At 38.6% G+C, this 132534-nt stretch overlaps 1 protein-coding gene across 1 annotated transcript; it reads right to left on the bottom strand.

The window, feature by feature from the left end:
* Window positions 1-13828: 13828 nt before the first annotated feature.
* LOC102027871 (contactin-associated protein-like 3) lies at window positions 13829-127177 on the bottom strand. The gene is made up of 10 exons (XM_005384980.2): window positions 126571-127177; window positions 118188-118298; window positions 76842-77035; window positions 35866-36013; window positions 30802-31005; window positions 29938-30119; window positions 28613-28756; window positions 24291-24552; window positions 18956-19099; window positions 13829-14052 (listed from the first exon to the last, which is right to left on the bottom strand). The coding sequence occupies exons 1-10, from the start codon at window positions 126662-126664 to the stop codon at window positions 13829-13831; spliced, it is 1707 nt and encodes a 568-aa protein (XP_005385037.1). The 5' UTR covers window positions 126665-127177.
* Window positions 127178-132534: the final 5357 nt, after the last annotated feature.

Raw genomic sequence — 132534 nt, 5'->3', positions numbered from 1 at the left:
AATATTGTCAGGACTAGGAGGAACCTAAGAGATCAATGTCTGTCATCTCCATTTTAGAGGTGCGAATCCAAAGTTCAAGCTTGCTTGAGAGTGCCAGAGCCGAGACCGATCCAAGTCCAGGCCTCTTCGTGGGTATTTCACAAATACTCAGTATCAATGGGTACAGTGCTGTGAGGGTCCCTGCCAAGATGGAAAGGGGCTTGGCAAGATCTGCCAGCACTTTTGGTTTCAGAGTAGGAAGTCCAGGGCCTGGAGTTCTGCCTAACACAAGGCCAATCGTGGCCAGATGCAAGCATGAGAAAGGGCTTTTCCTGAGTATTTCTGTTCCACAAAAACCTCTTAGATGCCAGACACCATGCTAGGCCACAGAAATGAGGAATCTTTCCAGAAATCCAAAGTCGACTTGGCTTAGAGAGAGAGCCAGACAAGAACAGGTTCTGTGCGGGTAGTTTTACAAGTGGGAGCAACAGAAGACGTGGGAGCCGGGCACAGGGGCACCATCCCATACCTGGGGGCCAGCCTGGCCACCTGGCAGAGTGGAAGGGACAAGTGAGGCTTACTCAGCAGTTACTGAGACCAGAGGGAAAGTATGCTGGGACAGTGGAGGCCAGGCCTCTGGAGCAGAGCATGCCAGCTTGAGGAGAGACAGCCAACTCCCAAGAACAGTGCTGCCCCGGCAGAGGGTCCAATCCCTGTACATTGGCTCCTTTACAGTGTGCCAGAGATCCACTGTCAGAAAGCGAGTCTGTCATCCTCGCCACCCACCCTCATGCCATGCTTGCTGCAGGCAGTTTGTAGCATTTGCTTCTCAGATGAGACCTCATCTTTTCCCAGGCAGATTTCTTCATCCCAGGTTCTTCCTTATCAGAGGTGCCCAGGCCTTAGTCTTTGTCTTCTGTGTTAGAAGAAGGTTCAGTCCCTATGGACTTCCTCCTGACACATGAGATCTCATCCAGGGTCATGGATTTAAATGACACCTAAATTAGGGTTTCCCGGAGAAACAGAACCTATAGGAGAGGTCTATTACAGGGAGTTGCCTCAGGTGATTACAAGTCCCATGATCCGTCTGCAGGCTGGAAACCCAGGGAAGCTGCGGGTGAGGCCAGCTGGGTAGATTCCAGTCAAAGTCTGAAGCCCTAAGAAGCAGGAGTGCTGAGAGCAGAAGGTGGATGTCCCAGGTCACGCAGTCAGGTGCAGGAAGGGCAAACCTCACCTTCCTCTGCCTTTTTGTTGTGTTCAGACCCCTGATGAATTGAATGAGTTTCACCCACATGGGGGAGGCCATGTGCTTTACTCAGTCCAGCTATTCAAATGCTAATCTCTTCCCAAAACACTCTCAGAGACACAGTGAAATAATGTTTAATCAGATCTCTGCTCATCGCATGGCCCAGTCAAGTTGATGTATTAATCATCACACCACCCATATGCCAATCAATCTTTCTAAACAGATCTCTAGAGGCCTCCCTCTTAAACTCCAGACTCTTATCTGACTTCCTATTCAGTATCATCATTTGGATACCCAATAGACATCTCAAAGCAAATTCCTGACCTCGGTAGCAGCTCAAATCTGCCCTTCTCGGCTGGGGATAGAGCTCAGCGGCACAGCGCCTGCCTGGCAAGCGCAAGGTCATGAGTTTGATTCCCGGAAACAAAAAGAAAAATCTGCCCTTCTGCCCTTCTTTGTTCTTACCTTAGGGGAAAAAACTATATATATATAGTTATAGTTTTATATATATATATATATATATATATATATATATAAAATCACAAGCACCTCATACAGTTACCTTTGTGGTATGTGTGGTTTGTGTGTATGTGTGTTGAGGACTAAGAGTCTACCTTAGCAAATTCCAAGTATATAAGATAGTTTGGTTACCTGTCAACGTGCCGTACATGAGATCTCTAACATTTATCTTACACAACTGAAACTTAATACTCTTGACCAACATCTCCCTCCATTCTATTCTCTGATGTTATGAGTTTGACTAGTTTAGAATTCACATATGAGATTACATAGTATTTTTCTTTCCATGTCTGGCTTATTTTATGTAGCATAATGTTCTGCAGCTCTATTTATATTATCACAAATGGCAGAATTTCCTCTTTCTTTTTTTAAAAGATGAGTCATGTCCCTTCATTTCTGCATACCATCTTTTCTTTATCCATTCATCAGTTGGTGGACATTTAGGTTGTTTCCATAGCTTATCTATTGTAAATAAGGCAACTAACATAGGAGTGTAAGTATCTCCTCAGCGTGGGGATATGGCTCAGTGGTAGAGCACTTACCTACTAAGTGTGAAACCCTAGGTTCAAGCCCCAGTACCCCCGCAAAAAACACAGCAGAAAACAAGAAACAGGCTGATTTCACTTTCTTTGGATAAGGACTCAGAAATGGGGTTGTAGCATCATATAGTATTTTGATTTTTAACTTTTTGAGGAGCCACTATACTGTTTTCCATGATGGCTGGACCAGCTTACATTCCCACCATACTTTCAGAGTTCTGATTTCTCCACATCCTCACCAACACTTATCTTTTGTATCTTCAATAATAGCCATCCTAACAGACATGCGAGGTGGTGTCTCCTGGCTTTAATTTACATTTCCCTGATGATTAGTGGAGAAATTTTTTTTTATATACAGTATCTATTGGGCATTTGTGTGTCTTTTCTGGAAAAGTATCTATTTGGGTTCAATTAATCAAGTTAATTGGCTTTTTTTGCTATTCAGTTGTACAAGTTTCTTATTTACTTTAAATATTAACCTCTTGTGAGATATATAACTTATAAATATTCTCTTTCATTTTGTAGATTACCTTTTCACTTTGTTGTGCAGAAGCTCTTTTTTTTTTTTTTCTTTTTTGAGACAGTGTCTCACTGTGTAATCCAGGTTGGCCTTGAACTCTGTAGCCCATGCTGGTTTCGAACTCCTAGTGATCCTCCTGCCTCAGCCTCCCAAGTGCTGGGATTACTATTTACTTTTTTGTCTTGTTTGTGCTTTTAGTGCCATATCCAAAAAATAGGTGCCTAGGCCAATGTCAAGAAATTTTTTCACTGTTTTCTTCTAGAGTTTTATATTTTCAGATCGTATGTTTAAGTTTTGAATCCATTTTGAGAATATCTTTGTGCCTAATATAAGGGTCCAATTTTATTCCTTTGGATGTGGATATCTTGAGTTCCCCATTTATTGAAGAGACTCTCGTTTCCTCATTGTGTATTCTTGGTGCCCTGATTAAATATTAGTTGACCAAATAAGCTTGGGTTTGTTTCTAGGATCACTATTTTATTTCCTTGGCCTATGTGTTTGCTTTTATGCCAGCAGCATTCTGTCTTGATTACTATTGGTTTATGATGTAATTTGAGGTAGTTGATCCTCCCAGCTTTGTTCTTTCTCATCTCGCTTTTGAGGGTCTTTCGTGGCTCCAAATGAATTTTAAGATGGTTTTTAAAATTTCAATGAGAAGCATCCCTCTCACCACACTCCCAGCCATCTTCATCTTACCTGGATACTGTACAGCCTCCTCTTGGGTGGTCCGCTTTCAACACAACAAGCCAGAGCGGTCCCACTAAAACTTGCAAGATCTCTAGGCACGGTGGTGCACACCTGTAATCCCAGCACTGAGGAGGCTGAGGCAGGAGGATCATGAGTTCAACGCCAGTCTGAGATATATAGCAAAGCTCTATCTCAAAACAAAATAAACAAAACAAAACAAAACCCTACAACTGTAACATGTGCCTCAGCAGGTAGAGGCCAAATTTTTCACTGAGATCCACAAAGGCCTGGAAGAGATGCTCCACCGCCCTCAACCTTATCATCCTCTATCTGAGACAGGCTCTCAATATGCAGTCCTGGCAGGCCTCAAGTTCTTGTCAGTATTCCTACCTCAGACTCTCAAGTGCAGGGATTAAAGGTGTGCAATACCACCCCTGGATCCACTTCCTTTAGGTATGATGCCTCACGTGGTAAATTGAATAATAGCCTCCACAAAGGGTACATGTCTGTACCCTCATCCATGGAGCCTGTGTCTGTGCTGACCTGCACGCCGAAGGGGACTTTGCAGATGTGATCAAATTAGGGATGACCACTGAGCCACAGCCCCAACCCTTTCTATTTTTTTATTTTGAGTCAGGGTTTGCCAATTACTGCGTTGCCCAGGCGGGGCTTGATCTTGTGATCCTCCTGGCTCAGCTTCCCAGAGTGTTGGGCTTATAGGCAGTGCCACCACGATGGGCTAAGTTAAGCTTCTGGAGATGGGGACAGTATTCTGGTTCAGCCAGGTAGGCCCAGTGTAACGACAAGGGTCCTGTGAGGAACAGGGGGAGGCAGGAAAGTCAAAGTCAGAGACCAGGAAAGGGAAGCAAAAGTTGGAGTAATGTGGGGCCACGAAGCAAGGAGTGTGCGCGGCCTATAAAGACATAGGCGAGGATGGCGTTCTCCACAGAGACTGCAGAAGGACTGCACCTCTGCCGATGTCTTGATTTTAGCCCAGACAGACCCATTTTGGACTGCTAACCTCAAGAACTGTGAATACTGAGTTCTTAGTGTCTGTGGTAATCAGTTACAGCAGCAACATGAAACCAATACCCCCTGCTTCCTTTATAATGTCACTCAGGAAAGGCCTCACTGACCACCCCATTTAAAATTTTATACTTTCCCCAAAACTTCCTATTCCTCATAGCTTACTTATTCTTTCGCTTAGCACACACCACTGTCTCACATATTTCACTTGTTTTTGTCTATTGCCTTCTCCAGTTAGAATAGGAAGAAAGGAATTTTATTGTTCATGCTTACAGATGAAATGCCCAGGGCTTGGAAGAGTCCCTGGCACATAGTAAGTGTTCACTAAATATTCATGGCATTATCGAGAGTAGGGGAGGTGGCCTGCCTTCACCGTGCGGCTTAGTGACTGAACATTATGTGCGTGCAGACGCTTTGCATACGGACTCACGTCCAGTGCTCACAGCCACACCGTGAGGCTGGTGACATTGTCATCCCTGTTTCACAGATGAGGACAGGGAGGTACCTGGGACTGAACCCAGGCTGCCCCCTCTGTGTCCTTCTTTTCCACCTTGGAATTCCCAAGGAGAGATTCTGTTACAGGGAAAAGCGTTCCAGCCTCTGTGTAGCAGGCTTGACTACCCACAGGACTAAATCACTAATGGTAAAATTATGCTCCTTATTGAGGAAGAGTCTCTGGAGTACAGTTTTTATTTCTTAACTTTATTGAGGTAAAATTGTGACACCGTGAAGTTAGCCATCCTAAAGGGTACAGTCAGTGGCATCCGGTGCATTTATATTTCTGTGCAACCATTGCCTCTATCTAGTTTCCAAACCTGTCGTTGCCTCCAAAAGAAAACTCACACCCGGACGCAGTTTCTCCCCATGACCTGCACCACCGCTTGCCCGGCCCCTGAAAACTGCCACTCTGCTGCCTGTGCAGACTGATCTTCCCTGCAGATTTCCTATCAGTGCAATCATACAACTTGTGACCCTGAACACTTGTTTGGAGGTTCTAGCAGGGGAACACAGTTCCTGGTGTACTCTTGCCTGAAGAATGGTTCTCCTCCTCCAGGGAAGGTCACACAGCCTTGGGAGGGACACATACGGAGCCGTGAGGCAGGAAAGGGTCACCCACTTGGCCACCCAGATCAGCTGAATCAACTCTGGTACTCAGCAGGGTGACAGATGTCACAACCAGATTACCCACACAGCCAATATGTGACTTTTGTGATTGATTGATTGATGATTGAATTTAAATAATCCTTCTGAAGTTCATCCATGTTGTAGCATGTATCAGAACTTCATTCTTTTTAAAGGCTTAGTAATATTCCTTTGCATGCATGTAGAAAGTGAAGTTTTTCGGAAGACAATGCGGTGAATGAAATATTGGGGCCAGATAGTGCATTTTAAACCTGGAAACTTAGCTGTGTGTTGATGGTGAAGGAGTTCACCTCTCTGATTTTCTGAGTCTCTTCAGAGGCGATCATAGGACAGCCTTGCAGGCTGTTGTATAAACTGGACCTACTGTGTATACAAGGTGCCTGGAGCATAGTAGGTAATTTATTAGTAGTGGCAGTGATGATTCTTCAATCATCACGGACAAATTTATCATGGAAATGTTCTGACCTCACGATCTTGGCTTCCTTGGAAGATGTGCATGTCCTTTGCACCCCAAGTCCTGTGAAGCCGAAGTTAGATGAGGGTTCTGGGGCTGAGCTCATGCTCATTGTGATATTCGCAGGGCTCTTTATAGTTCCAGTAGACTTTGCTGTCAGTTTTTCCCTTCCTTATTTATTGAATAGTCCAAATCAGAGGTTGAAAGTGACATGGCAGTAAAGGAGAAAGAAACTACCTTAAAAAAATTCTAAATAAGCAGATGCAAGGAGTTCATCATTAGTCATCAAGGAAGTGCAAACTAAACCACAGTATGATACCACCAAGCACCCCCAGAATGGCTAGCACCAAAAAGACTGACCACCCCAAATGTCAAGAGGATGTGGAGCAGCAAGGACTCCCATGCAAGGCTGGTGGAAGTGTAAAATGGTGCAATCAGTTTAGAAAAACACTGGGCAGTTTCTTTAGAAAGTTCAGCACACCTCTCTACCCTTTGACTTGGCAGTCCTAGGCATCAGTCAAGAGAAGTGAAAACATTTGTTCGCAAGCGACTTGTACCAAACTCCTGGTAGAATGTTCACAGCAGCTTTATTCATATTAGTCAAAAACTAGAAAGAGTCCACAGTCTCAGCAACAATCGAAGGAGTAAAACACAGTATATTTAAACAATGAAATACTGCAGACCATAAACAAATGATCTGGGCCTGGAAGTGTAGCTCAGCGGTAGAGCATTTGCTTAGCATGTGTGATAGCCTTGGTTTGTCTCTCAAAAATGCACACACACACACACACACACACACACACACACAAACTGATCTATTAATACACATAATAATCTGAATAAATCTCAGAACTGTTATGGTAGTAAAATAGGTCAAACATATACAAGTGCAATGGACAGTCACTGTTTCTATTCAAATGGAATTCTAAAATAGACAAGACAGGAAGGCTGAGGCAGGAGGATCATGACAAGTTCAAGGCCATCCTGGGCTACAGAGTGAGTTCAAGGCCAGCCTGAACTGTACAGTGAGAGCCTGTCTTAAAACAAAATGAAACAAAGCACACACAAGACAAAACTCTCCTATGGTGATAGAGATCACATCCCTAGGTGCTTTTGCGAGGAGGAATGACTAGGAAGGGACCTGAGAAAACTTTCTGGGGTGATCAAAGTATTCTATATTTATATTCTATGTTTTATCTATATAGAATATAATGTATATTTTATCTAGATTCTATATTTTGATCAGCAGTCATCAAAATTGACTGAATACTTACAATCTGACCATTTCACATCATTTATCCGGTCAGCAAATCTCACAGGTAAAAAAAAAAAAAAAAAAAATCTCACAGGTAAAATCCCTCCATACTGGGGACTGAACCCCGAGCCTTCCAGTTGTTAGGCAAGTGCTCTACTGCTGAGCTACATCCCCAGCCGTCTTTTATTTTATTTCTGAGACAAAGTCTCACTAAGTTGCCCATGGTTGCCCTTGAACTTGTGCTCCTCTTCCCTTTGCCTCCTGAGTATCTGGGATTGCAGATGTGTACCTGGCAGCAGATATTCTTGTCTCGGTTTTACAGATGGAAAAACTGGGGCTAGAAAAAGCAGATTGGAACCCCAGAAGTATGACTTCAAAGCCCACACCTCAGGGGTTTCCTCCTCTCCCTTAATTTGTTCTCTTCCCTAAGATTTTACACTTGGGGAAACTGAGTCCCAGAAGAGGCTGTAGACATGCTGAATGACACAGAGCTCTTTGGAATCAGAACTGAACTGGAACCCAGACCTCTGGAGCTTTCTTACCACATTCAGACAAGGAGGTAAAACCCACTCCCACAGGAGCCAACGCTAGTTTTTATATATTTTATTTATTTATTCATTCAATCATTCATTTATTTTTGTGGTACTGAGAATTGAACCTAGGTCTTTACACTGAGCTACATCCCCAGCCCTGTCTTACTTTTTATTTTGAGACAGGGTCTTGTTGAGTTGCTAAATTTCCCCAGGCTGGGCTCAAACTTGTGATCTTCCTGCTTCAGCCTCCTGGAGTGCACAGATTACAGGAGTGCATCACCACACTTGGCTTTTATTTTTATTTTGGGTTTTGCTGAGGATACTCCAAGGCCTAATACATGGCAAGCACCAACTCTCTCACTAAACTATATCCCCAGCCTTTATTTTTATTTTATTTATTTATTTTGCTTTTATTGAGACAAGGTTTTACTGTGTAGCCTAGGCTGGCCTTGAACTTGTAGTGATCCTCTTGCCTCAGGCTTCTGAGTGCTAGGATTATAGGTGTTTATCACCATGCCCGGCCTTATTTTTATATCTAGTTAATTTTTGAGTGTGTGTGGTATTAAGAATGGAACACACGGCTTCAAGCATCGTAGGTAAGCACTCTATCCCTGAACTACTATATCCCGGCCCAAAAAGCATCATTTTAAAATTTTCATTAAAGAAGTTTTTTTTGGTACCAGGGTTCAAGTTCAGGACCTTGCGCTTGCCAGGCAGGCCCTGTGCCGCTGAGCTACATCCCCAGCCCAAGCATCGTTTTTTAAAGAGGTGGGATATAACGACCATTAAGGCAGGGCCTGGCTATCCCGTGATTCAAAATGAGTGATTATGTTTTCTACCTGTCCTTGTATTGTTAGGGTAGTTCCAGGTTGGTTGTCTGAGAATTATAGAGTTAATTCACCCTCCCTGCTATCCCATGCAGCCCTGTTACAGTCTAGAACCAAAAGGGCCCCTCAGAATCTCACATTTGGAGGTGCGTCCTGGTCTGAAGGGGAAGGTCACTAGGGGCATGACTTGGAGGGGTGTGCTCTTGTCCTGGCTCCTCCCTTCTATCTGCATCCTACTGGACATGTGGCGAGCAGTTTTCCTCTGCTCTGCTGCTCTGCCTTGGAACCAGCTGACCATGGACTGAGTCCACTGAAACTGTGAAAATAAAATAAATGTCTCTTCCTGTAAGTTATTAGTATTGGATATTTTGTCCTAGTGACTGCAAAGTGACTAAGATACCCTTAAAACTCCTACCAGACTCATGTGTTACCTCCCTCTATGTTGTCTGGAGTCAAAGGATGTTTAACTCTTAGCACATCAGCAAGTGTCCTTCTGCTTAATGTAAGAGGATCTCACACGAGTTTCTCAAGCTCAGCTTGACAGTCAGGCTCCGATGCGGATTTGCATCAAGAACAACCGAAATAGCCAAGCTAACTTGGGTTTTGTCACATCCAGTCTGTCAACCATAAGAGGGACTGTGGTTGGGTTCAGCCCATTGGCTTGTTTCAGAAGCATTATTATTATTATTATTTTTTTTTTTGGTTTTTCTCCGGTACCGGGAACCGAACTCACGACCTTGCGCTTGCCAGGCAGGCGCTTTTGCCGCTGAGCTAAATCCCCAGCCCCTCAGAAGCATTGTTGCCTCTGCAAATCTGAGAGGACGCCATCCTGTGTTTTGAGAGGACTGAGCTGACACCGTGGTAGTTTCCTCCCTAGAGAGTTTATATCTCTGGAGAAAAATATATGCTCCAGCTTCCTCAGACTCTGTCCGCCAAGGAAAAACTGCATCTCAGAATTGTTTTCTGGCCTCTTTAAAAATCACGGAATGGATTTCATGGTCTGCCTTTTCTCTGGAACTGGCAAAGGGTGCTGTGAATGAGTCACCCTGCTTCTTGGGGATGTTTTGCTCCAAGAGCTTGGGGTACCATGAAATGACCAACAGCCTCTGGAAGGCTTCCTTCCCCTGCGGGGCCGAGCCTGTGCATTGCTGGAACGCAACGGCGGGTACATTTTGAAGTTCGAGGCACAGGCCCAGTTCTGCCACTGAGGAAACCTGGCTGGCAGCTGCATGCAGAGGGAGCTGTGGGGCAGGGCGAGGCCATCCCCACTGACCGCGGGCCCAGGATATATGCCTTCCTCCGTCTAGGCTGATTTCCTCCTCTGGAAAATGAGGGTAGGAGGCCTGCTGTCCCTTTTATTATTCTATTGTCCAGGGACCCCATGCCTTTGCACCTGTGTAGTCCTATCTAATCTCTAGGTAGAAAGGCCAAATCTGAACCATGGTACTTTGCTTCCCGTGCCACAGAAGGGTCAGGGCCTGTGGCCCTCAACAAGGAACCACGCCGCTGAGTTCTGTTCAGTTCTGTTAAGGAACACATGAAAGCCCTTGCTCTGTCTAGACTGTTCTGGGCACGATGGTGCCGAGGTGTGGGATGTGCTATGGCTCGCCTTTAATCTGTGGGGCTGGAGGGCCACACAGGCTGACGATTACGATAGACTGGCAAGCCTGGTGACTTTCTGTCTGAGGGGCTTTGGGAGTGCAGGACGGCCCCAACCCCACCTGGTGGAGAGCTAGAAGTCTTCCGGGGGAGGTGACAATGTGGAGGGCGGGCATTGTGGCTGTGATGAAAGGAGACGAGGACTGGAAAGTCCTTCCCCGGTGTGGGCCTCGGGCTCCCTGAAGACTGTTGGGCGGACGGCTCACTCACTGGGGGGCTGTGTCTTCCCACCTCTGGACTTCTGGGGTGAGCAAAGTGTGATGCTGGTTGCTGCCTGTCTAGTGACCAGGAGACTGTCCTGTGTGAGGCCTGGGCTTTCCTCATCTCCAAAGTCCTTAGGGGCACAGAGTGTCCCCCCACGCCCCTCCTGGTTTGACCAGGTCCCAGTTCCTTTGGGAACACCCTGAGCTGAGAAAGCTGACAGCAAATCATCCGTCCTTCCCTGACCCACCGAGAATTGCCGCAGCTGGCAAACAGCCTTGATGCTCGCGAAGAACCTTGGCGCGTAGCCACGGACAATGTCAGAAAGGAAATTCTTGTTCTGAAGTGTCTATCTGGCAAATTGCTGGAGTCTCTGGTCCCAGAGGGGCAGGACAGCAACCCTGGCCCCTCAGTCCCCTGAGTCTTGCTGTCTCCCCATCCTCCCTCCTGAAAAGCAGGAGGCTGCTTGCTCTCTGCACCGCCTCCCTCCCTGCAGGACCACCTGCTGCCCGGCCCCTCCAGCCTTTCCCTGTAGTCAACTCCCGCTGCTCTGTGGCTCAGTCTTCTGGATACTTCTCACCCTGCCTGACATCATGTGGCCTCCCACCAGCATCTGACCCAGAGGAAGCCCTTCTGGGAGGACCTCCCTTATACACCTCCTTCAAAGATCTGTTAGGCCGGGTGTGGTGGTGCACGCCTGTAATCCCAGCACTCTGGGAGGCTGAGGCAGGAGGATCATTGTGAGTTCGAGAACAGCCTGGGCTACAAAGTGAGCTCACAGCTGGCCTCAGCTGCACAAGTGAGACCCCGTCTCAAAAAGACGAAGAAACAAAAACGAAAACAAACCAAAGATCTGTTAGGCCCAAGGGCTCCTGGCGCTCTGCTGGTTTTCTTCTCCTACACGCACATCTCATTCTGAGCCTCAGTGTCCTTCTCGGTGAAAGTGAGGATGATAATAGTACCTTTCCCAAGGGGTGGGTGAAGGGATTAAATGAGCTAATACATGAAGCACTTAGCACTTGGTGCAGTGTGTTCAATGAAGGTTGGTTAAATTATTACTTTTTCTAACATCTGCATGGATATCTAATGCTATGACCTTTATAATTTGGCCAACATTGAACTCTTGACTTGACTTTAGCCCCTCAGGGGCTCCTACCTAGACTTCTCCATCTCAGTAATTAGCAGCTCCTTCCACTCACCCGGAAACCGGGCAGTCAGTCTCAGGTCCACCCCCTCTGAGCAGCCACGCGCTTGCTCTGTCCCCGAGGACTGTGGGTGCTTCCTCCCAGTGTACTCAAATCAGCCACTCTTGCCACCTCCCCTGCCAGACCCAAGTCACTTTCACCCCATCCTGGAAGACTTCCAGCCTCCTTTCTGGCCTCCTTGACCCTGGGCACCTCCATCAGTCTCTCCAGGGGGCTGTCGGCAGGGTCTCTCAAAAACTGACCCCAGATCATGTCACAGCCCCACGTCCTCCCTTACCATCCTCAGGAGCTCCAAGCTCAGCCCCGCCTCACAGCCCAGGTGGCTCCAGCCCCTGCTAAGGGCCCCAGCGTCATCTCCCACTGCTCTGCGCCCTATGGCACCTCCACCAGATCCATCCAAGCCAGTGATCCCTTTGCCTAAATGCCACAGGGGCTCTTTCCCAGTCTTCAGGGCTCAGCTAAAGTTCCCCTCTCAGGGGAGTCCCCTTGGTTCCTGTCCTCAGAGCTGCTCACCCCCGTCCCTGTTCCCTATTTAATCCCATCCTAGCACTCGGGACAATCTGTCTTTCTGCATCAGTAGATACGTTCTCTGCTTTCTTGACCACCTCTCACACCAGCCTGTGAACTCTATGAAGGCAGAGGAGCTTGTACATTTTATTTACCAGTAGGCATCCGCCAGGCACTCACTACATGCTTACCCACAAGACCTCAGCAAGATCTCCAGCCCCGGGCTCTGGGAGCTCAGGGAAGTTCCTCCGCCTCTCTGGGCCTGGAGTTTCTGGCACCTGGCAAGTAGACTGGCCTGGCTGGTGAAGGGCTCTCCTCCTAGCTCTGGCCAAAGGGGGAGGCTGCCCAGACTGGCCTTGCCCCACTCTGCACTCCTCAAGGGCAAGAGTCCTCTTGTTGACAGAGTGCTTCTCATGTGTTTGCTGAGTTGAATGGAGTCAAACAGCCCTGCCCAAGGCTCTGGAAGCACAGATGCCAACAACTCCAGGCCTGGGAAGGCAGCAGGGGAGCTAGCTTGAGGTCCAGGGAGCTGATTTAACTATTGGATGATTAAATGTGTTTAATTGTTGGGAGGCAGCAGTGGTGGAAAGTTGAGCACAGACCGCAAATGGCAGGAGGTCTGGTTCAAATTCGGGCTGTGAGGAGGAGCCTCCCTAAATCCAACCATCTGGATGGAGGAGGTCGCAGCCAGAGCCTGCGGTCCCAGGTGGCTGTAGCCTGGGCCAGTTCAGGGGCTGGGTTCCCTCCTGGCTCCTCTGGGGAGTCCCACCCTGAGCCCCTCCCTGAGTTGGCAGGGACACAGGGAGAAGGTGAGGCCAGACGCAGGGCGTGACCCTGGGCGGGTGGCTGGCTGGGTTCCTGCTCTGGAAGCCAGAGCTAATGCACTAGCCTCAGGCGAGGGCTGAGTTTGCCTGGCACTGCTCCCGCCAGCCTGGAGAATCCAGGCCTGGGGTTCCTGTCCCAACAAGCCTAGTCTGCGCAGTGCCGGGCCACCTCTACTCCTGGAGCTCTTGAATTGTGGTGGGGGGAAGCAATGGATGGGTTACAGTTGGTATCATTGTCTGCAAGGATGCAGATGCAGGTGGAGGCTTTCACCAGGGAGGACTCCAAGAACAGGTGCTAACCAGAAAGAGAAGCCAGGATCCCCTCCTGGCAGAGAGGAAGCAAGGGCAAAGGCAGAGGGTGAGACTGCACCAGGGTGGGAGTGACGAGTTCTCAGCCGTGGAGGAGTGCGGTGACGGGACTGGGGCGGCTGGCTAGGCCCCCACGTGGCCTCTTAAGGGTGGGCTTTGGCTTGAGCCCAGGAAGCTGCTAAAGGACCAGACTTGTGGTTTTAGTTTTGTTTTGGTTTCTTTTGCGGTTCTGAGGATTGAACTCAGGGCCTGGAACACGCTAGGCAAGCACTCTGCTACTAAGCTGCATCCCCAGCCCTTTTTATTTTTTATTCTTATTTTTTGTTTGTTCTGGCACAGGGTCTTGCTAAGTAGCTCAGGTTGGCCTCAAACATTCAATCCTCCTGCCTCACTTGTCACCCACTACCCCCGCTTCCCACTAGCTGAGGTGACAGGCAGGTGCCACCATGGTAGGCCTGAACTGAGTTCGGAAAGGGGCATGTGAAGGCCGTGGTCGGGTGAATTGGGCTGGGGTCTGGCTGAGTGCGGGGAAGGACACAGGAGGGTGTGGTGCGCGGGTGCAGGTAGTCTTGGGCATGAGGTGGCAGAGGAAGATCGGGGCTAGTGTTCTGACCAATTCCTGGAAGCCGAGGACACAGGAGGAGGCAGGGTGCAGGCAGAGGGCTGCAGACGATAGGTCAGGGGGGGCCCAGAGCCCCTGAGAGAGGCAGGCCTGCGGAGGGAGCTCTGGGGTGAGGCCGGGAAGACAGCCGCCTCTGAGAGTTCCCTCCTTAGGCCAGCAGTGCTGACTTCATAATGTGATCTTTATGTTGCTTTTTCTCCTTCACACTCTTCCTGCCCCCTAATTCTGGCTCCTTGGATTACCTCCGCAAAGAATTCTTGTCTTGGGCTCTGCCGAGCTAAGATGACGTCCAGTCAAGGCCATCAGACAGCAGGCACCTCCTGGGCTAGCTCTGGCTGTGTCCTCAGGCCCCGGGGAAAGTAGCCCGCTGCTCATGACTTGCCCGCCCCATCTGCCCCGGGTGTGGAGGTAGACAGGGTGAGCCGAGGCCAGAGGGAAGAGGAAAAGCTGAGTCCCAGAGCGTCATGGGAGAGAGCTGGAGACTTCCCCCAGGGGTCTCTCTTCCTCATCAGGCTGGGCTGGGGCAGGAGCAAAAGGAGCTGAACTACAACCCCGTGTCCTAGCAGGTGCACCCGGAAGGCCAACCAGGGGTGGGGAAAGGCCAGGTGTGCAACAAGCCACCATCGAGGACTTTGGCCCTAGGCAGGTTGGGCTGGGAAGCTCTGTGCTCAGGCCTTGTGCTCAGACATACAGACCAGCTGGGGAGCAAAGACTGCCTGTGATCAGAGGAGCTGGATGGCACTTGAAAAATAACTTCATTGTTTTCTATTGCCCAAGTAACCGGAGCTCCCTGTAGAAAACTTATTAAAGCAAGCACAAAGGAAAAAATTATTAAGCTCCTCTCTGACCCCCCATCCCCAGGACAACTGCTAGTAATATGGTAATGTTTAACCCTTCTATTTTTCCCTTGCCACTTCTTAAATGTGGTTGTATAATTAACCCTACCACATATAAATCTTTTACTATTACATGAACTCATTCTATGTCAATATATATATATATTGTCAATATATATAGAGAGACAATATATATATGTATGTATAGTCTGGGTTAGCCTTAGTATTTTTATACCTTTGTTCGGTATATGATTCATGATCATGTACATTACTTTAGCTCTGAGACCACATGTAGTCCATACAAAAGAACACACTAAAAATTGCCTCTAGCATTTTGCATTTCTGTTGAAACCAGCTGCCCTGAACCTTTGTGGGTATTTTTCAGCATATTCTCCGGGTGTGTTTGAGAAAACATTTTCCACTTGGCCATTGGCCAGTGTTTTGTTTTGTTTTGGTTTAGTTTTTTTCCCGGTACTGGGACTCAAACTCATGACCTTGCGCTTGCCAGGCAGGCGTTGTGCCACTGAGCTAAATCCCCAGCCCCTGGCCCGTGTTTTGAACTCAATAAGTATGTAGGTAAATGAAGTTGGAGATTGGACTGTGTATCTGTTTTTCATTGTTGCTGTAACAAATTACTACAAACTCAGAGGCATCAAACAATCTTATTCATCCTTTCAGTTTAGAAGTGCGGGTGGATAAGACCAATTGCTCTGTTTAGAATCTCACAAGGCAAAATCAAGGTGACAGCCACTCTGGGCTCTTAAATGGAAGGTCTGGGGGGAAAATAAACTTCCAGGAGTATCCAGGGATTTGGAGAATTCAGTTCTTCATGCAAGTGTGAATGCGGCCCTCCTCAACCCCTTTAGGCTGTCTGCCTGCCTAGGCACATTACTGGGTCCATGTTCTAGACCATCAACAGCAGACATTCTCCTGCTGCTGATCTCCCCAGTTACCCCCTGCCACCCCTCTCTTGTGTCTTTTCTGCCCCCAACAAGAGTCAAATCTTATGTATGCTCATATATTTACAGTGGACTCGACCCAATAATTCAGGGTCTTCACCCCATGCTAATGTCTATGACCATATACTGTGAAGTTCTTTATTCAAAGGTTCCAGGAATTAGGACATCTTTTGGAGTCATTTGCCTACCATAAAATATTACGTATTCCTATGTGAGATATTGTTTGCTTTCATATGTTTGTGTTCAGAGATATTATCGAGTATTTTCTCAAAGAACTGGGAATATATATGAATACACATTCTTCAAAAGTACCATGTTCCACATTTCCCCTTGTTTATTTCAGTTTCTTTTTGGACCTCTTCCACTTGGGGGAGTGGGTGTGGAAACAAAGCTGTGTGGATCCAACTCCATCATGTGTTTCCATCATACAGATTTTAGCCCTCATTCTAATGAAGACCATCCCTGCTCAGCCTACTGTTCTGCATTTGGTTTAGAAAAATTTCAGTACAGGTAGTTGTTAGTATCACCTATGCTGAGAGCAGATATAAGAGGTCTTTTGTAACTCAAAAATCTTTAATTCAGCATCACCCTCAGCACATAAAATTTCTCAGATCACTAACAATTTTAGAAATGTTATTATTTCTAAAGTTAACTTTGTTCTGTAGAAAAAATTGGCATGGAAAACTATATTCTCTCTCTCTCTCCCTATGACTCTACATTATCATTCATTCAAAATAAATCAAATCAGCTTCTTGAGATCTTAAAAATCTTAAGCTCTTTGGTTTTACTTTGTGTTTGCTCTGAGGAGAACAGCATCTTACTGGAGATCTAAGTGTAAATTATTAAAAAGCAAATTGAGGCACAATAAAATTTGAAGAGTTTACTTGAGCTAACCATGATTCATGAATGGGGCTGTCAGACGAGACCTGGTGCGTGGGCTCCACTAAGAGAATGGGAGGGGCTGAGGTTTACAGGACAAACACGGAGGAAAGCCAAGAAAGAAATAAAACAAAAATAAGACAAGGAAAAATATAGAGTTGCTTACCTTTAGTTATACAGTTGCCACATTACGTGTGTTTGCCTGGAAATTCCCTAGTTCTATAAGTTAGGTGGTGGCTTTCGACTGATTTGCTTTGAGTTTGATTTTTCTTTAATACAGGAATTCATAAAAAATAGTTCAAGTTAAACTTCTGTTTGCAAATTAAGCAAGGTAAGGTTCACTTATGAGGCTTAACTGGCTTTGCTCAGGGATTTGCGAGGGCATTTTAATTTGCTTTAACAGTGTAAATACACACTGCACAACAGAGAATAGCTCAGGGAAACCTTTGAATGTGCGAGGCCATATACTTGGAAATGTACATATTCTATGTGAAATACCACAAGTGATGAGGCAGAAGGAAATGTATAGAATTGCATTTAAAAAGTTTTTTAACTAGATTTATATTTCTGTTTACATATGATTTTTTATTATATTAAAGAAGAGGGCTGAGTTGGAGGTATAGCTCAATTTTAGAGCACTTGACTACAACTTGTGAGGCCCTGGGTTCCAGCCTAGGCAGCCAATACAGGTACTTGGACACACAACAGAAGGAGGGGTATACTATGATTTCCAGCAAAAATTACCCATAATTGAATTAAATAGTGACACATGAACGTTTAGGTTTTCACTAAGTGTGTACTGAAAAGTGGCTGTCTGTATGGAAATTCATCATGGGACTTCCTGTATAATCAAAAACTTGTTCTCTTCCTCACGTGGTGATACAAAGGATAAGAAGGCACTTTAGTGTCCATGTTCTGTTGTGATGATTTCCTCACATGGTGTTGGACTTTGTTTCCCAGGTACATAAGCCCCACTTTGGACTCCCAAAGTGTCTCACAGTAGCTTCTAGGATCCATGGCAAGGTACTGTTATTTTTTTGGTTCTTCTTATAAGCAAATTGCCAAATTTTCTTTCCAGTCAAAAACCAATCCATTTCTAATTCTTTAGCCAAGCAGTTGTCTTAGTCAATTCAGGCTGGGATAACAGGATACCACAGACTGAAATGTCTCAATCCTAATAATTCTGGAGAAATTGTTATTCCTGAAGTTTAAACAACAAATGTTTATCACAATTCTGGAAGCAAGAAGGTACAGTATAAAGTTCAATCTCAGGGAGATTTGCATTCTGGTGGAAGTCTGCTTCCTGGCTTATAACTGATCATCTGCTTGCTGTATCCTCACATGGCAGAAAGAAGAGTAGAGTTTTCTGTGATCTCATTTATGAAGGACACTAATCCTACTGAGACTCTCACGATTATTAAGTCATGGAGGCAATAATCATACTTTCCAAAGACTCCTGATACTACCGCCTTAGGGGCTAAATTTTCAACATATACAATTTAAGAAGACACAAAAATTCAGTCTTTTGTTTTTCTGTTTTGTTTTTGTGTTTTTTATCAGTCTTTTCTGCCAATGTAAATCCTACTTTTATTGGCATTGGAATTCGAACTCAGGACCTTGTAGTGTCTTTTTGCCAGTGTCACATCAGTTTTTGCTATAGATTCATTTAATATGCTTATCTCCTATTAATTCTTTTTATTATTTCCAATGTTTGCAAAGTTCCTTACAGCTACTCTGATACTTCCTATTACTTCCTTCTTATTTTAAAATAATCCATTTATCTATAAATTGAGCTGTGTACTAATGATTCAGTTCTATAGATTAAAATGTATAAATATGTTTTTATGTAAATCAATGACTTAAACCAATATGATCTGCTTTATTTTTACAAGTTAAACTGCTAAATATTTAAAATATCTGTTATAGAGATTTAATTATGACATTTAAAGCTTTAAAAATTCCACTTATTTCTGGTTTATTATGTGAATCCAGAGAATTTTCTTTCAATGTTGAGTGGAATTACAAAGTTACTTAAATAGCACATAAACTTTCTGCAGCTATTTATATTTGTATTAGAACAGTTAAACTTTTTATATTCATTAAAAGCTCAAAGATAATTACTTCATAAAAAAGAGATAAATCATTTCTATTAATTTAAATTTCACCAGAGACCCAACGAAGATGGCGAGGGTCCCATGCCAGTGTGGTGGAGTTGCCCTTGCTCACCTCCGAAGTGATAGGTACCGCCTGATCCCATCGGCCTGGTCACCAGGGGCTGCCCAGCTGCCTCGCCATCCACCGCCACAGTCACGTGGCTCGAGTTAGCGGAGAAGGACACAGAATGCCACTGCCCGTCATTGAGTCCAGTGCCTGTAGGAACGAACATTCATCAAGGACAATTGTAATTATGAACTTCATAAAAAGTTGAAAATAATTTTTCAGATCACTGAATAAGTCAGAAAAGTATTTATGGGTCTGTACGCCACTGAGAAAAAATTACTTTTGTTTAGTGGAAAGATTTCATTTGTTATGATAATAATGCATGACTGAAAATATTGCTCCTTCTAAAGAATTTAAAGAATGAGAATGTGTTTAACACCCAAAATTTAATTATCAAATATACATGTCAAACATCTTTACCAGTGAGGTTACAAAGTACAGTTCAGTTCAGTCTTCAAGTGCATAATTTACTTTACTACATCTAACAGAAAGAGCTATTTTCAAAGAATCAAGAGAGTTAGTAAAGGTGAGCAAAGAACACTTGTGAAAGGCTTTGAAATGGGGAAGGATCACCGAGTGTCCATGTGAGCACGCATTCAGGTAAATGCACATTTATGTTTGAGCTATTTCAAAACTCTGTAAATTGTAGAAAACTAACACTGATGTAAAATTATTTTTGTCCATAGAAATGCAAATTACCGTGCCTGTGAGATATACATATTTGTTTATTGGTTTGTTTCATATCTGTTAATAAACTCATTTTGGCACTGTTTATCTGCCTATATGTGTAGTACTATACATTCTCCTTTGAACATCTTTATAACATCTCCTTTATAACATCTTACTAGTTTCTTCATTTTCAATGAGGTAAGTAAAATCTTCAACATATGTTCATGTGTTCTCTAAATGAACACATTACAATTATAAGTAAATTGCATATTTTAAGCATCATTATTTAATATTTGATTTAAAATACTGGAAACAACTAGAGTATACATTATATATAAGTACACTGTATTTATATATTTACATTCATATGCATATTATTCTATTATTCTTAATATTAGCTGTGCAATGAATCTTTGAAAATGACATGGAAGTGTAAAGAATTCTCTTTAATGATAAATTAAAATATTAAAATCTTTGAAATCACTAGCTGTATCTATATTTTCTTTCATCTGGTAATATGTCAAAGATACATGTCCAAAAATGGGTTAAAAGTTAGCCTACTAAAATTAGCCTATTAAATTAACATTGTGCTGGAGTTTAAAATTAGGCCAAGATCTGCAGGAATCAACTTTATCACAATAAACTCTAAATTAGTGGGAATTTTTATACAAATTCAACATTTTAGGTAATAGTCTTAGGAGACCTGCTAATTAGTAAAAGGAATCTGTGCTCAATTAATGTTAATATTTCAGCTTTCCCTTTTAGCCCTCCAGTCATGCATGTAGCACAAACAGAAATGGTAAGAGTAATGTAACAGGGAAACACTGTACTTTGAGATCATCCAGGATCACAAAACGTCTCTGAGATAAAAGTAACATCATCTAAACACAATGTCTGGGATTATTTGATTACATGGGCCTCGGTACCTTTCACCCTGTTTGAGTTGTTTTACCACTCTGTAAATTATAGAAAAATCAAAGTATGCAAATTGTCATTGTCCATAGACAATGAGTGAATTTTAATTGGTGGGAATATAACAAGAGGGAGGATTCTCCTCCCTTCTGCCTAACCCAACCTCATCTCAGGGACTAATCTTGTTTTATGTCATATATAAATTCACTGTATGATACTGTTCTTTTGTTTGTTTGTTTCTCATTTACTACTGTCTTTAAAATAAAAAAAAAATAGATTCACTCTAGTTTGTTGCTTACTTCTCTGAGATTCTCTGAATTCTCCTTTGAATTTTCTGTAACAAAGTACTTGTTCCTCACTAACTAATGAGTTAAATAAAATCTTTGACATGTTCTTTTTATAACTGTGCGGTTTTAGTAATGCTCTCATTAAAAAAGTTTGACATATGAAAGTACATCTTCATATAAGTGATTTTTAAATATCATTTAGCATCCAAATAATGTTTTTTCTTTTCTTTTTTATCTTTGAGGTTATAATTGGTCACTGGTTATAGTTTACACCCAGAGGAATCAGATATGGTACATCTATAAACATTTTAATGACAATTTATTAAATTAATTAATTGTCCAGAACCTAGACACTATTGTAATCATGTTTTCATATAAAGGTAATTTGGTTAAGAATGACAGTATTTTAAATTCAGAGGAAAAATATCACTCTCACAAAGCCATGAGCTAAAGCAGAATGTCTATGCTGCTTTAGAAGTTTTATTTTATTTAATTCTAGTTATTGTGCAAACCAGAACTGGGGAAAATGCTTGTTCAGTACTTTATTGCATCTAGAATATATGCAAAACATTAGCAATACAGTTTAGTTACTGTAGGAAAAAAGTGGACAGTCTTTGAAACTGACAAAAGAGATTACAGAGTATCTTTCCAATGGAAGGACAAATCTGATTTCATAAGCCTGTAAACCTTATCTTTGACTAGGTTATTTTACAACTGTGTATAGATAGAAATTAATTTGTAGAAGGCAGTAATGCAAATAACATTTCTCTATAGATATACACTCTCTGTACTGGGAAATAACAATTGATTTCCCTCTGCCTGTGGATATTGACAAATTTTGCTAGGTTTGCACTTATTTGTTATCTCATTTCCGCATTCCTCTTCTGATTATAAACATGCAGTTCTTGGAGTTCGTTTCTTAAATGGTTGGACTTACTTTTTGAACTGGCTTTATATAAATGTGAAAAGAAAATATGCAAACAAAAAACTTCCTTAGTGACAGACTTTCACTCATCCTCACTTTTCTTGGAAAATTTCCTTTAGATAACTTGCAGTTGTAAATTCTTTCTCTGCCTCTTTTAAAAGATGTGTACAAATCCTTTAAAAGCATTTAATTTTACAATAAGTTTTAAAATCTCTACAAAAAATTTGTTTAGTCTCTTTCTGGTTCTACAGCCCAGGGATACTTCCCTTGAAGATTGTGCGTGTCACTATGAGTGTTTAACTTAGGTGCTGGCTTCAACTTGTAATTACCTGTTTGTTCAAGAGACAGGGGAGTTTTAGTTTTGTTTAGCTCACTTCAGTTCAGTTTAGTTTAGTTTAGTTTTTTTATAAAGGCAATGAGTTATTACAAATGGCCTCCCAACTACCAAGTAAATTTAGGATAGATTGCTGACAATCCTCTTACTTGAAGACAAGTTTTCTTTCATCTTAAGGGCATGCATGTAATAGATTCTATCTGGCTGGCTACATAAAAGATGAGGTTTCTCTCTGTCTTTATAGTCTCATTAGCAATCACCTGACATGCTCGGCACTGTAAGGCTGAAATGGGACATGACTCTCCCAGCCCCCAATCTGTTTGCCAGCAGAGGCACTTTTCTCAGTGGAGACTCAGCTCAGCACTGAGGCTGTCATCAGCAAACATAGGATGTCGTAAAAGAGATAAGAAGGACAAGGAATACTGCAAATCCCAAGACATCTAGAGACACCCAAGAATTTACACTGGATGCCTCAAGGACTCTGCCCACTGAGGTGCAAGACAGCCAGAGAACTTTGACCACTAATGTTTAATAACATCTTCCTGCCTAATGTTCCTTGCCTTCTTTCAATCCCTATAAAAAGGGCCCACTTCTCTTTGTTCCCTACAGATGGCCTCATCACCCTCTGTCTGCCTGCACCCAGGCATTAAACCATGTGCCTTGTTGCTTCCACAAAAGCCTATCAAGTGGTCTCTGCCTCATTTCACGTTCCTTACAAGCACAGTCTGGTTTAAGACTTTTTCCATAACAGAATTATTTTATTCTTTTCTACCTTGTGAAGAAAATTCACTAAGTTGACAGTTGATTTTCTCTTTACTCCCCCAACACTGGTTTCTTTATTAATTAATGAGTTAAATAAAATCTTTGACAAATATTCATTCTGTATATTGTATGGCTCATGATATTTTACTTATGTGGGGAAAATATTATCTGTGAAGAAACAAAAAATAGTTTTCACTTTTAGAAGAGAAAGAATAGACTATATATCCTGTCTAAATACCTGTGTTTCATTCTCTCTTTACTTGGGATCAGAGGTGGGTGGGGACAGATTCTAACATCTGAGCTTGCTGGATTATTACAGAAGTACTGAAATAAGGTCCCACTCTCTAAATTCTTTCTTCATAGGTCTCAACATCCTACTTTCAAAAGCAATATTCAGCGGCAGTCTAGTCAAGTATGCCTCTAGCCAAACACATTATCTTTTTAAGTATGATAACTACCTGGTATCAATGAAGACATATATCTTTTCTTCTGCCCTTTCTTCTTTCTTAAACTTTCCCTCCCATTGGTTCAGATGCTGATTTTGGTATGATGCTGATTTAGGACTCAGTCTTGTCTTACATTTGCCAATCCAATTAAGAAAATTCAATCAGCTTTGTAGGTACCACATTTTTCCATAACACTCAGAACATCAGAATCAATCTCTTGCTAGTTTTGTCTTATGAGGATTTGAACACCTAGCCTAGCAGGCCAAGCATGTTCTCAACAACCACAGGCCCTTGATGGAAGATGAAGGCAAGAGAGAGGTGCATTATGCTTGTTGGGGGTGCATTATGCTAATAAAATCAGATTTTCCTCCCTGTTTTTCTCCTGCAAAGACCTGAGGTTTACCATTTCACCAACAGAACCAGCTGAGGCTTAGGGTGTTCAGGGATTTTCCTTCAGAAGAGCAGTAAGTACAGGAGCTGAGATTCTTCCCCGGTGGCAAGCTATCTTAAAAAATGAATCAGCCATCAACAAAAGAAGAATTCTGGGTATTTGCTGGCATCAATTGCCTACCATGTATAGAATATTTCTTCAAGAATAAGAAAGAAGAGGGGGGTGGAACATGGGAAGAATGGAACAAGGGAAGAAAGGTAAATGTCTCAGTGTTTGCTTCATGAGGTTCCCTCTATATTTCTTTGGAATGGAGGTGAAGTATACATTTTTCAGGAAATGGAGCTTAGGTATATTACCTATTTTTGTGTATACTGAGAATGTGTCTGCAGAAATGTGCATTTCTCACTTCTTCAACATGATCATTGTAGGTTAAAGATCACTGTAGTGATGCATAACGAGCCCCTCACATAAATAGTTTGGAGTCACCCAAAAGGAAATGGTAATTCAGTTCCAGATCCCAAGTAAGGGCATCAAGTATCTCATTACCACACTTACTGACTTACAGTGCTAGAGTCTCCTCCTGGTTGTTGGAGGGTGTGGGAACACATATGTTACCTGCTGTGATGTTCCTTGAGGACCGTCCTGGCTGGAAGAGACTCAGTTCAAGTTTTCCATCCTTAAGAAAGAGGACAAAACTTCCAGAGCCACGCCAAAATTCCCTGGAAAGCAGCTGACCTGCCTTGTTCCATGTCTGAAACTGAAAACTGACAGATACTTTGTCCTCCCCAGAGTTGCCTGGCAGAGCCAGATGACTCCCAGGGCTCAAGAAAGTCACGGGGACAACCTGTGGTTGTGGACATGAGAAGGACACATTTCCCTATAAATTAAAAAAAGAGAACATGTTAGGAAATTTTGGAGTGGTGACTCTGTACAATTAAAGATTGATTTTGCAAAGATTTACATTTTTCAATCCAGTATTATGTAGTCTGTCTGATACAGTTCAAATCAAAGAAATTTATCTTCCAACATAGACATGATCATAATTGGGTAGAGTTACCCAGGTCTTTTATTTGTGAAGTTCTCCACTTTTCTATATTTCAGTATTAGCATAGGAATCTTAATATAATGTAATATAATAAGAGCTCACTCTATGTCAGTTATTTCCCAGGCTGTCTGCTAGAGCTAGGGAAACAATAATGAACCACACATTTACATTTTCTCAGACTCTTCTCCTAAATATTTAGTCTTTCCTAAATAGCACTTCTTCAAAGCTCTTTTGTGCCAGTTTCATTATGTTGCTTATGCTCTCATTAATTAATAGGTTGATTATACATTTGATGCATGCTTATTTGGTATTTCTATAGGTCGTATTATTTAACCTTTGGAAAATTATATTTTTACAGTGTTCCAAAAATGTCTTATCATATCTAATAGCTATATACAAAGTTTTTAATGGTATTTTAGCATGAAAACATTATTAAATTTTTATACAACCAATCATGTCTATATTTTCTTGTATAGCTTCTGACTTTCAAATCTTTTTAATGGAATGTTTCATATAACATAATCCCACAGACTTTCTTCCAAGAATTGTTATCATTTGCTTCTCATCCTCTTCAAATCTAGTTTTTAGTGTGTATATAATAATTATCCAGGTTTATTTATTACCATATAGACAATTGTTTGTTCCAGCAGAGTTTATGAGCTAATTCATCTCTTTTCTACCAAACTGAACCACATGCCTTGTTACTAATAATTTTGTGTATAGACAAATCTTTCTGGGATCTCTGCTTTGTTCGACTGAGTTGTCTACTTCCATCCACCACCATGCTAATTTTAAGTACAGCATCTGTCAGTACGTTTTAACATCTGGCAAAGCAAGTCCCATCTTAGTATTTTTTCAATGTATTTTTCTTATTTTGGGTGGTTGAAGGAATAATTCTTGGGTATTGATTTATACATATGAATTTCAGTGGGAAAAAAGCAATTCTGATTCTAACTGAAATTTTCTCTCAACTATTTCTGTTAATATACCGTATATGATTTTAGGGAGAAAAGCACTACCAAGTAAAATAGGTAATCTAGGGTAGTAGTTCTCAAGTTTTGCTGAATGATCAGTTCACTAAAAGGTTATAAAAACCCCAATCAGGGTTGGAAATATAGCTGAGTGGTAGAGTGCTCGTTTGCCTCGGTACGCATAAGGCTCAGAATAAAAACAAATAAACAACCAAAAAAATCCACAAGTATATCTATTAAATCCCATCTCTGGGAGCAGATTCAGGTAACAGTATATTTTAAATCTCCCTGGTATTTCCAATAGAAAGCCACATTTAAGAATCACTGATGTGGGGATTAAAGTAACTGCAAAACAGAACTATATTTAAAAAAAATACTGTCCTAATATGCTAACATGACTCAGTTTTCATTTTCAAAAGTCCAGGTACTATGTATTACTGTATTAGTATATATAAAAACCAAAGCATTCATTCTAGACTTTTTAAAATATTTTGAGAGTGAAATGGCTTTTATCATAAAAAATTGCTATAATTAAATTCAAAAAGCTTAAAAGAGAATATTTCATGGTCTAAATTTAATCAGTGGTTTATATTGTTCTTTTGCTATTTTGTAAATGAGTGTCTGTTAATGTTCTCTTTTTATTTTTAAAATAAAAAATTAAAAAAATAAATTTAATCAGTGGGTTATTGCATGATATTTTTATTTTTTTTTCAGCTTCAGATTTCCTGACTGTATGGATTCAGCTTGACATAAATGCAGCCATATTGATTCATAACCTCAACGGTTACCCCAAAATAACCTGAGTTGGTCTTTCCTATACTTTCAAAGGAAACCATGGTATAGTTTCAAAGAAAACTATAGATAGCAACAGTCATTGCAGTGGTAAGTGAAGCTTATTACCCAACCTGGGTACCAGGAATATGCCTGATTCTTTTCTATTCATTTAAAATAAGCCAGGTGTGTTCTGGTTTGGATGAAATCACTTGTCCTGATCAACATATACATTTCTATTTCTGATCCAGATTCCAGAGATCCACTTGGTCTTGCTGCCACCCTCAGATCATGTTCCTGTCAGTAACCCTCCCCAGTAAATTGCACACTGGCCAATGCTAGATCTATCCCCTGCCCCCTCTTTCTTTGGTTTCACCACATGATGCAGCAAGGTCTCACACACCGCACTCAGGGCAGTCTGGATCCCTTGACTTGTCTTTCTGATGGCATCTGCCTGTCCCGACAAAGATGCAAAGCTTCTTGCCATAGATGAGTGACTGTTAGCCAGATGAGCCAATTCCAGCCACAGATTATGTCAAGTTATAAATATTTTCCTTTTACATATTGAAGCAACTGTTTTTATATTTTTATAAAGTCTACATAAAACTGAACCATCTCTCAGAGTCCACTTCCTACATCTAATATGCCTGTATATATACCATTTGGAAAGAGTTCTCTTTTCATTTGTTTTTGTTTAAAAGTAAGACATTGCAACATCTCTATACAACATAATTAATAAACTGTTTTCTGTTGTTTTTGTGTCGTTTCGTTTATGTCTGTGTGTTTGTTAATATGTTTTGGTTCCTTTATCTTTAAGACTAAAATTAAAAAATTAAAAAATAAACTGTTTTCTTTGGGATGATATTCATTCAGGACTCCAGAGACATCAGGATAACTGTGGTTCTCCTAATTGGCTATAATCAGTTAATAATTCCACCAATAAATCCATTAATAATCCAGAATTATATAAAATGCTGTATGGAAGTGGTGTCCACTCTTCTCAAATAGTTTTGGCTCCTTGTATGATAAGGCCTAGGTCACTCCTCTTTACCTCACTAACAGAACTTTGGGCAACAACCCCAAAGAGGTTAGGAAGGGGATGAAAGATTCTTCTTTACATCAGGGGTTGGCAAATAAAACTTCAGAAGATGTTACATTACAATTCGTGACACAGGTGCCCTTTGGCCAAACTAATCTTTGTATTTGGATGGTTTCTGCATAAAGCACCTCCAGTGAAGCTGATTTCTGAAATGCAGTGTCTTTTTCTCCTTCCTGTTCAAGAAATATTTAAATATTTCCAATTCTCCATGAGCAGGAACTTTAGATAAAAGCCTGTTGCATTTACCTCTTGCCTTCTCACTTATTTTTAATCTTGTGAAAGTTACCTGCTCTCTTCGGAGCCTTCTTATCTGTCTTTCCTTTGGTGTTTCTCTGTTCAGGCATCTTGATGATAGTTTCTATTCGTATTATCTTAGCATGGTAGCGTTCAGGGTAAGCGTCAGATGCATCTCCCCTGCCCCCGCTCCCGCCAACCTTGGAAGATTCATGGACCTCATGGTTATTTTCCCCTTTTCACCTTCTCATGTGACCAAGTGACGTATTATATTCTGGCATGCTGGCCCACAGCCAAAGATATGTTCAGGTTTTGGTCCTACAATCCCAAAGCCGACTCCTTACAGCACATCACAACAGAGAAAACATTTTTCAAACCAATACAAATAAATATTCCTAATGCATTTCCAAGATCTGCTGACAATAAACAGGAACTTGCCCTCTAACTTGGGTATTTTTAATTTTAAACACGAAAAGTTTATTGACTGATCTGGAAGCATTTCCAATTAATCAATGAGTAATTAATTAGGAATTTTACAAAGTATTTGTTCTCCTGAGAATAATAATACACAAGAATGAGCTATATTTTCAGATTTCCATGCAAAAAATAAGAAGTTATTTTATTTCATATTGAAATAACCATATGCCAACAAGGCATATATTTTTATGTATAAAATTATTATATTAAATGACAAATATTTAAAAAGTAAAAGTTGATCTTTAAAATATTATATTAATTGGATAATTTAAAAAATATTTTTATATGCAAAAAAAGAAAAAAAATTCTTTTTACTTCCTTCCTTTTTAAGCTTTCTTACCATAGTGAAGATTTCTGTTTTGTGTTTTTTGGCCAACTCAATAATATTTACTCCATTATAGTAAAGATTTTCTAAACATCCATGGAAGTTTTTATGTGAGAATCCCAGTGCTCCTTTGGGAGTTAGAATCCCTCCATAGCTGATCTTAGAAGGAAAAAAATAACATAAATAACATGGTTTAGTGATTTTCTGGTCGTATTGTGAGAACATTTATGAAGAACAGGTATAGAACTAAATATTCATCACAAATCCTTTTTGCATTACCTTACATTTCAACATTTAGTTTTGACCGAAACCTCTATTCCTATGACATTTTTGGTAGCTTTGTTTCTGGTTTCATCTTTTGCATACAAACTTAAAAGAGCTTGCAAACTTTTTCTGTAAAAAGCCACATGGTCAACATTTTTGGCTTGTAGCTCTTGTGGTCCCTCCTACATGACTCAACACTGCCATTGTAGGACCAAAGCAGCCATAGAAAATAGTTTTGAAAAATGGGCAAAGGTTCTAATAAAATCTTTTTTAAACTATTAAAACAAGTTACTTCTAGACAACAATAAAAAAGGCCAGTTTTGGCCTGAGGACTGTGAGGTGCCGACCTTTACAGTATGATCTATCTGATGCTATTATTGTTATACTCAAGGCAATAAAATTGTGGATAACTAATATAGGACCAGGGTCTTTTGTAGATATTATGGTATTAAAACCATCTACACTAGACAGATAGCACAGCTTTCCTAGTTTTCTCTTATCATTCATACATTTAAAATGTCCTATGAATAAATGGCAGACTAGATGTTATTCAATAACGTGATTTAGATACACACTGATAATTCATTGGAAAACAATGTTAAATCCTTTAAAAAGTTAAAAAATTATTTATATGTGTGCACTTGACTCTCTTGTTGTTTAGTAAACACACTGGTATACATGTGATTAACTCCACAGAGTGGTCCTGGATAATCCTACATTGATTAGCATTACACTAAAACAAGGAAAAAAAGTTCCCTAAGTATCTGTTTATTGACAAACAACAAATGTGAAATACCAGATGAATATAAAAAGGAATGTATTTAATAACGCTGTTTTCTGTTTTGGCATCTCATTTGTAGAAAAGTTACTAAACCTAACAGTACCCCTGCTTACTTCCACTTCATGTGGAAAGGATGCCCTATAATAATAAACTGTCTTGTTATAAGGGATACAGTGTTTAGAGATACCTGGACATACCTATTTTCATGTATTAGTCAGCATTATGTATTACCATGAAATGGTGTTTAGTGTTTTCCAGGTAATGCTTTCATTTAAAATATACACCCTATATTAACCTCAAAATTAAGATCCACGTAACTGGATTCCTTTACATGAAAATGATAAGTGTGTTTGTCCAAAGTGAGGGTGATATGTGTGCTGAGGATGTCGAGGAGGAGAGAATGCCAGTGCTGGTCATCTAGCAGGCTGCCCAGAGTGAGGGTCACAGGAGCATCAGTAGGTGGCACATGAGCATTGCCTTAAAAGAGAAAAACCCATTGGGTTAGTTTTACTAAAATTCATTGTTTTCCTTTATTAAATCAGCATTACAATTTGCATCCATCTTTCTACCCCATATCATTGTCACTTGACTTTTTCCACTTGCACACATCTTTCATCTTTTGTTATATTTCTTTTCATTCATTTCTATAGCTTTGAAGTAGTTTTTCAATGATTTATTTTTGTTATTATTCATGATATTTGCATTTACTTTGCACATATTTTCTTTGCTAGAACACTATCAGTAGCATCATTATCAATAGCACATTATCAATAGCATCTCATAATTTTGAATGATGTAGTTTTATATGTATGATTACATATAACCATAATATAGCATATATAATGTATTTATAATAACCTTCTTGCATAGTTGTCAAAATACACACTGTTTGCATAAGCCATATATGAGATACACACATGCTGCATATGTTTGTTACCAAGACTCTCACCCTTTCATTCACGTTTTCCTGGACAATTCTGCTTTGTACCTACCACCCAGAGTTGCTATTTGTATTCTGTCTTTTACCTTCCAAAGGCATTCCAGTTTGGATAAATGACATGGTCCCTTTACCTAACTGAAAAGATTAAGTACCAACACATGTATTTTCTTCTGAACAGATGTTTTAAACTACTGCCATGAAAGTAAAAATGCTTTTTACCTGGATTAAGAAAAAAGACAAGCTTTCCTTTAATTAATTCCAACGTAAAGTCATTTCCATGTGGTCCTGCTCTGCGGAGTATGATTCCATTGCTCTGCCTGGCTTTAAATTTCAAAGATATAGTATCTCTTATTGGTGCCATGGATTCTTTATCAAATCTGTGCAACAGAGCACTTTGTCCATCAAAATAAACCACCTCAGATCCTAGGAAAAAGGACATTAAAACCAATACTAATTATACATTAGCACTTTGAAAATATATGGCTTAATATATAACAACACACACAGAGTCTGTTCACTGAAAGGAAAAAACAGACAATAATATATTTTCTGTTAGTATCATCAGTTGATATAATAAATACTTAATCTACTCCCAGGGGCTCCCATCTTTAGAGTGGTCTATATCTTCTCCTGCTTGTTTTTAAAAATCAGAAAAGACTATATTTCTAATAATAATTTCTGCATTTTAAGATATTTCTTAAGTTAAATATTACTCCATTGTGTATAACTATCATATGTTATCTATCCGTTCATCTGTTGATGGATACATAGGCTGCCTCCAAGATTTACCTATGAAGTTGTGCTCTATAAACACGGGTATGCATGAGTCACTGTAATATAATATCATTAACTCTTTTGGGAATCTTGTATGATACCACTACACCAGCGGTGCTCTTATTAACTCTTTTGGGAAGATACCTAGAAGAGAAATAGTTGGGTGGAGTGGAATTTCTTTTAGTTTTCTGAGGAAACTCCATAATGAACTGCTGAGTCCGATAGTGGTTGTGTGCATTTACATTCTCACCAGCAATGAAGAGGGTTCCTTTTTCAGCCTCACAGCCTCACCAGCATTTGTTATTTGATATTTTTTTTTATCATAACCATTCTTTCTTGGGTAAGATGGAACCTCAGTGTTATTTTAATTTGCATTTTGTTAATGGCCAGAAATGCTGAACAAGTTTTCATGTAATTATTGACCATTTGTACATTTATCAAGAAGTGTCTATTAATCTCTGTCACTCATTTTATGACTGGAATTTTTATTTTGGGGTGTCTAACCTTTTTGAGTCTTTTATATACTCTAGGTATTAATCCTCTATCTGAAGAGCAGCTGGCAAATTTTTTCCCATTCTATTGATTGTCTTTTCACTTTATTAGTTGTTTCTTTTGCTGTGAAATGCTTTTAAATTTGACATAATCCAATTTTTGTATTCTGACTTTTCTTGATTCTTTCAAATGTAAACACTTTAGTAAAGATTTTGCCGGTTTATAAAAGATACACATGTACAAAAAAAGTTACATATGTACAAACACACTACATATGCACCATAGATATTAAATACTCCTTTAGATACGAGTAAAAATCCTATATATTCAATAAGCTGACATGTAATTTTTTTTGCAAATGATGAACGACATGGCGACATGTCAGCAGTTAGGCCACAGTGTCTAGCTGGTGGTGAAGCACTGACCTAGACGCTATTGTGCAAATTCTAACCATATAACTTTTGAATCAGTAGATGCTGCATATAGCAGATCACCCTCCACTGTGCAGGTGGCCTTCACCCTATCAGTTGAAGGAGGCCTTAAAAGGGCAAGAAAGCTGCAGCTTTTTAAGGGAAATTCTGCCTCCAGATGCCTTTGAACTTGAGCTGTAACTCAACTCTTCCTTGTGTCTCCAGGGAATCTGCTGAATTGCCCTGAAGATTTCAGATTTGCCAGGCCCTACAATCAGGTGAGTCTTCTTTAAAATACTCTCTGCTCACCAATACACACCAGATATCCTGCTGGCTTTGTTTCTAGAGAGCCCTAAATAATAAGGCACACATTTTTCTTATTTGGACTTTGTTGCGATAGCATGACTTTAACAGCACTGTTTTCGATCTTTCTGCTGCCACTTGTCAGAGCTACAATGTCACCATTTTCTCTCAGATCTCTGACAGGGTCTTATGATATCACTATAAAGGTCAAACATTCAGTCCATCAAAAAGAAGGTATGTTTCATCGATAATACAAGAGAACATCTGTCAAAATCAGTTGAAGCTTGAACAACAGATACACAAAGAAATTAAAGGGGAAAATGGTACACTGCTTTAGAATAACAGTTTGATATTTTCTAAATTATACATACATTTACTATATAATTCAGAAGTGATACAGCCAGATCTACAGTTTTAAAAGGTAACTGAAGGTGCAATGTGTAGAATAATTGCTTATGAGTAGACACAGAATGAACTAAAATAAGAACTGCATTCTGGGAAGCAAAAGCAGTAGGATCTCAAAATCAATCCCAGCCCGGGCAGCTTAGTGACTAAGCAAGATCCTGTTTCCAAGCAAAAAGTTAAAAGGGTGGGGAATATAGCTCCATGTGAAGGCCCTGGGCTCAATTTCCTATTCTGCACCCCTCCCCAAGCAATAGCAGTAATCTTGGTGACACCAGGTTGGGACGGAGAGAAGCTAGAGAGAAGTGAAATCATATAAGGACTAATTTTGAAGTGGGGTATCAGAATTTGGTGATTCAGTGGAAGAGCTTGGAGAGCAGGAAAGACAGGTAAGTCAAGGACCAGAGATTTCTGGCTTAAGAAACTGTGTGTTCCCTTCCCTTTCTTGTTCTTGATAGAGGCAACAGAAGGCATAGGCAAATAATAGAATGACAATTTTGTATTCCGTATGAGGACCCTGGGTAGCATTTATGATATTTTAGGTATTCCTGCCAACATGTTGAAAAATAAAATTTGCATTTGTCCAGCAATCACTCTGACTTTAGCGTTGAGTGAAGACTAGAGAGGTCAAGACAGAAGACAATTGGCTCAATTAGGTGGATGACATTTGGTACAGGCTGAGAGGCACCTTAGACTATTGCACCTGGAGAGAGGGATGAACAGATTAACATGTACTGAGAAAGGAGGACCAGACTTGAGTTCATAGGTTGCCATAGGTGTTGTTCTATGAGACAGAAGACAATAGAAGATTCATCATGTTTTTAGAGGGGAAGAGAGGTTGATAATTCCATAGTAGACAACTGACTTGTAGATGCTCATAGGACCAGAAGAAAGGGCCGCACCAGGGGGAGGCAGGGTTAAAGCTCCTCAGACCCAGGTTTGAGAATACAGATTTGGAAGTCACTGGCCTCTGTGTGAGGGTTGCTGAAAACTCGTGAAAGTGGACAGAACTCCCAATAAGAGCTTGAGAGGGGGCACCTGGCCATCTCTGCTCTTGCCTTTGCTGTGCAGGTGACCGCTGACATGGTGCCCATATCTACCTGACCCCCAGTCTAAAAATGGAAAGAGAGAAAGCCCATGTGATAAGCAAGGAAACCATGAAAACCCACAAAGTTTGTAGAGCTAATAAATACATTACCATAAATGAAATGTAAGAAAATAGGTGAAATGAAACTGGAAAAAGATGATACCTCAGAGCACCATCATATCCCACAATGATCGAAGTTCCTAAATAAAAATAAGGGGCTGGAATACAACTACTACAAACCACCTCTTCATAATGTGAACCATAAAATGTTATATTACTGTTTATAATATAAATACAATTAATACAGTTGAATATTAATTAATTCTTCTAAGAAAACAATGTTGAGCTCTACTCTTTCTAAAGAATGACTTAAGTTACTAATAGTGATATATTAGTAGTAGTGATACATTATCTGTCTGTATTTTCTTGCTAAAAGTCACTCACTCTCAACAATATGTGTTTACAAAAGTGAATGGTGCCAGGAGATTCCACGGCAGCTGCGTGGCCCACTGGCCCTTCAGAGCTTTGATGTTTCTGCTATTGACCTGAAGCCAAAGCTTTGGAGTAATACCTCCTCACGAAGGAACAGTATGCTAATGGAAAATCCTCATCAAAGAGAATGTTTCACTTTGAAGTTAGTAAAGTTGAAGTTGTTTCAGAGTAATGGAGGATGAGCTCACATCACAGTATCAGAGAAATTCTAACTCTCAGACATCAGAGCTACTGCAGCCATGAGCAAAACAAGAGTGATGAAAGGAAATGACCAACAGGAGGAAGAAAAAATGTTGCTAGTAAAACATCACCATTCTACTTAATACCCTATGCGAATGTCAACATCAGCAGAGTAGAATTAGGAAATGGGTTCCATAGGGGTTAAGTAATAAACTATAATGGATACTATCAGAGACATTAAATGTTTCATTGAAGATAGGTTATTCCTACGGCTGAGAAAATTAATATTCTTTAAGGCTAAAGCTACGGTTAAAAAAAGAAATGGGTTAACCACATGCAAATGATGTAGTATGAAAGTGCAACCTAACCCAACCCTAGGAGGCTTAGGACATTTCCATCTAGTGTGCCATTTGGGTTGTTCTCCAGTTTTATGCAAGAAGATTTTTAATTTTGTTCTATTTTGATGATACTTTCAAACATGATGATGATGTACAGAAATAGCAGAAGAATACTGTGAATCATCAAATTACACTTGTTTAGTAGAGCTCCACCAGGCAATTTCAATGCCTATGTTTATGTTGTATTCATAGCAGTTCCAGTCTATGTGCTTTAGTACAGTTAATAGATGAGAAAAGTGGCTGGTTTAATACATACACACAGGTTCCCACCAAGTGAAGACTGAGCAAAGCTTCAGCATGCTGTACAAAAGGCATGACCGTGGTGTTAATAGAAAAAAGTAGAGTTAGAACTGCAACATCACAGAGCAAGGGCCAGGCACGAGAAATTGGCCCCAGTACCACTACTGCATCCCAACAGCATCATCTCAGCTTCAGAAAAATAACATTGTTTGGTAACTAGTTAGAATTTTACTAGCATTATTAAATGTCAATGTCACAAGTACCTTGTTGAACTCTGGAAATCCAAAAATAAATCTCAGTTCAGTCCACCTCTAAACTCAACCATAAAAGGCTACAACTAGGGTTGACATTGTCATGGGGAGACAGACACACAGGGTTTTCATAAAAATCAGTTCTATTTGTGCAGCTGTTTAAAAAGTCAGAAAAAGTCAAATTCACTTGCAGTTTGGCTTTTACAGCTTCTCATGAGGATACTGATTTCATGAGAGGAATAAATGGTGCTTACTGTATGCACATCCATACACTTCAATCCGCATCCCAATCCTGCCCTTATGGTTCCAGGCTGAGGGGAGGAAGCGCAGGAACCTGGCTTCGAAGGGCAGCTGGAGTCTGTAGTGCACCACACTGTCAGCATTCGTGTTCCCTGGAAATCCCTGTGAGAAAATAGCAAAGAGATCCATGTAACAGTGGAATATTACCGCCTCGTCACCCCCATGATAACAGTGTGTGTTTACACTGTTGATTTGTTCTGCTAATGATCCATGTTTAGGTTACTGCCTCTCCTCGATCCCTGGATCAGTCACTATGTCTATGTTTTCTTTATATACAGGGAAATTGAAATGTCACCAGTGTGTCTGTAAACATGGTCCCTCTGAAATTTGTTATTCTAAATGCTCATAAACTGCTCCTCTCATTTTCAAGCAGTAAAGATGCTCCCATGAAACCCAATCACCCAATGTGATAGAGCACTGGGGCAACTAATGTCCAAGGGGCTGCAGAAAATCCTAGAGTCTGAACTTGAGAGCTAGAAAGGACCTAGACATCAACCCAGCCACATCCCTTAAATTCCAGAAGACAAGCTGCAGTCTGGGTGAGGGGAGTGGTCTGAAGTAGGGCAACTGGCTGTTACATAAGATGAACAGGATTCCAGTCCAGGGTACTTATTCCATCGCAGCATCCTCTTTGTGCTATCTAGCTCAACCCACTTCACAGAAACACAGTCTCAGTGCACGACTCCTTTACTGCTATACCTAATCTTCAAAGGTTCCTGTGGCCAGTGTGCTGGTGGGCCTGGGAGAAAAGCAATCCATTACCTGCCCACAGCAAAGGGTGTGCTTCTGCTCAGTTTCGCTATCTGAGCCCCTGGAAAAACCAGATGAGAGCAAAGAAGACTGCTTTAAACAACTGCTGACTTGTTTTCAGGTGTGGGTAAGGAGCTGAGCTCTGATCACGCATGCTGTATGTATGTATGGAAATATCACAAGGTACTGCATTCATATGTATGCTTAAGAGTTGATTCAAAAATCAAAACACATTAAAACATATGTACAAATAAGGAAAGAAACGATGTTCACATGTATATAAATTTACGGTAGCTCTCTTAACAATGGTCAATGAATAAGGTAAAATCTGTGCTCATGACCATTCACAGAGATGTGCAAACTGAAAAGTTAATTCTAAGCACTCGGGGTCTATCCTTACATGGCTTTTCTGCTGTGTAACTTCCCAACCCTCCCTTTCCTCAGGTTTTCAGGTTTAGTGAGTGGCTTTTATGTGAAAAAGTTAGTACAATAGTGGGGTAGGTGAGAGGTTAATGAACCACTGGATTTCTGATAAACGTTAATATAAACCTGAGACTTTAAAGTTTCCCACACAAGTATAGCTGTATGACGACTTCAGAGACATAGGCTCTTTTATTTAATAGGAGGGAAATTAAGGTTTAAAAACTACACCTTCTTATACTCTCTGGCACTAGACTGGTTTTGTCTAACATGCCTTGGGTACGCAGTGAGCATAAAGATGACGCAAGGGTCAGTGAGTTCAACCAGGAATCCAGAATGCTATCAGCCTAATTATTTTGCTTAGTTGAATAATTTGCCAGACTGAACCACAAATTGAATAAAAATGGATCTCCCTGTCCCACACCACCCTTGGGTTCTTGTCGTATAAACAAATGAAAAATTTTAAATAGACAGTGTCATAGTGAATGTGATCAATTTCAATTCTAGTAGATATGTCACACTTGGTAATAATTACTTTAGCAGTATTTGATGGCAAGTCTGGGATACCCAATCATTTTACTCTGTTCAACTAAAATATAATCTTTACCTACACGGACATCATTTTTTAAATTAACAAATTTTCTATCAGTTTCCAGGTAAAATATCTGCAGCCCATATATATCTCCAAGGAGACTTTAAGAATACCCACTTGCAGCCCCTCTGTGGGGTATCCTAGGCTGAACTGAGTCGCTTCCACCTGTTCACACTCTCCGGGCCTGACCTTGGCTGTAACTATGCTGTAAACTGCGAGTTTCCACCTGTGTAAGACATGCTCAGTGAAGCCCGATTCTAATCCAGTGAAATAAGGCTCCATCTGCCTGGAGGGATGCACTCCATGAGAGGGGACTGCTGGGGTTGAGGGGAGGCTGGTGATACTTGGTTGCTGTTGGTGCCCACGGTAGACATAGTTCATCCATGAGACTCTGAATTCTACTACTTATGTCCTAACATTATTTTAATATCTGAGACATCCTGCTAAACCGCTAAACTAAGAGCATCACTCATGAACTCTGACTCTAACATTAAAATTCGGTCAAAGAATTTAAATCAAATTTGTCTGCAGCTGATAACATTTTCTAAATTTCAGTACAACCAACAAAATAAAATATTTCCAATGAAGTCCACAAAGGCAGTCATTTTTCGTTTTTATATACCAGATATTATTTTTCTCTCATTTATTTTAAAATATAATGCTAGAAAATATACTTGTGATGGGTGTGATTATAGTGTCATATAGTAAAAATTAGTCTTATTTTTGCTTAGTAGAATTAAAATTGATTAGTATTGAAGGAGTTTTATATAAACATAAGCTAATAGTTTATGAATAGAGCGGATCAGAACAGATGAGGGACATATTGTTTAAAACTCAGTTATGAACACAAAATTAAACATTTCTACACATGATTGAAATATATTCAAGAGGCTGGGAGTGTCGCTCCACAATACAGTGCTTGCCTAGTATGTGCAAAGCCTAGGATCGGGTCACCAGAATCATGTAAAAAAAATACATTCTCACACATACACACACACACATGCAGGCACACACGTATACTCAAAGGTTTGAGTAGATATATAACAACATGAATTCATTCAAATTTTGAGGAACCACATTATTTATATCTTATTAGAAATATAGTTATAGGATATCCAGCAATAAACTAGTGTTCTTTAAAGACATAGAATTAGAAAGACCTATACTATTATTTCACTGACATAACATTTAAAACATTATTGAAATGTGTTTATATTTCAAAATAAAGAAATATATCTTTAAAAATACAATGCAATCTTTTATTCATTGAATGCAAAGTTTGCCATGAGAGTTAACAGACATGAATTTATAAGCAAACACAGACAGAATGTTAGACATAAAGACCTGTTTCTTGCTTTTATGTTAAATCAGAAAACAATAGGGCTACGCATTCTCTGTGGAAATCCACAGCCTTCAAAGATTCTGCAGAGGCAGAAATCTTCATTTGCAGACAAATGGAAAACACAGGACTGATGAGAGTAGAGGTTTAGGGAATGGCTTTTAAAATCCACTGTCCTGGGGATGAGTGAAAGAAGAAAAAAGAAAGAAGGAAGGCAATATATATATATATATATATATATATATATATATCTGGGATAACTGTATTGCTGATGTCTGATGGTGTATTGAAATGAACAGTTAATGCTTACAATTTTTTATGTTCTGATCGATTTTGCATGCTTGTGTCCGGTGGTCTGAGCAACCTATTTGAAGGTAACAATATGCAATGGAATTACAATGGTGAACTCCTACCATCTTGTTTAGTGATACTCTGTATTATCTGTAATGTTTTATTGAAGGATTATTTTCCTATTCCTTTTAATGGTTTGAGCATTCTTTCATTCTTACATCTGGTAATCTGAACAATGTAGTTGAGGATAGCAATATGTAATGTAACAACCACTGTTGATTCATATTATTTTGTCTTGAGACCCTGTGTCACTTTGAATGTTCTTGCTTTTATTTGTTTATGTTTGTGATACTGGTATGCTGCTACTGTTCTATTTTTTGTTTGTTTCTCATTTACTACTCTCTTTAAAATAAATAAAATCCACAGTCCTTCAAATTCGCATCTGTCTCTCCTTAAGCCTGTGACCTTGGCTGATGTCACAGTCATTTTTTGTAAAGTTCAAAAATAGTAACTACCTGAGGACCTCGGTAAGGGTTAAACTATTTAATGTACACAATGAATTTGTGAGATTATGAACTATTTTCCTCATGGCATTCCTCGTGTGTGTGTGTGTGTGTGTGTGTGTGTCCTTTTCTTGTTGAAAGATGAAGTCACTCAGTTAGTTCTGACGTGAATTTTGTCACTGAGGACATCACAACTGAGTTACATCCAGTGACAAAAAGTACATTTCAGGTAAAAGGACCAGTTTCTATAGCATGTTCTCTGGGTATACACACCAGTGACTGAAATCTGTGGCTTTGGGCCCATAAACACACTACAAATATGTTTCCTAAATTATTTATGAATTAATAAAATTGTTGAAAATTTTCCAAATCCTCACTTTGACTTGTTCTTCACATTCACATTACTGAAATGTAACAACTACAAGTTATGGTGCTACAATGCTCACGTGATCTGCTGGCCTCCTACATAAAGCTTAACAAATCAGTCCTCTTGGTTACGGCATATTAAACACCAGACACTCCATTTTGAGTGGAAAAACTCAGTATGAAAATGGAAGACTCATCAACAATTATGTTAAGAAGCCTCTTACAGATTTGTCATCTTGAATCATTTCTGTCTTAATGAGCTTTTCATTAAACCTTTCTTTAAGTTATAAATATACAAATTAATCATGATTTTTAAAATAAGATGCTACTGTACTGTGCAATTTCACACATTATTTCAGTTAGTACACAAAGATGTTTGAAAATATGGATCAAAATATCACTTCTTCAACTCTCCCGGTTTTATTAATAGTTTTCCAAACTGTTGAATGTACTCAATGAGATTATTTCAATATTCTATTGTTGTTTTAAGTTATCTTGGTTGTGCAGCAGAACAGTGTCTCAATAAGGAAGAGCCCTATAATGTTGACTATAATTCTGCTTATTTGATGGCCTCTCTGTTCTGGTATTGGCCATGACTGCAGTCTCTGCAATCTCAGCCTCTTTATGAGAACCATGAGATTTATACCAACACCTTTACTCAATTTTTCCCTTGTCGAAGGCTGTTTCTGAAAGCACCTTGAAGAGTCTAAGGAAATGTACAAATGAAATATATAATTAAGGTGCTCCCTATACGATATGCTAGCAAGACTGCTTGATTAAGATACTTTGTAGTTTTGAGTGTTATTAGAAAAACATTGATTTAATGCTAAGTACAGGATATTAACAATGTAATTACCCTAGCATATGCCTTGACAGCATTTTATGTACCAATTAAAATGATGTTTCTACAGGTAATTAAAATGAGTATATTATCTTTGTCACTTCACTAAGAATAATATAATTAGAAATATGTAAAATGTTAAAATGAAAGACATAAAACAACATTGTAAATTCAAATGTGTGAGATACACAAGTCATATATATATATGTATATATATATATATATATATATTAAAGAATACATACAAATAAAAACTAGAATGGAGAAATGTCAACCTCAGATGGAGACACAAAGGAATGATGAATGGCTAATGCACACTAAAGCAAGAACGGGGCCTTGCACAGACAGACCGGAACAATCATTCCTTACGGAATCCTCACTGATGGTGGGTCTAACCAAACCCGTGGTACCTGATATTCAAGCAAAACTAGCACAGAAAGAGTGGCTGAAGCCCATGGCCAAACCCTCTTGGTGTAGTGCCTGTAATTTCTGCTGCTTCCTCCTCACCTGCTCTGTTCTGTGGGATGAGCCTGGGGGAAGGAGAGGCTGTTGTACAGACCTCCCACAGGACCCACGTGGGACTGCATTGCTGTCACTCCAGCAGGATGACAGATTTCAGTGACTGTCTGCTATGGTTTAAATGTCCCCTCCAGGACTCATGTTGAAATGTGGCCGCCACAGTAAAGGTGCTAAGAGGTGGGACTTTCAAGAAGTAAAGTGGCAGTGAGGGTGCTACCTTGAAAAACAGGTTGATGGAAGTGAGCTAGTTGTCACAGGGGCAAGAAGGGTGAGTCTCTTCTACTTTTCCGTCTCGAGTGCTTCCTCACCCTGCTGTCTTGTTATGGCACTTCTACAGTTTATAAATTACCCAGTCCATGGTATTGTGTTACAACAACAGAAAATGAAACTAGGACACCAGTGAAGGCTGTTTCTAAGTTTTAGTAAGTAGCAAATCACGGGAGCACCATAGTTGAGACCTGGGTCCAAAGTAAGTCCCAATATTTTCTAGTTTTGAGGCTGTGAGCAAGTTACACATCCATGTGGAACATCTGCCTTTTCCTCTGAACAGTGGGGAAATGACACCCAAGATTCACAAGATCCCCATCATGTCTCTGAAATTCTTAGCATAGGGCCTGCAGATGGTAAATGGTCAATACTTACCAATCGTTGTGCTGTATTAGAACTGTCACTATGTGTTTTAGTCAGGGTTTGCAAGGGAAACAACTTTATACAGGACACACAATTTATAGGATTATTTTATAATAGTCACTAAAAGTCAAATACAGAAAAATACAAGAAATCTGTAACACACTAAAGATCCAAAACTCCAGCTGAGGGCCTGGATCCCATGGCAATCTCTTGCACGAGTCCAGCTGAAGATCTAGAGCCCATGACAGTGCCCCCCACAAGTCCAACTGGAGGCATAGAGCCCGTGACAATGTCTCATGCAAGTCTGTTTCACGGATCTGCTCTGGGACGGCCCAAAGGTCCGTGGTGGAAGATAGAAAGTCTGTGCCAGCAGGCTGAAGGATCTGTGTTAGCAAGCTGAGGGATCTGCACTGAGGCCAAGGAGCAATGCTCAAAGTAAGAACTAGAGCTCCCCCCAAAAGTACCACAGCCATCCTCAGCAATAGCAAGGACCTGAGCTCCTCTGACAATGAGAACAGCCAAGTTCATGCCAGGAAAGCCAGCATGACAAGCTTTTCCAGGACAGCTACGGCACCACAGCTTCCTCTTCAGTTCTCCTTTTTATGTTGTCGGCAACAACCCTCAAGTGGCTCTCCACACCCACCACCACGCTGATTCAGTTCAGCTGGGTGTAACAAGTTGCTCACCAGTTGTCAGTCCACCACACTATGACAAATGGTATTTCTTTCTTTCTTTTTTTTCCACCCCTTTATTATTTTGAGACAGGGTCTCTCTATGCAGTCAGGTTGGCCTTGAACTTGCTAGGTAGTCCAAGCTAGCCTCGAACTCACTGTAATCCTCCAGCCTCAGCCTCCCAGTACTAGGATGACAGCCATGTGCCACCATGCACAGCTCTCCTTTTGTTCTTGTAACACTAATCTCTGAAGCCGGCATGGGAAAGGAAGGCCCATCTATTCACTATTATTGTGCATGAGTCCACGGTCTCCTCTCCTTGATGCTCAGACTTGTCTCCATCTCTTAGGTCAGCAGCCCTTCAATAGCAGGTGACATTAGGCACCAATGGGACTGCTTTCCCCTGTTATTTTCAGAGGATGATTATCAATAATCCTCTGAAAATGTAAAGCATGTAAAGTTGCTTACTTAAATTACCATGTTTCCCCCAAAATCAGACAAAATCTTATACTAATTTTTGCTCCGAAAAATGTAATAGGGCTTATTTCCAGGGGATGTCTTACTTTTTGTGTACAACAATCTACATTTATTCATTTATTCTGGTACAGCATGTACATTTATTCAAATACAGTCGAGTCAATTCAGGAACATTATCATAACTCTCCAAAACTCTGAATTCTGGCCGGAGTTTCTTGTGACTTCATCTCCCGTGGAACCATTGGCCCCAGTCTCTTGTGTCCAGCAATAGAACTTTCCTTAAATGAGCCCATCCTATCCTTGTAGCCTGCTCACAGTGCACTGGCAACACAGCTGTGATTTATTTTATCCCATGAATTCTTTACCCAAGTTATGACCTCTTGCAGATGAGGCTTCACGAAGTTTCCTTTAAATCAAGTGCTAAAGACTTAAGAGACATGAGTAGCTGGGTATGGCAGCACACGCTTGTAATCCCAGCACTTGGGAGACTGAGGCAAGAGGACAGCTGCAAATTTGAGGTCAGCCTGGATAGCATAGTGAATTCAAGGTCAGCCCGAACTATGTAGCATGGTCCATAAAAACAAAAGAAAATAAAAAAGAGAGAGAGGAGTGGCAACAAAAATGATGACAGTTAAGTATGATGGTCCACACAAAAGCGACCGAATATTGCAGGCATCAAAGTTCAGAAAACGTTTCTTTATTTCACACAAGCGCATTAAGTATGTCTGTTATAACATACAACATATTGAATTATGTAAATTTTTATGAATCTTCTAAGAGCAAAAGAAAATAATTCTTAAGATGGATAATATTAACTGGGGCATGGGTGTGGACCAAGCATTTGAGTTCCTAGAACTCCAAAATGATAGCACTGGTTTTACGTTGAGATTAAAAATGAGTTGGTTCATTCAGGACTGTGGTTTCAGTACCTGTTTTGCTACAGTAGCTTCACTCTTTTATTATTTCCTTTCTTCTCAGTTCCTAGAGCAATCCTTCATCAACCCAAAGGCTTTGTCCTAGCCATAATTTGTCTTACCCAAATTGTCAGTGACTATTTGATTTTCCCTTTTAATCATCTGTGGATCTGAACTATATTCTACACATTTGGTTTAGAGGGAATCACAGAGATGGATCAGGGGATACCCAATATCAGGATACATAAACAAGACTGATATTTTGCTCCTTACAAAGAGAAATCTCCCCAGATGTTGGGACTCAGAGAATGATGATGTTTTTGGCATATAGAGCAAAATAATCTAAGGCACATTATGGGGATTTAAAGCAGTATCAGAATCAAAGTCCCTATAACTTTGTCTTGTTTCTCCCCCCCACCACTCCCAAACGCGGGCAGAGGCCTTCCGCAAAGTTCCCTTATCTAATTCCAAACCCTCTAAAGAAGAAATAATTGCCCCTGATCCCTTCCTGTACTTTGGTTAACTAAACTCATGTCACAGGAAGAAAACTGAATTCTGTCAACATACCTAGGCAGACTTTTGTCATACATCTCTGTATCCTATTTCACACTCATATTCCAGACAGAATCATTTATGATCTATTGTCTGCTCTGTAGGCCCAATGGACTTTGTCCCACACAACTTTACGTGTCTCTACTCCCACTGGATTTCCCTGAAAGCTGTCTTTATTCCCCATTCCCCTCCCCTGCAGAAAAGAAGCATATGAGCTTCTGAACCATGTTAGGCCAGAAGGCAATGATATCATGTTGTCACCTCCAGGCATGTTATACATGTGTGTATCTTTACCTCACTTTAATTTATCTGTGTCCCTTTATTCCAGTGATCCTTTGGAAGGTGAAAGGACCCTCCCCTCCCCTGAGGCTTCTATAGCAATGGAGAACAATCCTTTCAAGAAGCTGTTACCTCCTTCCTTAGAGGGCTTGGACTGGAACAAAGAAGGATAAAAAGGAGCAGAGGGGACAGAAGGAGATGGCAGGGAATGAAAGAAAATTTGAAAACAGATTGGGATTTCAGTTTCTTAATCTACTCTTCCAGTTGCTTAATTCATTCTTTATGGCTATTTGTTTGTTGATTTCCTGCATAGCATTCATCCCAGAGATATGAATAATGTATTTGTTATGGGTAAGTTTTTTTCTAAAAATTCCTGTGCATAACCCATTTATGTGTCTCCAAAAAGGCTTTCTCTGGACAATGCAAAGCAGGGTTTTCATAACTATGCTCATTTCAAGCATGAAAAAATGAAGGAAGGCTTCCAAGAAAGAGAGAGACTTGGCAGCAGCATTCTGGACCTCCCATATTATTCTGCCATTAAAAGTGATGCTGAATCAAATGGGACCTTAGAGCCCATATTACACATTTTGCCCAACAATAGCACAAAATTTGTATTGAGGATTTGAGATTTTCTTGGTGAACCCAAGTCTGCTAAGCCAAAGTAGATGAAGGGAAATTTAAACAAATAGTCCAGGGGCTGGGGATTTAGCTCAGCGGCAAAAGCGCCTGCCTGGCAAGCGCAAGGTCATGAGTTCGGTTCCTGGTACCGGAGAAAAACCAAAAATAAAATAAAATTAAATTAAATTAAAAAATAAACAAATAGCCCAGGTTTCTTGCCTGATCAAAGACGGCTACATTGTATTTATTTTTTATCACAATAAAACAAAATTTTTTAAAGAGTATCCACGAGCCTGTGACAAATCCATGCAGTAGAAGGACTCACCCAGGAATGTCCACCGTTTCTGGGTGAGTCCTTCTTGGTTCCAGTCCAATGCTACTCATCATCAAATTATTGGCAAAAACCCGCAAGACACAGAGGAACACGTCAGTTCTTAAATACAGATTAGTTGGCTTTATCATTGAGCAATATAAATATCCTGAATATATTCAGGTAGCCAGTACACGGCTACAGAGCTGTAGTGGACATCCAGCTATATTTACGTGGAGTTAAAGTTGCAGTTACTGTACATCATCCTACTTTAAGTAAACACTCAGCAGATATTTGATTATTTACATTGACTTCCTCTGCAGTCCTGTTTTATATATTTGTCTTTCAGGCTGGCTGTGATGTGAAGATCTTCAGAATTCCTTATCTGAATCCTTGATTGTCCTTATCAGGATCCATCCCTGACAGTGCATTAATACCAGTGACCGGTCACATCTTTCACCATCATTCAGCCAGGTTCTGTTAGCTTCAGTTTCTTCACAGTATGAATCCCTTGGGGAGACAAGATGACCAACCTTCCCACAAAAAATGCAAAAGCCTCTATAAGTGGCATGGTTATTCAAAATAAAATGATTGCTCATTAAAATCATATTCAGGGGCCAGGGATTTAGCTCAGTGCCTGCCTGGCAAGCATGAGGTTCTGAGTTCAATTCCAGGTACCTCTTCCCAAAAATGCCATACAAAGCTTTAACTTACTGAAAATTTAAAGTTCAGAGAAGTTTCTCAATTTATGACCTTCAGTCAGTCACTTGTTTGAACATACTTTGCTTAATTTTATAAATTTCTTAGAATGTACTAAATATTATGTGTTGAATATGTATGTACTTATTCAGACTTTAAAAGAGCTCAGTTTTTAAAGATGCAGACATATGCTCATGACATTCTAGAAGAAATCAAATAGACCACGAAATTGAAGTGAAGCTCTAATATTATAAATATAGTATATTAGTGACAAAGAGGAAAGGTAAGTTATCACAGGGAAAAAAGTAAAATACCTTGGACAAAAACATAGAAATACCAGAGGCAAATAATCCACAAATTATATTTAAGAGGACAAGGGTAACGTGTGGCTTCTACAGAATTTATCTTACATATCATTATATTTACCCATTCTATGTGGCACAAACACTGTATACTCTTTGTACTAAGGGTAGATTGTTTTCTACACATTTATACTTCTGAATTGCAATCAATATGTCATCAGAGGCAGACTTCTGACACTTACACTTTTTTAAGATTGTCATAAAAAAACAAATATAGATTGATCTTGCAAGAGTTTGCTCAATACACCAATAACATATTTTGAGACTTGGATTACTAATTATGCCTACAATACTTGCTTAAAATATAAAATATATGAATAAAGAAATGTATCAATATGCTCATAAACCATTAAATTATGGATGAATAGTATATGCCATGTTCTATATAATTAATTTGAAATAAACTCATATAACAAGAAAAACACTGATTAAAAATGTGAGCTGTCAAATAAATACTCCATTTCCCAGTACTAATTTCAGCTATGTTAATACATGATCCAAATAGCATTCCCTGAAAGTTCACTAACTTCCCAATCAAGAGAGATATATCTTTCAACTAAATCTTAAATTGAAGAAATTATTTTCCAAATCTAATTTTTATAACTTGAGCTTGTTTTTTCTTTTCAGGAGGATAACTGTCCATTTTGATATGAGGAAACAGATCCCCAAGAGCAAAATAAAAACTACCTCATCCCAAATTTTCTTCTCAGGTTAGAGTTTTTATTTTATTTTTTATTTTTTTATGTTTTTATTTTTTTATTTTTTTTGGTTTTTCTCCAGTACTGGGAACTGAACTCACGACCTTCCGCTTGCCAGGCAGGCACTTTTGCCGCTGAGCAAAATCCCCAGCCCCAGGTTAGAGTTTTTAGATAGGTTTTTGCTGTGGTTTGGATGTAGTTTAAGTTTTTCATTCAGAAGTTCATATTCTGGAGGTTTGGTCCTCAGTGTAGTGGTGAGACCCTTAAGAAGTAGAGTCCAGTGGGAGGTCTATGGTCAATCGGGAGATGATGTCAGATGTCTCAGCCTCTCTGGCTTCCAGTATTGAGATGTTCTCTCTTTTTGCATACAGGTTCCCACCACTGTCGTACACCATGATGTGATAGAGCCAAGTGGGCCTTCACCAGAGCTGAGCTTATGGTTTAGAACCTTCTCCCCTAACTTTCAAAATGATGAGCTAAATTAACCCCTTTTCTTTATAAAGTTAGCTTGCCTCAGATATTTCATTATAGTAAAGCAGTATGAACAAATAAGGTTTTACACTATGTATAAGTGAAATATATTTATTATTATAGTCATTTATTATACCAATAGTCATTATACCAATAGTTATCAAAGACACCAATTTTGCATTTAAAGACAATATTAATTTAAACAAAATGCAGTCAGACATATTTAAAATCTGTTAAAATTTGTGTTAGTTTGGGGGTCTTACAAGGGGAACAATATAATTCATGGCACATATTGTTAAGATCATTTATAACAGTCACCCAAAGAATCAGATACCAGACAGTGCAGGAAATCTGTCCACACACTAAAGACCAAAGAATCCAGCTGAGGGCCTGGATCCCACAGTAATGTCCTGCATGAGTTCAGCTGAAGACCTAGAGCCCATAACAATTCCTCCCACAAGTCCAGCTGGAGGCCTACAGCCCATTCTCCAGGAGACTGACCAGTGAGTGCACCATCTTCCCCTCTGGAGCCATGAAGTGATGCTCAAAGTGAGGACCGGAGCTCCACCAAAGTGAACCAACTCCATTCTCAGTGACAATAATGTCCCGAGCTTCTCGGACGACGAGAACAGCCAAGTTCATCAGGAAAGCCAGCATGACAAGTTCCTCCAAGTGAACCAACAGCTTCTATCAGCTCCCAACAGCCTCTCTCTTCTCCAGTCCTGCCTCTTATGCTGCTGGCAGCAATCCTCCACAGAGTAGGCCCCAAGGTACCTGGTATCACATTAGTTCAGTTCAGCTGGGTTTTACAAGTTGACTACTGGTTGGCCATCCACCACAAAATTGAATGGGTTATCTCCATCAAATTGTGTTTTAAAGCTGTTTTGAAAATTTTAGTAGAAAAATAAATAATTTTTTCTTGGTATTTAAATGAATCCATAACATTGCTAAACCAAAATGACAACAGTCATGTTACCAACAATAAATTTGAGATGAATGCTTACTATACATAAGAAGTTAAATACTAAACTGGAGAGAAAATGAAAATCAATGTACATCTGAGAAGCAAATTGAAATGAGCCTGTGGCCTTGAGTTTCTGTCCTCTCCTTTTGTCCTGAGTCACTGCACTTCATGGGGAAGCCCAAGAGCTAACTAACATTCTAAGGTGAGTGACAGTTACCTCTGCGAAGTCAAAGACTGAAAGACGGTCTATTGACTTCTTCAGAAAAGAAATTAAAGGTACCTAATCTAAACAGAGAAGTCTACATTTCTTAGTATATTTAGTTGATATTTTATTATATGAGGATAAATGTTTTCATTCATTTCCATTGGTGCATGATGTGTTCACTTGGAAGCTCATTCTTTTTATCTCCTTTTATTGTTTGATTTTAACTGAAAACAATAAAGAAACAAAATATAGTTCATAAACTCAGTAGTCTGATAACCCTTGTTGACATAAAATAACCACATTAATAAATCAACAAACAAACATTACATATACTCACTTGGTTAAAAACCTAAAATAAAATGATAAATTTGAAGGAGATGGAAATGTTAATTACCCTGAGTTAATCATTGCATACTGTGTACATATATTAAATTATCACACCACACCCATAAATATATACAACTATTTTGTGTCAAAACTACAAAAAATCCAAGCAAACAAAAAGAAAAGTAAAAAAGCAGGGTGCAGTGATACACGCCTGTAATATCAGCACTGGAGAGGCTGAGGCAGGAGGATCAAAGGCAGCTTGGGCTACATAGTGAGTTATAGGCCAGCCTGAACTACATAGCGAGACCCTGTCTTAAAACAAAAAAAAGACAAAGACAGATGAGAAAAGAGAAAAGTTAAGATAAAAACATAGAAGCCACTCTTTCATCCAACCTCAAACATAACCACTCATGGAGCTTTTTGAGATCCTCTTTTTTTAAATTTGCTATTCCCTCTTTAGCCATGTGGTGCTACACTTCCATTCATTCTCCCCACAGCACCTTTGTTAATTTCACATCTCTTTCCCGCTGCACTTATGCACTTGGGATTTCCCATGGGCAGCTCTGTGCAGAAGTGTACTCTTGGCACTCCTGTCCTCGCCTGGGATGTCTCTCTGGTCTCAGGGTGAGGCTCAGTGGAATTTTATTAATTGCCTTGTGTTTGCCTCCTTCCATTCTATCTGCTTCAGTCCCACATCTGTGTGCTGCCTCATGCTTCCGAGAGTCTCACCAGCCCAGGGAGGCTCCTCAGAAGGGTGATCTGGGTCCTTCTCTACATCCTACCCTTTCCTCCAGGGCAGGCAAGGGGAGGAGTGAGGGAGGGCAGAGAAGAGAGAGGAAGAGAGAAGAAGAGGAGAGGGGAGAAGGGGGAGGTGAGGGGGAGATCTGCCAGGAAGGGTTTTGGCCTCTGCTTTAGGAGTGACCAAGGGGCCCATATAGGATTCTCAGCCCCTTCAAATCCCTGTGAGTCCTTCAGAATATACTTTGCTTTTATTAATTACTATTTTTATTGTAGGGTTCAATGGGGTACTGTGTGAAAATTCAGTACATATAGTGTGTAATGGTCAAATCAGGGTAGGTAACATTTCCAGCTCTTTAAACATTTTAAATAAAGTTGGAGTAACCCAGTTAGCTAGGAGTAATAAGTTCCAGTATTTTCAGCAGAGCGGAGGGTGATGGGGATGAATGTGTACAACAACCGGGTCTCTGACTTAGGAACATTCGAGTTGAGGACTTCCTGTGTACAATTCATGGGTATACTGTGTAAGACTCACTTTGTCAGATTACGGACTAACCCGACTTAAAATTTTCTCCCGGAATGGAATTTGTATACAAGTCAGGAACCTACTGTATATACTCAGTGAATTACTAAAGAGAGGAGCTTGAAAGAAAGAAACTATTATCCTGACTTCTATCAGTAAATGTCATATCCTCATACAGAAGTGACTTCTAATTCATCCTACCTTTCATCTTTTGTTTAGTTAAATTACTCCTTTATGCTAGTCATCTCAGTGCAAAAAACGTAATTGTCTCTGGGTTTGAGTCTCTAGGATAATAACCTTGATTATCTGACTTTTCTGCCATTTTGCACCCTTTCAGTTAAGAATCATCAAAGTACCTCTTATGATACTTTAAAACATTCTCTCTGACTGATTCATGAAGTGTGTGGCACTTTATGAAGACTTTTAAATAAGCTTCTTTTGCTTTCCTCTATGTACACAAACCAGGAGGTTCTGTTTAATATCGTCTCCTCTGCCCTATGCTTGGTATTCTGTTCTCCACTAGAGTTTTGGTGCATGGCAGGGTTTAGCAGCAGCTCTGAATTAAAATCATTTGGTCTTGACTGAGCCTCAAGCCACATGAATTCTAGATGTGCTACTGATGGTAATATTCATAGCATAAAAGCACTTTCTGCACATGGATACCAAAACAGGGTTTGGCCAGGAACTGTGGTCAAATGTTCCATTTTAAGTTTGAGACAGAGTAAGACAGTAAGATGAAAATATGGAACCAAGTAGGCTGAATTATTAAAATGGTGACTATTCAACAGAATCCAGACTGTGTGGCTGCTTTTCATTTGGGATGAACACATGATTAATCTGCCTGAGAAAGTCTCAAAGGAAGTAATTCTGCCTTCAAGCAACCAAAGTTAACAGGAGAAACTTGGGTGGAGTTTCCTCATTTGGCTAATTCTTCATTTTCCTCTATATCTCCATGAAAATTAAATGTAATTAATGTAAAACATTTCAGATCGTATGTGATTTCTAAGTCTGCAGAGTCAGACATACATATCTGTGGTTCTGCATCTGTGGATTTGACCAACTGTGGATCAAAAATGTTCCAAAAACAAACTGCTTCTGCACTGAATCCGTGGGCACTTTTGTGTTGTAATTATTTCCTACATGATACAGTGTCAGACATATTCATAGAGCACTTACATTGTATTAGGTGATCTAAGTTATCTAGAAATGATTTTCAGCATACTGGAGGATATGTGCAAGGTTACATGAAAATACTGTACCATTTTATAAACGGACCTGGAGCATGTGAAGATTTTGATATCGCAGGGGCCTCCTGGAACCCATCCCCGTGAATATCCATGGACAAATGTATTCAATGGATTTGTTCCCTTTTTTTCCTTTTCTGTGTGGATTTGCTTCTTACCCTAAGCCTGGTTTGATGACATCTATTTCAGAAACTAGGATTTGGAACTATGTCAATAAACTCCAATGTCCTTTGAAGAAAACTTTCCCCCTAATATTTTAGATAAGGCAGTGGACTGCACTGTCTCTCAAGGCTGCAAAGTCAGTGTTTGTCACAGAGCAGGCTAAGGTAAGGCAGATTGCACAGCTGTCAGTTTGGACTACTGCAACCTGCGCAACGGCTCCATCATGACTGGTATCTCACAGGAGCTATGGCCATTTGACACTGTAATTTTTAAAAATCAGTTGTTTTATATAATTTATCTAAAATATATGTTATTTCAGTACCTGAGCTTACAGGTCTAAGGCTGAAACCCATTGACACCATTGGCACCTTCTACAACATGAATGATTGCATTCTGTTCTATCTCAGCTTAAAATTCACAGAGGGGCAGGAGGAGGAAAGGGGAGGAGGAAAAGAGGAGAGGAGAATGGGGAACAGGAAGAGGAGAGAAGGGAGAAGGGAGAGGGTAAAGGAAAGAAAGGAGAGAAGCTGCCTTGACTTCAGGAGTCTGAGTTCTGGGCAGTATAGTGAGACCTCACTTCTTAAAAAAATCACAAATCACAAAGAAAATTTAACTCTCTCTGATAATGGCTGAAGTACATAAAATATTTAGAAATCATGGCCTCATTGTAGAGTATAATCGTAAACAATGACAAACATTCAGGTCAATACTTTAATGCACAAAATAGCAAATTTTGTTTTCAAAAATGACTTACTGGGACATATTTGGGTCAATCTAACCAGAAACCAATTTTCTATAAATGTTTAATTGAAGTTTTATGCTGATTCTCACTGATCATTAACACAGTTCCAAAGAGCTCTAAAAGAAACCATGGGGAATGTTAGATGTCATACTACCTGTCCTAGTCTGCCCTAACTGTCATGACACAACACCACAGTCTGAGCGGCTTAAAGAAGAGGTATTCATTCTCTCACAGTTCCAGTGGCTGGGAACTCCAAAGTAAAGGTATTAGTATAGTTGGTTTTTGTTAGGGCTGGCTTTGCGGCTTTCAAATGCCCACTTTCTCACTGTCTTCATAAGGAGGAGAGGCCATATATATGTACCCCAAAGGCCCTATCTTCCAAACAGTCACCCTGGGGGTTAAGACTTTGCCATATGAATTTTGGAGGAAACAATTCTGTTCATAGAACACTTCATTTGTATGATTTTCTTTTTTTTTCGTTTGCATGATTTTCTAAGGAAAAACTCACAAACACAAAAACTAAAAACTTCAGCTATAGAAACAAATAAAAATCTGCCCCAGTGCAAATTTCCCAATGTTAGATTTTATTAAAAAAATAACTATTTTTCCCACTCACACTAGTCAGGTAAGTTGGTTAATACTCTTGGAAAGCTAGCTTTTCAAATTTGGTTTAATGAAGGCAATTCTAATATAAAATTTCATTCATTTTTAAATAAGTGAGGAGTAAGTAAATATTGTTGAACTGTTTATTTAGTTTATATAAATTGAAGGGTAATAGTAATTATTGCTGATTAAATTTGTTTGTATATGTTCTTCTCAAACATGTACTGAATACCAGGACAACAAGTATGTATTACACATTTACCATCACTATATATTTACTGAAAGCATACTTTCAAAGAAATGGGGTTTAAAATATACATTTTAACCAACAATTATAATTCTTATCAAAATTTGGGGTTCTCTAAGTATTCCAGTCCACACCAAGAATTCCAAATTGTGCAGGGAAACTATGTTTTAATATTATTTTCAAACATCAGAGACTTCACATACCACTTCACATTGATCTTCATAATTTATGGATTATTTTGGTCTGATTTACCATGAGGGATGAACACAATGATGTCCCAGCAACATTATAAATATGTTCAGGCTGTCAATATCCCACTCAGGGCTGCAATACTAACATTCTATATTCCCATTCCCCAGTAAAGAGGGTTCAGATATTATTACTAAAATAATGATGACGGTAATGTTGAGGAGTTTTTTGCAAAAAATGGCAGACATCCAAGTAGGAAAATAAAAACATACAATGGTATGTGGTGGAAATAATATTTTAATGAAGTACCTAAGAAATAACTGTAACAGCCAATTATATATCAGACTATTTTCAAGTCAAATTTGGCTACACAAAAAACTCTACTTATATAATTTCAATCTTCAGAGTTCACACGTGAAATACAGTTTCTACATACATAAAATTTTTAAATGAAGGGAGAAAAGTGTATTATGACATGATTATTCACAACTTATCTTTAAATATTTCTTACCTATATCTTAGAATTCTTAAAGATGGTTGTTTTACAAATATGAAATGCATTCAAGATGTTTACATAAACATGTAAAATTCAAACTTCTGAGATTTTAGAATCAAATGGCACTTATGGCCTCTTCTCTGCAGTCGTGTGACAGCTCCTCCCACCCCGGTAATGTCATGGGGCAGTTCTTATTCTTTACCACTTTAAAGATCAGCAAACAAGGGGCTGGAGATTTAGCTCAGCAGCAAAAGCGCCTGCCTGGCAAGCGCAAGTTCGTGAGTTCGGTTCCCGGTACCGGAGAAAAACCAAAAAAAAAAAAAAAAAAAAAAAGATCAGCAAACAAGCTCAGAAAGTTTCTCAAGTTTCTCCAATTGTCAAGTCAACTGTTCCCCTACAATATGGCCTGTTCAAAGTGCACCTGTCAGTGCATGGCAAAGCTGGATTCTCACCCAGATCTGCACAACCTCAGAGCACATTTCTAACTAGCCTGAAATAAAATCACTAAAGATATTTCAGAAATAATCTGATACAGCTCCTTTATTTTCTTCAAGACCTTTGCTTTGTTCATCTCCCTTGTTTGACAGAGTTTCCTTCCTGGCTGCGCATGCTCAGAAGGGCCCCACCCACACTTGGCTTTTTTCTCTGTTCTTTACTTTCCACCCCCTGAAATTGTTAGTAATTTTTGAGAGGCTCCACAGTTTCATTTTGGATGACTTCTAAGACTTGATGGGTCAGGTGGCATAGTGCTAATAATAAAGACTCTAGAGCTGCTTACTAAGTTGGAACCTTGGATAAAGCATTATTCATGTGTGTCTCAATTTCCACATCTGTAAAACTATGATAATAATACCTATTTCAGAGTGCATAGGGTAAACAAGAAGTATTTGTTATCATTATTATAGGTTGACTAGCCCTTGTCTGAAATGCTTAAGGCCAAAAATGTTCTAGATTTTGGATTTTTTCAAATTCTGGAGTACAGTATGTGCATAAATATATAAAAAGCAATTTTGTAAATGGGACCCAAGTCACAACATAAAATTAATTTACACTTCATATATAACATATGCATAGGCTGAAGGTACTTTTATAAAATATTCTAAGTCTGCCTGTGTTTGGGCTGCAATTTGTCACATGAGGTCATGACCGGCTGTGGAATTTTCCAGTAGTGTCATGTCAGCGCACAAAAAACTTCAGAGTTAGGAGAATTTCAGATTTTGACTTTTTGGATTAGGGACACTCAGCCTGTAATATTATCATTATTATTTCTATTTATAAACATGAGTATCTTCTTGAAAACACTCAAAGAATATCCAAATATGCTGAACAAAGTGATTTAGTCATCTTTTGCCAATCTGCTGTCCCTATTCCCTGGGAAAAAAACAGATCATGAAAGTGCTTGGAGTCTTTAAAATTGCGATCACATATAGTTTAGTTTTGTGCCTAGAATCGCACCTTGGTTTGTTCCTCGATGTTTGTGATATATGTCTTGGTAATCACTCCATTTCATGTATTTGGGGCTTACTCACTGTTTTTAAGAGCTGCATAGTTTTGCTGGGTATGCATCTAACATGGGTTTCATATCCCACAGCAATAAACTTCTACAACTCTACAACTGTTAGTTTTGACTCATGAACGGTGATGCAGGGAACATCCTGCTAAACATGGGATTGAGCTTTGTGTAACTCTGTTTCAAACAGATTCCAAGGGAGAGTATTTTTAACCCTCACGGTGGCTCACTGCTAATAACTCTTTGTCACCTGCACCTGGAGGTGTATCCTTTAAGAATCCATTCAAGCAAGTGACTGGCAGAAGTGCATGACCTATTTTTCATCAAGGTCACAGAAGTCTGTCAGGTTGGTATAATGGAAGCTTAAATTAGTTTTTGAAATTTAATTATTTTTTCTTTTAACTGTTTTAGAACAATGCAAAGGAGAGAGAATTATATTCTAAAATTCAGAAAGTGTCGTCGTGATCATCATCACCATGACCATCATCTGTTTCTGTCCATTGGGCAGCTCCCAAGTAGTTCATTTAGGCCTTGGCTACATATAGTCCCAAGTGAGCAGTCATGACAATTAGTATCGCTCTCACCTAAATCTGGCTGAAATGCGAGATTGATTCCTGAATTTAGGCGGCAATATTTTCATTATTTCTTCTCGAGTATTTTATGGATTTTAGAGTTGAGGCTTTAGAAGAAAATTCTGTAATATAGTAGACTTTCTATATTTTATTGGAAAGCTGAACAATACAAATTTTAGAACTAAAATTGTATTTTTATTGTATTTTTTATAAAGGAAGAATTTCTGTCCAAATAGGAAATATTTGTTTTAACCTAGCATATTTTACAATTTGTTCCCAGGTCTGTAAGAAGAAACATAATCAGTGTCATCTTTAGCACATTTGAAGTCCACTCTGACGTACAGCAGAATAGTCACCTTCTCTTGAAACAGCCCCTCCATATCTCATTTCTGGGGTGCCACCCTCTACATATTCATTGTGCAAGGCTTAGGAGCTAAACTTTTAAAGCTCGTAGTCTCTTATTAAACTTTAAACAACCTGTCATGGAATTCTTGCTAGTTTCTTGCTCATCAATTTGTTCAAAATATTTATGAAACCAGGAGACACTGGATGAGGAAACAGCCAGTGAACAAAATGAGCTTTGGAGAGTTTATCCTGGTCTTGAAGACAGCTCAGTCAGATTAAGAGGGGAAAATGTCACACAACAGTGAATAGGTAAATATCGTAGTTAACAAGAGACTAATTCTGCCCTATTCATTATTTTGCTTCAAGCTGGCCCTGTGGGGAAAAATAACTACAAAGACTATGTCAGAAGAAACAGTTTGTACACTGAGGGTCTCCAAAATGGTATTATGGTTTACAACGGGTAACTCTTTCCTCCTAGTACATTCAGAGAAAAATTTTAAGAAATAAAAAATCTTGAGCAAGTTAAAACAAAAATGCACCATGATATGAGAAAAATATCATTTCACCAATTTATAATTATACCCCTGACATATAAACTGTTGTATGCTTTACGAGGATGCCATTTTAAACTTTTTTTTTTCCAGGAATCGAACTCACAGCCTTGCGCTTGCCAGGTGGTCGCTGTGCCGCTGAGCTAAATCCCCAGCCCCTTGTTGTATGCTTTACAAATTGAGCCTGTTAGAAGTCATACTCACGGATATGCATAATCTTCCCTATATTGTTACATGAGCATATTGTTCTTAAAATTTTTGTGGCAGCTTGTGTAATGAGTCCAAATGAAAACAGTAAAAAACATTGACTACTTTTCAACATTACATGCTCACTTAAAATATAGCTAACATACCATAATCCTCCTACTGCTTTCCTTATCTTTTTTTTACAGATTTGAGTTTATATTCATTGAAACATTCATATGCTTGTTTTATGGTAGAATGGTTTTACTGTGATAAGAACATTTAACATGAGAGCTACTGTCAAGTTTTTTAGAGCACTACATAATATTGTTACCTGTCAGCACAGTGTTACACAGCAGATCTCTAGAACTTGTTCACATTCAATAACTGAAACTTGTTACCTGACAAGGCAATAAGTGTTAGTGAGATGTAGAAGAATGAGAACATTTGAGTGCTGTTCATAGGAATTAAAGTGGTGCCATTACTAAGGACACCGGTATAGTGATCCTCAAAAGATTAAACATAAAACTACCGTATGATCCAGCAATCCTATTTGTGGGTGTATACCCTCCAAAAAACTGAAATCAGGATCTCAAAGAAATCTTTGCACTACCATGTTCAGTGCAGCGTAATTCACAATAGTCAAGATGTGAAAACAACGTAGGTCTTGATGAACACTGGACGATGAACGCTGATGGATGAATAAAGAAGATAACAGTACAGCTTTTAAAAATCATAGGAGGAATTAGTCTAAAATTTTTTAAACCATGGCATTTTCACCTTGATACTTGTAACTTTAAAATTCATCAAATAAAATAATAATGTTCTAATAGAATTTCAGTGGGGCTGAGACTTTTTTATTTTCAAGAGAAAAAAATTAAAATTTCAAAACAAGATAATAAGAAGGTGACAATGGTTAATACATTGTGTATTGTTAACTTTAAATTAGTTACTCAGAGTAAGAGATATCAGCTTTTAATTGTCTCAAAAATATTAGCACAAAACAATTTCTTTTCAGTGAATTAAGAGAAATTAGTTTTATACCTATCTTAACTATCATATATATATATATATATATATAATATATATATATTCCCTTCCTTCTTTTCTCAATTCCATTCCCAGTTTTTCTTTCCTTTTGAAGTTTCTTCTGATTTTACAATATTTATTGTATATTTTCTATCTTATTTACTCTTTCAGCTTCTCACACTAGGGAGAGAATACCATGTTTGCACAAATGCATGTGGTTTATTTCACTTATGAATATGGTCTCAAGTTGCATCCATTTACCTATAAAAGTCTCTAGTCAATCCTTCTTTACAGTTGAGTCTTCATTGTATAAAAAGACACCTCTTTTTATCCATTACTCGGTTGATGAGCATTTGGGTTGCTTCCAAGATTTAGCTATGACAACTTGTGCTGCTATAAACATGGGTGCACATATATCGCTATGGTACATTGCTTTTAATTTTTCTGGGAAGATACCCAGAAGAGGAATAGCTGGGTCAAGTGGTACCTCCAATCCTAGTTTTCTGAGGAATCTCCACACTGATTTCCAGTCCCACCAACAGTGGAAAAGGCTTCCTTTTTCCCCACAGCCTCTCTAGCATTTGTTATTGGTTGATTTCTTGATAATAGCCATTCCTTCCAAGGCGAGATGGAATCTCAGTGTTGTTTTAATTTGTGTCTCTAAAATAACAGGTGATGCTGAACATTTTTTCATGTATTTATTTGCTATTTGTATTTTTACATCTGAGAATATGTATTCATCTCAGATGCCCAATTTTGAATTTGGTCTTTAAAGTTTGGAAATATGATTTTTTTTAGTCCTTTATATGTTCTCAGTAGTAATCTTCTGTCTGAGGAATAGCTGGAAAACACTAGCTGGTGGTTTCTTTTGCTGTGAAAAAGCTTTTCAGTAAGTTTAGATCCCAGCTGTTGATTCTTTATGATAGCTCCTGTGTCACTGGGGTTTTATTCATAAAGTCTTTGCCTACACAAATGACTTCAAGAGTTTTACTTATTATATCTTCCATAAGATTTAATATTTCTGTTTTAATATTTAGATCTTTGACCCATTTTGAATTGTAGTGCCTGGCGAAAAATATGGACCCCATTTTAATCTTCAGCATGTGCAGAGCCAGTTTTTCCAACACTATTTATTTATTTAGAATAAGCTTTTATTTTATTTATTTTTTGGTACTGGGAATCAAACTCAGGACCTTGCACTTGCTAGGCAGGCACTCGTGCCACTGAACTACACTCCCAGCCCAAGCTTTCATTTTAAAGAGAGTAAAAACAATACAGAGTTTCAAGACAAGATGATAGGGAATTAACAATGGTTATTATATTGAATATTGTTATCCTCAAAGTAGTTGCTCAGATTATCAGATATAGGCATGCAAAACTGATCAAACAATATCAGCACTAACTATTCCTTTCAATGAATTAATAGAAATTAGTAGTACAATTATCTTGGCTATCTTGTGTTTGTATATATGTCTTTTTTCCCTGCTTTTTTTCTGCTTTTCTCTTTTCCCCCATACTAGTTGTGCTTTCCTTTTGAGCAGTTTCTTTCCTTTTCACTATATCTATTGTACCTTTTGGGTCTTATTTACTCTTTCAGTTTCTTACACTAGGGAGACAATATGATGTTTACATACGTGAGTCTGATTTATTTCACTTATGAGACTGGTCTCTAGTTGCATCTATTTATCTAGGAAAGCCTCGAGTTTATCTTTCTTTATAGCTGAGTAGTACTCCATTGCATAAAAATACCTCATCTGTTTTATCCATTCCTCAGTTGATGGACATTTGGGATGTTTTCAAGATTTAGTTATTACAATTGTGCTGCTATAACCATGGATGCACATATATCATTGTGAGGGTATCTTTCTTCCACTGAATTGACAAAGTTTGGCAACTTTGTCAAAAATAAGGTGACTGAGTATGTCTGTAGTTGTGTCTGCATCTTCTAATCTGTTCCACTGATATTCAGGTCTTTTTTTTTTTTTTGCCACTACCACACTCTTTGTATCATTGTAGTTTTATAATACAATTCCAAATCAGGGATTGTGATGCCCGCTGCCTTGCCTTTGCTGCCCAAACTTGTCTTTGCTATTCTATGTCTCTTCTTGTTCTAAATGAATTTTAGGATAGTTTTCTCTAATTCTGTGAAATATGCTATTGGAATTTAGATCAGATTTAAATCTATGTAACAGTTTTGGAAGTATGGCCATTTTCACTATATTGGTTTTTCCTATACAAGAATAATGGTTATCTTTCCATTTTCTGACATCTAGTTCAATCTTCTTTTTCAGACTTCTGTAGTTTTCAATGTAGAGGTCCTTTACACCGTTTATTAGATTGATTCCTAAGTATTTTATTTTTTTGGATACTATTGTGAAAGGTGTTGTTTCCCTAATTTCTCTCTCAGAGATTTTGTTATTCATGTGTAGGAAGACTTGATTTTTGAGTGTTGACTTTGTATCCAGCAATGTTACTGAATTTGCTTATTCAATCTAGCAGTATCTTAGTGGCACTTTTGGGGTCTTCTATGTAGAGTATCATGTCATCTGCAAATAATGATAATTTAACTTCTTCCTTTCCTATTGTTATTCCTTTATTACCTTCTCTTGACTAATTGCTCTGGCTAAAGTTTCCAAGACTATATCAAATAAGATTGGAGACAGTGGGCATTCTTGTCTTGTTCCTGATTTTAGAGGGAAAGCTTTCAGTTTTTGTCCATTTAGTATAATGCTGGCTGTTGGTTTGTCATAGATGGTTTTACCAGATTGAGATAAAGAGTCTCTATTCCAATTTTTGTAGGATTTTTTTATCATGAATGTGTGCTGGACTCTGTCAAAAGCTTTTTCTGAATCTCTTGAGGTGATCATGATTTTTGTCCTTGGCTCTGTTAATATGGTATATTACATTTATTGATTTACATATGTTGAACCACCCCTGCATCCCTGGAATGAATCCCACTTGGTCATGGTGTACAATCTTGATGATTTGTTGCATTCTCTTTGCCAGTGTCTTATTGAGTATATCTATGTCTATATTCATTAGGGAGATTGACCTGTAATTCTCTTAGTTGGGTCCTTCTCCAGTTTTGGTATCAAGGTAAAATGCTTGTTTCCAGGAGTGAATTTGGAAATATCTCTTCCCTTTCAATTTCATTAAAGAGTCTGAAAAGTAGTGGTGTTAGGTCTTCTCTAAATTTCTTATAGAACTTAGTAGTGAATCTGTCAGGGCCTGGACTTCTCTTTGTTGGTAGATTTATAATTATATCTTTGATTTCATTGATTGATATTGGTTTATTTAGGACTTTTATATATTTTTGATTCAGCTTTGTATCTAGGAATCTGTCTATATCTTCTGCATTTTCCATCTTATTAGAGTACAAGTTTTCAAAATAGGTATAGATGATCTTCTGGAATTGTGCAGGGTCCACTGTGATTTCATTCTTTTCCTTCCTAATTGTGTGGATTTGTGTCTTTTATTTCCTTTTTTGATAAGGTTGGATAAGAGTTTGTTGATTTTATTTAATCTTTCAAAGAATCAACTGTTTGGTTCATTGATTTTGGGAGGGATTGATTTTTTAGGCACTAATGCATTAATTTTTGTTCTGATGTTTATAATTTCCTCCCTTATGTGAGCTTTTGGCTTAGCCTGCTCTTCTTTTTCTAGAAGTTTGAGCTTCACCATTAAGTTGTTCAGTTGTGCTTGCTCTGTTTTCCTGATATGGACATTCACTACTCTCAGTTCCCCTTGTAGGGCTGCTTTCATTGTGTCCCATAAGTTCCAGTATGTTATATTGTGAGACTTTTCTAATCACTGGACCTTCTTCACATCCTCAGTGCCCCAGGCACCTAATAGGCCCCACTAGAATATGCTCCCTGAGACTCCTGGCCTCCAATCTTGTCCTTTTGGCACTGCCTAGTAGACTTCATAGCTTGAGGACAACCATAGAGTAGATGCAGTGCAGTGACATTCCTCCAGCTTTTCAATTTCCATTACTGTCCCTCACCCATAGGCCATGCCTGTACTCACTCTACATAACATTCTTCAAACAGTCTGGGAAGAACTTTCAGATAGGAGATAACATAACCCTGTGTAACACTGAGTTGCTAAAATCTTTCCATACACACATGACTTGTTTAAAAGCTGAGGAAGACAGCACTGGATGTCATGCAGGAAATTTCAGTTGTAATATGTGTTCAAGACTTATCACAACTCTAACTAGGATGTGAATCATTTGTTGTCCGTGCAAGGCTGCATCTGGACTTCCAGAAAGATGGTGGAGTGGTGAGCACTGGCAAATGAGCCTCTCCAGTAATCAGAGTCCAGACACTGTGGAGTATAGCAACTTGGACAAGAGAAGGAGGGAAGTGGATCACTGGGATCCAGGAAGGATCTGACTGGAGAACTGGAGTCACAGTAAAAGCCAAGAGAGTGATCTTAATGCAGAAAAAGGAGGTCACAAATGCCACTTTATCCCTGATGGAATGAGAGAGGTGGCTAAATAGGCATGGGGACTGCAGGTGACCCCAGAGGCCTCCATGGAGAAATGCAGCAGTGTAACTGAGCAGTGGATGCTGTGTGCTGCAGTGGCTGGTGAGTGACTCCAGTCCAAATGTTCCCAGGAGAGGGCAATTGGCAAGATACCATTTTGGGAAGGGGTTAGCAGAACCCAAGACTCAGAGCAGCCATAGGAAGACTTGATCTTGGGGCTTCCAGTGTCTTGTGAGGCGCAGCCTTGCAAGATGTCTATGATCAGGGACCTGAGTTCAGTCCGGCAAGAGACACCCAAGTGTTGTGGGCTGAACAACTCAGTTCCCAGTCTCACAGCCAGAAAACAGAAGCACTTTGAACTTCAGTGGAGCTGAAACTACAGGCCAATCTTTCTAATTAATATAGACATCAATATCCTCAATAAGACACTGGCAAAGAGAATGCAACAAATCATCAAGAAGATTATATACCATGAACAAGTAGGATTCATCCCAGGAATTCAGGGATGGTTCAACATAGGTAAATCAACAAATGTAATTAATAGAACCAAGAACAAAAAGCACACGGTCATCTTTATAGATGCAGAAAAGGCACTTGACAAAGTCCAACACCCATTCATGAAAAAAAGGTCTACAGGTATTGGAATAGAGAGTCTATCTCAACCTGATAACAGTCATCTATGACAAAACCACAGTCAACATTATACTAAAAGTTCAAAAATGTGAAAGCTTTCACTCTAAACTCAGAAATAAGACAAAGATCCCACTATCATCACTTCTATTCATTATAGTTCTGGAAACATTAGCCAGAGAAATTAGACAAAAGAAAGAAATAAAAGGAATAAAGATAGGAAAACAAGTTAAAATTATCATTATTTGCAGATGACATGATATTCTACATAGAACATCCCAAAAACTCCACCAAAAGGCTCCTATGTTTGATAACCAAATTTGGTAGCAATCCAGATAAAAATACCAATAATATATTTCACAGAACTAAGAAAACAATCCTAAAATTCATTTGGAAAACCAGAGGAGACCTACAATAGTAAAAGCAATTCTGGGCAACAAAGGCAAGGCAGGGGTCATCACAATCCCTGACTTGAAGTTATACTACAAAGCCACCAGTAGCATGTGATAAAACAGTATGGTACTGGTAAAAAAAAAAAAAAAACCAAAATTAAAAAAGACAAACAGGGGCTGGGGATTTAGCTCAGCAGCAAAAGCGCCTGCCTGGCAAGCGCAAGGTCGTGAGTTCGGTTCCTGGTACCGGAGAAAAACCCAAAAAAAATAAATAAATAAAAAAATAAATAAAAAAGACAAACAAAACAGACCCAAGGCCCAATGGAACAGAATAGAAGCTGTGGAGCAGAAGATGCAAGACAGGGGCACGACTCCAAAGAGGCCAAACACCTTCACTGAAAGAAAGATAGCATCTTTAGTAAACGGTGCTAGGAAAGGTGGCTTCCTGCATGTCAAAGATTAAACCTAGACCCACATCTCTACCCATGAAATAAACTAAAATAAAAATGGATCAAAGATCTAAATACTAAAACAGGAGCACTAAATCTTCTAGAAGATAGAATAGGTAAAACTCTTGAAGACATAGGTATGGGCAGACTTTATGAACAAAACCCTGGTCACACAGGTCATACTACAAAGAATCATCAGTTGGGATTTCATTGTACTAAAAAGATTTTGCACAGCAAAAGAAACCATGAACACTGAACAGATAACCCACAGGATAGATAAAACTCTTTACCAGGTATTCCTCAAAGGAGTACTTTCTAGAGTATATAAAGAACTCAAAATATCAGATGCCCTGAATTTAAAGGGGATGCAGAATGGGTGCCTGAAATGAATAGACACTTCTCAGTCAAAGAAATAGAAGCAGGAAATAAATATATGGAAAAACATTTAACATCACTGGTATGCAAGAAATGCAAATTAAAACAACGCTGAAATTCAATCTTACTCCAGAAAGTGTGGCTATTATCAAGAAATCAACCAATAACAAATGCTGGCAAGGGTAAAAGGGACACTTCTCCACTGTTCATAGGAGTGTAAATTGGTACAACAAATACAGAAATCAGTATGGAGTTTCCTCAAAAAATATGGAGATTCCAATGATAGCTAGAGGTTCTACTTAACCTAACTATTCCTTTCTTTTGATCTTACCAAGAATTAAAAGCATTATACCAGTGTGATATACACACACTCATGTTTTTAGTAGCATAATTTGTAATAGCTAACTCTTGGAAACAGTCCATCAATGGATGAATGGGTAAAGAAAATGTGGTTTTTATAAGAATGGAATACTTCTCTGCCATGAAGAAGGATGAACTTGAGACATTTTTAGGTAAATGGATGCACCTTTAGACCATACTCTTTTGTTGTTGTTGTTTTTTCTGGTACCAGGAATTGAACTCATGACCTTGTGCTTGCCAGGCGGGCACTGTGCTGCTGAGCTAAATCCCCAGCCCTGAGACCATACTCTTAAGTGAAATTAATTGGACACACATGTTTAAATATTGCGTTCTTTCTCTCGTGTCAGGAACTAAAAGGGCAAATAAGGACCAAAATTAATGATAGATATTGGGAAGTGGAAAGAAAATATTCAATTGGGAAAGGGAGCAAGAAAGGGGCACAAGAAATGGGAAGGAAGGGAAATGGAAAAAAGAGAATAAAAAGGAAAGAAATGGAAACAAATCCTTTGTAAGTAAGAAGGGTGGAAGGCAGGGGAGGGGCAAAAAAGAATCAAGATATAGTATGTACAGGTATAAATTTCCTGTGATGATTTTTATGTATATCAAAAGTGTACCAATACAATTCATTTTTAAAAAAAGAAAGTCTGCATATTCATTTGCAATATGGAGGGCATGGTGACCACCCTAAGGACTTTAACTGTGGAGAGACACATGTGTGTCTGTGAACATGACACCCTGTGAAAGATTCCAACGATTGCCATTTCCAACCTACTTTAGAATGAAGCAAGGTAGAAAGTACGTAGTTAAATAAACAAGTGGATAACACAAAAGTGATTTTCTGCTTCTCAGTTTTCCCTCTGATAAATTCTCACGGGAGTCTAAAAAAAATTCACAATTTTGAATTGCATAGCTGATATGCCCACAGACACCATAGAAACCACAATAAAATGTAATCTATTATATGACTTACCCTTCTTAACTTTCATTCTGCTAGTGTATTTCAAACTTCTACTTAACTCTCTCAGAGTTAAATATTTGCCCATTCTGGAAATGGAAAATTAGGTTGGAAAACAGGATATAGAATGAGTAATATTGAAAAGAATTTTGCTTTTAGTCTAACTATACACAGTTTGAAGAAGCAAGATGTGTTCTCATCTGTCTTTCTGGAAGAGTGGGGCTAAGATTTCCCCCAAGTCTGCAGAGAGTTCCACTCTCCCTCCACATGCATTCAAGCTTCTACACAGAGGAGCCATCACTTGCCATTTCCTTTTCACCCAGTCATTTACTTGCCTAAACATACTGTGATCTGGCGCCTACTCTCATCAAGGGGCAATGTTACTGATAACTCACAACATTTATTCAGGTATTTTGTTTGATTCTCACAAGAATCCTGAAAGTACCTAGTACAGTGAAGCCTATTACATAGGTGAATAAAAAAGATACAAAGGTGAGGCAAGGAGTCCAAATTCATACAACTGGCAAGTGATAAACCCAAGAAACCCAATATTGACCGGATCTGACTCCAGGGTCATTCTTCACCTGCCTTCCGGCTGTGCCCTCTGGTTCACCTGACATTTGCTAATTTTGATGACAAAACTCTGTCCTACTTGACTTGATATTCCTAGTATTCAAGTCAGTCTTGAATTAGACAGCAGAGGTAGGACCATAATTTCCAGAAACCCATCGCCAAGATACACCTGCATGTCAGAAGAGAGGTCGCGTGCTGCTCTGCTCCATGCGTACTCCATGAGTCCTCAAGTACGTTAGCTGGAGAATCAGATGGAGCTGACTTTATGGTGCCACAACCCAAGGAGCCTGCATGTGAAGCTCAACAGAGAGAAAGGAGAGAAAAGAAAGAAGAAGGGAAGAGACGATGTTGGCTCACCTAGCACTAAATACTCTGGAGCACTTTGGCCTGAAATGTGATCCCACAAGATCCCCGGCAACCAAAAGCTCAGGTAGTGCTCAAAGCACCCACCACACAGAAGACTGGGGAGGGGTGAGAAGACATCTCTGAGCTTGAAATCAGATATACTAGCTTGCTCCGTCTGACCATAGCCCACAGCCATAATTCCCTTCCAGAAATAATATTCTTAAAATATTTTGCCTTGTAGCTTAATGAGTGAAGCTCAGATGGAGAAGAATCTCTCAATCTTAAGATCCTACATAGAAGAGATCAATAATAGTCTTCACAGGAACTCAGTATACGTATTTAAAGCATTTGCTTATAGCGAATTAACAAGATGTGATAAGGCTAATTCCTCTCCACAGAGAGGTGTTTTAATCATGACCTAGAATCTCTGACATGCAGGCTTTTTTACAGACCGCTTTTCATTTCAGCTGGCTTAATCAACTAATTGGAGAAGTGGTTCTGTTTCAAAGGTGGCAAAAGCATTGTTAATGTAAACTCTGTCATTCCAACTTTCATTATTTTGGGAAGCAACCATGGAAAAAATACTGCCCGATTACTTTTGTGTTGAGTCCTTAGGATATTTTACAGTAATCTTTGCAAACCTCCTTGTAATAAATACAGGCCTTTCCCAAATCTGAATTTATTTTTCCCTGCAGTTAGAAGTTCAGCTACTAAAGCTTTTGCTGGAGTGCAGCGCAATAGCTCCCTGGGGATCCCTTTCTGCTGCTCAAATAATTTTTCTCTTTCTCTCTCTAAAAAGAATAACATTGTGTCTTTAAGAATGTTCCCAGCTCTGAAAGAAAGATAAGCCATTTGATTTGAATGATTAATAAGGACATTAAGAACTACAAAAAAGAGACAGGAGTTCAAATTCTAAAAACTACTTTCTTGTTTTGTTTTGTCTTTTTGAGACAGGGTCTCACTATGCAGTTCAGGCTGGCCTTGAGCTCACTTTGTCGCCCAGTCTGTACTCTCATTTTTAGAATGCACAATAAAGCCGACTTCTTTCTGAATTGTTCTGTTTAAGAGGCACAATTCTGAGGCTAATTGGTGATGTTTCTAACATCCTTCTTCTTTTCTCATTTCACAGATACTTCAAAAGGGGTGTCTTGGCACGTGAAGTTTTCCAAAGGATGATCTTCCATAGCCCCCAATTTTACTGCACAAGGACATTTGTGAAATTAAGAACATGTTTCTAATATACAGAAAATATTTTGCACAAAGCATATACAGAAGGGGACAAAGACAGGAACTGGAAATATGGATGGAAGAAAAGTCTTGTGAGGCCAGGTGTACAGCTCAGTGGCTGAACACTTCCTTCGCTCATGTGAGGGCCTGCCCTCCATCAAAAGCACCAGGAGAGTGAAAGCATGTGGCTCAGGTCCTGATATTTATGAAGAAGAGCACATCTTGTGTTTATACAGTATGTCAGTTATGTTCATGCCTCTATACACACAAACTTCTGTCATAATCCATGCAGTGACATGACTAGATACAGCACTCCACATTACTCAAGAAAAAGCTCATTAATAATATAGTATTATTACTATTTATTGTTATTTGTATTATTTTAAAGAATACATTAAGAAAATATCTTTCATGGAGATGATTCAAGAGTATCTACATGAAGAAAAGCTCAAAATCCTCACCTCTTAGAATTCATAATCTCAAATCACTAATAATATTTTAAATAAAAAGGTAGCCCAAATGATATACATTTTAACCAGTAGTATATAGATATTAGATTAGCCACAAATTTGTGTCAAGGGTATAATGATGACAGCATAAAACCACTGCACAACCGAATGAAAGACAACTGAGTTTCAAATATTAGCATGGAAAGATCAGGAAGACCACTGTAGCTCATGGTAATTCAGAAGGCCTGTGGGAAAAAAGATCCATCTCAGAAGCCGTTTACATGACAGAGGAGATATACTTTAGTGAGTGTTTTCATACTGGAGTCCACTTGGCAAAAATATAGCTTTTCTGTTGGCAAAGGACTCAACTCAGAGGTGAAGAGATGAGGAATAGTTGGCAGGATGCCCAAGACAAATGAAGCAAGAACTGGAGAAATGAGCGTGAGGATGGATGCTTACCATCCCATCGATTAGTCTAGCAGCAGAAATTTAGAGACTGAGTCAGCAGTTGAAATGCAAAACAAAGCCATTCTAGAAGGAAACCAAAGTTAAAGGGGGTGGATAGGGAAGACTTCGCAGGCCAACGGCCAACCCAGCTTCATTCATGCAATAGCAAATAATAGGATTTATTTTTCCGCTTTAAAGGGTGAACAGTATTTCATTACATACCAGTGCATAAAGCAATTTTGTTTATCCATTTATCCACTGATGACTGCTTAAGACTGATTTCACTTGGTAGCTATTGTGGACAGGGCTTCAATGAGCACAGGAGTGTGGGTATCACTTCTGCACGCTGATTTTAATTTTTTTTCAATATATACCCAGCAGTGGGATTGCAGGATCATTCGGTAGTTCTATTTCAACTTTTTGAGGAAACTCCACTGTATAAAAGTGTAATAGACCATACCGCTTGATAAGAAAAGTTTCACTAGCGTAATAGTGCTACAACAGAGATCAGAGAAAGAAAATAATGACAAAGCCATTTTGAAAACTCATGCTACACCAAGCACAGAGTTAAGCTCATTACATGGATTATCTTATTTTCCTCACAAAAAATTATGCTTCTTTTCTAAATGAAGAAACTAGAACTTTGAGAAATTAAATTGCCCAGGTTCACATAGTTTATAACAGATTCTTGATTTCAAAGACAATTCTGTCTAAAGCTTCAGCCCAGCCTCCTAAAAAGTGCATTTGTATTTACTATGAAACTTAAGAATACACACGGAGGCACTGTCTGAAAATGAGCTTGATTTCTTGAAGGCCTATGTTTAAAAGCAAGTTGTTTAAGTATAACCTAAGAGAGAACACTCATTAAGGATGATAAAACAGGAAAAACATGTTTGCAATGAAAGGGAAAACAATGGATTGCAGGGAAATTTTACAGAGATATATGAAAATAGCCTACTTAAACAGGAAAATCATTATCTGCTGAATATGTTTATAGGAAACTAAAATATTTCACTACTGATTAATTAGAACTTTCACTAATTGCATGGAAGTTTCTACTTCCTGTTGATATAATTTATGATCATAGCCAAAGTTTCAGTATGGGAAAACTCCTGCTCATCCATATCTTGGAAAGAATAGATAACATTGCTTTAAGTAAAACTATTTAAAGCAGCTAACTGCTTTGATTTCTCAAAGTCCCTGAATTAAAAGTGAAGGCTGTTACCTCTTAAGAAGTCTTTATAGCTATCTAGTACTTGTTTTGAGAAGATAAAGGACTCAGTCAATCAGCAACCTACAGGGAACACTGAGAATTCAGCTGGTAAACCAGACTTCAAATAATTCAGAAGTTCTCCTTTGGCACCATGGAAAAATTTTTCTTACGACCATCACGAAGGACTTTTACTATGGCTAAAACAAAATGGCTCTGGATTCCTATATTGATTTGACCGAAGGACAGATTTCCTAACAAAACAATCATTTGCTATGAAATAAATCAGTTAGATTCTGGATTAGTCCTTTTATTCTTTTTTTTTTTTTTTTTGAAATTGTATAAATATTTTAACACTAAATTTATTGAGACTGCATGAGATTAATACAAGTTACCTTTGGCTTCTACAGTTACAAAGGGCACTCAAAATGGTGGCCATGACCTTCCAGACATTTATTAGTATGAAGAACTGCTCCTTGGGTAACTTCAGTCACTGAGATTGCTGCACATGCATTTTCAATTTCTTCTGTAAGGGCTGGCAGTGTAGTGGGTTTTCTGTGTATAATATATCTCATAGGGGCCCCATACACGGGTAACACCCTTTGTTGAAAAAAAATCATACTACTTTTATTTTCCTGAAGTGTGTATACATTTTGGGGGTAGATTCTGTGTGTGTGTGTGTGTGTGTGTGTGTGTGTAGATGCACAGGTGTAGTTTTAAATACTAAATAAGAGTTATGTAGTCCCCTCCCCATTTCATCTCTGCTGCATTTTACTAGAGGTGGTGAGGGACTGCTAACATGGTTAAGGCAGCTGGCTTCCTTCCATGTTCTGTTTATCAGCTCTCCCTCTGAGCCTCTTAACTGCTTCCTCCAGCAAAGCTTTAACTCTTTCTACTCAGGATTTGCCAGAAAACCTAATGAGATCCTTATCCTATTTTTTCTTGCCTGTAGCCTCCCTTCCCCTACATGATATATATATTCTGTACATTCAAATGACCAATAAAATAGAAGCCCTGAAGAAGCTGAGGCAGGAGGATCACCTCAAGTTCAAGGCCAGCCCAGTGTATAAAGTATGTTCAGATCCAACCTAAACTACATAGTGACAACCTGTCTCAAAAAAATAAAAAATAAATTTTATTCAAACTCATATTCAGTGCAGATATAGCAGAATAGCAAGAGCTTTCTAAACCTCTATGGAGTCACCAATATATTTTTATACTTTCTACAGAAAATTTATTTGAAAGGGGAAGGGGATGGGGATATGGTTCAGTGGCACAGCACCTGCCTGGTCCTGAGTTCAACTCCCAGTACCTATAGAAAAAAAAAGGGGGTGGGGAAACAAGATTTAGAAACTTACAGATCCCTATCATTTTGTTTTGAAACCCTGTATCATTTTTATTGTTTTTGTGTTGTTTTGTTTTTGTCTATATCGTTATTATTTTGTTATTTTTTAAGTCTCTTTAAAATAATAAAAAAAAGAAGCTTACAGATACACTCTAGCATAAATTCAGGGATTCTAGTCTTTTAAATTTGTGTGATCTTCCAATAATTTTAATTTTAATTTTGATACAGACTTATTTTCACTCACTATGCTAAACGAGGAAATTCAAAACCTTTTTTTAAAATAGCTTTCTAATCATTTATTGATGTCCAATCCTAACATGTAGGAAATTCCTCTGAAAGTAATTATAATTTGAATCTTCCAAATATTTAACCACTTAACAGTTTGCTCTGAGCATCATTTGGGTGGTACTTTATTTATGTACTGACTATCTGGAATGTCCCTTGGGCAGGTGTCATTTCCACCAGGCAGTTCTTATTTGCACAAGATATACTCATAGGTCTTTTTGTTTTATATCGACTATTTCTTGCATACTTTTTTATTTAGAACATTGTAGTCACCTTGGAAGTTTGTTTATAGTGAAATCTAATAGTTGTGGTTATTTCCCTTTACTAATTTATGTTTATTTGTGAAAATCTATAATTTTTTGCTACAACTTACAAAAACTCTTATCATAAGTACATTAGATCTAATTTGTATATTTCTCCAGAACTCAGTGATATTCTTTTATAATACAAAGTGGACAGATTTAGGACACTGAAACTGAATAAGAGGAAGTGCCAAAAGATCTGCAAAAGAAAAAACTGAAAATGGGAGAAATGTTAGCACAGCAGAGAAGAAAAGTCTGTTATGAAATAGAAAGAAAAAAGGCATCTCCTTATTGTCAACTATTCATAGCACAGAAATGACAGAACTTGAAAGAAGAAACAAAACTTAAAAAGTTCCAATACTGGTCAATGACTGTAAAACTTCTGGGGTGTGTTGACAGAGCTGACCAACATCTAACAAGCTGTCCTTTCTGAAGATGACTTAGAAGACACAGAACGCCCATGGATACCTTATTGATTTTTATGGCCTAAAGAGATGACTTTATTTCTTAGGCTTCTTTTCCACTCGTGTAAATCGGAAGATGGAGACCTCTTCCTTTTTGCTTCCGTAACGATCTCCGGCCGAGATCGCCGCCTCCCGAGCTTCCTCCTGTCCATCCTTCCCTCGTCCTGCTGAAGTCGCAGTTGTCGGTGCTGTCGCCTCAAGACCCCTCAGGCTGGGAGAGAGGAGCAAGAAACCCTCTAGCCCTTTTATTCTTGAGATCACCACAAACACCGGCAAAAGGCGTAGGCCACAGAGGAGGGACAAGAACTGGAAATTTACCCTCCAATGAGGCGCAGTAATTGCACTTGACTTGCAGCTTCTCTCATTTCACAGCATTCATCCACACTTGCCATTTAAATTTCTTTGAAATTTCCAGGAAATGCAGTCATCCAACCAAACATATATGCAAGTTCATGTCTTCTCCTCTCTCTCACGAGGCCACAGGTTTGCCCCTGGGCTTACAGAAGTGGCACCCTCTCAGCCACAACAAGGGTGTGAATCCTCTGGTCCAGGAAGGCTGCTGTGCTCCTCGTAGCAGCTTGGTGTGAGGGACCCTTCCCTCATGTGAATTGAACTTGTATCAGTAACATCAGACTGCGAATAATCACCTTAGAAGCTTTCTGAAGATTTTCGTTTGAAAATTCAGACCCAATTACAATCAGAAAGAAAAGGTGAAAGAGTAGTGGGTACATAAACTACTAACAAACCCCACTAAGCAAGTCATTGTATATGTTTTTAAAGACATTCTTATTGTGGGAAAGTATGTATTATACAAAGTTTAACACTTCAACCATGTTTAAGCATATAGCCCAATAGCATTAAGTATATCCACACTGTACAACAATCCCTACCAGCTATCTCTAGAACTCTTTTACTTCTGTAATGGAAACTCACAGGGTACCTTTTAAATGAATCCTGAAGTTGACAACACCACAGGCTGCACTTCAATTTGCAAGGCAGAAAGCCCAGGAGAATTGTGAAGATTATTTGTACAGGTATTGCTTAATGTGTCACTGCTCCCCAGTGTGGATTCACCTCAAAAGAATTTCTAAAGCTTGGGCTACTGTTCTGCTTGACTCTAAATCTAGTTTTAGGAACATTGCCCAATCAATTACTACCACTTCCTAGTAGGATTTTGCTGTTGTTCTTTCTCTCTACATTTTGCTCTGCAGATGAAACCAAAGTGTGTGTGTGTGCGTGAGCATGTGTGTGTGTGTGTATTTATATGTTCATCTAAGAATGCTACACAAGAACAAATGCCAAATTAAACCTCTCATTATTTTATTAGTACAGAAGTTGAGTTAGGAAATGAGATGGAAAAGAGCTTCCTTACCCCTGGGAGATTCTGTTTCTTACCCTTCTTGGAAACTGTGACCTTTGGGGAAAGGGTGCATAAAGCCACTGTGGGCACATCAGAGGCTAAATGTGGGTATATCAGGAAACTCGGGGCATGCAGCCTGATGTGCAGAGGACCCTTCAGAATGGCAGGTGTCATTAGCCTCAGTATTAGGCGGAGTGTTTGCTTCTTCCCATGCTTGTTTTTCAGAAAAAGCCCTTTGTTCCAGGAGAAGAAGACACTGTGTACTGCCAATGTACACTGATCTCTTCATGTGCATTCTGCCTCGTGAAGACAATCTGCCTGGCATGGATAAACCTGCCTGACAGGGAAGCTGCATGAAATGATAGGAGACACAGAAGGAAACAAACATGAGGCCAGGAACTCAACAGCAGAACTGAGGCAGTCAGAGGCAGAACAAATATCTGAACTGCCTGGAGACACAGTAATCACCCCCAGAACCCTTAGAAAGGCCTTCATCCATTCATCGAGCAAGTATGTCCTGATATCCTAGTCTCTACAAGGTAGAGTTAGGCTTTCAAGATTTACATTAGTTTCCTAGAGCTGCCATTACACAGTACCAAAACTAGTTAGCTAAAGGTCTGCAGGTCAGAAGTCTAAAGTCCACGCTACCTAAGCAGGCACGAGGGAAAGATCTTTTCCAAGCCTAGCTCCTAACTTCTGTTTGCCTTAAGCAGTCCGTGGCTTGTAGAGGCATCACCTCAATCTTGCCCCTTCACGGATGATCTCCATGTATGTCTTCATGTTGTTTCCCTCTGTGTATCTTATGCACTCTCTTTATGGAGATACTAGTCATATTGGAGTAGGGCCAACACTACTGATGTCATTTTAACTTGCTTAGCCCTGTAAAGACCTTCTTTCGAAATCTGCTCATACTCCTAAGTACTGGAGGTTACAAATTTAGCATAATTTTTTGGAGAATAACAGAGATGCCAGGATGGGATACAAAGTGTCACATAGAGGAATCTCACACAGTGACAATGATTTAGGAAAATAAAGCATTCACACCAGTGATGCTCAACACACTGGTACAGGTCATGGGATTATGAGAGTTGGTACTTGTTATTTTTATTGTTTTGGATTAATAAGAACCTTATCTTTTACACTACTTCCTTCTAGGCACAAAACCTTTTAGAGTAAGCAAAAAGACAAAAATCTTCAGATGGAATTCTCTTGGTTATGATTTCCCTCTTAACTGCTTAGCTGAGTAACAACATTCATGGCTTCTCCAATATTCATGTGTTCTTGAGAAGGAGGAAAAGAATCAAATTGCAAAAAATAATACAAAATATACAGTTCATAAGATTCATTTTTTAAAGTCTCTTTTATAGGAAAACTGTCCCCAACATTCTAAATATCACTAATCAATGAACAGCAAGATTTAAAACCCATATAAATAACTTCCAAACACATAGTAAATACATTTTTGTAAATGTTGAACAAAAGGTGATTCCTCTAAACAGGCACTGGCATATACTGAGAAATGGCAGCGATGTCAGTGCTGTGAAGAAATCCAAAGGATTCCAGAAGATATCGCCAATAGCAACACTCTGTGAGAGAACCCAGGATTCTTCAAGTCTAAAGCCTATGTTCCCAGGCTGGGGATTTAGCTCAGCGGCACAGCACCTGCCTGGCAAGTGCAAGGTCATGAGTTCGATTCCCGGTACTGGAAAAAAAAACCATAAAGCCTATGTTCCTGAATTTGCCATACATATAGAAACTACTCATTTATTAAGTTTTTAAATTTGCATATCTTTCAGAAATATGAGACTAAATCAGAGAAAAGTGAAACAATGATTTCAAACTACCAATGTAAAATAATGCAGAAGCAATGCTAAGTTTTCTTATTAAGCAAAATGACAAAATGAATCATTTATGACTTGTATTATTCTGAAATTCCTATATTATTAAAGAGAATAATAACAAGAGGGCTTTCAATGTTTTCTCTGAGATAGGGACCTCACTTTCACTTGGAATTTTTTTCAAAGAAATTCTTAAGATTCTGTTTATCATCAAATATATAGGTTGCAAATATTTCCCCTATGCTGTAAGTTGTCTCTTCACTTTACTAATGCATCCCTACCTTTATAGAAACTTTTAGGTTGATGTAATCCTATTTGTCTATTTTTGCTTCCATTGCCTGTGCTTTTGGGGTCTTATCCAAGGTATCTAACCCCCCATTTTGGTTATTACACAATATCAACAGGTCTTGAAACATCATATTTGCCACAATTATTATCAATTGAAAACATGTTTTTTCCAAAAAGTCTGAAGCAACGTTTAGAATTATTAGTAAGAAACATACCGAGATGTTTTCTTCTTGTCGATATTGCTTCCAGTTCCTCCCACTATCACTGAACATCAAGAGATAGCTGGTCACCCAGTCAAAGCTCCCGTATGCTCCTTGTGTTGCCACAGCAGTGACCTCCATTCGCTCTCCAAGGTCAATCTGCAGCCACTGGTATTTATTTGACACAAGTGGGGTCCAGCCACCAGCTCCTTTTATGGAACAGAAAGAGCAGAAAAATGATAAACTAGAAGAATTTTTAGCCTATCAGTTACTTGAATAGAAAGTTATAAGATTACAAATATAATTTAAAATTTACATACTAAATTTAAGAAAAAGAGATTCACATCAGAAAAAGAATTAAATGTATGGGGGACTGGGGATTTAGCTCAGCAGCACAGCACCTGCCTGGTGTTTGATTCCCTGTACCGGAAAAAAAAAAGAATTAAATGTAAGATTATGTGGAGATGGGTGGACCCTACCCTGCTTTCATATTTCTCTAGAGATGATCCTCTGTTATATGGAGGGTGGGTGTCACACTAGGCAGAGAAAGTGTTTGATGTCATGGCAGGCAGACAGTTCAGCATTCATGTCACTTTTTAGGATGAGTGGATTTAATAGCCCTGGGCAGGACACAAGAGATTAATTTCTATAGTAGGAAGTACAGTATTGAGCATTAAGTAAACAGAAATAGTCACAACATGGTCTGTGTACTTAAAATGCTTACAGTCACACAGGAGGAGCAGGGATTTAAAGGAATGATCTGAGGTCTAAGGAGAAAACTCAGCAGGAGTGTGTGATTCTCACATGTGAGGTCCCAAATTTGATCCCCAGTATTTCAAAATAACTAAATAAAATAGTTCAAAGAAGAGATTACTTTGTGAATCAACATCACTTGTGTGCATTTCAATTCTGAAGTGGATAAACAAATGGTTGTTACCAGGGATTGAGGGGTGTAGGTGGGAGGATAACAGAAAAAAAATCTTAAGAGCTAAAAAGTACAGAGTAACAAGGAATCAAGTGAATTCTAGGTGGGGCATGTCATGCCCTCTGTTCTGTCTGGACAGATTAGGAGGAGACTGAGCGAGAGTATCACAGAGTGTTGGTCTGTCTTGGATAATGAGAAGAACTATGTCATGTATTAAGAGGAGGATATAAAACAGAAATTTTGCACTTTTTGTTTTGACAAAGACAATATCAAAAACAAGAATGCAAGTAGGAATGGTGATATCTTATTGATGTTTGCTATTTTCCATTAATAATCAGTGCCTAGAAAAAATGAATATAAATAATTCTCAAGCTAAGGAGATTAGCACTTTCATTTTTTTCCTAATTTTGTCACTTACTTGATGGCTCTGATAGAAAGGTGTGAAAATCTAGAGAGTTTATTATTCATCAACTTATGTTGTGCGTCTTTTAATGAAGCATTACTATTTATAACTATGCCACAATTTGTGAAGTCTTCAGCACCAAATCCAATGTAAAGTAAATGTTTAAAAGGTTTCATATCATTATATCTAGGAGAAGTACTACACTGTAATATGTAAGATATCATGAGGGAAATGCAGAAAAATGTACTAACAGGCACCTCTTTGAAATGATGGGCACTCTATTATCTACTCTTTCCTTATGATTTCCACATTTACATATTCTTCACAATTCAGATTCTATGATTTTTTGCAGTCAGTCTTCATTCAAAAATATATTTCCTGATTGTACCCTAAGCACATCATTATTTGGATACAGATTTAAGTTACATGCACATTTTGTTCTGCTTGTTCTTATTCTATATTTTCACTTAATCTATTAGGCATGATAGTGAGCTATTGGTGACCCACACTTACCATCTGACTGACACTGAAAATTTCCAAACCTTTCCTAAATTAAAGACTAGGAGAAAGGGCAAGTTTTATTTGAAACTGGGTGGTCTTCTATATAAGGGTCAGATAAGCAACAATAACTCGGCCTCTCCAAGATTCAGAATGTGGATACTGGAAAACAACAACTTGGGGAAAGATAAAAAGCAGGGAGATAAACTTCTGAGAACCAGGAAGGATCTGTCTGGAAAACTGGAAATTACATAGAAACTCAAGAGACTGAATACAGTTTGAAAAAGGGAAGAAGTTCCTTCCTTGTGGCTTATAAGAAAGGAAGACTGGATCTACAGAGACAACATGAAAGCAGGGGACTCTAAAGGGCTTCCAGGAGGAATCCAGTGGTGGAATGGACCAGAAGATGCTGAGTGCTCTAACAGCCACCGAGTGACTGCAGTCCAAGCACCTACCATATCCCCTGGAGAAAGTGCCTTGTCAAATGTGATTCCAGGGAGGGGTCAACTGAACCCAGGACTCAGAGCAGCTATGGGTTAGCTTCATTTCAGGGTTCCTAGTGTTGCACTCCCACAGTGACTGGGTGAGGGACAGCCACAGGAGACTGCCACAGGGAGTCATGGTCAGGTTGGCAATAGAAGCCCCTAAAGAGTTTAAGCTAAAGGGCCCAGGCCCCACCCACACAGCTAGTACTAGCAGGTTCTATGGTATTTTAACATCTAATTTGTATTGGATGATACTATTGTCCCTAATTCTCTTTTTATTAATGGTGTCCTAAAATTGTTGCTGTTTTTCTATAAATGAACACTCAGATTACCTTTGTGACATTAATAACACTGAAGTACATTCCCAGAGAACTTGGTTAACTGACTAACTACACTGCATCTTTCCCTCCAAAATTAACCAAGATGGACAGATCTTAGGACTTTGGCAAAGGATTATTGTTAGCCAGGCCCAAAGTGCATCCCTGAAGAGTAAAGAGATCTCTATGCTAGCAACAAAGTCATTAGACTATAATCATCCACAAACCTCAGCACAAAACAAACAAAAACAATAGATATATGAGAAGATAAGGCAACAAAATGCCTCTGAAAATTCCCAACTCCTCCACAGCCATTCGAGGACACCAAGGGGCAGAATAGTATAAGCCACACACTCAAATTAGTCAAAAGGATAACAGAGGAGGTTAGAAAGCAGCTCAAAGAGGTATTCAGCAGAATTAGAGCAGATATAATTAAACAGATAATGGAGGTAATAACCAAAAGATCCAGGAGCTTCCAGGAGAAACAAATAAGAAGATAAATGAGCTAAACAAAATGGTACAAAATATGAATGAACAGTTTCCCAAAGAAATAAAATCCATGAAAAGGTTTCAGTCAAAACTCCAGGAGGCTAAAAATCATAATGAAAATATGGGCAGCAGAACGAACCAATGTGAGTACAGTGTCCTAGTAACTTTTCTCATTACTGATACAAAATACTCTACACCTGCAAGTTAAAGGAGGCAAGGTTTATTTCAGCTCACAGTTTGTAGGAGTTTCAATCTATAGTTAGCTGACTCCAAGTCAAGGTGGCACGGCAGAGGTACACCACGGGGGGAAAACAGTTCATGGTGTGCCAGACAAAAGCCAGCAAGCAGGAGCAGCAATCATCAGAAGTGAGCTTGCCTTTCCCTTTCATCCCAAACTCAAAATGAAAACATTTTGAGTAGTGCCATCCACACACAGGGTAGGATATCTCTCTTCAGTAAATCTATTCTGGCACACCAGAACTATGCAAATTCCAATCAGTGGGCCAGTTTATTACCATGCGCCCTTAATTTCAGCATCACACACCTTACATCCAGCCAGCTCCAAAAACTCCTTACCTATGAGTAAAGGAGGTTTTGGCGTGAATCTAGCTGTAAGCCACAAAGTACAAAATTTCAGAACTAGAAGACAGTGTTGCCTTCAAAAATTAACTATTCAAAGACACCTTAAAAACACCAAGAGAGGTGCCAGGGATACAGCTCAGCAGCATAGCGCCTGTCTGGCAAGCACGAGGTCCTGAGTTTGATTCCTGGTACCAAAAAGAAATAAAGAAAGAAAAAATAAAAAACAAAAGAGAACATGAAAAATGGATCCAACAACTGCTAGATAATGCAAAGAAGATTAATTAATAACTGAAATAAGTGAAAAATCAGAAGACAACATAAATGGCACACACAAGAATCATCTTCTAGCCCTGCATCATAGTTTTCAAGATGGGGGAAGATTTATTCTTGGATAAACTGCAGCAATATTCACTTTAGCTCCTGCTAGAGACACTGCCTAGATTTCTTCAACCCTCAGTGGAGATTGTACCCAGTATCCCCTCCCTTACCCATTCTTTCTAACTTCACTGTTCAGGAAGTAATGTATATCATCTACTCACTTCTATTCTTACTAAACTTAACAACTAAATTTTATTGAGCATTTGAGAACTTGGGGTCAGATAATCATGACTTCATATAGATTTTCCTTAATTCCAAGGACAGCCTTATAAGATAGGGCCTTATTACTACTTCCTGGTCTGGATCTTGAACAACTTATAAACATTTACACACCTAGCAAGGGACCTAAAAGATTTTAGATCCAGCATCTGTACTACTAGCTATTATTTTCATATAGTTTTGAAGCCATTGATGAGGGGTGGTGTTTTAAATAAATGTTCAAAGAATGCAACATAAATTTGGGAGTCATCAGGTATAGCTACAGTAGCAAGTATGCAGTAGTGTGATATTCCCTATTCCTGGTCAGGCTGTATGATGATACTTCAGTGAAGGTTCATCTCCTGAAATCTTCCTGTTGAAGTCTACCAGATCTACTGTTCTCTCCTCAGTCCATGTAAAATTCGATAAGTGAGAAATCTTTCCAAAGTCCATCTGACTAGCATTCGAGAGTTCAAGGTATGCAGATACTGAAACTACAAGACTTTTTATTATTTTTCATGATCTTTCAAATAAGAGTTGGAAAAAGAAAAGGAAAGCGATGGAAGCCAACTCATGACCCCAATATTCTACAGTGGAAATTTTATACACATAAATTTGTCTTAGGCACTTTCACATTGCTGAGACACAATACCTGACACCACAATTTAAAGGAATGGGGATTTATTTTGGCTCACAGTTTCAGAAATTTCAGTCCATGGTTAGTGTAGCAGTTTGGGATTTACAAGGGGAAACACCATAGGACACATAATTATAAGATTATTTTATAATAGTCACCCAAAGAGTCATATGCAAAAAGAGTGCAGGAAATCTGTCCACACACTAAGAACAAAAGAATCCAGCTGAGGGCCTGGATCCCACAGCAATGTCCTGCATGAGTCCAGCTGAAGACCAAGAGCCCATAACAATGCTCTCCATGGTCCAACTGGAGGTCAAGAGCCCAAGACAATGTCTCATGCAGGCCTATTTCATGGATCTGCACTGAGAAGTCCCAAAGGTCAGTGGTGGAAGCTAGAAAGTCTGTGCCAGTGGAATGAATGATCTGTGCTAGCAGGCTGAGGGATCTGCACTGGAGCCAAGAAGCAAAGCTCAAAGCAAGAACCAGAGCTTCCTCAAAAAGTACTACAGCCATCCTTAGCAACAATGAGGTCCTGAGTCCCTCTGATGATAACAGCCAAGCTACCATCAAGAGAGCCAGTGCAACAAGCTGCTCCAGGAGACTGAGTAGTGCATCATCTTCCCCTCTGGATCCAGGAAGAGATGCTCAAAGTGAGGACCAGAGTTCCCCCAAAGTAAACTGTAGCTATTCTTAGTGACAGTAAGGTCCCAAAGTCCTCCAACAATAAGAGCAGCTGAGTTCATCAGGAAAGCCAGCATGACAGTCTCCTCCAGGAAAGCTAACAGCAACCTTCAGCTTCTAACAGCTTTCCAGCAGCTTCTAAACTTCTTCCTCTCTAGTTCTGCCTCTTTTTCAGTACCAGGAATCGAACTCCAGACCTTGTGCTTTCCAGGCAGGCACTTGTGCCACTGAGCTATATCCTTAGCCCTTCTAGTTCTGCCTCTTATGCTGCTGGCAACAACCCTCAGGTAAGCCTCCCACACCCAGCATTACACTGATTCAGTTCAGCTGGGTGTTACAAATTAACCCACCAGTTGTCAATCCACCGCAGTTAGCAAGCTCAAATGCAGAAACAGCACGATGGAAGGGCCTGCCACACAGGAAAGCTGCTCACATTACAGAGATCAGGAAACAGGGGGGAGAGAAGAAAGTTACCAGGGGCAGTTACATGTCCCGTGGCCCACCTTTTCTGACTAGGTGCCACCTCCAAACAGGACACTCAGTTGCTGAACTCGCTGATGGGTTATCTATTGATGAGTAGAGCTCTCCAGTGATGCAGCACCCTCTAACATCCTGCCTCTGAGCTCAGGAGGCTTTAGCGGGGGGACATTCTCAATCTAAACCATAACAGTCTACCCAATACCCCCCAAAAGACTCATGTCAATTTCTTTATGTAAAATGCATTTTCTCCATCCCTAAGATTTGCCAAAGTCTTATCAGTTCTAAAAAGGTCAAGTCCAAAATATTCTCTGAGACACAAGGCAAACTCTTCTCTGTGAGTCTCTGAAAAAATAACAAAGAAGATTAACTATCTCCAACATACAATGGCATGGAGTAAACACTGCCATTTCAAAAGGGAGGAAAAAGATTTTAAAAATTGGATAAAAACAAGATCAAAACCCAGCAGGGCAACCATTAAGTCCTACAGTTCCATGTCCATCACACAGGGACAGTTGTGGCAAAGGGATTGGGTACTCTGAGCTCTGTGGAATTACTGATTGCAGTATTGCTGGTTGCAGATATCATGGCTTCTATCTTGGGCTTACTTGGCTCACTGCCTGTGGCTTTCCTCAGCAGATGATCCACACCTTGGTATCCCCAGTTTCCTGGGTTTCTACTGCACTTTATTCTCACAGCTTTATTAAGATACAGCTTTATTCACTGCTCCCTCAAGGTCAAACTGCCTGGCCTCCAATGCCTTCCTTTGAAATCTGGGTGGAAACCTCCCTGACACCCATGTTTTATAGTCATGAATTCATCATGCTTATAAAACCACTATCATGAGGATGATCCTCATGCCACCAGCTTGAGTAACAACCAGGCCCCCTTGGACCATGACTACAGAGGCCTCTAGTGGCCTAGGTGCCTGAGCACTGTCAACCAAATCTCAAGGAATCAATTCCCTTGGATACCTTTCTCAAGAAGGATGCCTTGGGGCTCTCTTCTCAAAGCAAATTCTTTTACTTTTACACACATGAGCCTGCTAAGGGTGGCATTCTGATGATTCCTCAGATGCCCTCAAACCATCTTTCCTACTGTGTTGATGCAAAGTACCTGGTTTCTTTTTAATACTAGCCTTTTAACAACCAAACTCTGCAAAGTACAAACTTTGTAGGTGATTTTTTTTTCTGGCCAAGCTTTACATCTTTCAGCCCTAGTCTTTTTCTTTTGATTCTCACTGTAGACTTTGCTAAAAGCCACCAACAGTACCCATGCCACTGTATGTTGAAGGTGCCTTAAAATTTCCTCTACTGAATCAGCCTGCCACACTAAATCTCAGTTTCCTGCAAAGGAACATTTAGGACATTAACAAAATGTGGACAAATTTTTTGCCAGGGCCTGTCTCAAGTCCAACTGTCAATATAGTTCTTCTTCTAAATTGAAACCTCTTAAACCAAGCCTTTACTGTTTGCATTTTCATCACCTTTCAAGTCATCTGGACTCTCACCAGAATCTCCCATCAAGCTTTGTGTACAGTACTCTAGGGATTCTTTAGCTACCATCTCCAAACCTTTCTAAACTCCTTCTGCAAACCTGTTCCAAAGGCTTCTAGACCACGTGGTCAGGTAGTCATAGCAACAACTCCACTCCTGGTACCAAAATCTGTCTTTGTCACTTTCTCATCACTGAGGCACAATATCTCTGACACCCACAACTTAAAGGAGCAGGACCTCCTTTGGCTCACAGTTTTTCAGAAGTTTAAATGCATGGTTGGCAGGCCCAAATGCAGAAACAGAATGCTGCAGAGGAAAGCTGCTCATGTCAAGAGATCCAGGAATCAGAAAAAAAAGGGAGGAACCATGAAGGGATACATACCCTTCCAGATCACTGTATCTAGGGACCCACTACTTTCCTGACCAGACCCCACCTCCTAACAGCACATTTAGCTATACTAATGAGTACAGTGTCCCCATATCCCAATGACATTACAAAAGCTCTGCCTCTGAGTGCATGAGGTTTTGCGGGGCTGTTTATAGTCTAAACCTTAACACCTTTGAAAGCTCTGAGAAATTATTAAATGTTTTGGATTTTCCCTTGTTCTGATTAATTAGAATTGATGACACATTCTTAGTTCATATTTCTTTGTAATCTTTTGTTGGTATTTTCAGTCCCTTTCCCTAGAACACCAGAAACATAATTAAAATAAAAACACATGTGGAGCAGCAGAATGAGAGAAAATGAACAAGCATGTCCCTGGTATGACGCCCTGGAATCTAACCTGTCATTAGAAGAAACAGAAGTCCCTGGTGCTCCCTGTTACTCTCATGATTCACAGTTCGTTAGTGTGTTTTAATAGCTGCACTCCCATTAACAGACCCAACACATTTAATCAGTTTTACCTGTGACTAAGAGATAATATTCACATGTAAATCAGCCATAGTTTTCAGCCATTACTGGTCAAGTGATGAAACACTGCCATTTAGTAGAGTTTCATCAAAATACAACAGCCAAGAAATCTTCAATCCCACCTGGGTTCTAAGGCTATGTGGCTGTGTGCATGATATAATTGCACGCAAAATGGGAATAATGAAAAATGTAAAATCACTTTATTTTTTTTGGTTTTTCTCCGGTACCGGGAACCGAACTCACAACCTTGCGCTTGCCAGGCAGGCGCTTTTGCCGCTGAGCTAAATCCCCAGCCCTGTAAAATCACTTTAAATAGTCTGATCTAGTTGCCTTATAAAAGGCAGATTTGGTGGTTGATATAAAGGGCCACAATGGGATATTAAAAAAAGAAAACAGATAGGCTGATTCCACCAAGGGTGTGTTAACTACTCACTCACTTTCTGAAATAAAGAAAGCTGTTCTTTGTTCTTTTTTGTCTGTTTGTTTTTTGTTTTTGTTTCTGTTTTTGGTTGTGTTGTGTTGTGTTGTGTTTTTTTGGTACTGGGAATCAAACTCAGGACCTTGCTGTCACAGGCAGGTGCTGTGCCCCTGAGCTATCTCCCTGGCCCTGTTTTTATGTTGTGCTGAGGTATAACTGAGTGGTATAGAACTGGCCTGGCATGTGTGAGAACCCAAATTCAATCCCCAGCAAAACACACACACACACACACACAGTAAAATAAAAAATAATAAAGGAAACATAATAACAATAAAAGTCATCTCATAAGGTTGCGAGGAGATACCGTAGGGTAATTGACAACAAAGCACTTTGAAACTATAAATTGCTACACAAATATTATATCATATCCAATTTTTGTTTTCTTCAAATTAAATCTGATAAAAGTCTTGCCCCCCCCCTTGATAAAGACAAACTGCTACTGTTTAACCTAGAAGGATGCTGTCTTAGTCCTTTCTATTTTACCATCACTAAAGCTTCATACACAAACCAAGGAAACAGCTATGCCCTCCCAGCTCATCCTCCCTCCTTATCACAAGACTTTCTCTTCCTCCTTCTTCCTTCCTGTCTTCTGGCATGATACTACATCTGAGCTAAGTAACATGTCATAATGTACTCAAAGAAGTATTCCCAGAGGATTCAGCAGGTACCAAATTTCCTCAGACCTGTGAATTACAAAAACATCATCCCTCTCACTCGTAATAACATGTTCTGACATGTACATTTCCATAACAGAATGAGATTAACTCAAATTTGTTTCTCAGACACTTCCCATCACATGATGAACAGCAAGGTTATTTTCAAAGGGCAGTTATTTTTATAAAGAATGATTTGGGGACCATAGCAAGAATGCTGAGCTTTGTTCCTGAATGATCACAAGATAGGGCACGTGTTTTGTCTGTTATTTTATCTGCTTTTGAACTGCAGATCTCTAACAAAATCATAAAGCTTTGCTATTTATTTTGCAATGGAAAATAAGGGAAGGAAGACAAATGAAAACCTGTGAAGCAAATATTATATACTAAGAATACCACCTAATATTTCCATTCACATTGTCATTTTTCATTTCTAAAGGCATCCAGTAGTTCTGCTTTATCATGTCCACTTATAAATGAAGAAAATAAAGCAATTAATTTACATATATATAAAGCTATCATTTTAAAAATGAAGAAAATATTAATATGATGTATCAGTCACTTTGTCTTTATACATAACCTGCTTGAATTATGCTCCTATAAGTTTCTGACTGTACATTACAATTTTGTATTTGCTTCAGGACAGATAATCACATTTTACTATCTTGAGCGTGTCAAGGGAAAAAACTGTATCCTCTGCACTTCCACTCCCTTGGGTCTATGGTAGGTGCAGTTTCACTCATGTCTGTAACTGTGTGTAATTCAATAAAACCATCCTTATGCATTCTTCACTCACCCAATGAGTTATTTGGTAAGATACAGAATCTCAAAGTGCCCCTTGGGAAAGCAGATCAGGCAGTCTTTGCTTGATGAGTAGAAACAGTGAGATAGAGTGAGGTGGGCCTGCAAACGGGCACTGGAGCCGGGGTTGGAACAGCATCGGAGGGCCCTGAGGCTGACTCCACTCCTCTCCATGCGTTTTACTCCATTTTACTCCGCTTCCCAGATAGTTTATTTTCTTAGGGGAGTGATAAACACTCTTTGTAATTTTCTTTCTTATTTAATGTCACTTGTTATCATGGGAGGAAACTCAAAGTGAAATGCTTAGAAATAACAATTTCAGTGAATAGTAAATTAGCCATCTGCATGTGATGGATTGGTTAGTTGACTACACATCTGCAGCCCATCCTCCTCCAAAATATTTAAAGACATTATGCAGTTAAGCTAATTATAGTTTGCAACAGTGCTGTGAACACCCTGTATGAAGAGAGATGTGCATTCATTAGTTATTGGTGTAATATGATAATCTATGTGACTGCAAAAGTAATGTGTTCTAAATGTTACAATAATATAAGTGTTATTGACAGATATGTTCAGAAGTAAAATTAGGGAAAAATGTTTTTCACCAGGTTATGAATTCCTTGAAGAAAATATGATGACCTAAAAACAATCCAGCTGCCAAGTATTGCTGTGAGAGAATATAGATACATATGTACAATGTGCTGTGGAAAGTTAGTAGTGTCTCCTTTAATGCTGCCTTTAATATGTAGGACAGTGGGTTATAGAACCCAATGTTGTATTTTACGAGTCCCTGTCATTGGTCATGGTCCTTTTAGATCAGTTTTATAGCACATATTAAAATGCCATTCAGAAATGCAATGTTGTTTTTAATTTTTATTTTTGAAATAATCACTTTTGTAGAAAGTTGTAAGAGAATACAGAGAAGTATATTCATACCCAGTTTCCCCCAATAGTTTCATGTTAAATAATTACAGCACAGTATTGAAACCAGCAAATGATGTATTTGTATAGTTCTGAATCAACTTGTGAGATGTTTAAAGTTCTGTAATCACTTCCACAACATCCATCCTTATTGCTACTCTTTATAGTTAAACATAGCAACCACTTACTTGTTTCTCATTCCTATAATATCCTCTGATCCTCAGGTTTTTAACCAATCTTTCTTCTTTTCTCAATTTTTCATTTGTGTTTGTTTAATACATAATGTACTTTTCAAAATGTACATACAGTAGGAATAAGGCAAGGGTGTGTGCTTTATCTTTTCAGAAGCAGAAGCTGTCAGTACAGTAGAATGGCTAATATAGAGTCCAATGACTCTTGAGTAATTCAAGTTACCTCCAGTAAAGAAGATGATTCCACAGGCAAGTGCTGTGCCACTCAACTTTATCTCTTTGCCAAGTATTGTGTGAAAGTTGAGTTATAACATGTAACACTGGCTGATTTTAATAGGGAAGAGTCAAAGTACAAAAGTTTTAAAAGAAAAATGCAAATGTGACAGCATAGGATGGAAATTGTAGAAAGGAGTATGATGATGTTCCTCTATAATAATAATTTATAACACTAATCAACAAGACAAATAACACTAATCAACAAGATATCCTGGAGTATCTGTTAGCCTCTTTTATTGTTAAGATTTATTGTTAAATATAACGTTGCTATGAGTAGTTCAGTCTTAGAGGGGACATACAGCTTAACAATTCCACTGTAAGAAAATACACATCTACTCAAATGTCAATATTCATAGGTACATTATTTATGATAGAAAAAATAGAAACAATCTCTATGGACATCAACTAATGAAATAATAAACACCAGTGGCCCATCTGTAGAATTAGCTACCATTTGTCAAAGAAATTTCTTATACTAAATAATTGAATTTAATACACAATCATTTTGGGGATCTTGCTATGTACTGAGTAATAGAAATCTCTAATAGTTACAGATTACATGCTATAACAAACCATTTAAAGGTCATTTCTCCAATATAAAAATTTTTAATTTAGTAATCTGATTTAAAGTAGAGTGGGAATTTTTCACTAGAAGTTATAGTGTGGTGACAAAGAGACTCTATTTTGTGTAAACTCCACTTTAAAACCCTTTAAATGAGATCACACTTGCTCTCCAAGTCATATGTTAAGCAGTTTCCTTGTGTAAGCAGCTCTATTGCTGATAAATGCTGTTTTTGATAAATGCTGTAATGACCCCATGACTGTAACTATCACCATGTGATTAGACAAACTCTGTACTCCACCTTTCTGGAAATTACCAACTATTTTTAGGAACTGGACCAGCGACTGTATAACCCAGTGTTTCCCTATCCTCAGAGTCGTTGCCTCTGACTGATGACAGTTGGGGTATTGGCTGTGCGTGCCAACTAAAACCCTGCTTGTTCCTGTCCTGGCCTCCATGAGTGATTTTGGCTACCAGTCATGACAATAATTTCTGAACTAAGAAGTAAGATACTGAATGGCCCTTACAAGCATCTTTACCGTTTTCTTTTTTGTACTGGGAATCAAACTCAGGGCCTTGTGCTTGCTAGGCAGGTGCTGTGCCTCTGAGCAATATCTCTGGCTCCTGACCATTTTTTTAAATTGGAAGTATGTGGCCTCTATTGTCTATGCCTATGGATCAAGAAAACTAGTGTTTTAGATAAGCATGATTAAGTGCATGGGCATTTGAATGGTAAAGAAATATGAGAAGTAGTGAGGAATGTATCTATTATATCTCCACTTGGAAATATCTGAATTAGATACCTGAATTATCTTTTTTGAAGAAGTTATCTCTACACACAAATTGTAGCTTCTATTATAATCTACAGGCTTGCTCTCTGGCAGATCTCTTCATACCAGAGTTAATGGCTTTCAAGATATAGAGTTTCTCTGGTTGACAAGTCAAGTATAGCTTCTGGCTGTGAACAGTGTTAATGTACATCTTACTGGAAATAGACAAGGAGAACAAAATATACCCACGCTTTTGCCTTGTCAGTATCATTTTCTTCTGGAAAATATTCACATCCTCTCAACTCTTTCCATTTCACACTAGTAGAGGGGGATGTGTAGGTACAGAAATAGGAAGTAGTCTTATTTGAAATGTTACTGAGCTAATGCAATAAATGCTTACAAGTATAGGTATAGTAACCCTAAAAGAAAATAATTTTAATAATTAAAAATTTAATTAAACACCAGTATGAGTCATGTTGTTTTATTGTAAAGCTTTTGTCCAAATAACCTTAAATCAGATAATTTTCTGAAAAAGTTATTTAAGAATAAAAAATACAGTTCAACTTTTTTCCTTTTTCTTTTCTATTGCCTTTCTACTTTGTAATGTGTCATCATATTTAAGAGTCTTAGCTTTATAAAATATCTGGCAATTTGTAATTCTAAGAGCTATCACTGTAAACTCAATGTCAAGAAAGTCAGGTTTAATAGACAAATTCAAATTTGAAGAACTTCATATGGCACCAATTTTTCTGCAGCTTGGAGACTTTATGTACATGTATAATATTACATGTATAAATGTTAATTGTGTACTTTTATTTAATATCTATCAATTTTACAAAATTGTATTCATCACAAAACTGTGATAAGCTGTTAATTCTTTTGTTTCTTTGCATTAACAGGTAGGTAAGCTGTGAAAATACTAGAGTGGAACAGAATACATATGTACTCAAGATTTTAAATTAGGTATATATATACACAAGATGGCCATGATAATTATACTACTAAGTTCTATTGGTTTATTGAAAAGAACAGTTAATGTTTAACTATTTGATCAATCTTATATAACCTTAGATCTGGTTATCTGAGTAACCACCTTGAAGATAGAATATGTAATATAACAGCCATTGTTAATTTCCTACCACCTTTTCTTGAAATTCTGTATCGATTTTATTGTTTTTATGTTGTTTTGTTTATGTCTTTGTTTTGTTATTTTGTTTTTGTTCTTTTCTCTTTAAAATAAAAAAGATTTTAAATTAGGAATTTCTTGAGGAAATGAGAAGAGTTTTCAATAGTTAATCTCATATTTTTGGCTGATAATGCTTTCAAGAACCACAGATTTTAACTCATGTTCATATGATTAATATCTTTTTAGAATATACATGGATTTTATTGAGAAATCTGATAAAGAGATTCAAGAGAATTTCCAGTCAGTCAGAAGTCACATCAGTACCCTGTTCCTTAGGCCATTTTTCTCTGACTCCAGTTCACCCATTCTCTCCCATAGCTCCTTCTCTGATCCATCCATCTCAGGATGCCTACAAACCTGTGCCCTCTTCTTTTTTCTAAAATGTATTTTACACGTATTAACCTAAATTTCTGAGTGTCTAAACCAAAGTATGAATTCAATTTCAGATATATTAATACCTTAAACTGTATCATCCCCTATTCTACCTTAAGAAAAATTACTATTTTTAGGTTATCTAGATTAGTTGTAGAATATCTCTGGCAGCTTTCCTGTACTAAGAAAAAGGCAGTGATGAGAGAGTATATGAAGTTCTCCATGTACCCTGCCATGCTGTGGTTCTTGGGGAATTTCTAATTTTTAATAAAAGAACTGGAAACTAAATAAATTTGGGTATCACTTTTTTCAAAAAAAAGAAGATAAGAAAAGCTATGTTCTTTAAACCCCTCAATGAATTTTCTAAATAGAATGTAGCTTTTTAAATTAAAAAATGCTTTAGGTCTATCATCTATGAGACCTAATTTAATCAACTTTACTATAAATATCACAATAAAAAAATTATAAAAAGCTAGAACTATGAAATACAAGGAATTAGGAACACAATCATCATCACGATCATCATTATGATCATCCTTACTTTACATTCTACAATCTGAGCCAAAGGGAGATTGTTACTCCATTTGTATATATGAAAATCAAATGGGGTTATGGGAATGGTTCTGACTTACCTAGTTAAAAGTAGAAAAAAATACATATATATTCCATTAAATGGAATAATCCAAAATAGTGATAGTATTAGTCATCTTTTCATTGATATGACAAAGTTTCTTAGAATAATGACTTAACATAGAAAAGATCTATTTTGCCTCACAGCTCCAGACGTTTCAATCCATGGTCTACTGGCTCCATTACACTGGGACTGGGGCGAGGTAAAATATCATGGTGGAAGAGCATGGTATTGCAAAACGATGCACCTCATAGCAGCCAGAAAGGGGAGTGGAGAGAGAAGATATATACTTTAAACACATACCCCCAGGGACCTACTTCCAACTGGACTCCAGCTCCTAAAAGCTCATTCAGCCAAGAACTCATCAGTGAATTAATCCATTGATGAGGTTAGTGCCCACATGATCCAATTACCTTTGTATGTCCCATCTCCGAACTTTGCTGCATTGGTAAATTAATCCTTCAACACATGAGTCTGGGATGGACACTTCATATTTAAACCATAACAAACTTGTACAAAACATTAGGTATAAAATTGGACTCTGATTATCCATGAAGTACAAATAAAATAATGAAGAGCTCTCTAGGCTGACAATTATACCAGCAAGTCTAAAACTATTATTTGCTGACTGAGACTCCTTATAAAATTAATTTTTAAGGCACAAAAATATGTGAAACTTCTATGACAGAAGTTAAAACTGCTATAGCTACTTCATAATGAAACTGTTTGTAGTATTATTCTGGTTTTTTAAAACATAGTTGTCAGTTATAGAGAGAAATGCATCAGTTTTAGTCTTTGGGTATTTTTCTGTTGAATATACTTCTAAGTTGCCAGTGCTATACCCTTGGCAGAGAAGTAGCCTACTAAAATGAAACTGTAAGGAATTATATTAATGTAGACTAACTGTACGTTATTAGAACCCAGTGAGTTGCCATAATCTTAAAAAAGCTTTTCTACTGTTTTGACATTTCTTTGTTTACATTTGACATTATTTGACATTAATTCATGTTTTATTCTGATTTTTCACTATAGAGAGTCAGTTTAATTTCATCAGTATATACTGTTTAATATTTACTTTTTGCAAGGCATTTGGCTAGATGTTATGATACATAATACATATACCCACTTTACTGCTAGTGTTACTACTACCAATCATTTTTTATTCAGAAGAATTTAATAAAGATTAGGTATTTTAGATCAGCCCATATACTACTGTTGCAAAATATACATGACATAAAATTTACCATTAGAAATGTCTTTAAGTTCCAAGAACTAAAAACCCAGTCTATTAAGAACATTTATGCTATACCAGCATGACAATTCATCTTGACTGTCAAATTGATTGTATTTAAAAAACACCTACCCTCTCTTATCAGTGGATTAACTCATTAATGAGTTCATAGGTGAATGAGTTCTTAGGAGGTGTGGCTTATTAGGAGGAAGTAGGTCACTGGGACCTGACCCGGAAGGATTTTTCTCTGCTTCTTTCCCTCTTTCTGTTTCCCCAGTGCCATCAGGTGAGGAGCTTTCCTCTGCCATGAGCTTAAATTATCACATTTTACCTCACCCAGACCCACAGCAATGAAATCAGCCAACCATGGAATAAACTCCCTGCAAACGTGAGCCAAAATAAAACTTGCTTCCTTTAAGTTGTGTGTATCGAGGTTTTTGTCCCAGTAATGGAAAGATGACTAATACCCATCACCACCATAATCCATCTCCAGAACTTTTTCATCTTCTCAGATTAAAACTATACCCATTGAACAATAACTCCCTATTTCCAGCTCCTCACAACCTTTCTATTGCCTGTCCCCATGCATGTGAATATTCTAGATATCTCATATAAATGGAATCATGCAAGATTCATCCTTTTGTAATTGGTTTACTTCACTTAGCATAATGCCCTCAAGCTTGATGAATGTAGTAGCATCTTTCAGAATTTCCTTCCTTTTTAAAACTGAATTGTATAAAGAAAGATAAACTTGAGGCTTTCATAGGTAAATGGATGCAAGTAGAGTCCATACTCATAGGTGAAATAAATCAGATGCACATGTGTAAATACTGTATTGTTTCACTAGTGTGAGAACCTGAAAGAGTAAATAAAATCTGAAAAGTATAATAGATATTGTGAAAGGAAAAGAAACTGCTCAAATGGAAAAAACAGCTAGGATGAGGGAAAAGAGAAAAAGAAAGAAGGAAAAAATATATATACATAGATATATATATAGGATAGCTAAAAGAGTTGTACTACTGATTTCCATAGCTTTATTGAGAGGAACAGTTAATGTTTAATTGTTTGATCAATCTTACATGACTATATTTGTTTAACTGAGTAACCAATTTGAAGATAACAATATGTAATGCAGGGGCTGGGGATTTAGCTCAGCAGAACAGTGCCTGCCTGGCAAGCATGAGGCTGTGAGTTCGATTCCCAGTACCAGAAAAAACAAAAAAAAAAAAAACCCAAAAAACAGAAACAAAAAATCTGTAATACAACAACAATTGTTAAGTTTCTATTGCCTTGTCTGACATTCTGTATTGCTTCTATTGTCTGGGTGTTGTTTTGTTTATGTCTGTTTGTTTGTTAGTATGTTTACATTATTTTATCTTTAAAATAAAAAAAGGACAAAAACTGAATTGTGCCGGGTGATGGTGCACACCTGTAATCCCAGCACTTGGGAGGCTGAGGCAGGAGGATCATTGTGAGTTTGAGGCCAGCTTGGGCAACATAGTGAGCTCAAGGTCAACCTGAACTGCATAGTGAGACCCTGTCTCAAAAAGAAAAAAAAAAAAAAAAAATAGAAATAAAATAAAATAAAAATGAATGGTATCTTATTGCATGTATCCATTTTGCTTATCCATTCAATGGATCACTAGATTGTTTTCACCTTTTGTCTGTTGTGAATAAAGGTGTTTTAAACAGTGGTACATGACATCTTAAATGTTTTATATGTATTAACTTACTTAATTCTCATACAACCTATCATACACAACTTAACCACCTCATAATTACTAATCTCATTCTATAATTGAAGAGACAAAACCTCAAGGAGATAAAAAAAAGTCACAAAGCTAGTAAGTGTTAGAGGTAGGATTAAAATAAAAACAAACAGAAAAGGAGAATCATCTCTTTTTAAACTTATTCCTAATCACTAAGAATAAGATAGCACCCTTCCTTCAAGGGATTCAGCATTTAATAAAAAGTAGGAAACTATATGAAAATTTAATAAGAATGTTATAATGTGCAATTTATTTTTTGGTACCAGGAATCAAACTCAGGACATAGCTCTTGCCAAGCAGGTGCTGTGCCACTGAGCTATATCCCAGGCTATGATGTACAATTATATGAGAATTTTTTGGATACATTTCATCTGCAGGAGTCAGTCAACAATGCCCAGCAGCTCAACTCTGGATTATAAACTATTTTTGTGATGAGAGAACTAAGAGTCATTTAAAATTCTTAAAGGGTTATGTGACAGAGAGAAAGAGAGAGAGAAAGAAAGAAAGAAAGAAAGAAAGAAAGAAAGAAAGAAAGAAAGAAAAGAAACAGAGAGAGAAGAAAGAAATTATCCTTTATTTATTAAATAGAAAAATCTAATTTATATATCATTAGTCACAGATGACATGATACTCTACGTAGAGAACTCCAAAAATTCCATGAAAAGACTTCTGAATTTAATAACCAAGTTCAGTAGCATAGCTGTATACAAAGTCAACACCCCAAAATTAATAGCATTCCTGTAAACAAACAACAAACTCACTGAGAGAGAAATTAGGGAAACCATGCCCTTCACAATAGAAAAATTAAATACTTAGGAATCAATCTAACAAAGGAAGTAAAAGAGTTATACATTGAAAATTACAGTACTCTGAAAAAAAGAGATCAAAAAGGATTTTAGAACATGGAAAGATATTCCTTGCTCATGGATAGGAAGAACCAACATTGTGAAAATGGCCATACTCCCAAAACTGTTACACAGACTTCATGCAATCCTGATCCAAATACCATTAGCATACTTAACAGATCTAGAGAAAACATTCCTAAAATTCATCTGGAACCAGTAGAGACCTAGAATAGCAAAAGCAATTCTGGGTAACAAAAGAAAGGCAGGAGGCATCACAGTCCCTGACTTGAAATTTTATCACAAAGCTATTGTGATAAGATCAACATGATACTGACAAATAACAGACCTGAGTATCAATGGAACAGATTAGAAGGTGCAGACACAACTACAAACACACTCATCCACCTTATATTTGACAAAGGGGCCAAACATGTCCACTGAAAGAAAGATAGCCTCTTTAATAAATGGTGCTGGAAAAACTTGCTTTCTATATGTCAAAGACTAAAACTAGAACCATGTCTATTACCATGCACTAAACTAAAGTCAAAATGAACCAAAGATCTAAATATTAAAACAGAAATGCTAAATCTACTGGAAGAGAAAGTAGGTAAAAATCTTGAAGACATAGGGGTAGGCAGAGAGTTCATGAACAAAAACCAAACTCACATGAAATACTTCAAATAATCAACAACTGGGATCTCATCTTATTAAAAGGTTTTTGTACATCAAAAGAAATGACCAACAGAGTGAAAAAGAACTGCACAAAGTGGGAAAAAATTTTAGCCAACTGTCTCTCAGATAAAGGACTTCTATCTAGAACATATAAAGAATTAAACAAAAATCAGGCCCACAAAATTCAAGACCCAATTCAAAAATGGGCATCTGAGATGAATGCACACTTCTCAGGTGAAGAAATACAAATGGCAAATAAGTATATGAAAAAACGTTTAACATCATTAGGTATTCAAGAAACACAAATTAAAATAACACTGAGATTCCACTTCACCCCAGAAAGAATGGCTATCATCAAGAAATCAACTCATAACATGTGCTGGCAGGGCTATGGAGAAAAAGGAACGTTTCTTCATTTTGGGTGGGAGTGTAGACTGGTGCAACCACTGTGAAAATCAGTGTGGAGATTCCCTAAAAAACTAGCATTAGAGGTCTCATTTAATCCAGTTATTCTCCTTCTGGGTATTTTTTCCAGAAAAATTGAAAATATCATACTACACAATATATGTGCACTCATGTTTATAGCAGCACAATTTGTAGTAGCTAGATCTTGGAAGCAACCCAAATGCCCATCGATTGAGGAATGAATAAAAAAGATGTGGTATTTTTATACAATGGAACACCACTCAGCTATAAAGAAAGATAAACTTGAGGCTTTTATAGGTAAATGGATGCAACTACAGACCATACTCAGAAGTGTTAACAACTCAGATTCCCATGTGTAAATATTGTATTGTCTCCCTACTGCAAGAAACCAAAAGAGTAAATAAGATCCAAAAGGTACTATAAATATTGTGAAAGGGAAAGAAACTGCTCAAAGGGAAAGAACAACTGGGATGGGGGAAAGGAGAAAAGAAGGAAGGGAAAATGAAAAATATATATATATACACACACACACAAGATAGCTAAGGTAATTGTACTACTAATTTCTATTAGTTCATTGAAAGGAACAGTTAGTGCTGATATTGTCTGATCAAAGTTGCATGCCCATATCTTGTAATTTGAGCAACTATTCTGAAGGCAAAAATATGCAATAGCTACTGTTAATTTCCTATCATCTTGTTTTGAAATCCTGTTTCTTTTTTTTTTTTTTTTGTATTTTTTTGTCTCTCTTGAAAAAGAAAAATCTAATGTATAGATACAGGTCACTGGGAATAACCCTGGTTGTTTTGTTAAATAATTTCTGCATGTCTTATACATACAGAAAATACAAAGAGCTATCTTACATTCATCTGTCAAATATTGAATTGAACAGAATGCCACACATAAAATCTAAAGTTTGGCTTCTTTATCTTGGAAAAAGAAACTAATGGGGTTTTAAGCTATAATTTTGATGTACTTGGCTCTACTAAGGACAAATGTGGGGAAAGATGTGAAACTTTATGGTGCAAACATTTTTTAGTATATTGCAGCCTTTTAAAGAAAACTTTAAATCATCTCCAAAAAGTGGAAGGCCAGGGTACAGAAGATATTGAGTATAGACCTACAGAAGCCACTTAACCAAATCAGTTAGAATCAGACTGCCGATATAAATTTTCCAGTGAAAGCCTGAAGTACAACAAACCTAACATCATTTGCCACAACTCCAAGAGTCTTTTAATGGGAGCTGTAATTCTGGTAAAGACTGAAACTAGTTACAAGAAGAGTCAGTCAGAAGAGCGGGTCCAGAGTGTCCCATCCTGTCACTGCTCTATTTTTTTTATTTTAAAGATTAGAAAACTAACAAAACAACGAGGACAAAATTAAAACAACACAAAAACAACAAAAATGATACATGACCTCAAAATAAAATGATAGGAATTAACAGTGGCTGCTACATTACATACTGTTATCTTCAACGAAGTTGCTCAGTCCACCAGACACAGGAAGGTAAGATTGATCGAACAGTCAAAGACAGTAACAAGTAATAAAAACAAAAACCATTGAAAATGATGCAGAGCTTCACCATACAAGATGGTAGGAGTTCGACAATGGTTCTTATACTGCATGTTGTTGTCCTGTCTCTGTTCTCACGTGCCCTAACCATCATCAGGATGTTGTGAAGACTTCTCCTGGAGACAGGCTGCCTCCTCTCAACTAGACACTTGGGAGTACACACTTAGATATCTGAACTTCAGGGGAGATTTCCATTCAGATACCACATAAAGGGCCCAGCATGTTGAGTCCCATGCCCAAATCCAACCCTGTGGGGGTTTCCTAGTCTGTGGGCGCATTAGCTTCATATCATTGTAATAAAATATCTGAGGTAATTGACTTATAAAAGGAAATGGTATAGTTTGGCTCAGAGTTCTAGGGGTTTGAGTCCATGATCAAGGGGCCCCATTGCTTTTGGGTTTCTGGTGAGACAGCATATGATGGCAGGAGTATGTGGTGGAGCAAAAGCCCTCGCCTCATGAGTTAGGAAGCCAAAAGAAGAGGAAGACACCAGAGTCCCACAGCTTCTCTCAACGACATGCTCTAACGCTAAGGATTTCCCATAAAGCTGAATCTCCTTAAAGTCCCACCACCTCCTACTAAGATCTCCCAAGGACCAAACCTCTAACGCATGGGCCTTTGAAGTACAACAATGCCAACCACAGAAGGAAAACTAACATACTGTCATGAGCAATATAGTCATTCAGACTATAGCAATGGGACAGCACAAAAATGGGACCTCTCAATTCCCATTCAAAAGCTTTTCCTCTTAGACGTAGGAGTTGCACTTAGATTTAAGAACTGAGGATTTGCTACCTTTCTTCACGTCTCTGAAGTGATCACCTTTTCTCTGCACAGGATGACTCATGACAACCTGAATTAATAGTGAAAACTGTCTGAGGCAAAGGCAAAACAAACGAGCAAAAAACAGTGAGCTTGGAATCAAGGATCATTTACCTTGATTATACACACATCAACCCCCACAGAGAAATGGTCTTTGCAGGAACTAGCAGTGTCATGAGGAAAGATTTGTATTTATTTTAAATGTCACATTCTGCCATACCTTAGTACAAACATTGACATTATGAGTTTCTCCATCACCCACCCGTGCGTTATCATGTGGACTGACACAAATTTTACTTGCTGTGAGCTTCTTTGCACAAGCCAGATATACACATCCCTCCTTTTCCCTTTCAATGGCCACAGTTCATGCCAATCAGGATGTTCATTAACGTTAATATCCCACAGCTCCCCCTGAGGCTACAGTGGCACAAATAACTTTCCAAGACAACCTCTGGTAGATATCACACCCACTTTGTTTACTGCTCGGGTAGTTGCTACTGTTCTTTCCTGCCTCTAGCTGACTTGCAGCATGACCCACAAAATTATTCATCCTTAAATGGAAAAATACTTCCACCAGTATCAACAGCTTTCAAGAGTGATTAGATCAAAAGCTTGTTCAACAGATTCACTGAAGCTCATTTTCCTTGTCCTTCCCAAGAGAAATAGTAACTTTATGATGAGATTTTAAATGTTTCTAGGCTATGATAGGGTTAGTCAGAAGATTGTGGTGTTAAATGTGCTGCTTTGAAGGTCACGTGGTTCAAGTATCTGTGCATGTGTGTGCGTGTGTGTGTGTGTTGCTGGGGATGGAACCCAGGGCTCGCACCTGCGAAGAAAATGCTCTATCACAACTATATTCTGAGTCTCACCTCCTCATTTTGTTCATTAAATTCACCAAGTTTAAAAATTACATTTAAAAAATATTATTCTGTTCATTGCAGAATACTTTGCTCAAGCTGCAAAGACTGCCGTTGTGTCCCCCTCTGGTACAAATGCGTAGGAGGCAGTGGGAACCAGGGCCAAGTAGATCCCTGGCCTAAGAGGGCCCACTTTCCAACTTTCATCCTGCATGTCCTTGTTCATAGTACCTGCCTGGCAAGCATAAGGTCCTGGGTTAGACTACTACACACAATTTTATCTAGGCTAATTAATAAAGGGTTTTTAAAATGTTTTGCATTTCAGTAGTAGTCATAGATGGTGTTTTCTCACTTACGTCCTGAAATTTATGTTTCTGTTCTCATCTTCCTATCTGTTCATCCAAGAACCATTTGCTCACTGATCATTTTCTTTTCATAATGAAATTCAGCAGTAGGAGTTAAGTGCAAGTCTAAAATATTAATACTAATAATACACTCAAAATATGGGAAAAAAAGCCTATAGTGTTGGATTTGGAGTTAGCGGACTTAATGTTTGCCCTGCTGCGTTTTAGCCTTCATTTGGAATGTGGATGTTTATCTCTATTTTGGAGTGGGAATGTTTACAATGTGGCATTGTATGTTGGAAGTATTTACCTTTTTATTTTTACAGAGGCTCACAGAGATTTACTTTTGAGCCTCAGAGATTTTTGGACTGGACTAAATGCATTTTGCATAATGAGATGGCAGAATGTTATAGTTTATGTTTAAAATGTCCCTCAAAAGTCTTATGTTCAGAGATGGGGCCTGGTCAGAAGGGGTGAGTGACTGGTGTAACTTGGAAGGGTATATTCTCTTCACCTCCTCCCGTCTTTCTGCTTCCTGACAGCAATGAGGTAAACTGTTTTCCTTCACCAAGCCATTCTACCATACTGTTTCTACCCTGGAGCCAGATGACCAGCAATTAAATCCACTGAAAATACAAACCAAAATAAATCTCTTTTCAAGTTGCAAATGTCAGATGTTTTGTCTCAGTGACAGGAGAGTGATTAATACAATTCATAATAATAGACACTGAAAAATATAGAAAGGTATTCATTGAGACATCCTGTATTTTCTTCAGTGTTAGCCAAATTGTAATTAATCTTTTTTATTCTTTGAAATACATATGTCTTTTACTCCTAGATTTGCTAAATCAGTCCTTAATTATGGGGAGGCTTGAGCAGTTTGAGAGCTGCTTTCTGCATTTCTATGCCTGAGACTTGCAGAGTGAGCGTGTGACCAAAACAGATTAGTGCTTCCAAGAGGATTAACTGAGGACTTTTCTAGGGATTGGTGGGGGTTGTGAAAAGGCCTTAGATCAATGCAGACGTACCCTCAAAGGGGATTGTGACACTCTCTCCATCCTCTTCCTTTTTTTGCTCTCTAGCGACAAGGTGAGTGGTTTGCTTCTGCCACACAATCCCGTCACTGTGTGCCGCCTCACTTCACATCTAAACAAGTGGCCTGAACAATCAAAATTGTGTTCCAAAATAAACTTTTTCTCTTCATAAGATGGTTTCTCAGTTATTTTGTTACAGTGACAAAAAACTAACACAGTATTTGTCTCACACTCATTGTACGGGTCTATGGATTGCCAAGATGCCAGTCAATAAACAACCACCAAATACTCCCTTACAACCCAATGTTTACATTATGGAAATATAAAATACAGAAGGTCTGCAATAGTTCTATTAGGAAATATCACTGTGAAAAGCTTGGTGGATTACTTTCTGGACATAAAATTAATTCTTGTTTGCAGATGAAGCACTATAGAGGCAATAAAAGGAGGAAAAATTTGAGGCGGAAATTTCCAATACTAGAAAATATAGGGCTAGAGATATAGCTCAGTGACATAGTGCCTGCCTGGCAAGTTCAAGGTACTGAGTTCAATTCTTAGTACCAGAAAAAAAAGAAAATATAAAACAGCTATATTTTTATGAAGTACAACTCATTACATTAAGGTATAATATTCTCTTCTACTTTCAAATTTTTAACAAGAGGGGAGATACACTTTCCATACAAACATCTTTAAAACTAAGTCCACAGAACAGCTGTGCCACCACACTGGCACAACGGGAGAGCAGCTGCACCCCTGCACCATGTCTGCCCCAAGCCAAATCCATCCATGGATTCCCTGCCCTGGCCATCTCAAACGACCAATTCACAGCTGTTTCTGCATTTTGGCTCCCCTCAACACAGGGTCACAGAGGAGCTGCCCAATTGCCTGACCTGACCATGGGAAAAACCAACACTCTGGGAGAGAAGGTAAGCCCTGAAGGGTCAGCAACTCCAGGGAGACAAACAGATGGGCCAACAGAGCTAGCTCTAAGAAAAGCCCACAGCTGTTGTAAACTACAAAAACAGCACGAGCTTTTACACTGTGAATGACTCCTTCACAATGGAAAAGAGTTGGAGAAGAAATCTAGTGCAGTACCCACCATACTGCCAGAGAGAATTTAACAAGGTACTGTTTTGGGAAGGGGTTGATTGTGTAGGACTTAGCTACAGAAAATCTACACAATAGCTTCATTCCAGGATTTCTAGTATTACCCTACCACAGTGACTAAATGAGAGATAACCATAGGAGACAGAGGCAGAGAGGGTAAAGTCTAGACATCAATCCCCTGAGAAGTTCATGCTGAAGCTACAAAGGACAAGATGCCATGCACTTCATCCTAGGAGGCCAAGTCTACTGGATGTGGCTTTCAGTGGTGGCTGGATCTGAAGGTGATGGCAGTAAGTCTAGCAGTCTACTTGAGCCCCCAAACCCCTGCCTACATCCAGCAGACACTGGCGGTTTGATTGCTTTCCCATTTAGCAATGTGAGTGGGGTCAGCTTGGCCAGTTGCCATGGTATATAGTTTATGGACCAAGGTGCCTCTGGAGTGGGGGTTGGGACAGTGTCACCTCAAAAACTTACAAGCTATAAAGCTGCATGGAAAGAACAGTGACTTCATGGATTCTAAGACTGCAGGCCCTGGAAGATAACCATTCATTTGGAAATACAGAGGAATTTTGGAGGGGCCCATTTATTTTTCTCCTTAATTGATTTTTTTGGTATTTGGAGGGTTTTTACTTTCATCTTTTCTTCCTTTTTTGGTCTCTCTCTTTCCCACATTTTGTCCCTTATTTTACTTTAGTTAAATCTCTATTTTTTCTTTTTCTCCCTTTTTCTTGTTTGTTCTTTTCTGTTACTTTCATCTAACACTATTCATGTCTTTTTACTGTTTAATAAGATACTTTATTTCACTTTTCTCATTTTACATTGCTTAATTTTTCAAAATTTACTTTTTTATGCTACCATTCCACACACCCTTTATCTTTACTAGTATCACCATTAAGTTTTATGAATCCATAGATCATTAAATACATGCTATTATTGTTGAATACTGTTGTGTTGCCAGTGGAAATAAAGTTGTTCCATTTAGTAGATATTTACTCTAGGTCAACATTTGGTTTGCCTTAGTGTTTGTATTATAATCACAGATCTCTTTTCTCTGGTTAAAGGTGTATGTCAATATCCACTTTGGCTTTAATGCTATAAATTTTGCTGATTTCATTATGTGGCATATTGACAAATGGTGTTCAACTTGTAACACCCAGCTGAAATGTATCAGTGTGGTGCTGGATGTGGAAGGCCCACCTGAGGGTTGTTGCCAACAACATAAAAAGGAGAAATGGAGAAAAGGTTGTGTTACAGAGCTGTCCTGGGGGCTGTTCATTCTCCTAGAGGAGCTTCTCATGCTGACTTTCCTGACATGAACTCAGCTCTTCTCATCACAGATGGAGTTCAGGACCTTGCTGTTGCTGAGAATGGCTACAGTTCACTTTGGGGGAGCTCTGGTCCTTACTTTGATTATCACTTCAAGGTTCTGGAGAGGACGATGGTGCGTTGTTTAATGTCTGGGGAAGCTTGTCATGTTGGCTTTCCTGATATGAACTTGGCTGTTCTCATAGTCACAGGAGCTCAGGAACTCTTTGTCACTGAGGGTGGCTGTGGTACTTTTCAGGGGAGCTCCTGTCCTTACTTTGAGCATCTCTTCTTGACTCCAGTGCAGATTCCTCAGCCTACTGGCACAGATCCTTCATCCCACTGGCACAGACTTTCAAGCTTCCACTACTGACCTTGGGGACCTTCTCAGTGCAGATCCTTGAAACAGACCTGCATGAGACATTGTTTTGGGCTCTTGGCCTCCAGTTGGACTCATGGGGGGCACTGTTATGGGTTCTAGTCTTCAGCTGGACTCATGTACAACATTGCTGTGGGATTCAAGCCCTCAGCTGGATTCAGTGTGTTGACAGATTTCCTGTCCCCTTTGTATTTGACTTTTTGGGCTAGTACTATGAAATAATCCTATAAATTGTGTGTCCTGTACTGGATTGTTTCCCTTGTGAACCCTGACTATAACACAGCACTACAGACAAAGTGATGTAGTTGTTGCTATTAATTGCTTTTCTCTGTATGCCAATATCTCAATTGCATTGGCATCATTAACAATTCTGTGGCCCATTCCCAGAGAACTAGGTACTGAGCCAAATACACTGCAGCCTCCCCTTCCAAATGAATGAAGTTGAGGGATTAGGAGAAATAAGCAAAGGTCTAGGGTTAGCCACACTCAGAGTGCATCACTGAAAAACAGACATCAAAGAGGTCTTGATATGGCAAGTGAGTTCAACAAGACTGGCATTCACAAGAGACTGAAAGAGCAGTAATGAACAAAGATTTATTGAGCCAGCTGATGGACAGTATCTGACCAGGAGCCAGAGAAGATGTCCACACTGATCCAGGTCTCACCTTTTGTTTAAGTACATCTTAGATTTCTGTAGTAACCATTACCTCATTTTTGGGAATTTACAGGAGTGTCATATATTGGTCACAAGGTTTACATTTTCCAGAAGTTGATCATACCTTTCATTAATAACTCTCAATGTGAATGGTCTCAATTCCCTAATTAAAAGCCACAGATTGAAAAACCTGATCAAGAAACAATATCCAACAATCCAACAATTGGATCCATTGGATCCAATGCTATCCAGGATAGCATCCGTAGTATGCTATCTATGAGAAGAACATTTAACACAAAAAGAAATTTATAGACCAAGGTTCAAAGGATGGAGGACAATATTCCAATCAATAGGACCCTGACAACAAGCAAGAGTAGCCACTTATTTTCAAAGTGAACTTAAATCCAAAACTAATCAGAACAGACAAAAAACACCAGTACATTTTGACTAAGGAGACTATTCAAAAGGAAGAATGAAAAATTGTAAACATGTATGCACCAAAGAATAGCACACCCAATTTAATAAAACAAACACTATTGGACATAAAAATCAGATAAACATCAATACAATTATAGTGTCAAATCTCAATCCCCCACTTTCACAAATAGAAAAACTAGACAAAAAGGAATATCAGAGTTGAACCAAACCTTCAAGCGAATGGATTTAATAGATACCCACAGAATGGCATACCCAACAACAGAACACACATTCTTATGAGCAGCACTTACAACATTCGCCAAAGTAGATGATATACCAGCTAATAAAGCAAGCTTAAATAAATGCAAAAATGACATTATTCCATGTTATTATCAGATCACAGTGTAATGAAACTCCAGTTTCGTTGAGTTCTAACTCAATGGCAAATGAAACCACAAAAATTATGCAAAGCATGGAAATTAAACAATACACTCTTGCATAATCAAGGGTCTCAGAAGACGTCAAGGGAAGGGAGAAATAAAACAGTTCTTAGGGTTAAACAGTGATGCCAGTATCACATACCAGAAATTATGGGACTCAGTGAAAGCAGTCCTAAGAAAGAAGCTCATAGCTGTGCGTGTCCACATCACATAAACAGGATGAGTTCAAATAAATAACCTAGTGATGCACCTTAAGGTCCTAGAAAAACAAGAACAATCCAAATCCAAAGCTAGTATAAGGAAGGAAATTATAAAGATCAGAGCAGAAATCAATGAAATGGAGAATAGAAATAATACAAAGAATCAATGAATTAAAGACTCATTCTCTAAAAGAATAAACAAAATAGCCAATCTTACCCCAAAAAAGGCAATACCCAAGAATCAATCTTACCATAAAAGGTAAAGAAAAGACACAAATACATGCAATTAGAAATTAAAAATACAAAATCACAGCAGACACCACAGAAACTCAGAAGGTTATTAGCAACTACTTCACAAATCTGTACAGCAATAAATTGGAGAATTAAGAAGAAACAGATAGATTCCTAGATATGAATTATCAAAACTGAACTGAAAAGATTTTTTTAAAAAATCTCTGAGTAATCCACAACAGGAAGTGAAATTGAAGCAGTAATAAAACCCTACCAACTAAGAAAAGTTCAGATCTGGAAAGATTCACTGCCAAATTCTACAAGAACTTCAGGAATGACCTAATTTCAATACTTCTCAAATTCTTAAATAAAACTTGAAGAAAAGGAGTACTCCAAAGTCATTCCTGAAAGCAAGTATTATCTTAATTCCAAAACCAGACAAGGATCCACCCAAGAAAGAGAACTACAGGCCAATCTCTTGAATCAACATAGATGTAAAAATCCTCAACAAGATACTGGCAAACAAAATGCAACAAATCATCAAAAAGACCATATATTTTGATCCAGTAGGATTCATCCGAAAGATGCAAGGATGGTTCAACATATGCAAATCAATAAATATAACCCATCACATAAACAAAAGGACAAAAATCACATGCTCACCTCAATAGATGCAGAAAAAAAAACCTTTGACAAAATCCAACATCCATTCATAATAAAACAAACCCTGGAGAAAATAGGTATACAAGGGTCTATCTCAATCTGATAAAAGTCATTTACAACAAACCTATTGCCAATATTATATTAAATTGGGGAAAACTAAAAGTTTTCCCTCTAAAATCTCAAATAAGACCAGAAGCCCCACTGTCACTGTTTCTGTTCAGTATAGTCTTTGTAGCCAGAACGGTCAGGCACAAGAAAGAAATAAAGGGGCTACGTACAAGAAAGGGTGATGTCAAAGTATCATTTGCAGGTGACGTGATCCTCTGCATAAACGACCCAAAAATTTCCACCCAAAAGTCCTTAACTATGGTGGTTCTTCCTATTCAAGAACATGGGATAGACAGAACCACTATAGTTAAATGATAGGCAGAACCAGTATAGGTAAAATGGTCACACTTCCAAGCTGATACACAGATTTAAAGCAATCCCAATCAAAAGTGCCAACAGCATTTTCACAGAACCAAAGAAAATAATTCAAAAATTTGTATGGAACTAGAGAGACCCAGAATAGCAAAAACAATCCTTGGTAAGAAGAGAAAAGCAAGAGGCATCACAATACCAGATTTAAAGTTATATTAGAAAGTTACAGTTATAAAACAGACATGTGGATCAATAGAACAGAATAGAGGAAGCAGAAAAAAGTCCCAAGTACATTCAGCTATTTGATCCTCGATAACGGGGCCAAAAACATACACTGGAGGAGGTTTAGCCTCCTTAACAAGTGGTACTGGAAAAACTAGCTGTCTACATGGAGAATATTGAGTCTAGATGCATATATCTTACAAAGTACTAAACTAAAATCAAAGTTGATCAAGATCTAAATGTTAAAACAGAAACACTAGAACATAAAATAGGTAAAACTTTTCAACACATAGGCAAGAGCTTTCTGAACAGAACCCCAGTTGCACAAGAAATAACAAATCAAAAATGAACAAGTGGGATGATATCACATTAAAAAGCTTTTGCAAAGCAAAGGACACAACCAACAGTGTAAAAAGACAACTTATAGAATAGGGGGAAAGTTTTGCCAGTTATTCCTTGGACAGGGGACTATATAAAGAACTCAAAACAATTAGACACCCCAAAGTAAAAGACCTGATCAAAAATGGGTCACTGAAATAGGCAATAAATACATGAAAAAGTGTTCAACATCTCTGGCCAATAGAGAAATGGAAATTAAAGTATCACTAAGATTCTATCTTACTCAGGAAAGAATGACTATCACTAAGAAATGAAATAAATTCTGGCAAGGCTGTAGATAAAAAGGAACATTGTTGGAGGTAAGGCAAACTGGTACAACTACTATGGAGATCAACATAGAGACTCCTCAAAAAACTACAACTAGAAATTCCATTCAACCCAGCTGCTCCCCTTCTTGCCATCTTCCCCAAAGGGTTAAAGACATCATATTACAGTGATACATGCATACCCATGTTTATAGCAGCACAGTTCATAACAGCTAAATCTTGCAATCTTACATACTCATAAACTGATGAATGAATAAGGAAAATATACTATCTGTGCATAGTGGAATACTACTCTGCTGTAAAGAAGGATAAACTTGAGTCGTTTGTAGGACAATGGATGCACACTAAAATCATGATGTTAACAAATAAATCAGACACACAAGCTTACATGTCATGTGATTTCTCTTATATGAGAAACTCAAAACATAAATAAAGAGCAACATAAGATAATAGGGAGTGGGAACTTTTTTCAAATAGGAAAATGATCAAGAGATGGAGGGAGGAGGGAAGAGGGAGATGGGGAGGATAAAGCAACAATGGAGACATGCTAGGTATAAACACCGACTTCCCACAAAGACTAATCATTTTGTAATGTAAACATGTACAGCACTAATAAAATGAAAACTAAAAAATCTTTAAAAACAATGAAACCCAACTCCAATACAAAGGAGGCCTCTTTTGGATAGGACATAAAGTTAGAGAAAAGGAACAGTACCTTAGCTATTGGTGAGACAACTTCTTTGACTTTTAGAAATTTTGAAGAAATTTCAGGTTTTAATATAATAAATGATCATGGGTAATGTTAAAACAGAAAAATTCTCTGCTATTCTGCATCTTCCCCTTATAAACAATTTATACATCAGTCCATCATTTTTGCATTAAAAAACCTGAAGGTATGATTGAAAGAGAATACCAAAGTGAGCTCTTTGCCCTTCTTAGAAAAGTTTATCATTATGACAACCAACATAAGAATGAAGGAATTTGAAATGAGGAAAAATAAACTTTTAGGTTAATCTGCTAATAAAACATACACAGAGGAGGCAGAAGGCACTAAATGCACAAATATATATATATATATATATATATATATATATAGAGAGAGAGAGAGAGAGAGAGAGAGATGTTAGCCAACACATGAAATTATACACAGAATAGACAATGATTTTACCTCTTAAACACAATCACAACATTCATTAGCTGTCAAAATTCCCTAAAATGAGACATTAGATTTTCACAAATTCACTTGACTCAGACAGAAGGCGGCGGACCAGACATCAAAAGTAAGACTAGTTCACCTACGAGTTTATTTGCTAAATCAACAAAATGTTTATCGCAATGAAACCAATGCAATGACTACATAGCTCAGTCAATTATTGATCACTCATCAAGTCCTATAATTGTGTGTATATATCACATAAAACCTATTTTCTTAATACAGATCATCGTTATTCATTCATTCAAAAGTCTTAAGAATTTACTATTTTCGATGATATCATTTGAATTCTCATATTAAACACATAAACCATATGTTAACTTTGAGAAATTTCCAGTTAGTGACCCCAAAAGAGTTACAGGAAAAAAGAATAAACATATTCTATTAACATATATAAATGTTTGAATGATCTCTGATAGTAGTATCAAAAAAATTTTCTCCATTTCTGCTCAAAATCTTATTTCTTGCCCTGAGGATTTATTCATTTATTTCAGTCTTATTTTTACATGAAATAAGCCACAGAATTCTTGTGAGCTTCAAATCATGCAATGTGAAAGGTGTGGAAATGCAAACTGCCCCTGGTCATCTTGAAATTTCCAACAGGTCAATTTTCTCTTCAAGTGACCCAATATCTATTAGGGGTCCAGAACCGTCAAATCTCTGAGTGAAATACTCTTGGTAAACAGGGTTCAAACTGTACTGACCAGCTCTGGAGTCTATCAAGATATTGCTTGCACTTTATATTTACGTTTAATGCAATGAGTAATGTTTCATAAAATCAGAAATGTTTTATGTTTTCTAATATTGTATAATTTCCAATCCAAGCTTTTTTCCCTTTATTATCTTTATAATGTTTCAACTTCAAACAAGACTAGTTTATGCCTAGAAATTAATCTTTCAGGGCTTCTAACTGTGACAGAATGGTTGGAGGAAAAATGAGGTAAATCAATAGTTTATGAAGTCGATTTGCTTCTGAAGTCTATTTGTCAATCAAAATCCTTTAAAGCCTCCCTGCCCTTAGACACTGTTTATAGGTAGCATTTGGGCTCCTCAACATAACTCTGCAGGTGATTAGGAGCCTGGGGATTAGAGCTTCAAGATGCTGCCCTGGGAGAAGTGTTGTGCCAGAACACCATGCAGGGAAGATAGTACTGATGTATTTTATTAGGTAAAGATAGACACAAAGAAGATGAGATGGAAGCATCTACAAACAGGAAAGTTTGAACTTCTATAAACTAGACGAGATAATCTAATAATTCCTTCCAATTCTGAGTAGGAGAAGAATGATTACAATTTCTAAATATGTTATAAATTGCCTCCTGGTTTTCATCTATGCACACAGACCCAACAAGTTGGTCTATTGAATGAGAAGATTTAAGGCTTCCCTGAAGTTCCCACCTGCCAATGTCTCTAGGATGCCTATTATAGTCAACTTTTGAGACTTTCATTTTGCTTGCTGAATTTGTCTAGCATGCTACTTGAGACCTACTAAAATTCTATACTCATTTTCATATGCACTGCCAAGAAGCTAAGCTTGTACAAATCTGTGTGACTGATTTCTAAAATAAAAGTGAAACTTCACCCTGATCATAACTTTTTATCTACTTCCTAGTTTCTTTAATCATTATGTTGACATGTTTCAAACTAACACCTTAATTTTATCACTATAGCAAAATCAAGCTGGGTCTATGGGTGAGACGCCTGTCCTGTCCAGGTGAAAAATTAAAACTTACATGAAGTGATCATGTCTTCCCACACCAGAAAATATCCTTTGGTCTTACCAGGTACCATGAAATAACACCAAATAGAACTTTGAACCCTTTCCCAACCCATTCATTTTAAGTTCATCTTCTAGTCATGCCATTACTCAACAACAGAGCTCTTAAATTGCAGGTGAATTTTCTATGCTTTGATCATTACACATCATGATAATAGAATCATCATTTTCTTTATCTCGGTCTTATTTCCCTTTTTCCACCTGTGCAGTTGACACAAATCTAATTCAATTTTTTATGCTGTCTTTGGCTTTCAGGAGAGAAAAACTAGTAAATACTGTACATTACTTCTTGTCTTTATATGCTAGAAAATAAAATGTTAATTTAGGCATTTAAACTATTCGTGATATACTATGATGCTGTCACTTGCAGTTCCGTAGGACAGGTGCAAGCTCCCATATGTAACAGGACTCTTCCCAACCCAGTTTCAGCTGACATCCCCACAAGAAGAGTCAAATACTGCAGTCTTAAGAAGGGAAGTGGGAGACTCTTGGAGAACTGCAAATGTAGCCTAAGGATACCAAAAGGCCCATGAAGCTGGGAGAAGGCTAAGAGGAGGTCATGTGGGAGATGTGTGCTGATTCCCAGGAACGAATGCTGCTTTTCCTTTCATCAGATGCAAAGAAAAGACTCAGTGGGACCCTTGCACAGGCCTGGTCACCCACTAGGGTACCCATAGGAAGCAGGCCAGGGCAGAGTTCTAATGGAAGAGTCACTAAAATGTTTGCAGCCACTCATGTTTCAGAGTTTGTCCAGGGCAGGAGATGCAGGACAGATGTACTGGCTACTATGGCATAGGTTTCTGCTTCATATATGAGGCTGCGTTTTGAGGTACTGGCCTCACCCTCCCAGCCACCTCATCTGTGCTACCTTTAATAGCCCTAGACCTGCCTGAGTTTCTCAACTTGTCCTCTACTTTCCCCATTGCCTGGGCCCTCCTGACCCATACAGACACATGGCATGTGCTAGCAGGACATGGGCCTTCCTTTGGGGATGGACACCCAGTGTCTTAGTTACTCTTCTCTCATTGCTGAGGCAAAATACCCAGCACCCAAAGTTAGAGGCGGCAAGGTTTATTTAGCTCACAGTTTGTAGAGGTTTCAGTCTATATCAGCTGACTCTAAGGCAGGGTGGCACATAGCAGAGGGGCAACAGTTCATGGCAGTGTGAGACAGCAAAAGCAACAAGAGCAAAAAACAGGGAAATAAACCTCTGTGTTGGTTTGGGTGATATTTTTGCAAGGAAAAACAATATAATACAGGACACATATTTTATGTGATTATTTATAATAGTTGCCCAAAGAATCATATACAAGAGAGTGCAGGAAATCTGTCCACACACTAAGACCAAGGAAACCAGCCGAGAGCCTAGATCCCACAGAAATGTCCCGCATGAGCTGAAGACCTAGAGCTCATTTCAGTGCCTCCTATGAGTCCAACTGGAGGCCTAGAGCCCATAACAGTATCTCATGTGGGCCTGTTTCACGGATCTGTGATGGGATGGCCCAAAGGTCAGTGGTGGAACCCAGAAAGTCTGTGCCAGCGGGAGGAAGGATCTGTGCTAGCAGGCTGAGGGTTCTGCACTGGAGCCAGGAAGTGATGCTCAAAGTAAGAACCAGAGCTCCCCCAAAAGTACCACAGCCCTCCTCAGTAACAGTGAGGTCCTGAGTTCCTCCAGTGAAGACAGCTGAGTTCCCATGAGGAAAGCCAACGCAGCAAGCTTCTCCAGGAGACTGGCAGTGCACCATCTTCCCCTCCAGAGCCAGGAAGTGATGCTCATGTGAGGATCAGAGCTCCCCTAAAGTGAGCCGAAGCTATTCTCAGTGCCAACAAGGTCCCGAGCTCCTTGGAGGATGAAAACAGCCAAATTCATCAGAAAAGACAGCATGATGAGCTCCTCCAACAGAACTAACAGCTCTTTACAGCTTCTACAAGCTCCAACAGCCTTTCAGCTCCCAACAGCCTAACTTTTCCTTCTCCAGTTCTGTCTCTTATGCTGCTGGCCACAATCCCCAGGTGGGCCTCCCACACTCACCACCACGCTTATTCAGTTCAGCTGGGGGTTATAAGTTGACCACCAGTTGTCAGTCCACTACAACCTCTTTCTGCGCCTTTTGTCTTACCCAAACTACTGGGATGAGAATGGTGCCAATCCGGTCAGTGGACTGATCCAGCAATCACTCACCCTTAATCCAAGAACTCTTAATCCAAGCATTGTACTACTAATCAATCACAACCTCTAGATTCAGCTGCCACCTAAAAGTGCATGAAGCTTTGGGGAAACATCTAGGCACAAACCATAACACCCAGGGCTTCACCTGCCAGCTCACCTCTGGGCTCCTCCAATTGCTCATAAGATTTCAGGAAAGTGCAGGAAAGGTTTCAGCACCAGATGTGGAATGTCCCATGAAGTATAAGGAATCCATGTGAACATTTTTCTGGTAATTAGTTAATGTCAACTAACTTTTACCCTTAGGACTGTTTTCCTAAATATTCAAAAGTACTCTCTAGTAACAGAAAACTATTAGTTAGCTAAATATCTAACAAGCAAATTTTGAATACTTTTAAGTAGCAGGAAAAGGCCCAACAAGCAAAGTCCACAGGTATTCTTCTGGGATGCAGCCCATGACCAGTGCACGCTGGAAATGCTTGTGACACACTGAGACCATAGAGAAGGAGAACACTACTTGGGAACAATAAAACCTTCACCAGCTTTTAAAATCAGTCTCTATTAAGGTGTACCGAACAACAGATGTCTTTTTTTCCCTCTTTGCAGTGCTGCAGGTCAAACCCAGGGCCTTTTGTATGTTAGGCAATTGCAGTTCCACACAGCTGCTCCCCAGCTCTGGAGTCAGCTTTGTTAATGAGGTATCTAACATCATTTTTCCACTCGTCACTTTGCTGCACCAGAATGCTTTCTGAACATTAGAAGAGGTTCTGGACCATACAAAGTCTCAATAGTGGTAAACAAAAAACAAGACGTGTATGTAGGAAATCATAATTACAGAGTGTTTAGCTATATACGAAATGTTTTTTTGTTTGTTTGTTTTTCTCCGGTACCGGGAACCGAACTCCCAACCTTGCGCTTGCCAGTCAGGTGCTTTGCCGCTGAGCTAGATCCCCAGCCCTGAAACCTTTTGACAATACTAACCAGATGGAAGAGGTCTAAAAAAAAGAAAGCATTTTGTTGCCTCTGGGAGCAAGGATAGAAGGTTATTGTATTCTATTGCTTTAAATTATCCTCGGTTCAAATGCGCAACTTTAGGTTGCAAAAACAGACTTTGAGGTTTCCCTACTGCATAGGAAAAGCATTTCATTACAGCACATTGTGCAATCACTTCAAGGGTCTGTCAGCTGCAGGCATGTGTGACCATTACTTCTCACCCTCAGCCACACCCCCTTCCTTGTAAATGCTACTATGGATCTTGCTAAAATAATAGCACTGATTTTGGTGTAAAACATGCATTTTCAATAGGGTGACTGTAGTTACAACAATTTATCATAGACTTTATAAAGAATTACAAAAGAGGTTTTTGAACTTTCCCAAAACAAAGAAATGCTACTAGTTTAAGGAGATAGAAATACTAACTACCCAGATTTAACTGCCATACTTTGTATACCTAAATGACATTATCACATTGTATACCCTAATATGTACAGTCCCTATGTGTCAATTTTAAAAACAATGTGGATTTTACCGACATGTTAAAATTCAAGTTATACTAAAACATCAACTATGAAAATGTGGAAAACAAAAAACATATTGAATTAATTATATTCTAATATGCCCAGTACTCATACTACTATATTTTTATAAGTGGAAAGTAATTTTGTACTATGCTTCTAGCTTATAAAATGGGAAAATTGAATCTTTGCCATAAAAAGAGAATAACTTGGTGTTATAAGTTTATTAACTTGTGTTAATACACTTTATTCTTTATTTAGTAAACTGGAAGAATTAGTTTATTAATATCTAAGAGGCCTGAATGATGACATCCCTAAAATGTTCATTTTGCTGCCTTCAAATGGGTCAGATAAAACTAATTTACTATGCAGCTTTCGTAGTTCTCTCATCCCTCATGCCAGAGCTTTAGTAATGATCACAACTCTTTTCATGGAATTTTCTTATCACATGGGTACAAAGTACCAGGCTATATAGCTAGGTGATTATTAGTTTTCTGCCTGTGAAATGTATCTTTCAGGTCTTTACACTCCCCTAGAGAAAGGCTTTCATGTCTGTGACATGGGGTCATCCATTTGTTGGTTTAATTATTTATGGTCAGAACACTTGTTTATTCAACCATCTACAAAACATTCTAAATCTAATAAAAAATATTAAAACACTAGAGATAATCTGCAGCCTTCAATAAATCACTTCCAATTTCAAATTCTTTCATTGAATATTGCAGGTTATGATAAGGGAGAAAAAATATCAAACCCATGGACAATAACTACAACAATGAATTTGTAATCAACTCAGTTGACAGCTAATTAAAGTAATAAAATAGGCCTGTTTTTCTTTTATCCACATGAAAATAAATTTAATAAAGACTGTTATCAAGGCTTTGAATAATATGAGTTGTGGGAACATGAACCAAGAATAAAAATGACCCCTATGATGGATAATCCTCACAGTCACATAGTTTAATATAAAATATGATTTGACATTAAGAAGAGCTATGGCTTGAGATGACCCTTAATTCTCCTTTATTTCTGTGTCCCATGCCAATTACTGCTTCAGTGATAATGAAAACAATCATTTAGACTTGCAGGAAAATCATGCACAGGGAAATCTTAGTGATGAATGAAATAACAGACTTAAAGGTATTTTAGCAAATGTACTTGCTTATGTGACATTTGCAAATTTATATATTATTTGTATACTTGCAAATTATTAATGTAAATGTATTTAAGCAAAATGAAAAGTTAAGCTGTTCATTTTTGATAACCACCCTGCCTATAGCAAAGGCCAGGATATATTAATTCAATCCAATGTGCAATGAGCTAAATGTGCTCAAATAGTGAATAAGCAAAAGACAGTAGTAGAGAGCAAAGAGGAAAAGGGCACAAATAATAAGAAAGAAGGTATCACAGATATAGTGAAGCCTAGTTTTATAGTATATGCTTCCTATGTCTTTTTCATATAGGCCTAAAATGGTTTTTGGTTAATTGTGTAAATTCAGTTTCCTGAGGACTTAGTCAAAGAATTTTACTTTAGGTTTTATTTGAAAAAAATGCAGGATGATGCCTTGTCACACTGTATATTGTTGTTATGGTTGATACATTGTGTCAACTTGGGGAGCTAGAGGTTTGGCTAAATGACTCAGCAGGAAGCCAGGATACTTACTTTGTATACATCCTGAGCCTGTGGAAGTGGAGGGCATGGAGATTATGTGAGAGCTACACACTCCTTAGGTGGGGGTAGCCTGTTTACCATGTAAGGCAAGAAAAAAGCTGCTTGCTGCCATTCCTCCGGTTTTTGCTCTGGCTGCTTTGCCGTTCAGCTGCCGTTTCCCCCTTGCTTTTGTTGCTTTGTTATCTTCTGCCTCGGAGCCAGCCAAGTATGGACTGAAAACTCCACAAACTGTAAGCTAAATAAACCTTTCCTTCCTTCATTTTGGGCGTTGGGTATTTTGTCTCAGCAACGAGAGAAAAGTAACCAAGACAATTGTGTTTAAAGTTCCCTACATTTTATGTAGTGTGTTAATCAGCTTTCCATTACTGTAACAAAATTCCTGAGATAATCACATTAAAAAAGAGGAAAAGTTTATTTTGGCTCATGGTTTCAGAGGTTTTGGATCCATGGTGGCTTGGCTTCATTGCCTTTGGACTGTGGCACAGCAGTAAACCAAGAGGGAATGCATGGTGAAGAAAGCTCTCACTTTATAGCATCCACAAAGGAAAGAGAAGCAGGAAAGTGTTGGGGTCCAGTTATCCACTTGAAGGTCACATCTCCAGTAACATAACTTTCCACTCCATCCCACCTCTTGAAGTTTCTATCACTTCCCAGCAGAACTATGGACTGATGACCAAGCCTTCAAACCCTGGACCTTTAGGGAAAACTTTTCTAAACCACCACACACAAAAAGTTAACATTAAATTTTCTACACTTCTCTTTAAACATATGTACAAGAAAACATACTCCTCTTAAGATAAGTTTACAAATATAAATGGAATATTCATGGTGGAGCACGAATAAACAGTTATACACTTTTTCCTCCTCAGTGGGTGGCAGAGAGAGAATCAAGTAAGAGAATCAATTGAAAAATAAATTAGAAGTTGTAGTTAAGACACAGTAAAAATAGTTTCCAATTGCTTATTTATTCTGCCAATTTTATTATCCAAATAGGGCAAATTAAATAATCTGGAGCAATATACACAAGAAATTTATACTTGTAGTAGGAAAACAAATAAAAATGGCTATAGGACCTGCTTTATATTTTCTTTAGGTTAGAGGTTACACAACCTTGGGCAGATTTCAAAGCCTTCCGTAAATACTTCAATGTTGAATTGATTTTATAGAAAGCCCAAACACTGTCAAAGTCACATGTGACTTGTTCCAAAGCCTATAAAGACTGCACCAAGAGAAGTTCAGCCAGTCCATGGAGCAAAAGTGACCAATTTATTGATACCAAACACGTCCTCAAGGGTTTCAAATGGGAATACATATGCTTATTTAGAACTGTATTTTCTTCTCTAAAATAGCAATAAATTATAATAATTTCATTAAAGGAAAATCAAGATTTGACAAAGGTCAATAAGAAGCTGAAAGCAGACTCACCATCTCTTCTATTAAGCCTTGCAAATCCAGGGCCATGGCTGCTGGACAGCTCTGAGGAACTGCTGAAGGAGGACAGGGGCAAGGCGGAGGCCAGGGGAACATCACAACTGTCTGTAAGGAAAATGCCAGCAAACGTTAGCACACAGGCTGCAGCTTTGGGGAAACAATAGCTCAAAAAGATAAATGAGGACACAAGGAAATCATCTACCTTAATTTTTTAAACGTCTAATATTTGTATTGTAGTGTAATTTACAGAGTAAAAGTCCTGTGAATTTAAATTATTTTAAAGGTGAATAGTCCTGTCAGTTTTGACCTATGCCCACAGTCATGTAACCTGCACCCTAAAGAAGAAAGAACACAGGTGTTATAGCCCTCAAACATCCCCAGTGTCCCACATTTTCTGTTTTTTCCAGGTGTATGAGTACATCACTACCCCAGGACTGCTTTAACCTAAATTTGATGGTTGGGTTCCACCTGCACATAGGGGTGGTATGAATTTTGTGCCTAAACCTTGATGTGGTTAAAATTCTCACAGTGCCATTGCACAGTACGCATGGGGGCTAAGGCAGCTGCAGTCGGAGCCAGGTAATCAGAAGAGAGTGACCTATAGGAAGACAGGACCCATAAAAAGCAGTATCTGCAGCAGTAAATTGGAAAAATTCCATTGTAGAGACCTCTGCAGGCAAATGACTGGGGAATACTTTGTTATATGGCACGGAAACTCCTCCTCTTTGCCTCAGGCCTTTAACATTGCAGGAAATGGCCCCAACCTTTAATCCTTAGAACCATGCAGGTCACTCCCACCTGGAAGCAATCCTCCACGGTTTGTGTCCTGGTGTATAAAAACTGCAGGGGGTTGTGGGGACTTTGATCCAGTAGTTTAACTGTTATCTATGAGGACTACCTGCTTCTGGTGTCCAAACTTTAGGAAGCCCTGGAATCATTTCCTTTCTCATGTGTGTTTTGGGTTACTCCTCTGCCCTTCATCCCAATATTGTAGTCATTGCACTTTCAGGCATTCCATATATTTTCTCATTAAAAGGCCGCCTCTTGTTTTCTAGCATGATTATTGAGCTACTAATTTCCAACATATGCACTGAGATATTTGGGCTAATAACTATGTATACCTTGAATGTATATCAGAAGATTTTGAACTGCATATTTTGTATGTACTTGTTTCTTTGTGAACAATTGGTTAAGTTCCATGAAGAAAAGAAAGCATATAGAATTAATTGTATTGCTACAATGTGGGAAAATATCAACTGTATTCAATGAGATAGATGCAAAAGTAGTCTAGAGTCTCTCCTGGTGATTTGTTAGATTGCACACATAGCCTAGGGAACAACAGAAATAAAACCCAGTGCATAGAATTTGCCTGAGTGAATATCACTTCATAAAGAATATTGGAATTACAGTAGATTTTCTAAAAGCATAAGTTGTCATTGTCAAAATGAATTAAGTTTTGCCTAAGGCTGTCTCTACACACATTTTAAATTTGGTCTAAAGGTTTCTCCATACACGGTGAACTGTAACCTCATATGTTATTACCCACACTGAAAGTATACTCTTTTAACAATCAGCCATCCACAGCAGCTGGACCTCCAGCCAACCAGAGGGTCAAATCTGCCAAAATACGATCATTTAAGGCAAATGTGACTGGCAACCAATCAGGCCATTTCTGTCAGTCACTTCTTGTTCCCTGGAAATAAATGTAGCTATATCTGTGGTGAGGTAGAGCGTTCTGAACAGTGTTCCCTCTGCCTCTTGATTCATGAAACATTTCTTTGCTCAAATAAATTCTGCTTACTTCAATTTGTCTAAAGTTATTCTTTGAACACCATTAAGATAGTTACATAATGTAAGACACAACAGAAAAATAAAACTCATGTTGAAGTTTCTCTCAAGCAGGAAGAACAGTATTTTATGCTTAGTAAGACCACAAAATATCTGATACAAAAATATTTCCGCACACTTTTCTAGCAGTGACAACATTATATAGGTGAATCAGACATTAGGACTTGTGAGTTTTACAAATAAAGATCAGTGTAATCTCAGTAACTACATTTAACACACTTGACATAAGGAGCACCCAATATTTTCTAAATGCCCAAACACCCATGGAATCCTGGAGTGCTGCTAATCTACTATCTCTATAACTTTAAATGCTCCAGCACCACAGCAGAGCCTTGCTGGATTTCACCAGTACACTGGACTCCGGATAGCAAAAGCAGGAATAATTTTCAGAATTCAGCAAATATGCTACATTGGGAACTGAGAAAAATAGAGAAATATATACTGATGTAATTTTCCAAAAAATTTTAACCTACGTTTCCCAGAAAAGCATTTGAAAACTGTGAAGATGTGCAGAGAGCCTGGAAGGTAACGAAGCCTGTGCTGCATTCTGCATGACAGGTCCCATACCATCTCATGTACTCACTGCAGAATTCAAGAAGAAAGCGTATCATTTAGGGAAAACTGCCTCCAAAGTCTATTTGCTAATGTGTTCCTTCATTATACTTCAGAAAAAAAAATCCAAAAAAATTTCTGAAGTAACGTTCATAAATATTTGATAGAAATTATTCTTATGTCATAAAAAATATGCTAGTTATACCCAAGATGCTTTTGTACCACAGTGCCTTTCTGTACAATAGCATTAGGCTTTGCATATGTTTTGGAGCTCCATGGCTGACATGTGTAGCTTTTCCTGTTAATCACCTGTGAGCACTTTGAAGCTACAAGAGAAGTCTCGCCCAATTGTGTGCTTTACCTGCCCAGCACAGAGTCTGAAAGCACATGCTAGATAAACTTCTATTGAAGTAGTTGGAAGGAGAAGTAAAAAAAGATAAGTATCATAATCAGTAAGATAAGAATCATAGAAATATCACAGATTCATCCCTCTAATGTGATTTCAAGAGAAACTGTGCAAAGGTATAACAGATAAAGCCACTGTTACTGTTTCCCTTGGTTTGTCCTTAATTAACTTCTTAACTATATGTTTTGCTGGTCTCAGACAATTCTCGACATTAAGTTTAAGAATAAATCTATAAAGATAGCTGGCAACAGAATTATTGAAATTTCCAACTTCTTCTGTGCAAAATTCAAGAGTCAATAGTATATATGCCAAGGATTCACTTTGTAACAAAGAAAATATCTAGGGACCAACTTAAAGAAGTATGCCTTTTTAAAAGGTGATACATTTTACAAAAGAAAAGAGCGTGCCTGGTACCTAAATTTCCTTACTTTTCTTTCCCTGTCGTTTCCAATTCTGCAAGCAGTATCCTCTGAGATTCTGAATGAAACACATGATCAGAAGCTTCAGGTGTTATGCAACCCAAACCTCTCCCAGCTTGTTTGGAAGTCTGGTGAAGACTCACTGTATTTCCATGCACATGACCCTATATTGTTCAGCTAGAAGATCACAACTGAAAATGACACAAAATGTTTTCTTCAGGATTATTTTATACCTATTTTTAAAAAGTTAGACTTTCTTAAAGTGACTGAAGGTGACTGGACGGCAACTCAAAACCACTTGAAACAGATATTTTCACAAGAAAAAATAGATTCTAAATTTATCATTATTGCTTCTGCTCACTGTGAATAATGTGTACTTTTCCTAAAGAATTCCCTTTAGATAGCAATGCGTAGATCAATTCAGATTTGTAACAAGAACTTTTAGTACCTTCTACATAAAAGTTTTTATTTAAACTCTCATTAAAATAATGCTAAGCTTTTTTAAGAATTTAAAAGGCAAGTGACACATGGAAAGAAAGAAATAGCACTGTACACAGAAGAACGTATGGACAAGTCTGAAGAAGGCATGGCTCACCATTCCTCTTTATTATTCAGTGTGTTCATGGCTGTCCTCCATATGGACTAGCTCCAAATTAAAAAGAAGCCCTGACATGGAGCTAGCAATTTTTACATAATTTATATAGTCTCCAACAATTAATGTTTCAGGACATGAATTAATTTTTCCAGGATGAAGATATTTTCCATACATCTGTTTGTTAATAGCAATGTCAGCACTTGTTAAATTCTGTAATAGGAGGCCATTTCTATGATACTCTGATGCTCGTTAGGTTCCCTCCCCTCACCTTACCAACCCTGGTGTGTGAGCAGGGCGGTTCACTCTAACACCTGCGTCCAAGCTGGACATGTGACACCCATCTGGCATCTTGAAAGTCAAGTCATATTGGACAGGCTGGTTTAAAGCATCAATTTAAATTTATTGACTTATTTATGGTAATCTATTTGTCCATGCTTCTTTTAATGTAAGTTTATTGATTTTTAAAAATAACCATTTAATTTAGAAACAATCTCAAGTTTACAAAGGTTGAAGAACTATGTTCCTATACATCATCACCCCTGAAGATTTTAATGTGCTTTTCCTACAACAAAGATATTTTCCCACATAACTCTAATACATTCAACACTATAATCATGGGTACATTTCCCCTCTTAATCCTCAGATCATGTTCAAGTTTCACCAGTTGCTTGTAACCTTTAGACAGTAAGCATTCAGCCTGGGTCATGCATAGCATTTAGTAGCTATGCTTTCTTAGTCTCTTTCAATGTGGATTGCCTCCCTCCTTACCCCATTCAACCTCTGACAATCTGCTTTAGGTCACTACCAGCGCCACCTCCCATGTATCCAACCTTTGCCACCCTTTGGATGCCTTCTTCACCATGCCATGTCTCTGAACCCTGCAACATGCTGATGAGCCACCCCCTACCCATATGGCTGCCCACATGTCCAGCCCTATTGGACGGCTTTATGTTCATTAGGAAAAGAAACAGGGAGGAAATGGAAAAGCAAGTAATCTGATTTTTTTCTATGATCTGATTAATTTTGGAGGGCTGATTATGATTTATCTGGTCTACTTATCCTCTGCAAAGTTTATCTATTTAGAGTTTAGAAAAAAATGAGTAAAAGTAATCTGGACCCAAATTTTTATAGAGTGTCATTTAATACTAAATTAACAGTCTGTTACTCATCTCCAGATACTTTTCAACAATGGAATTATTAGAAGATCCCAAGTAAAACATCTGCTGAAGTAATTATTCCTATATTGTATAAGACAGTTTTCCTGACATGTATCACCATATCACAGCACAAGTGAATTTCCCTGCTAAACCACATGCTGTATGGCAGGTTGGCCCTTCTTTTCTTAGCTTGGCTGAACTCGAAAACATGACTATTTAGCAAAGAAAATAAAAGTAATTAAAAGTGTCTTCACCTAAGCAATGAGTAAATTTATTCAATGAAAATTTACGTAAAAGTAAAATGCTGCTCAGCATTTTACCAATTATGGGTATTTCCATAAAATCTACCCTACTACTCAATTATGTATCCCTGGGGTTAGAGCCCAGAACTGAACACAATAGCTCTCTTTATTCCTGTGATTGTCTTCAGGTGCTGTATGAGAGCAGCAGATGACTGTTCGTTCATCCCTAGGCAGATGACAAAGTGAAGAGACAGGAAAAGAACTCAGAGATAAATTATGAGAGCAATAAGGCTCCCGTTATTAGGAACCAATGTTGATTCACCTACAGTACACTGGAAGTCAAGTCCTCCTGCACTGCCTGTCCTGCTGCTCAAATCAAACAAGAGCAGCACAAGAATAGTTGTAATATGGTGAGGTGTGTGCAAGGTTTTACTCATGTCCTTTCCTAACAAGTGAAAGGACTGATAACAACAGATCAATCATAAACACAAAACCAACTGCAAGTCTGCCATCAAAACTTTATACCCACTTCCGTTTATGAGCTCAGAAGAAAAACAGGAAATGTTCACTGCTTTTAATGATCAGAAATTATCCATAAATGCAAAAGATGCAGTACATTATAGATATATCACCTTTAGGAAGATGAAGAGTGCACCAGGATAATTCAAAACACACACAGAAAAGAAGAGAAGCAAGCGAAGAGAAGAGGGGAGGGGAGAAAAGGGCAGGCCGGGTCCATCAACAATGAAGAAGAGAAACCCCCTTTTCTTGTTTATTTGTTTCTTGAACTAATATTCAAGTAGAATGCATGGACTGCCTAAAGTGTCAAATATCGAGTTTGCCCTTCTCAGACACTCTTTTTGCAGGGTACCGGGGATCAAACTCAGGACCTTGCACTTTCTGGGCAGGTGCTTGTGCTGCTGAGCTATATCCCCAACGCTTGAGCTTGCTCTTCTTATAACCCCACTTTGTGTAAAGAGCTGCTTTGTGCTACCAGCCACAGGCCACCTTGGTGGATGACGCTTTGCTTCTGAAAATGAGCTGTAAAAAAATGCGAACATGTCATGGTGTCCATGTGAGGGGGATACTTTTAAATGTCCTTTCTTCCTTTCTTACTGGTTTTCAAGATTGTTTCATTTTTGTTAGTTATAGAATTTTATCTGAAGGAATTATTTGATCTGTAAGGTATTTTAAAGTTAACAAAGATAGGTTGAATATAGAGATACTAAAAGAATATAGAGATACTAAAAGAATATAGAGATATATTGCTTCCTCAACAGCAAAAACACTGTTAAGAGAAAAACTCCATAAAACTAGTGTTGACGTTTTAAGTGTGATCCAGTGACCAGTCAAGCAAAGTTTGGTGGTCACCCCATGTGGACCATCTAAACCTGTGTCTGATCCCTACATAGTTCATCTCAAAGGCCCCTGGTCTTCTGGTAAGAACCCTCACTTCAAAAGACAATAGCTTAATTTCTGCTGGCTTCTTAATCCTCCATTGGATTTCAAACAAAATACTATTAATATAACTAACCCTGTGCACACAAAACAGTCACAGCCGTGGAACCAAATCCAGATGCTGGGGTCTCAGCTGACTTCACTGCTTTGCCTTTTGCAAAGGAAATCTTTATGGAGCCCTGTTGTTAAACAGTAAGGGTGACCTCTAGTGACGTATTTTATTGTTGTAGTCTACCAGTTGATTACTATGCCTTTTGACAAGTAGTTTATTTCTCTTTTATGTATTTATTTAGGTAAAACAGAACTTTCTGTTACAGGATCCAAGGAATTTGACTTGATCTAAATATCCATGTCTTACTGATGAAACCAAATTAAAGTTATATCTGATCCACTGTATGTCGTGTGGCTAAGGGGGCCAGGAGCTCACTTTCAGGAGAAACATACAAGGTATTCAATGATATGGTGGAGCAAGATAGACACACTGATGTGTCAGTATGTGGAAAAGACCCCAGCTTGAGGCTCCAAGAAAGAAAAGACTGAGTGACGACAAACTTTCTAATGACGGTTTTAGGTAAATTGCTGAAATCTGCTCCTGGTTATCCTGTAACAATCCAAATTTCTGAATGTGGCCAGGATTCTGTCTGCTGATTTTAAAACAGATTTGGTAGGAAGGGGCTGAGGTTGAGTGTGGGGAGATTCCAGTGAAAGAAAAAATAAGTTGATTTTAGTACAAACAGGAATATATTTTGAAGTTCTAGTCCCATACCTGGATTAAGTTAGTCAAGAAAAGAAGACATTTCTCAGAGACTTAAGTCATGCAAAATAATTTTAACACATTTCTGTGTATGAGAAAAGGTGAATGCATTGGACTGTCCTGAACTATTTGGAGCATCATCATTAGAATATGATACATTCTAAAACTAAAGTCTCTAAATTTTTACCAAATCAAAAACAAAGCATCCTATGATAAATTTTAAAATGTGAAATACCAGCACCCAGAGAAGAATTGTTTTCAAGATCACCTGTCTGGCTACATTTGTCTTTAAGCAAAAACTTTCCAGCATTACAAATGAATTGCCAAGGGAATGTTGTAGTGTAATTCCCTCAGTAGTTTGGCCAGGCTATGAAATTTGGGTTGTAAAATCTATGTTCCCCTACAGGTGCTCCGTCCCTGCAGCACACAAGAGTTAATGGGCATCTTAACTGTGAAACTGCCAAGATCGGCAAAACTGTAAGCTGCTAACATAGAAATCAATACAGTATGATGTAATGTCTGCTAGTTATTTTCCTGTCAGATTTAATTTCTAAAAAGTGCTACAATCCTTAAAAATAACGACACCTTCTGCAGGATAATCCCTTATTATGACATTTTTTTTCGGTCTTGTGAAAACGTTCACGTTCTCGATAATTCTTCAAACACATAGATTAAAAGTCAAATATACATCAGATGTTTTAGACTCCCTTACAAGAGGAAAATCTGCTGTCAACAAAATTCTATTTTTTCAAACTCTAAGTCAACAGACTTTAGTTTTATTAAATTTGTTATTTATTAAATTTATTATTTAATTTTATTATTCTATTTTCAGGAGCACGGTCTGCAATTCTAGGTCCAAATATCACCACTGACTAGAAAAACAAAAAATCACGAAGTTTCCAGGCAGCTTACTTAGTGCAAGTTTTAAACCATTGGCTGTACTTACGTGGGTTTCCTGCTACCGCTGGGCTCTGGGTCCGTAAGGACAGAAGCAGCAGCGCAGAGAGGACAGAGAAGAAGGCGCAGGCAACAGAGGCCATGCTCCCGGGGCTGGGTACCCGGGTCCGGGGGCAGGGCTGCTCCGGCGCCGGGCCTGCTGTCTGGGACTCCTCCTCCTCCTCTCCTTCCCTCCCTCACACTCCCGCAGGCCCTCCAAGCTCCCCCTACAGCACACACCCTGCCGAGCCCTCCGATCCCCCAGTGTCTCTGGCTCTGCCAGGCAGCAGGTTCGCAGCTTCTCCAGCACACGCCCAGGGCGGCGGCAGGTGGCAGATGAGAGTCCGGGAGAGACCCGCGCCCCGCCCCTCTGCCCTCTCTTCAGGACGCACCTGACGCCCGCTCCCCGGCGGGGCTATGGGAGAGGGTAGCTGGGCATCTCGGATTGTCACTCTCCGGCTGCAGCTGCGATTCTGGCGTGAGCACCCAGCTGTTCACCTAACATAGGAGAGTGCGGGGAAAAGTCTTGCTGTTTCAGTTCAAAAGAGAAAGATGGAGCAGACACTCACTCCTCCGCGCAGACCTGACGGACGCACTTTCTCTGCGCTGGGAATTCTGACTCCGGTGAGGCTGGCTTGCTTAAGGACAGGATCTCGCGCTGCACTTATTCAGTGTTTTGGTATTTCCTCCTTCGTGGATGTTTTAAACATTAAATTTTATGTTATAATAATGCATTAAAACATTGTATTTTAATCATGTAGAGTGACCAGCTGATACTGGCCGCCTCCCCACAGCCTAGGGGCAAGAACGGGAACAGCCAGAGGCAAGGACACAGAGCCATGCTGTCTTTCTGTCTAAAGATGTGGACCTGGATATGGACGAGACAGAGGCAAGTGGTGTATTTCAAAACGTTCTGCTTGGACTCCACGAATAAACCCAGCCAAGAATACCCATCAACCCGTCCAATTTCAACCTGAAGAAAACCACCTTTGCTGCCCCACTGAGCGGGGACCCTGGAGAGGATCGCGCGGGAGGTGGCAGCCACCCCACTCTCCCAGCTCAGCCCCAAAGTGCTCTGTCCACCCCCTGCCCTCCCATTCTCTTCATGGTCTGTTTCTTGGTGTACACGGCACACTGTCTGTTTCACCCCTGACTCACAGGCAACCTGTGTAAGATCCCTTGCAGAAGGACGACCTTAATGACCACCCAGCACTCACATCAAGTCTGTTTAGAGCATAGGATTAGATTTGCACCGAGGCCTGTCGAGTGCTTTTTTAACATACTTTAAGTATTAAAATTATGTCTTTCTTTTTAAAAGATGGAATACAGCATAGGACTAGATTTGTATGGAAACCAGCTGAGTGTTTTTTTTTTTAACATACTGTTAAGTAGTACAGTATTAAAATCATGTCTTTCTTTTTGAAAGATGGAATACATTAGTACAGTAGGAGAAAAATTATGCATCTTGATTATAATGTGTCCCCTAAAATGTGCAGCCCCTGGATCTGGCCCTGCCAGACATGTAACTTGTAGATGTCACTCCGGGTTTCCATCCACTGCGCCAGTCTCTTCCTGTACGGCAATGGGGTCCCCCACAGTGCCCCTAGTACTGAGTGCCCTGCTATGTCACCGTCCAGCAAGAGGAAGGCACTTCTCTTCCTCTGCTTCCCAAATTCTCAGTACAGGGTGACCATGGACAAACTCTGAAACTAGCGCCACACTGTGAGAACTCAGAAAAGTGCTACAAGGTTTTATAACCAATATTTCAAAGAAAAAATAGCTGTGTTTTTTTTTTGGTCTTCTCTTTGGAAAAACAGTTCAGAAAATGTTCTTGAAAGTCTTTTTCTTCATTAAAATGAATTCAAATGTATTACTAATATGAGAAAACTCAAGTCATTCTGTAATTATTAATTGGGCTCATATACTACTTGTGTACAAGTTATGTAAATCACACTTCTTTCATTATAGCAAAAATTTTATAAACACATAAAGTTGATTGACAGGTTAATTGCCTTGAGATAAAAAAATGAAAGTCATTTTTAAATTAGACCCTGGATAAAACAACAAAATGTCAATCTTCTGCAATTTTTTCTCTTATATACTTAGACAACCCTATACATGAGATTGTGCTTATTTTATTTCAATGTAGTTTTACCCTGCACCTAAACACTTTCAATCTGCAATTTCATCTTCTCTTTTGGTCATATATCATGTGTGCTCCAGTCTAAGCCAGAATTTATAGTCTTTCAATTCTCAATTCTAAAAATTAGAGTGAGAACACTAAAAACATTTATCTGGCAATCTAACAGCATTTTAAACCCTAAATGAGTCTGCCCTTAGAAGTATGCCACATCTGTAAACATATTTTATCTTACAATATTTTCTAAATGATTAATATGATATTAACCCAATTTTGAAAAAAGCTACTGCAGTAGTCAAAGCAGAATTAGAAAGGAGAATTGACAGATGATTTAAATGAAGAGATTGTTTAAAAAGGGGAGGTGTGTAAGTCAGCTTTGCATTACAGTAACAAAAATATCAGAAAACAAAAAAACTTTATTTTGATTCAAGGTGTGAGTAAATTTCAGTCTAAGATAAGGTGTTTTGGGCCCCCACAAGGGGAGCAAATCATGGTCAGAGTGGGAGACAGAAAAAAATGTTTCCTTTATAAGCCAGGAGGCAACAAGACTGAGAGACTGGGGTCCCTTCCGGGCTTGCTCCCAATGACCTATAGGCCTCCCAGAAAGTCCACCTCCTCAAGGTTACATTACTTCCTGATACCACCACCCTTGGAAACTGAGCCTTGAACACAGAGACCTTTGGATCATCCAATCCACAGCAGACCCCATGAAGTGACCCTGTGGCACCCTGAGAAGAGCAAGAGCAAAAAGCCATTACTACCAATGACCAGAGGGTCTTGTTACCAAAGCAACAACCACAGCAACCATGCAGGAGTGTTCTCTGTATTCAAGGAAGTAAAAAGCTGATGCCAAAGCTGGGAGACAGCATATGTAGGAAAGTAATCTTTCGAGTTCTACTTCTTGATCCTCCTATCTCTGTTAGTGTCTCTCAGTAATCAAACACAGCTGGAAGTGGGCCAGCAAGGGGGCTAGGTAACCTGGAGACTGGAAGGGTACAGAATGGTGCTGAGGGTCCAGTGCAAGAATTGCCAGCGCATCCTGGGAACAATGGCATTTATCTAATCAAAAGTGATCATATCTGTGAAAGCTTAACTTTTTTTATTTTTGTCCTGTAGTAAACGACTTATGAAGTGCTGGCTTAGAGTATAAACCTAAAGTGTTGTTTTGGTTTGGTTCAGTTTTATGTAGGCACTACAGTAATTGAACTTACTTGAAATTAAACCAGAGCTTTGATATCAAATAGTTTACTCTAAATAGTTTGTTTTTTTCTCTATTAACAAGAAAGAATAATATTACAGAATGTCATAGTCTTGAGTGGGGTTTTTCACTAACTTAGCATCAGGAGTCCACTAACTTTTTGTTATTTTTTGCAGAAACAGAAAGATAGATGTTCTCACAGAATGGAGAAAGATGGGGCCTCACTTCTCATGGCCTTTTGATATCCTTAAGTATTTCAAGAGAACAACTCTCACCTTTCCTGGAGAATTAGGAATGTAAGTTGAGCTCAAACACAAATTTTTTTTAAATAATAACCTTTTTTCTGTGAAATTGACAAGCTAAAAATCAAATTTTTCTAAATGATAGTAGCTTAAGAAACAAGCAAATAAATAATAAATAAACTGTTCTTCCTAGTTCTATCAGCTAATTGTGATAAATTGAAAAAGAAAAAAGAATAGTAATCAATGACTATACCTGAAATAATCTGCTTAACTCTTTTATTGAGACTTGTTCTCCATAGCATCACTGATTTTTTTTGCAATATGATAGGGCAGTTAACACTTCTACACAAAAATCACCACATGCACCCGTGTGTCACTGAAAATATTCTCTCAAATTGTCACTTAAAAATTTAAGTCTCACGCAAAATTTGTTTTAAACTTATGCAAAGAAAAAGGAGGTGGACACAGTTAGAATATGATTTAGGAACTAGAAATATGACTCCAAACTTCAGTAAAACAAATTTCTACCATTGACATCTGCTAATATTTAGCATGAAATCCCCTACAGATTTCAGATCTTTTCCTCAGTATATGAGACAAACTCTAATATAGGAGTGAGTACCTGACTTGTTTGGGGGTAGAGAGAATGAAAAGAGGAATGCTTTGGTAGGAGTGTAGAGGTAGGAAAGGGTGAATAAAGGGACCACTTAAATGATCTCTTTCTTGGACCACTTAAATGTCAAAGATAAATTCATTCATGCTAAGCCCAGCATGGTAGCCCATACCTATAATACCAGCACTCAGCAGACTAAGGCAAAAGAATTGCTTTGATTTTGAGGCCAGCCTGAGCTACACAAAGCTCAAGGCCAGCATGAACTACAGAGTGAGACTCTGTATCAAAAAAAAAAAAATTATTCATGCTACAATATTGTCTAAAGTAAAAATGGATCCTTCAGTGGCTACATATCCCTCTCTTCAGGCATGAATACAGTTGTATGTATAAAACTTCAAGCTTAAAATAATGAAACCTTGTGCTTGAGACATCTTTTAAACTCAGTTGGTCTAGGTTCTAAAGTAGGAATTATGTTTCTGTATAAAAGACAGGAATTAAAAGATATGGATGTGAAAGAATGTTTAGATTGGCCTACATTTGTTTTTCAGAATACTGAACAGCCTCACAGCAAGCCTAAATTTCTGAGTGTAATGTAATGTTTTCTCTGTACATAGATCCAGGGAATTCATATCCATCTACAAATCAGCTCATGTGAAGTTCCAGGAGTTTCTCAGCAGATGAGTCTCAGAGTGTCCACAGAAAGCTCTCTGACCACAAGGTCTTATTACAAGAGGAGGACTGTGGCATTCCTCTCCTACTGGTGAGACTGCATATTGCTTTTGCCAACACTGTAAAAGCACAGTTTAGAAGTTAGAAAAAATTATGCAGTTTAGAAGACAGTCTTTTATATGTAGTGAAACTACAGCACCTCCTGTGATGACAAATCTAAGTAGGGACTGCGAGGTGGACAACATAAGAAAGCCACTTAGATTGATAGCAATTTATTCAGGAAGTTTCAGATGGCTGGAAAAGCTAAGGTTATAATTTCATAAGGAAGTTTAGGCATTTCACAAAAAATGAAGAAAGGAACTATCATCTTAGCTTCATATGAAATAGAGTATATGCACTTTTTTTCAGAATATAAAATATCAAACGTGGGGAAAGTTTTGTTCTTTTCATGATATGAAATGTTTTCCACCACCTGAAATATCTAAAGGGATTAGATCCAGGATATTCTGCAAAACTATGCCTTCTGGGGTGATTGGAGAAGAGCGCAGGAAGATTATATGTAGAGTAACTTCCTAAGAATAATAAATAAAAATTTACAAAATGACTATGCATCTTTTGGTTTAGAATTTAAGAGAATCTATTCAAAAAAATGAGTAGAAAACAAAACAAAACAACACTGGTTGCACTTAAGAGCTAGCCTGAAACTCACAACAATCTTCCTGCCTTTATCTTTTGTGACTCAGGAAGAAGACGCCCTGGTAAGTAGCAGGAACTTCACAAACCTGCTCCTCACTTGTACAGTAATGTACAAAACCTCCATCTAAACCTCAAACTCCAGGAGTGGGAACCAGGCTGGGTCCCGGGCACCATCTGGAGCCTTGGCTACACCCTCCCACACACAACCTGCAAAAGTGGGGCTGAATCTCGGACAACTTCAGGAATGTTGGTGAGCTGCCCCTGCACCTCCCCCATCAGCATTTGAGCCAGGCGGAGCCCCAGACAGCTTCAGGGGTCTTGGTGGCCACTCCTACCCCCACACCTCCATACCTAGCAGGAGACACCTGAACTCTGCACAGCTCCAGCAGCCTGGGTGATTGCACCCTCCCCCCTCC

This window comes from Chinchilla lanigera, unplaced genomic scaffold (genome assembly GCF_000276665.1).
Source record: "Chinchilla lanigera isolate Chin_1 unplaced genomic scaffold, ChiLan1.0 scaffold00021, whole genome shotgun sequence".
NCBI classification, from domain to species: domain Eukaryota; kingdom Metazoa; phylum Chordata; class Mammalia; order Rodentia; family Chinchillidae; genus Chinchilla; species Chinchilla lanigera.
Note: the sequence above shows the minus strand (reverse complement) of the source record. Positions and strands in the feature narration are given on the sequence as shown.

Excerpts from the sequence above, each read along its gene's own strand:
- LOC102027871 (XM_005384980.2), bottom strand. The coding sequence starts at position 126,664 with ATGGCCTCTGTTGCCTGCGCCTTCTTCTCTGTCCTCTCTGCGCTGCTG. Across the intron at positions 77,036-118,187 it reads AAGGCTTAATAGAAGAGATG|GAGCTGGTGGCTGGACCCCA; the intron begins GTGAGTCTGCTT and ends GTTCCATAAAAG. Across the intron at positions 14,053-18,955 it reads CGGTACCTATCACTTCGGAG|GAATTGGTCAGAACACTAGC; the intron begins GTGAGCAAGGGC and ends CTCGGCTTCCAG.